Genomic DNA, 143,007 nt, shown 5'->3' with positions numbered 1-143,007 from the left:
ATTTTTCGATATTTTATTTTTAGATTTATTTCAGTCTCTTGATCCATAATTTTATAATTTTTTGATTTGCAATCTTTTGATTTTTCAATCTGTACATATTTATTTTAATGTTTCTGTTTTTCAATTTTTCGTTCTCCAGTTTTTGATTTTTTGTGGGTATTATAACTTTTTACTTTTTTCAGTTTTTCGATTTTTCAAATTTAAATTTTTCAATGTTCAAAATTTTGAATTTTTCAATTTTTCCATTTGAAAATATTTTCGATTTTTCTTTTTTTCAATTTTTCAAATTTTCAAATTTAAATTTTTGAGCGTTTCAACTTTTGAATATATCAACTTTTCGAATTTAAAATTTTTTGATTTGTGTTTTTTTTTGTTTTTTTTTTTCATTTTTTGAGTTGTTGGTTTAAAAATTTAAATTTTTCAGTTTTTCGGTTTTAAAATTTTCTGATCTGCAATTTTTCGATTTTTATTTTCTCTTTCTTCTATTTTTCAAGTGAAATCAAAATTTCTAAATTTTAAGATTTTTCAAGTTTTTAAATGAAAATTTTGAATTTTCAACTTTTGAATTTATCAACTTTTCGAATTTAAAATTTTTTGATTTGTGTTTTTTTTTATTTTTTTTTTTTTCATTTTTTGAGTTGTTGGTTTAAAAATTTAAATTTTTCAGTTTTTCGGTTTTAAAATTTTCTGATCTGCAATTTTTCGATTTTTATTTTCTCTTTCTTCTATTTTTCAAGTGAAATCAAAATTTCTAAATTTTAAGATTTTTCAAGTTTTTAAATGAAAATTTTGAATTTTCAACTTTTGAATTTTTTAATTTTTCGTTTCCATAATTTTACGATTTTGCAGTTTTTTGGTTTTCCAGTTTTTCAATTTTTTAATTTTACATTTTTCTATTTTTTAACTTTTTAACTGTCCAATTCTTAGATTTTACAATTTTCGGATTTATCGTTTTTCAACTTTCTTGTTTCCAAATTAAAATTTTTTAGTTTTTCAACTCCAGAACCTTTCAGTTTTTCGGTTTGTAATTTGTAGATTTTTTAAAATTTTTTCATGTGATATTGATCAATTCTTCAGTTTCTCGATTTTTTAATTTTTCGATTTTGTACAATTTTTCCATTTTTGGATTTTTCATTTTTTTTCAAATATTCAAATTTAAATTTTTCGGTGTTAAAACTGTTTCAATTTTCGACACCTTTTTTTTTCCAATTTCTCGTTTGTTCAGTTTTCGAGTTTTCAAATAAAAATTTTTCAATTTGTCAATTTTTTAACTTTTGAATTTTTCAATTTGCAATTTTCCGAATTGTTCGATTTTTCAATTTCTCGTTTCTTAAATTTTTGAAACTTTTATTTTTCAATTTTTAGATTTTTCAGTTTTACAATTTTTCGATATTTTATTTTTAGATTTATTTCAGTCTCTTGATCCATAATTTTATAATTTTTTGATTTGCAATGTTTTAATTTTTCAATCTGTACATATTTATTTTAATTTTTCTGTTTTTCAATTTTTCGTTCTCCAGTTTTTGATTTTTTGTGGGTATTATAACTTTTTACTTTTTTCGACTTTCAAATTTAAATTTTTCAATGTTCAAAATTTTGAATTTTTCAATTTTTCCATTTGAAAATATTTTCGATTTTTGGATTTTTCCTTTTTTCAATTTTTCTAATTTTCAAATTTAAATTTTTGAGCGTTTCAACTTTTGAATTTATCAACTTTTCGAATTTAAAATGTTTTGATTTGTGTTTTTTTTTATTTTTTTTTTCATTTTTTGAGTTGTTAGTTTAAAAATTTAAATTTTTCAGTTTTTCGGTTTTAAAATTTTCTGATCTGCAATTTTTCGATTTTTATTTTCTCTTTCTTCTATTTTTCAAGTGAAATTAAAATTTTTAAATTTTTAGATTTTTCAAGTTTTTAAATTAAAATTTTGATTTTTCAACTTTTAAATTTTTTAATTTTTCGTTTCCATAATTTTACGATTTTGCAGTTTTTTGGTTTTCCAGTTTTTCTATTTTTTAACTTTTTAACTGTCCAATTTTTAGATTTTACAATTTTCGGATTTATCGTTTTTCAATTTTCTTGTTTCCAAATTAAAAGTTTTTAGTTTTTCAACTCCAGAACCTTTCAGTTTTTCGGTTTGTAAATTGTAGATTTTTCAAAATTTTTTCATCTGATATTGATCAATTCTTCAGTTTCTCGATTTTTTAATTTTTCGATTTTGTACAATTTTTTCCATTTTTGGATTTTTCATTTTTTTTAAATATTCAAATTTAAATTTTTCGGTGTTAAAACTGTTTCAATTTTCCGACAGCTTCTTTTTTTATTTTTCCAATTTCTCGTTTGTTCAGTTTTCGAGATTTCAAATAAAAATTTTTCAATTTGTCAATTTTTCAACTTTTGAATTTTTCAATTTGCAATTTTCCGAATTGTTCGATTTTTCAATATCTCGTTTCTTAAGTTTTCAAACTTTTATTTTTCAATTTTTAGATTTTACAGTTCTACAATTTTTTGATATTTTATTTTTAGTTTTACGATTTGCAATTTTTTAATTTTTAGATATTTTCAGATTTCATTATTTCAGTCTCTTGATCCGTAATTTTTTGGTTTGCAGTTTTTCGATTTTTCGATCTGTATATATTTTGATTTTTCTATTTTTCGATTTTTCGTTCTGCAGTTTTTGAATTTTTTTTTGGGTATTTTAAATTTTTGCTTTTTTCAATTTTTAGATTTTTCCATTCTTCGTTTTAAGTTTTTCAGTTTAAAATTTTTCAATATTTAAACTTTTGAATTTTTCAATTTTTCGATTTGAAAATATTTTGGATTTTTGGACTTTTCATTTTTTCAGTTTTTTCAAATTTTCAAATGTAAATTTGAAAAAAATTGAATTTTTCAACTTTTCGAATTTAAAATTTTTCGATTTGTATTTTTTTATTTTTATTTTTTCATTTCTGGAGTTCTTATTTATTTTTTTCCTTCAATTTTTTTTCTTTAAATTTTTCCTTATCACGATTTTCGTTTATTTGATTTTGTTCAGTTTTCGAGGTTTCAACTTTTGAATTTTGTAATTTTCGTTTCTATAATTTTACAATTTTGCAATTTTTTGATTTTCCAATTTTACACTTTTTTAACTTTTTAACTATCCAATTTTTATGTTCTACAATTTTCCGATTTGATAATACTTCAAATTTTAATTTTTGGTTTTTCGACTTACCGTTTTTCAATTTTTTAGTTATCAAATTAATTTTTTTTTAGTTTTTCAACTCTAGAATGCTTCAATTTTTCGGTTTCTAAGTTGAAGATTTTTCTAATTTTTTTGTTTTGATTGATCGATTTTTTAGTTTTTCGATTTTTATTGTTATTCTTCATTTTTGCGAGTTTTAAAATTTAAATTGTACCATTTTTTCGATTTTTGGGTTTTTAATTTTTTCAGTTTTTCAAATTTTCAAATGTAAATTTTTTAGTGTTTAAACTTTTGAATTTTTCAGTCTCCTGATCCTTTCCGTGAAAATTTTTGGTTTTTTCGTTTTATCGTGTTTCAATTTTCGAGTTTACAAATTAAATTTTTTTGGTTATTCAATTCTAGAATATTTCAATTTTTCGATTTGCAATTTGTAGATTTTTCAAATTTTTTTTTCTTTTGGTTGATTCTTCAGTTTCTCGATTTTTCAGTTTTTCCATTTTTTTTTTCAGTGTTACGAGTTTTAAAATTTAAATTTCGATTTTTGGATTTTTCGTTTTTCCAAATTTAAATTTTTTAGTGTTTCAACTTTTGAATTTTTCAGCTTTTCGAATTTGAAATTTTTCGGTTTTTCAGTCTCCTGATCCTTAATTTTTCGATTTTTCAGTTTCTCGATTTGCAGTTTTTTGATTTTTTTTTCGTTTCTTGAGTTTTTCAAGTTTAAAAGCTTAAATTTTTCAGTTTTTCGCTTTTACGATTGTGCAATTTTTTGATTTTCCAATTTTTTACGCTTTTTTACCTTTTTAACTATCCAATTTTTATAGTATACAATTTTCCGATTTTATAATATTTCAAATTTTAATTTTTGGTTTTTCGTTTTACCGTTTTTCAATTTTCTGGTTTTCAAATTAAGTTTTTCTAGTTTTCAAATTAAATTTTTTTAGTTTTTGAATTCTAGAATATTTCAATTTTTCGATTTTTATTTTTATTCTAGAGTTTTTCGAGTTTTAAAATTTAAAATGATCATTTTTTCGATTTTTGGATTTTTCATTTTTTCAGTTTTTCAAAATTTCAAATTTAAAATATTCAGTGTTTAAAGTTTTGAATTTTTCAGTCTCCTCATCCTTTCCGTGGAAATTTTTGTTTTTTTCATTTTATCGTTTTTTAATTTTCGAGTTTTCAAATTAAAATTTTTTAGTTATTCAATTCTAGAATATTTCAATTTTTCGATTTGCAATTTGTAGATTTTTCAAATATTTTTTTTCTTTTGATTGATTCTGCAGTTTCTCGATTTTTCAGTTTTTCCATTTTTTTTTTCAGTTTTTCGAGTTTTAAAATTTAAATTTCGATTTTTGGATTTTTCGTTTTTTCAAATTAAAATTTTGTGTGCTTCAACTTCTGAATTTTTCAGCTTTCCGAATTTAAAATTTTTCGGTTTTTCAGTCTCTTTTGAATTTTTCAGTCTCCTGTGATCCTTTCCGTGGAAATTTTTGTTTTTTTCATTTTATCGTTTTTAAATTTTCGAGTTTTCAAATTAAATTTCTTAAGTTATTCAATTCTAGAATATTTCAATTTTTCGATTTGCAATTTGTAGATTTTTCAATTTTTTTTTCTTTTGATTGATTCTTCCGTTTCTCGATTTTTCAGTTTTAAGAGTTTTAAAATTTAAATTTCGATTTTTGGATTTTTCGTTTTTTCAAATTAAAATTTTTTAGTGCTTCAACTTTTGAATTTTTCAGCTTTCCGAATTTAAAAATTTTCGGTTTTTCAGTCTCCTGATCCTTAATTTTTCGATTTTTCAGTTTTTCGATTTGCAATTTTTTGATTTTTATTCTTTCGTTTCTTGAGTTTTTCAAGTTTAAAAGCTTACATTTTTCAGTTTTTTGGTTTCACGATTTTGCAATTTTTTGATTTTCCAATTTTTTACACTTTTTTAACTTTTTAACTATCCAATTTTTATAGTATACAATTTTCCGATTTTACAATATTTCAAATTTTAATTTTTTAATTTTCGATTTACCGTTTTTCAATTTTCTAGTTTTCAAATTAAATTTTTCTAGTTTTCAAATTAAATTTTTTTAGTTTTTGAATTTTATAGTATTTCAATTTTTCGATTTTTATTTTTATTCTTCATTTTTTCGAGTTTTAAAATTTAAATTGCATCATTTTTTCGATTTTTGAATTTTTTATTTTTTCAGTTTTTCAAATTTAAATTTTTCATTAAACTTTTGAATTTTTCAGTCTCCTGATCCTTACCGTGGAAATTTTTGTTTTTTTCAATTTATCGTTTTTCAATTTTCGAGTTTTCAAATTAAATTTTTTTAGTTATTCAATTCTAGAATATTTCAATTTTTCGATTTGCAATTTGTAGATTTTTCAATTTTTTTTTCTTTTGATTGATTCTTCAGTTTCTCGATTTTTCAGTTTTTCCATTTTTTTTTTCAGTGTTACGAGTTTTAAAATTTAAATTTCGATTTTTGGATTTTTCGTTTTTTCAAATTAAAATTTTTTAGTGCTTCAACTTTTGAATTTTTCAGCTTTCCGAATTTAAAAATTTTCGGTTTTTCAGTCTCCTGGTCCTTAATTTTTCGATTTGCAATTTTTTGATTTTTATTTTTTCGTTCCTTGAGTTTTTCAAGTTTAAAAGCTTAAATTTTTTAGTTTTTCGGTTTTACGATTTTGCAATTTTTTGATTTTCCAATTTTTTACGCTTTTTTAACTTTTTAACTATCCAATTTTTATAGTATACAATTTTCCGATTTTACAATATTTCAAATTATAATTTTTGGTTTTTCGATTTACCGTTTTTCAATTTTCTAGTTTTCAAATTAAATTTTTCTAGTTTTCAAATTAAATTTTTTTAGTTTTTGAATTCTATAGTATTTCAATTTTTCGATTTTTATTTTTATTCTTCATTTTTTCGAGTTAAATGTTAAATTGCATCATTTTTTCGATTTTTGGATTTTTCATTTTTTCGGTTTTTCAAATTTAAATTTTTCATTTAAACTTTTGAATTTTTCAGTCTCCTGATCCTTTCCATGAAAATTTTTGTTTTTTTCATTTTATCGTTTTTCAATTTTCGAGTTTTCAAATTAAATTTTTTTAGTTATTCAATTCTAGAATATTTCAATTTTTCGATTTGCAATTTGTTGATTTTTAAAATTTTTTTCATTTCATTGATTCTTCAGTTTCTCGATTTTTCAATTTTTCCATTTTTTTTTTTCAGTTTTTCGAGTTTTAAAATTTAAATTTCGATGTTTGCATTTTTCGTTTTTTCAAATTAAAATTTTTTAGTGCTTCAACTTTTGAATTTTTCAGCTTTCCGAATTTAAAAATTTTCGGTTTTTCAGTCTCCTGAACCTTAATTTTTCGATTTTTCAGTTCCTCAATTTGCATTTTTTTAATTTTAATTTTTTCGTTTCTTGAGTTTTTCAAGTTTAAAAGCTTAAATTTTTCAGTTTTTCGGTTTTACGATTTTGCAATTTTTTGATTTTCCAATTTTTTTGCGGTTTTTTAACTTTTTAACTATCCAGTTTTTATAGTATACAATTTTCCAATTTTACAATACCTCAGATTTTAATTTTTGGTTTTTCGATTTACCGTTTTTCAATTTTCTAGTTTTCAAATTAAATTTTTTTAGTTTGTTATTTCAATTTTTCGATTTTTATTTTTATTCTTCAATTTTTCGAGTTTTAAATTTGAAATTGTATCATTTTTTCGATTTTTGGATTTTTCATTTTTTCAGTTTTTCGAATTTTCAAATTTAAAATTTTCAAATTAAATTATTTTAGTTATTCAATTCTAGAATATTTCAATTTTTCGATTTGTAATTTGTAGATTTTTCAATTTTTTTTCTTTTGATTGATCGATTCTTCAGTTTCTGGATTTTTATTTTTATTCTTCAGTTTTTAATTTAAATTGTATAATTTTTTCCATTTTTGGATTTTTCATTTTTTCAAATTTAAATTTTTCAGTCTCCTGATCTTTAATTTTTCGATTTTTCAGTTTCTCGATTTACATTTTTTGATTTTCGTTTCTTGAGTTTTCCAAGTTAAATGCTTAAATTTTTCAGATTTTCGGTTTTAAAATTTTCCGATCTTCAATTTTTCGATTTTAAAAATTTAAATTTTTTAATTTTTAGATTTTTTTATTGTTCCCTTGTTTAATTTTCGAGTTGTCAAATTTAAATTTTGATTTTTCAACTTTTGAATGTTTTAATTTCCGTTTCTATAATTTTAGAATTTTGCAATTATTTGATTTTCCAAATTTAGACTTTTTTAACTTTTTAACTATGTATTTTATATTTTACAGTTTTTCAATTTTTAATTTTTGGTTTTCTCGATTAAAAGTTTTTCAATTCAAGGCAGGCAAAATTTTCGAAAAGCCGGGCTTACGAAGGATGCGCAGACCACGCTAAGCCCCAACGCGGCGCCCCCTGAAAGCCAAATTCTACCACTTTGTTACAATTTTGAGGTTATGTTCACCCGTCACTGCGACGAAAATCTTGCCCACAAGCTCAAATTTCGAGGGTTTTTGGCCACAGTTTGCCGACAAATCGACACCCACGTCCATTTTTACAACAACACTCACTCTATTTAGCAAATTTTAATTATATTTTAAAAAGTGAGGTTATGATTTCACCATCGACGTAAATAAAAAAGACTGCAACTTTGACAGACTTACGAGGAATTGATTCTTAAAACTACACGCGCTTTATTTACATTTTAAATCATATTCTAAAAAATGAGTTTGTCGACATGAATAAAATTCACACAGCTAATGATTACACAAGCACAATTTCGAGTTCCGCCTCCTCAAGTTCGTTCAGAATCCGCTCGATGCCTTGCAGCGCCTCCACGGTCAGTGTCAAACTGGGTTCAAAATTGGCATCACCCCGTTTCAGCCCCTCTTCGAATTTCACTTTGGCTTCGTTGTAGTGCTTCCAGGCTTCCTCGTACCTGCGCTTCGCGGTTTTGCAGTCTTCCGGTTTCTGAGATTTCAGCGTCAAATCGACCAAACGCGACCCTTCACTCTGGAGTTGTACAGCGGTGTTAAAATACTTACTACCTTCTAGTTTACAGTCAATCAGAGCTATGTGTTCTTGGTTGTCCACATTAGGCTTGACAGTTTCAGCCTGTTCAAACAAAAACTTCGCTTTTGCGAAATAGTGTATAGCTTGATCGGTCGTGGACAGTTCCAAACACCACGCTTTCTTCAAGATTTCTTTCCCTTCTTTGTTTAGAGTGTCCGCTTTGTTTCGCTTGATCGACGTGATTAAACCCCTGTCGTTTGCGATTCTCAAACCTTCGTCAAACTTGTGGATGGCAGTTTGGTTCTGGTTGCTTCTGCGCAGAAGCAAACCTTCTTGGTTCAGCTTCTTGGCGTCTTGGTTCATCTTCGCGTCTTTGGTGATCTTCAAGTTGTCTTCAATCAGAGTGATCGTCTCCATGTTCTTGGTCAGACGTAACGCTTCATCGAACTTCTTCAAAGCGTCTTGGAACTGGACCGCCTTCAGACACTGCAACCCCTCGTGGTTCAAATTCTTGGCTTTCTTCTCCGTTTCAGCGACGTCTTTGACGTTCTTCAACCTCTGTCGATGCTTTTGGAGGTCCAGGATCGTGGGGTTCTCGTTAGCTTTCTGCGCCGCTTCCATGAACCTGACCGACGCTTCGTTGTACCTCCCTAGAACCATCAAGCGACAGCCTTCGTTGATCAGCACTTCGGCCTTCTGGTTCTCCAGCTGGTGCTCCGTGTTCTCGATGATGATCTCCAAGACTCTGGGTCCGGTTTTCTTCAGGTTGATCCTGTGCGACTTCGTCAGGTGTCTCAAGTGGGCTTCGTTGTCGTCGAAAATGCACTTGTAGTTCATTCGGAAGACGTCTTCGCTGCCGTTGGCGAACACCAGCTTGGTGGTGAAGGGGCAGTTCGATTTTTTTTATTTTTTTGTTTCCCGATCCTTAATTTTTCGATTTCTCGTTTTTCAGTTTTCTAGTTTTCAAATTAAACTTTTTTAGTTTTTCAACTCTAGAATATTTCAATTTTTCGATTTTTCAATTTGCAGATTTTTCAAATTTTTTTCATTTGATTGATCAATTCTTCAGTTTCTCGATTTTTTAATTTTTCTATTTTTATTAATTTTTTGTCTTCAGTCTCTTGAGTTTGAAAATTTAAATTGTATCATTTTTTCCCCTTTTGGATTTTTCATTTTTTTCACATTTTCAAACTGCAATTTTTCAGTGTTAAACTTCTTCAAATTCTCCTTTTTCCAACTTCTCGTTTGTTTAGTTTTTGAGTTTTCAAATAAGAATTTTTCAATTTGTCAATTTTTCAACTTTTGAATTTTTCAATTTGCAATTTTCCGATTTGTTCGACTTTTCAATTTCTCGGTTCTTAATTTTCTCAGTTTTCAAACTTTTATTTTTAGTTTTTCGATTTGAAAACATTTTCCATTTTTGGATTTTTATTTGTTCAGTGTTTCAACTTCTCGAATTTAAATTTTTTCGATTTGTATTTTTTTATTTTAATTTTTTCACTTTTTGAGTTTTTCAAATTTAAAAATTTAAATTTTTCAGTTTTTCGACTTTAAAATTTTCCTATCTCCAATTTTTCGATTTTAATTTTTTGTTTCTTCAATTTTACAAGTAGATATTAAAATTTAAATTTTTAGATTTTTGGTGATCTCGATTTTGGTTTTTTCGATTTTTTTTATTGTTCGCTTGCTTAATTTTCGAGTTTTCAAATAAAAATTTTGATTTTCCAGGTTTTGAATTTTTTAATTGTCGTTTCTATAATAATTTTAAGGTTTTGCAATTTTTCAAATTTTAATTTTTGGTTTTTTCAGTTTACCGTTTATCAATTTTCTAGTTTTTAAGTAAAATTTTTTTAGGTTTTTTATTCTAGAATATTTACATTTTTGAGATTTGAAATTTGTAGATTTTGCAAATTTTTGGATTTTTTTCTTCAATTTTTCAAGTTTTAAAATTTAAATGGTATAATTTTTTAGGATATTTGGATTTTTTATTTTTTCAGGTTTTCAAATTTAAATTTTTCAGTGTTTCAATTTTTGAATTTTTCAGGTTTTCGAATTTGAAATTTTTCGATTTTTCAGTCTCCTTATCCATAACTTTTCGATTTTGCAGTTTTTTGAGTTGCATTTTTTTGATTTTTATCTTTTCTTTTCTTGAGTTTTTCAAGTTTAAAAACTAAAATTTTTCTTTTTTTCGAATTTATTAATTTTTCAGTTCCTCGATTTAAAATTTTCCTATCTCCAATTTTTCGATTGTTATTTTTTGTTTTTTCAATTTTTAAGGACATATTGAAATCAAAATTTTGGTTTTTCCGATTTTTTTCATTGTTCACTTGATCAATTTCAACTTTTCAAATTAAAATTTTGATTTTTCAACTTATGAATCTTTTAGTTTTTCGTTTCTATAATTTTATGATTTAGCAATTTTTTGATTTTCCAGTTTTCAATTTTTTAACTCTACATTTTTCTATTTTTTAACCTTTTAACTCTCCAATTTTTAGATTTTACATTTTTCCGATTTATCGTTTTTCAATTTTCTAGTTTCCAAATTAAATTTTTTTAGTTTCTCAACTCTAGAATCTTTCAATTTTTCGCTTTGTTATTTGTAAATTTTTCAAAATTTTTTCTTTTCGATTCTTCAGTTTCTCGATTTTTTAATTTTTCGATTTTTATTTTTTTTCTTCAGTCTTGCGAGTTTTAAAATTTAAATTGTATCATTTTTTCCATTTTTGAATTTTTCATATTTTTCAGTTTTTCAAATTTTCAAATTAAATTTTTCAGTGATTAGATAGATAAGTTTATTGCACAACAGTACAACAGTACAAACGGTTAGTTAACAGTGTATACCTACTGATAATTAACTTAGTTTATTAACGGCAAAAACTCTCCCAGTCCTCTATCACACCAGTCGCTGCTAAGCAAGATAAGCAAAAGGTAAACAAGGAAAATGGTGGAAGTTCTGTCAAAGTTTCTGTCAAAGGCTTAAGAAGTCCTGCGATGTCATCAAAAAGTCCTGCGATGTCATCTAAAAGTCCTGCAATGTCATCAAAAAGTCCTGTGATGTCATCACCCAACATAAAGTCTATACAGCCCACAATGAAAGTACAGCCAAAGGCTCTTCCAAAACGCCATAATGATGAATGGAATCTAGTTGAGAAGAAAAAACGTAAAGCCGTAGTTGGTTGTTTCGCTGCTGCAGGTTGCAGTTTGAAAGCTATACCAAAACTAATGGATCTGCATGTTTATAGGTTACACCCAGATACCAAAAAGGAAGACGTACTAACGTTTGTTAAATCTCATTTTCCCGAAGCAAAATGCGAGGAACTGGAAGCTAAACACAAAGGCGAATATTCATCTTTCAAGCTGTCTGTATATGCTGACAATTTCGGAAAAGCCCTGGATCCCAACATCTGGCCTGTAGGAGCATGTGTTCGCAAGTTTTTTCATTTTAAAAAAATTAACGAGTAAAGCGGTAGTTAGTGATAGCTATTTTTCAATTTTCCATTTAAATGTACAATCGATTAGGAAAAAAGTTGATGAAGTAGAGGTAGTTTTACATAACATTGAAGAATCTTATGATGTTTTATGTTTTACAGAACATTGGTTAACAAACTATGAGTTGGATTTATTAAAATTGGGTAGTTTTAAGATAGCCTCTGCCTATACCAGGAAAGATAAAGGTTATGGCGGTGTTGTGATACTAGTAAACGATAAAATTAAATACCAAGTTATTGATGTTTCAAAGTTTTGTAATGTAATTGACATTGAGCTTGCAGCCATTAAAGTTAATAAACCCAAACTAATCATAATAACTGTATACAGAGCACCAAAAGGCAATCTGGAAGTTTTATACTCTAATTTGACTAATTTATTTAATTTTATCAATATAATCGATTCAGATGTTATTATTAATGGAGACTTTAACATACATTTTGACCGCAAAACCAAACAGACTTTAGAGTTCCTTAACTTTTTAAAATCTTATAATTTGAGACCTCTAATCTTTGAGAACACGCGAGCAAATTCGTGTATTGATAATATACTTACAAATATCGCACATGATTGTAGGCACCAGGTCATGGAGACTCATTTATCTGACCATCGTGCTGCTATTGTAGAAATTCCACATAATCGTCATAAGTCAAAAGACTGCTCGAAAGTTGTATCATATCAACCTTTTACGGAAGTAGGATTCTTTAATTTTTTTAATATTATTAGTGATTGCAATTTTGATTTTATCAATGATGCTGGACTTGATACAAATACCAAATTTAACTTATTCACCAAATTAATTTCTGATAAAGTAAACATGGCCTTTCCTATAAAAGTAAAAAGAATAAAAAATGTTAAAAAGGATGATACTTACTGGTATGATGAGAAATTACATAAAATGAAACAAAATGTAGACCTGTTACACGAATTACACAATCAAAATCCTAATGACCCAACTTTTGTGACCTATTTTCAAAAATATAGAGAATTGTTTAGAACCGAAGTTAAGAAAAGAAAAAAAACCTTTAATGACAACCTAATTAAAAATTCTACTAATGTAGCAAAGGACAGCTGGAAATTAATTAATAGCAAACGATTAGCTAGTAGCAATAATTATTCAGAAAAACTGACTGCGGAGGACTTCTCTACATTTTTTGGTGATATCCCACATAATTTGGAGAATAATTTAAAATTATCAAATACGGATCCAATTCAGCTAATGCACAAAAATTTGACTCCGGTGAACTCTGTTTTCAATTTCAGAGAGATAACATTTAATGAAGTAAGAGATACAATTGATTCCATCAAAAAAAAGAAAAGTAAGGACTACTACAACATAAGTATCACCATTGTTAGGAATATTAAGAATCTCATTCTAGTTCCACTCACAAGATTGATCAATCGGTGTATTAATGAAAATCTTTTCCCATCCTGTCTCAAGGTGACCAAAGTAATCCCTATCCACAAAAAGGGCAACGTAGATGATGTTGATAAATATAGACCAATCTCTATAACGCCTATTTTTGGGAAAATTTTAGAAAAGATTATGCTTAAACAACTTGAGGAATACGTTAATAAACAAAATATATTGAACCAACGCCAATTTGGTTTCCAACATGGCAAAAGTACAACCATGGCTATTAATAGGCTTGTTGATGAGGTCATTACCTGTTTCGAAACAAAACAATTCTTAGGATGCACATTTTGTGATCTATCAAAAGCTTTCGATAGTATTAATCACAACATTCTAATAAACAAGCTTGAGTTGTACGGATTGTCAAATGGAGCCTTACAGCTTATTTTTAGTTTTCTCCACAATCGCCAGCAGGTTGTTCTGTTTAATAATGTATACTCCGAAATGACAATAGTTAACATAGGAGTGCCACAAGGCTCGATTTTAGGTCCGTTGCTCTTTTTGTTATACATTAACGACTTGGCTAAACATCTAGACAATAAAATCATACTTTTTGCGGATGACACTACTTGCTATAGTGTGGACTCAGACATCCCGTCTCTCTTGGACAGGATGGAACAAGATATTAATGCTGCTAGTGAATGGTTTACTTCAAACAGATTAACGCTTAATGTACTGAAAACTCAAAAAATGGTGTTTTCCCTTCGTTACATTTCTGAGATTGACAATCCGAGGTATGTCAAATTTCTTGGTGTGACACTGGACCCGAAATTATGCTGGGATAATCACGTCATTGATATCTGTAAAAAATTGTCCAAATCAACTTTTCTTATTAGGAATTTGCAATATGAGGTTAGTGAGCAGATCCTTATGATGATATACTACTCTTTATTTCAAAGTATTTTTAGCTATGCCATTATAACCTGGGGCCACAGCAGTCATTTAAAAACCGTTTTTAAATTGCAGCGCCGAGTAGTTCGAATTATTGGAGGTCTATCTTACAGAGCTTGTGTTAAAAATTATTTTAAAGAAAAAAGTATTCTCACCGTGCCCTGTCTTTATATTTTATATGCTTTATTATATGTGAAGTCTAATCTCACCACTTATAATAAACCCACAAATATGTCATTAATCACGAGATCTACCCATAGCATTCACACCGAATTCTATCGTGTAGGTAGAAGTAGAAATGCCATCAATTATTATGGGCCCAAATTATTCAATAAATTACCGAAACGTATTGCTAACTTACCTTTTTCGCAATTTAGCCGTACTATAAGAAATTTTTTATTAAAAAACGCATTTTACTCTCTCGATGAATTTTTAAATTGTAGCGATGTCCTGTGTAGTTTTTACCAGTCGATTTGAATTATCTTGTAAATTGTATAATTTTAAACTCTTTATATTGTAACTTCATCTGACTTGACTTATGTACCCTAATGGTCATTAATAAATACTTACTTACTTACTTACTTACTTACTTACTTACTTAACTAACCTAAGAATAAAACAAATAAAATCATACATCAAATACAATAAAAAAGGAACACAAATTTAAAATTTATTAAAAGAAATGCCTAAGTCGGTACCTCGTAAAATATCAAAAATTAGCTGCTTTTTAAACGTTTGAATTTTTCAGCTTTTCGATTTTTCAATTTTTCGATTTGCACTTCTTTGATTTTTATTTTTTGTTTCTTCAATTTTTCAAGTAGATATTGAAATTATAATTTAAATTTTTAGATTTTTCGTGATCTCGACTTTGGTTTTTGGATTTTTTTCATTGTTCCCTTGTTTAATTGTCGAGTTTTCAAATTAAAATTTTGATTTTTCAACTTTTGAATTTTTTAATTTTAGTTTCTATAATAATTTTACGATTTTGCAATTTTTTGATTTTCCAGTTTTACAATTTTTTGACCTTTTAACTATCCAATTTTTATATTTTACAATTTCCGATTTTACAATTTTTCAAGTTTTAATTCTTGGTTTTTTCGATTTACCGTTTTTCAGTCTTCTAAATTTCAAATTAAATCAAATTTTTTCCTTTTGATTGATCAATTCTTCAGTTTCTCGATTTTTCAATTTTTCGATTTTCATTTTTTTCTTAAGTTTTCCGAGTTATAAAATTTAAATCCTAGAATTATTTCGATTTTTGGATTTTTCAGTTTTTCAAATTTTCAAATTAACATTTTTTCTTTTGATTGATCTATTCTTCAGTTTCTCGATTTTTTTATATTTTTTTTTCTTCAGTTTTTCGAGTTTTAACATTGAATTTGTATGATTTTTTCGATCTTGCATTTTTCATTTTTTAAGTTTTTCAAATTTTCAAATTAAAATTTTTCAGTGTTTGAACTTTTGAATTTTTCAGGTCTTTGAAATGTAAAATTTTTCTATTTTTCAGTCTCCTGATCCTTAATTTTAGACTTTCCAGTTTCCCGATTGTCATTTTTTTGATTTTTATTTTTTCTTGAGTTTTTCTACTTTAATGGTTAAATTTTTCAGTTTTTCGGTTTTAAAATTTTCCGATCTGCAATTTTTCGATTTTATTTTTTTGATTGTTCCCTTGTTTAATTTTCGAGTTGTCAGATTAAAATTTTGATTTTTCAACTTTTGAATTTTTTAATTTCTTCTATAATTTTACAATTTTGCAATTATTTGATTTTCCAATTTTAGACTTTTTTAACTTTTTAACAGTGTATTTTTATATTTTACAGTTTTTAATTTTTGGTTTTTTCGATTAAAAGTTTTTCAATTCAAGGCAGGCAAAATTTTCGAAAAGCCGGGCTTACGAAGGAGGCGCAGACCACGCTAAGCCCCAAAGCGGCGCCCCCTGAAAACCAAATTCTACCACTTTGTTACAATTTTGAGGTTATGTTTATCCGTCACTCCGACCTAAATCTTGCCCGTAAGCCCAAATTTCGAGGATTTTTGGCCACAGTTTCCCGACAAATCGACACCCACGTCAATTTTTACAACAACACTCACTTTATTTAGTAAATTTTAACTATATTTTAAAAAGTGAGGTTATCATTCCACCATCGACGTAAATAAAAAAGACTGCAACTTTGACAGACTTACGAGGAATTGATTCTTAAAACTACACGCGCTTTATTTACATTTTAAATCATATTCTAAAAAATGAGTTTGTCGACATGAATAAAATTCACACAGCTAATGATTACACAAGCACAATTTCGAGTTCCGCCTCCTCAAGTTCGTTCAGAATCCGCTCGATGCCTTGCAGCGCCTCCACGGTCAGTGTCAAACTGGGTTCAAAATTGGCATCACCCCGTTTTAGCCCCTCTTCGAATTTCACTTTGGCTTCGTTGTAGTGCTTCCAAGCTTCCTCGTACTTGCACTTCGCGGTTTTGCAGTCTTCCGGTTTCTGAGATTTCAGCGTCAAATCGACCAAACGCGACCCTTCACTCTGGAGTTGTACCGCAGTGTTAAAATACTTACTACCTTCTAGTTTACAGTCAATCAGAGCTATGTGTTCTTGGTTGTCCACATTAGGCTTGACAGTTTCAGCTTGTTCAAACAAAAACTTCGCTTTTGCGAAATAGTGTATAGCTTGATCGGTTGTGGACAGTTCCAAACACCACGCTTTCTTCAAGATTTCTTTCCCTTCTTTGTTTAGAGTGTCCGCTTTGTTTCGCTTGATCGACGTGATTAAACCCCTGTCGTTTGCGATTCTCAAACCTTCGTCAAACTTGTGGATGGCAGTTTGGTTCTGGTTGCTTCTGCGCAGAAGCAAACCTTCTTGGTTCAGCTTCTTGGCGTCTTGGTTCATCTTCGCGTCTTTGGTGATCTTCAAGTTGTCTTCAATCAGAGTGATCGTCTCCATGTTCTTGGTCAAACGTAACGCTTCATCGAACTTCTTCAAAGCGTCTTGGAACTGGACCGCCTTCAGACACTGCAACCCCTCGTGGTTCAAATTCTTGGCTTTCTTCTCCGTTTCAGCGACGTCTTTGACGTTCTTCAACCTCTGTCGGTGCTTTTGGAGGTCCAGGATCGTGGGGTTCTCGTTAGCTTTCTGCGCCGCTTCCATGAACCTGACCGACGCTTCGTTGTACCTCCCTAGAACCATGAAGCGACAGCCTTCGTTGATCAGCACTCCGTGTTCTCGACGATGATCTCCAGGACTCTGGGCCCGGTTTTCTTCAGGTTGATCCTGTGCGACTTCGTCAGGTGTCTCAAGTGGGCTTCGTTGTCGTCGAAAATGCACTTGTAGTTCATTCGGAAGACGTCTTCGCTGCCGTTGGCGAACACCAGCTTCGTGGTGAAGGGGCAGTTCGATTTTTTTTATTTTTTTGTTTCCCGATCCTTAATTTTTCGATTTCTCGTTTTTCAGTTTTCTAGTTTTCAAATTAAACTTTTTTAGTTTTTCAACTCTAGAATATTTCAATTTTTCGATTTGCAATTTGCAGATTTTTCAAATTTTTTTCATTTGATTGATCAATTCTTCAGTTTCTCGATTTTTTAATTTTTCTATTTTTATTAATTTTTTGTCTTCAGTCTCTTGAGTTTGAAAATTTAAATTGTATCATTTTTTCCCCTTTTGGATTTTTCATTTTTTTCACATTTTCAAACTGAAATTTTTCAGTGTTAAACTTCTTCAAATTCTCCTTTTTCCAACTTCTCGTTTGTTTAGTTTTTGAGTTTTCAAATAAGAATTTTTCAATTTGTCAATTTTTCAACTTTTGAATTTTTCAATTTGCAATTTTCCGATTTGTTCGACTTTTCAATTTCTCGGTTCTTAATTTTCTCAGTTTTCAAACTTTTATTTTTAGTTTTTCGATTTGAAATTTTTCGTTCTGTAGTCTTTGATTTTTTTGGGTATTTTGGCTTTTTACTTTTTTCAATTTTTCGATTTTTCCATTCTTCGTTTAAGTTTTTCAGTTTAAAATTTATCAATTTTTCAATATTTGAGAGACTAAAATTAATAATAACAATAATAATAACAATATTTAAATTTTTGAATTTTTCAGTTTTTCGAATTTAAAATTTTCCGATTTGCAATTTTTAGATTTTTCAATTTATTAATTTTTCAGTTCCTCAATTTTTATTTTTTCGTTTCCTCAGTTTTTTGATTTTACAAATTTAAATTTTTCAATTTTCAAAATTTTGATCTTTTCAGTTTTTCGATTTGAAAACATTTTCGATTTTTGGATTTTTCATTCGTTCAGTTTTTCAAATTTTCAAATTTAAATTTTTTAGTGTTTAAACTTTTGAATTTTTCAACTTCACGAATTTAAATTTTTTCGATTTGTATTTTTTTGATTCTGGTTTTTTCATTTCTTGACTTTCTCAAGTTTAAAAATTTAATTTTTCAGTTTTTCGATTTTAAAATTTTCCTATCTCCAATTTTTCGATTGTTATTTTTTGTTCTCCAATTTTTCAAGTACATATTGAAATCAATATTTTGGTTTTTTCGATTTTTTTCATTGTTCACTTGATCAATTTCGACTTTTCAAATTAAAATTTTGATTTTTCAACTTCTGAATCTTTCAATTTTTCGCTTTGTAATTTTTTTCAAAATTTTTTCTTTTGATATTGATCGATTTTTCAGTTTTTTCATTTTTTCCCTTTTTCGAGCTTCAAAATTTTAGATTTCGATTTTTGGATTTTTCATTTTTTCAAATTTTCAAATTTAAATTTTTCAGTGTTTGAGTTTTTTAATTTTTCAGCTTTTCGTTTTTTTTTTTTATTTTTCTGTCTCCCAATCCTTAATTTTTCGATTTCTCGTTTTTCCATTTTCTAGTTTTCAAATTAAATTTTTGAGTTTTTCAACTCTAGAATAATTCAATTATTCGATTTGCAATTTTTTGATTTTTCAAATTTTTTTCTTTTGATTGATCGATTCTTCAGTTTCTTGATTTTTTAATGTTTCTATTTTTATTAATTTTTTTTCTTCAGTCTTGCGAGTTGGAAAATTTAAATTATATCATTTTTCCCCTTTTGGATTTTTCATTTTTTTCAAATTTTCAAATTGAAATTTTTCAGTGTTAAACTTCTTCAGTTTTTCAATTTGTCAATTTTTCAATTTGCAATTTTTAAATTTTTTTTAGATATTTTCATTTTTCGTTATTTCAGTCTCTTGATCCATAATTTTTTTGGTTTGCAATTTTTGATTTTTCAGTCTGTACATATTTTAATTTTTCTATTTTAATTTTTCGTTCTGCAGTTTTTGATTTTTTTGGGTATTTTGGCTTTTTGATTTTTTCAATTTTTCGATTTTTCCATTCTTCGTTGAAGTTTTTCAGTTTAAAATTTATCACTTTTTCAATATTTGAGAGACTAAAATTAATAATAATAATAATATTCAAACTTTTGAATTTTTCAGTTTTTCGAATTTAAAATTTTCCGATTTGCAATTTTTCGATTTTTCAATTTATTAATTTTTCACTTCCTCGATCTTTATTTTTTCGTTTCTTCAGTTTTTTGATTTTTCAAATTTAAATTTTTCATTTTTCAAAATTTTGAATTTTTCAGTTTTTGGATTTGAAAAAATTTTCGATTTTTGGATTTTTATTTGTTCAGTGTTTCAACTTCTCGAATTTAAATATTTTCGATTTGTATTTTTTTATTTTAATTTTTTCATTTTTTGAATTTTTCAAGTTTAAAAATTAAAATTTTTCAGTTTTTCGATTTTAAAATTTTCTAATCTCCGATTTTTCGATTTTTATTTTTTGTTTCTTCAATTTTTCAAGTAGATATTAAAATTTAAATTTTTAGATTTTTGGTGATCTGGATTTTGTTTTTTTTTCGATTTTTTTTATTGTTCGCTTGCTTAATTTTCGAGTTTTCAAATAAAAATTTTGTTTTTCCAACTTTTGAATTTTTTAATTGTCGTTTCTATAATAATTTTACGATTTTGCAATTTTTCAAATGTTAATTTTTGGTTTTTTCAGTTTACCGTTTATCAATTTTCTAGTTTTGAAATAAATTTTTTTAGTTTTTTTATTCTAGAATATTTAAATTTTTGATATTTGAAATTTGTAGATTTTGCAAATTTTTGGATTTTTTTTTTTTTTCAAGTTTTAAAATTTAAATTGTATAATTTTTTGGATTTTTGGATTTTTTATTTTTTCAGGTTTTCAAATTTTCAAATTTAAATTTTTCAGTGTTTCAATTTTTGAATTTATCAGGTTTTCGAATTTGAAATTTTTCGATTTTTCAGTCTCCTGATCCTTAACTTTTCGATTTTGCAGTTTTTTGATTAGCATTTTTTTGATTTTTATTTTTTCTTTTCTTGAGTTTTTCAAGTTTAAAAACTTAAATTTTTCAGTTTTTCGATTAGCAATTTTTCGATTGTTATTTTTTGTTTCTTCAATTTTTCAAGTACATATCAAATCAAAATTTTGGTTTTTCCGATTTTTTTCATTGTTCACTTGATCAATTTCGACTTTTCAAATTAAAATTTTGATTTTTCAACTTCTGAATCTTTTAATTTTTCGTTTCCATAATTTTACGATTTTGCAATTTTTTGATTTTCCAGGTTTCAATTTTTTAACTTTACATTTTTCTATTTTTTAACTTTTTAACTATCCGATTTTTAGATTTTACATTTTTCGGATTTATCGTCTTTCAATTTTCTAGTTTCCAAATTAAATTTTTTTAGTTTCTCAACTCTAGAATCTTTCAATTTTTCGCTTTGTTATTTGTAAACTTTTCAAAATTTTTTCTTTTGATATTGATCGATTCTCGGTTCGAATTTATCAGGTTTTCGAATTTAAATTTTTTCGATTTGCATATGTTTGATTTTTATTTTTTCGTTTTTTGAATTTTTCAAGTACAAAAATTTAAAATTTTCCTATCTCCAATTTTTCGATTTTTATTTTTTGTTTCTTCAATTTTTCAAGTTGATATTGAAATTCAAATTTTTAAATTTTTAGATTTTTCGTGATCTCGATTTTGGTTTTTGGATTTTTTCATTGTTCGCTTGTTTAATTTTCGAGTTTTCAAATTAAAATTTTGATTTTCCATCTTCTGTATTTTTTAATTTTCGTTTCTATAATTATTTTACCACTTTGCAATTTTTTGATTTTCCAATTTTAGACTTTTTTAACTTTTTAACAGTGTATTTTTATATTTTACAGTTTTTCAATTTTTAATTTTTGTTTTTTTCGATTAAAAGTTTTTCAATTCAAGGCAGGCAAAATTTTCGAAAAGCCGGGCTTACGAAGGATGCGCAGACCACGCTAAGCCCCAAAGCGGCGCCCCCTGAAAGCCAAATTCTACCACTTAGTTACAATTTTGAGGTTATGTTCACCCGTCACTGCGACCAAAATCTTGCCCGTAAGCCCAAACTTCGCGGGTTTTTGGCCACAGCTTTCCGACAAATCGACCCCCGCACCCATTTTTACAACATCACCCGCTCTAGCGCTCTATTTAGTCAATTTTAGCTACAAGTGAGGTTATGATCCCACCATCGACGTAAATAAAAAAGACTGCAAGTTTGACAGATCTACGACGAATTGATTCTTAAAACTACACGCGTTTTATTTACATTTTAAATCATATTCTAAAAAATGAGGTTGTCGACATGAATAAAATTCACACACCTAATGATTACACAAGTACAATTTCGAGTTCCGCCTCCTCAAGTTCGTTCAGAATCCGCTCGATGCCTTGCAGCGCCTCCACGGTCAGTGTCAAACTAGGTTCAAAATTGGCATCACCCCGTTTCAGCCCCTCTTCGAATTTCACTTTGGCTTCGTTGTAGTGCTTCCAAGCTTCCTCGTACTTGCACTTCGCGGTTTTGCAGTCTTCAGGTTTCTGAGATTTCAGCGTCAAATCGACCAAACGCGACCCTTCACTCTGGAGTTGTACAGCGGTGTTAAAATACTTACTACCTTCTAGCTTACAGTCAATCAGAGCTATATGTTCTTGGTTGTCCACATTAGGCTTGACAGTTTCAGCCTGTTCAAACAAAAACTTCGCTTTTGCGAAATAGTGTATAGCTTGATCGGTTGTGGACAGTTCCAAACACCACGCTTTCTTCAAGATTTCTTTCCCTTCTTTGTTTAGAGTGTCCGCTTTGTTCCGCTTGATCGACGTGATCAAACCCCTGTCGTTCGCGATTCTCAACCCTTCGTCAAACTTGTGGATGGCAGTTTGGTTCTGGTTGCTTCTGCGCAGAAGCAAACCCTCTTGGTTCAGCTTCTTGGCGTCTTGGTTCATCTTCGCGTCTTTGGTGATCTTCAAATTGTCTTCAATCAGAGTGATCGTCTCCATGTTCTTAGTCAAACGTAACGCTTCATCGAACTTCTTCAAAGCGTCTTGGAACTGGACCGCCTTCAGACACTGCAACCCCTCGTGGTTCAAATTCTTGGCCTTCTTCTCCGTTTCAGCGACGTCTTTGACGTTCTTCAACCTCTGTCGGTGCTTCTGCAGGTCCAGGATCGTGGGGTTCTCGTTAGCTTTCTGCGCCGCTTCCATGAACCTGAGCGACGCTTCGTTGTACCTCCCTAGAACCATCAATCGACAGCCTTCGTTGATCAGCACTTCGGCCTTCTGGTTCTCCAGCTGGTGCTCCGTGTTCTCGACGATGATCTCCAGGACTCTGGGCCCGGTTTTCTTCAGGTTGATCCTGTGCGACTTCGTCAGGTGTCTCAAGTGGGCTTCGTTGTCGTCGAAAATGCACTTGTAGTTCATTCGGAAGACGTCTTCGCTGCCGTTGGCGAACACCAGCTTCGTGGTGAAGGGGCAGTTCGAGGAGAGGGTGGAGAAGTCGACGGTTTTCTCCAGGCAGCCGCCGGCGGGGATCGAGGTGCGGCTGAAGGCCTTGTCCGGACGGCAGTTCCCGAAGTCGAAGCTGTCGATTTCGTAGGCGAAGATTGAAGTGATGTCGCAGTTGGTGGAGTTGCGGATTCTTATGATTGCGCTCATCGTGGAGCCCATGTTGAGGATGCAATCCGAGCGGTTGTTTGAGTTGGGCTGACACTGTCAATTTTGAATGGAACGTACACGATAAGATAAGGTATCTTTATGACTCGGTGCGCTACGCAAATGTCGGGCGTGAGTCGGGGGCTCAATCTGGTTGGTAATTGCGTTGTTCGACGACTTACCTAATTAAGCGCATTGATGTAATTAAAGTTATTAAAGAGTGTGTGGTTAAAAATAGTGGGATTGGCTCATTGTTTACACTTTTACTGATAAATCAGAACAATGGGTAAATATAGTGATGATAAACTTGGATATGTATGAATCACAGTGTTAGATTGTTGACTCCGGGGTTACTTGCAATACAGTGACGAGTGAAAAGTTCCTTTACCAATCTATGGAACTTTTTCTAGTTTAGTTAATAAAAATTTTTCGAACTTTTTTGATTTTTCAATTATCGAATTTTCCAGTTTTTCGTTTCTTTATTTTACGTTTTTTCAATGTTTCGGTTTTGATTGTTACATTTTTTTTTAACTTTCCAAATTCTCGATTTTTAATTTTTCAGTTTTTCAAAAAAAGATTCAAACTGAAAATTTGAAAATTTGCAAAGTCGTAAGAGTGAATCGAAAAATTGAAGAATTAAAAAAGCAAAACCTGGAAAAATCAAGAAATTAAAAAATTGAAAAAAGTAGCCTAAAAAATCCAAAAAATTCTGGGAAAAAATCTCCTAGGGTAATTTTTGAGAGTAATTCGAAAGAGGTCGAAATCTTCAAAAAGAAAATTTTGGGCTTTTCAAAATATTGTCCAAAAAAATAAAAAAAGAATTTCCGGAATACGCATCTTCAAATATTTTTCGATTTTTGGGTATTTTAATTTCTCCATTTTTCAATTTTTCAGTCTCTTGATCTTTAATTTTTCCATCTGCAATTTTTCTGTTTTTTGTTGTTCAAGTTTTAAAATCAAAATTTTTCAATTTTTTGACTTACGAATTTTTCAAAATTTCGAATTTTTGTCTTTTTCAACTATCGAATTCTCCAGTTTTTCGTTCCTTTATTTTACGAATTTTCAATGTTTCGGTTTTGATTGTTACATTTTTAACTGTCCAAATTCTCGATTTTTAATTTTTCAGTTTTTCAAAAAAAGATTCAAACTGAAAATTTGAAAATTTGCAAAGTCGTAAGAGTGAATCGAAAAATTGAAGAATTAAAAAAGCAAAACCTGGAAAAATCAAGAAATTAAAAAATTGAAAAAAGTTGTCTAAAAAATCCAAAAAATTCTGGGAAAAAATCTCCTAGGGTATTTTTGAGAGTAATTCGAAAGAGGTCGAAATCTTCAAAAAGAAAATTTTGGGCTTTTCAAAATATTGTCCAAAAAAATAAAAAAAGAATTTCCGGAATACGCATCTTCAAATATTTTTCGATTTTTGGATATTTTAATTTCTCCATTTTTCAATTTTTCAGTCTCTTGATCTTTAATTTTTCCATCTGCAATTTTTCTGTTTTTTGTTGTTCAAGTTTTAAAATCAAAATTTTTAAATTTTTAGACTTATGAATTTTTCAAAATTTCGAATTTTTGTCTTTTTCAACGATCGAATTCTCCAGTTTTTCGTTCCTTTATTTTACGAATTTTCAATGTTTCGGTTTTGATTGTTACATTTTTAACTGTCCAAATTCTCGATTTTTAATTTTTCAGTTTTTCAAAAAAAGATTCAAACTGAAAATTTGAAAATTTGCAAAGTCGTAAGAGTGAATCGAAAAATTGAAGAATTAAAAAGCAAAACTTGGAAAAATCGAGAAATTAAAAAATGGAAGAAATTGAGAAATTGAAAAAAGTTGCGTAAAAAATCCAAAAAAATTCTGGGAAATAATCCCTTAGGGTAATTTTTGAAAGTAATTCAAAAGAGGTTGAAAGCTTCAAAAAGAAAATTTTGAGCTTTTCAAAATATTTCCCAAAAAAATGAAAAAAGAATTTCCGGAATACGCATCTCCAAATATTTTTCAATTTTTGGATATTTTAATTTCTACATTTTTCAATTCTTCAGTCTCTTGATCTTTAATTTTTTCATTTGCAATTTTTCTGTTTTTTGTTGTTCAAGTTTTAAAATAAAATGTTTCAATTTTTTGACTTACGAATTTTTTAAAAATTTGATTTTTTGATTTTTCGCTATCGAATTTTCCAATTTTTCGTTTACGATTTTTCAATGTTTCCGTTTTGATTGTTACATTTTTAACTGTCCAAATTCTCGATTTTTAATTTTTCAGTTTTTCAAAAAAAGATTCAAACTTAGAATTTGAAAATTTGCAAAGTCGTAAGAGTGAATCGAAAAATTGAAGAATTAAAAAGCAAAACTTGGAAAAATCGAGAAATTAAAAAATGGAAAAAATTGAGAAATTGAAAAAAGTTGCCTAAAAAATCCAAAACAATTCTGGGAAAAAATCTCCTAGGGTAATTTTTGAAACTAGTTCAAAAGAGGTCGAAATCTTCAAAAAGAAAATTTTGAGCTTTTCAAAATATTGCCCAAAAAATGAAAAAAGAATTTCCGGAATACGCATCTCCAAATATTTTTCAATTTTTGGATATTTTAATTTCTCCATTTTTCAATTCTTCAGTCTCTTGATCTTTAATTTTTTCATTTGCAATTTTTCTGTTTTTTGTTGTTCAAGTTTTAAAATCAAAATGTTTCAATTTTTTGACTTACGAATTTTTTAAAAATTTGATTTTTTGGTTTTTCGCTATCGAATTTTCCAGTTTTTCGTTTACGATTTTTCAATGTTTCAGTTTTGTTTGTTATATTTTTAACTGCCCAAATTCTCGATTTTTAATTTTTCAGTTGTTCAAAAAAAGATTCAAACTGAAAATTAGAAAATTTGCAAAGTCGTAAGAGTGAATCGAAAAATATAAAAAAGCAAAACTTGGAAAAATCGAGAAATTAAAAACTGGAAAATTTCAGGAATTGAGAAAGTTGCCTAAAAAATTTAGAAAAATTCTGGGAAAAAATCTCCTAGGGTAATTTTTGAAAATAATTCAAAAGAGGTCTAAAACTTCAACAAGAAAATTTTGAGCTTTTCAAAATATTGGCCAAAAAAATGAAAAAAGAAATTCCGGAATACGCATCTCCAAATATTTTTCAATTTTTGGATATATTAGTTTCTCTAATTTTCAATTTTTCAGTCTCTTGATCTTTAATTTTTCCATCTGCTATTTTTCTGTTTTTTGTTGTTCAAGTTTTAAAATCAAAATTTATCAATTTCTTGACTTGCGAATTTTTCAAAATTTCGAGCTTTTTTATTTTTCAACTATCGAATTCTCCAGATTTTCGTTTCTTTATTTTACGAATTTTCAATGTTTCGGTTTTGATTGTTACATTTTTAACTGTCCAAATTCTCGATTTTTGATTTTTCAGTTTTTCAAAAAAAGATTCAAACTGAAAATTTGAAAATTTGCAAAGGCGTAACAGTGAATCGAAAAATTGAATAATTAGAAATCAAAAAATTGAAAAATCGAGGAATAAAAAAATGGAAAAAATTGAGAAACTGAAAAATTGTAAAGTCAAAAACAATAGTCGAAATCTACAAAAAAATCTTATGGTAATTGTTGAAAGTGGTTCAAAAAAGGCTGAAAATTTCAAAGAGGAAAAATTGAGCCTTTGAAAAAAGTTGCCTAAAAATCCAAAAAAATTCTGGGAAATAATCTCCTAGGGTAATTTTTGCAAGTAATTCAAGAGGTCGAAATCTTCAAAAAAAAAATTTTGCGCTTTTCAAAATATTGTCCAAAAAAATGAAAAAAGAAATTCCAGAATACGCATCTCCAAATATTTTTCAATTTTTGGATATTTGAATTTTTCACTTTTTCAGTCTCTTGGTCTTTAATTTTTCTATTTGCAATTTTTCTGTTTTTTATTGTTCAAGATTTAAAATCACAATGTTTCAATTTTTTGACTTATGAATTTTTCAAAATTTCGAATTTTTATATTTTTCAACTATCGAATTCTCCAGTTTTTATTAGAAAGCAAAAAATTGAAAAATCGAGAAATTAAAAAATGGAAAAAATTGTGAAATTGAAAAATGTAAAGTCAAAAGCAACACTTCTAGAAGTCGAAATCTACAAAAAAATGTTTTGGTAATTTTTGAAAGTGGCCCAAAAAGGCTGCAAATTTCAAAGGGGAAAAATTGAGCCTTTGAAAAAAAGTTGCCTAAAAATCCAAAAAAATTCAGGGAAGAATCTCCTAGGTTAATTTTTGAAAGTAATTCAAAAGAGGTAAGAATTTTCAAAAAGAAAATTTTGAGGTTTTCATGTCCAAAAAAATAAAAAAGAAATTCCGGAATACGCATCTCCAAATATTTTTCAATTTTTGGATATTTTAATTTCTCCATTTTTCAATTTTTCAGTCTCTTGATCTTTAATTCTTCCATCTGCAATTTTTCTGTTTTTTGTTGTTCAAGTTTTAAAATCAAAATTTTTCAATTTTTTGACATGAATTTTTCAATATTTCGAAGTTTTTTAATTTTTCAACTATCGAATTTTCCAGTTTTTCGTTTACGATTTTTCAGTGTTTTTCGTTCTTTTATTTTGATTGTTACATTTTTAACTTTCCAAATTCTCGATTTGTAATTTTTCAGTTTTTCAGAAAAAGATTCAAACTGAAAATTTGAAAATATATAAAAACGAAAAGCTGAAGAATTAGAAATCAAAACTTGAAAAATAAAAATTGACAACTTGAAAAATTGGACCATTGAGAAATCGAAAAACTGAAAAATCGAGAAATTAAAAAATGAAAAAAAATTTAAGTAAAAAAATTGAAATTTTTTTTTTCAATTTTTATTTTTTGAATATTTCCGTCGTTTGCTGTTTTTTTCTAATTTTCCAGTTTTTTCTTTTTTTTCTACTTTTGAATTTTTCGAGTTTTCGATTTTTAATTTTTCATTTTTCGTTGTTTCAATTTTTCGGTTTTAAGTTGTTACATTTTTCATTTTCCAGGTTCTCGATTTTTATTTTTTTGCTTAAAAAAAATACAAGTATATTTAAACAGAAATTTAAAAAAATTGTACGAGGAGACAATTGAAAAATTAAAAATCGAAAAATTGTAAAAATGGAGAATTTGAAAATTCGGATAAACAAAAAATTGCCTCAAAATTCACAAAAAAAATAGAGCAGAGCAAAATATTCGGTATGAAAATCCTAAAAATTGCTATATTGTAGATTTTGGAGAATTGTTCGATTTGAAAGTCAATTTTTTTGAAAAACTGACAGTTTGGAGAAAATGGTAAGAATTTTCGAAGAAATGAAGCCGAAAATAACTTCTCGAGGTCGAAATGTACTAAAAAATATCTTTAGATAATTTTCTAAAGAGGACGAGAAAAGGTTAAAAATTTCATAATTTTTCATATTTCGTTGAAAAATTTTATTAACTAAAATCGCTAACAGACCGACAAACGGAAACGGAAGACCAACATTTCCGTCTCCTGTAAATGATGAAATGTCAACAAATCCTGAAACCACGCTGAAGAATATAACAACAGACAACAAGAGACGGTTAAATATTTTAGATAAGGAAATTCCTAGGGACTTTAATAACCACCAACTGTTGCGTGTGACGTCACGTATATTACTAAAATATGTGTCAATGTGCAATAAACATGTCAAACAACAAATCTTTATTTCTAACAAAAAACTATAGATCGTTGGCTAACTGCATCTCAAGAGTACAAGTAACTTCTCGTTTGACAACATGAAGAATAGCATCCTCACCATCGTCTTTCTCTTCTTCTTTACATTCATCTTTTTCTTCGCCATCTCTATCTTCACTTTTATCTGCCGACGTTAAATCTCCAATTTTGTTCATATCATCATCACTTAATTCTTTCTTCCTTTCATCTTCCACACCATCACCACTATCTTCAATTTGCGTATCTTCATCTAATTCACGGATATCTTTGCTTCCATCTTTCTCCTTCTTTCCGTCATCTACATCTTCCGTTTCACCTTTTCCCTCATTCTTCTTCCTGTCATTAAATTTAGTGCTCTTAATAAACTCCTCAATACTTTCGCAAAACGTCGCCATTTCTTTCCTTAAATTAGCCAACGACTTCGCAACATTCCCACAATCGTTATCTTCACCCTCAAATCTTCCCAAACTCCTCCTTCTTCGTGGATACAAAATCACGTCGTTCTCTTCAGCGATATCTCCCGGCGGAACCACCGAAAACTCCTCATCTTTCTTCATTGCTTCAATTAACTCATACAACTCGTCATCTTCATCTACCTCGATTTTTCGTCTTATGATTGGCAGCGGAATTCTCGTATTGTCTTCCTTCATCTTCAACTTCCACGTCAAAATTTCCCGGTATTCTTGACCAGGGTTGGCAGCATCTATTTCTTCGACGTATGGAGGTAACGGAACGTCGCGTTTTCTTATAAAGCGGTCGCTTAAATTTTCGAGGGTCTTGTGGCCGTCGTTGTGCTCTAGCAGATGATCGTAGTCGGTGTTTTTGGAAACATCTAGTTCTTCGTAGTAGCGTTTTTCTATGTCTTCAGTTTGGGTTTGGGTTTGGGTTTCTTCGGTGCACACTCCCACAGAGGTGAATTTTTTCTCGTTGATTTTTTTAGCGGCTTCTCTTTCTTCTTGTTTGCTGAGTTCGAATGTCATTCTATCGATGGCTGCAAGCAATTTTCGTCCCATATCTTCAATGGGGTCTTTGTTTTGGTTTGGTGGTGCTTCATTTTGTTGGTTTTCAGTTGGTGCTACTGAAGGCTTGTCTTCAATTTGGTTATCTGTTTCTTCATTGGAATGCATTCTATTAATAGCGTTGACAAGGCTTCTGCCATAATTTTCTTCGTCTGATTCATTCATCTCCTCTGCTATTTTATCCACTGCTTCAACGAGTTTTCTTCCAAGCGTTTCGTCAGTAATTTCTTCCTCTTCGGTTTTGAAAATCTTCAGATCTTCTCCAAGGTTTTTATCACAATTTGCATTCAATGTTTCTTCAACTTTTGTATCGTTATCTTCATCCATTGCGAAGAGTAATTCTAGGCAACCATCTTCAATAAATTCTTCGTAAGTATGGTCATCTGTTGCTTCATTTGCACTTTTTGTTTCACAATTGTCTTCGTTCTTCTCTTCCATGTGTTCTGCTTTCATCATGTCACCAAGACACTCATCCATATTTTGGTCATCTTCTTTTTCCTTTTTAATTTCTTCAGTCAGGAGTTCCCGTAGCTTCTCCGCATCTAGTGTGTGGTGTCCCTTTTTATCGATACTTTCTTTGTTTTCTAGCTCCGCGGCGGCACATTCTTCAGAAGTTTCTTCTTTAATTTCTTCAACCAGCAATCTCCCTTCGCTCGCTCGTCTCGGGCTAAAATCAAAAATTCTCTCTCTATAAGCGGAGTAATCTTCAGTGGTTTGTCGATCCCTCATGAAATTATCTCCACTTTCTTCTTCTCTTTCTTCGCCTTCTTCATCACTGGAGGTACTTTCACCGCCTTTACTTTCACTCTCTGAATCAGCAACCGAAGTACCGACACCGCTGTCACTGTGTGTCACCTGTTGGGCCACTTCTGCTCTTCTTCGATCCCTCATTGCGATGACAGCTACGAAATGTCATATTTGTGACGTCATACACAAGAAACTACTCACCGTCAACACTTTCCATGATTCTTCTGTGCTCTCTTTCAATCCATCTTTGTCTTTCTGCGTTTTCTTCAGCCACTCCTCCACGCTCCCAAGCTTCTGCGCATGCGCGGTCCCGTGGAAACACCGGACGGTCGTCCAAATATTGTAAGTTTTTCTATATTCATAGAAAAATGTATGTTTTCTTACATTTAGACAAACTACCGACTTACGCAAGCCAAAATCATGGTTTTTCGGTACGCTGGTATTTTCCTAATCGCTGGGTTACCCATCAAACTCAAAACCCTCAACTCTGGCATTTTACCGAGAACTTCGACCACAAGTGGGTCGTCGATGTGGTTGTTCGACAAGTCCAAAACTGACAGCTCGAGGAGTTCCGCCAAGTGTTTTAAATCGTCGATGGTTTCGACGTAATTGTGTGACAAATTGAGAGTGTGCAGCTGCTTAATTGAGTCCAAATTTTCGATTTTCTTCACTTGGTTGTGGGCTAAGTTGAGGTTATCTAGGAGTGGACAGTTTTGTAAATTTTCGATTTTTTTGATGAGGTTGTAGTGGAGGAACAAGCTGCGGAGCTCCGTCTGGTGGTCAAGCCCGCTAATCTCCCGTAATCCGTTGTTCTCCAACCACAAGCATTTCAAATTTGTGTATTCTTCCAAATTCTCAATGTATGAAAACCCTTTGAAGTGTAAATATAAGACGTCGTTTAAGTGCGGGGTGCGGTATAGTTTGAGTTCTTTGCAGTGTTTCAAAAGGTACTCTTTCGTCATCCTGCAACAAACGCGCGTTACGGCTCTGTGCACCCCACTCCGACCCTGTCCAACTCGCACAATTTCAAAAAATTAATTAGGCTTACCGCGGCGCGTTGAAGAGGTCCTTCAGCCCATACTTAGTCTTTTCCTCCCCCGGGGGTGGATTTTGCGCCACCACCGACATCTTCCCTCACTTTATTGATAAAACAATTCAAATTTCGTGCCTGGAAACTGTCAATCGATCGTCCAATCGCGTCATCGACCAATCCCAGCCGTCCTTCTGTTCAAACTTTTCGGCGCATTTTAACTGTCAACAGTGTCAAGTCGTGCCCTTTTTTCAAATTCTGAAGTGTTTTTCTCGCCCTTCGTCGCCACACCACCTCCAGGATGCCCTGCGAGATGATAACCCTCCAGCTGGGCCAGTGCGGCAACCAGAGTGGGTCACTCGTCGTTTGTTTATATTTTTTGAGGTTATGTCAATTTTTTTAGTCGGGTTTGAATTCTGGAAGCGCTTGTGCGCGGAGCACGGGATCAACCCCGAAGGCATTCTCGAGGACTTCGCCACCGAGGGGATTGACCGCAAGGACGTGTTTTTCTACCAGGCGGATGACGAGCACTATATTCCGAGGGCGGTTCTGCTGGACCTGGAGCCCAGGGTCATCAACACGATACTCAATTCCCCGTATTCGAAACTGTATAACCAGGAGAATGTGTTTTTGTCGAAGAACGGGGGCGGCGCGGGGAATAATTGGGCTAGTGGGTATTCGCAGGGGGAGAAGCTGAACGAGGAGATTTTTGATATTATTGACCGAGAGGCCGATGGGAGTGATAGTTTGGAAGGGTTTGTACTGTGCCACTCGATCGCCGGGGGCACGGGCTCCGGGATGGGGTCGAATATTCTGGAGAAGCTGTCAGATAGGTTTCCGAAGAAGCTGGTGCAGACATATAGCGTGTTCCCCAATTTGGATGAAATCAGGTATTTATTTGCTTTGATAGGTGTTATAGGTCATGATTTTTGAGCGTTTTCCCATAATTAAAAAGTTTAAAATATGGACTGGATTTTTAAAATTTTGGGGAATTTTGTTGTGGTTGGTATGACAAATGTCAGATTGTGACATTTGACGTTAAAGTTTCACAATAATAAATATTAACGATGTGTGAAGCTGAAAACAATTATACGCTTCTTCCGATTTGTAATCTACGTAAAATTTGACCAAGATGACGTCAATTGATTGAATTATTGATTAGAAGCATTAAAAAAAAATCGGGAAAATTTTTGGACAATTTTTTGGAAATGTTAAACTTAATTTTCTCGCTGCTTTGAAGCGTATCGAAATAGTGACTTCAAAACTGTAATCTAATAACAATCCAATAAGACAACATCAATTAGCACTCTATTAACTCGTTAAATTTTTTTTTTTTTGATAATTTTTGGAAATTTTTCCAGATTTGTAGAATTTTACAAGATTTTTCCGAAATTTCTATTTGTGCACGAGTGGATCAATTTTTAAAAGAATGTCTCGAGAATTTTTGGAAATTTTTGAAATCGATTGTTTGCTTAATTGAAAACCCAACACGACAGCAATTTCTGATTTGTAATTTACGTAAAAACTTCGATAAGTTGATGCCAATGTCCGTTCGATTAGGGCCATTAAAAAAAAATTCGGCAAAATTCTCGAAATTTTTTTGGAAATTTAAGACTCAATTTTCTCGCTGGTTTGAAGAGGTATCGAAACGGTGAGTTCAGAACTGTAACCTAAGAACAATTACCTATAAGATGGCGTCAATTTACACTCGATTAACCCATTTTAAAGTTTTTTTTTTTGGATAATTTTTGGAAATTTTGAACTTGATTATCTCAGATTTGTAGTCTGAAAAAAAACATCAATAAGAAGGGATCTCATTCCATTCGATTGGACCAATTTTACAAGATCGGCAAAATTTTGGGAACATTTTTGGGAAATTTTTAACTCAATTTTCTCGGTGCTTGGACGCGGTATTGAAACGGTGATTTCAGAACTGTATTATAAGATCAATTACCTATAAGGTAGCATCAATTTGCACTCGATTAACCCATTTTAAAGTTTTTTTTCTTGATAATTTTTGGAAATTTTGAACTTGATTTTCTCAAATTTGTAGTCTGAAAAAAATTCAATAGGAAGTTCTTTTCCGCTTAATTTTAGCCAAATTTACACGATTTTTCCGAATTTTCTATTTGTGCACGGGTGGGCCAATTTTAATGGAATTTCTCGAGAATTTTTAGAAATTTTGAACTCGATTTTTTGCTTAATTGAAAATCTAACACAACAGCGATTTCCGCTTTGTAATCTACGTAAAAACTTGGATAAGATGACGTCAATTTCCGTTCAATTAAAACTATTAAAAAAAAAAACAGGAACATTTTTGGAAAATTTTTGAAAATTTAAAACTCAATTTTCTCGCTGCTTGGAAGTGATATCGAAACGGTGACTTCAGAACTGTAATCTAAGAACAATTACCTACAAGACAGTATCAATTTGCACTCGATTAACTCATTTGAATTTTTTTTTTTTGATAATTTTTGGAAATTTTGAACTTGATTTTCCTAGATTTGTAGTCTGAAAGAAAATCAATAAGAAGGCATCTCTTTCCGCTCGATTGGATCAATTTTACAAGATTTTTCCGAAATTTCTATTTATGCACGAGTGAACCAATTTTAAAGGAATTTCTTGAGAATTTTTGAAAATTTTGAACTTGATTTTCTCAGATTTGTAGTGTGAAAAAAATTCAATAAGAAGTTCTCTCCCTTTTGATTTTAGCCAATTTTAATAAGATTTTTGCGAAATTTCTATTTGTGCACGAGTGGATCAATTTTAAAGGAATTTCTCGAGAATTTTTTGAAATTTTGAACTAAATTTTTTGCTTAATTGAAAAGCTAACACAACAGCAATTTCCGATTTGTAATCTACGTAAAAACTTGGATAAGATGACGTCAATTTCCGTTCAATTAAAACTATTAAAAAAAAAATCGGGAACATTTTTGGAAAATTTTTGAAAATTTAAAACTCAATTTTCTCGCTGCTTTGAAGTGATATCGAAGCGGTGACTTCAGAATTGTAATCTAAGAACAATTACCTTCAAGACAGCATCAATTTGCACTCGATTAACCCATTTGAATTTTTTTTTGATAATTTTTGGGAATTTTGAACTTGATTTTCCCAGATTTGTAATCTGAAAAAAATCAATAAGAAGGCATTTCTTTTCGCCCGATTGGATCAATTTTACAAGATTTTTCCGAAATTTCTATTGGTGCACGAGTGAACCAATTTTAAAGGAATTTCTGGAGAATTTTTGAAAATTTTAAAATTGATTTTCTCAGATTTGTAGTCTGAAAAACATTCAATAAGTTCTCGTCCGCTTGATTTTAGCCAAGTTTACAAGATTTTTCCGAATTTTCTATTTGTGCATGGGTGGGCCAATTTTAAAGGAATTTCTCGAGAATTTTTTGAAATTTTGAACTAAATTTTTTGCTTAATTGAAAAGTTAACACAACAGCGATTTCCGATTTGTAATCTACGTAGAAACTTCGATAACATAAGATGACATCAGTGTCCGTTCGATTAGAACCATTAAAACAAAAATCCGGAAAATTTTTGGAAAATTTTTTGGAACGCGGCATCGAAACACTGACTTCAGAAATGTAATCTAAGAAAAATTACGTATATGATAGCATCAATTTGCACTCAATTAACCCATTTAAAATTTTTTTTTTTTGATAATTTTTGGAAATTTTGGACTTGATTTTTTCAGCTTTGTAGTTTGAAAAAAAAATCAATAAGAAGTCATCTCTTTCCGCTCGATTGGACCAATTTCACAATATTTTTCCGAAATTTCTAGTTGTGCACGAGTGAACCAATTTTAAAGGAATTTCTTGAGAATTTTTGAAAATTTTGAACTTGATTTTCTCAGGAAATCTGAAAAAAATTCAATAAGAAGTTCTCGTCCGCCTGATTTTAGCTAATTTTACAAGATTTTTCCGAAATTTCTATTTGTGCACGAGCAGAGTAATTTTTAAAAGAATTTCTCGAGAATTTTTTGAAATTTTGAACTCAATTTTTTGCTTAATTGAAAAGTTAACCCAACAAAAATTTCCAATTTGTAATCTACGCAAAAACTTTGATAAAATGACGAATTACTCAAGAATTTTTGGAAATTTTGAACTCTATTTTTTGCTTAATTGAAAAGCTAACACAACAGCGATTTCCGATTTGTAATCTACGTAGAACCTTCGATAAGATGACGTCAATTTCCGGTCGATTAGTAGCATAAAAAAATCGGGAAAATTTTTGAAAAATTTTTTGGTAATTTAAAACTCAATTTTCTTGCTGCTTTGAAGCGGTATTGAAACTGTGATTTGAGAACTGTAATCTAAGAACAATTTCCTACAAGTTAGCATCAATTTCACACTCGATAAACCCATTTTAAAGAGTTTTCCGGAAAATTTTTGGAAATTTTGACCATGATTTTCTGAGTTGTAATCTGAAAAAAACTGTCAATAAGCTGGCATGCTTTTCTACTAGATTGGACCGATTTTACGAGATTTTTCCGAAATTTCTATTTCTGCACGAATAGGCCAATTTTAACAAGATTTCCACAAATTTTTTGGAAATATTTGAAGTCGAGTTTTTGCGTATAATTGAAAAACTAACGCAACAACGATTTCCGATTTATAATCTACGAGAAAATTTCGATAAGACGGCATCAATGTGTGTTCGATTAGAACATTTGAAAAACAATTCGGGAACATTTTTGAAATTTTAAAACTCTATTTTCTTGCTCATTTGAAAAGGTCCGAAACGGTGACTTCAGAATTGTAATCTAAGAACAGTTTTCTGGAAAATTTTTGAAAATTTTGGAATTGATTTTCACGCTATTTGCGGAAGTAGCGCCTATAGATTTGTGGTCTAAAAACAATTTTCAACAAGATGTCATGCCTTTCTAGTCTAGTGGACCAATTTTAAGTATTTTTCAAAAAATTCTCTTTCTGCTCGAAGGAATGGAATGTGCCGAAAAGCTGACGCAACAGCGATCTCTGATTTTTATTCTACTAGGAATTTTCCATACAATGAAATCAATGTTTGTTCGATTTGAACGATTAAAAAATCTGGAAAATTTTTGGAAATTTTGACCATGATTTTCTTAAGAGTTGTAGTTTGAAAAAAATTTTAAATAAGCTGAAATGCATTTCTGGTTGATTCCGAAATTTCTGTTTCTGTACGAATAGGCCGATTTTAACGAGATTTTCACAAAATTTTTGGAAATATTTGAACTTGCGTATAATTGAAAAACTAACTGAACACGGATCTCCGATTTGTAATCAACGAGAAAACTTCGGTAAGAATTCATTAATTCCCGTTCGATTAAAACGTTTAAAAAAAATATGGAAAATTTTTAGAAATTTCTCATTTGTCTCGCTCGTTTGAAGCGGTATCGAAACGGTGACTTCAGAAATGTAATCCAAGAACAATTATTTATAAGATGGCATTAATTCTCACTGGATTAAACCATTTTGAATAGTCTTCTGGAAAATTTTGAACTTTCTCGGATTTGTGGTCTGAAAAAAATTTCATTAAGATAGCATCTCTTTCTGCCCTACTGGGCAAATTTTACAAGGTTTTTCCCTAATTTCCATTTTTTGCACGCGTAAACCAATTTTAAAAGATTTTTCCGAAAATTTTTGGAAATTTTGAACTCGATTTTTTGCTTAATTGAAAATCTAAACCAACAGCGATCTCCGATTTGTAATCTACGAGAAAAGTTCGATAAGACGGTCTGAATGTCCTTTCGATTAGAACCATTAAAAAAAAATCGGAGAAATTTTTGGAAATTTTAAAGTCCATTTTTTCGCTCCTTTGAAGAGGTATCGAAACGGTGACTTCAGAAATGCAACCTAAGAACAATTATTTATAAGATGGCGTTAATTCGCACTGTATTAACCCATTTTAAATGTTTTTTTGGAAAATTTTTGGAAGTTTTGAACTTTCTCGGATTTGTGTTCTGAAAAAAATTTCAATAAGATGGTATCTCTTTCTGCTCTGCCCTGCCAATTTTACGAGGTTTTTCCAGAATGTCCATTTTTGTACGAATGAACCAATTTTAAAAGATTTTCTCGAAAATTTTTGGAAATTTTGAACTCGATTTTTTGCTTAATTGAAAAGCTAAACCAACAGCGATCTCCGATTTGTAATCTACGAGAAAAGTTCGATAAGACGGTCTCAATGTCCTTTCGATTAGAACCATTAAAAAAAATCGGGGAAATTTTTGGAAATTTTAAAGTCAATTTTTTCGCTCGTTTGAAGAGGTATCGAAACGGTGACTTCAGAAATGCAACCTAAGAACAATTATTTATAAGATGGCGTTAATTCGCAGTGGATTAACCCATTTTGAATGTTTTTTTGGAAAATTTTTGGAAGTTTTGAACTTTCTCGGATTTGTGTTCTGAAAAAAATTTCAATAAGATGGTATCTCTTTCTGCTCTGCCCAGCCAATTTTACAAGGTTTTTCCACAATGTCCATTTTTGTACGGATGAACCAATTTTAAAAGATTTTCTCGAAAATTTTTGGAAATTTTGAACTCGATTTTTTGCTTAATTGAAAAGCTAAACCAACAACGATCTCCGATTTGTAATCTACGAGAAAAGTTCGATAAGACGGTCTCAATGTCCTTTCGATTAGAACCATTAAAAAAAATCGGGGAAATTTTTGGAAATTTTAAAGTAAATTTTTTCGCTCCTTTGAAGAGGTATCGAAACGGTGACTTCGGAAATGCAACCTAAGAACAATTATTTATAAGATGGCGTTAATTCGCACTGGATTAACCCATTTTGAATGTTTTTTTGGAAAATTTTTGGAAGTTTTGAACTATCTCGGATTTGTGTGCTGAAATAAATTTCAATAAGATGGTATCTCTTTCTGCTCTGCCCAGCCAATTTTACAAGGTTTTTCCAGAATGTCCATTTTTGTACGAATGAACCAATTTTAAAAGATTTTCTCGAAAATTTTTGGAAATTTTGAACTCGATTTTTTGCTTAATTGAAAAGCTAAACCAACAACGATCTCCTATTTGTAATCTACGAGAAAAGTTCGATAAGATGGTCTCAATGTCCTTTCGATTAGAACCAATAAAAAAAATCAGGGAAATTTTTGGAAATTTTAAAGTCAATTTTTTCGCTCCTTTGAAGAGGTATCGAAACGGTGACTTCAGAAATGCAACCTAAGAACAATTATTTATAAGATGGCGTTAATTCGCTCTGGATTAACCCATTTGGAATGTTTTTTTGGAAAATTTTTGGAAGTTTTGAACTTTCTCGGATTTGTGTTCTGAAAAAAATTTCAATAAGATGGTATCTCTTTCTGCTCTGCTCAGCCAATTTTACAAGGTTTTTCCACAATGTCCATTTTTGTACGAGTGAACCAATTTTAAAAGATTTTCTCGAAAATTTTTGGAAATTTTGAACTCGATTTTTTGCTTAATTGAAAAGCTAAACCAACAGCGATCTCCGATTTGTAATCTACGAGAAAAGTTCGATAAGACGTTCTTAATGTCCTTTCGATTAGAACCATTAAAAAATCGGGGAAATTTTTGGAAATTTTAGAGTCAATTTTTTCGCTCCTTTGAAGAGGTATCGAAACGGTGACTTCAGAAATGCAACCTAAGAACAATTATTTATAAAATGGCGTTAATTCGCACTGGATTAACCCATTTTAAATGTTTTTTTGGAAAATTTTTGGAAGTTTTGAACTTTTTCAGAATTGTGTTCTGAAAAAAATTTCAATAAGATGGTATCTCTTTCTGCTCTGTCCAGCCAATTTTACAAGGTTTTTCCAGAATGTCCATTTTTGTAGGAATGAACCAATTTTAAAAGATTTTCTCAAAAATTTTTGGAATGTTGAACTGATTTTTTGCTTAATTGAAAAGCTAAACCAACAGCGATCTCCGATTTGTAATCTACGAGAAAAGTTCGATAAGACGGTCTCAATGTCCTTTCGATTAGAACCATTAAAAAAATCGGGGAAATTTTTGGAAATTTTAAAGTCAATTTTTCCGCTCCTTTGAAGAGGTATCGAAACGGTGACTTCAGAAATGCAACCTAAGAACAACTATTTATAAGATGGCGTTAATTCGCACTGGATTAACCCAATTTGAATGTTTTTTTGGAAAATTTTTGGAAGTTTTGAACTTTCTCGGATTTGTGTTCTGAAAAAAATTTCAATAAAATGGTATCTCTTTCTGCTCTGCCCAGCCAATTTTACAAGGTTTTTCTAGAATGTCCATTTTTGTACGAATGAACCAATTTTAAAAGATTTTCTCTAAAATTTTTGGAAATTTTGAACTCGATTTTTTGCTTAATTGAAAAGCTAAACCAACAGCGATCTCCGATTTGTAATCTATAAGAAAAATTCGATAAGACGGTCTCAATGTCCTTTCGATTAGAACCATTAAAAAAAATCGGGGAAATTTTTGGAAATTTTAAAGTCAATTTTTTCGCTCCTTTGAAGAGGTATCGAAACGGTGACTTCAGAAATGCAACCTAAGAACAATTATTTATAAGATGGCGTTAATGCGCACTGGATTAACCCATTTTGAATGTTTTTTTGGAAAATTTTTGGAAGTTTTGAACTTTCTCGGATTTGTGTTCTGAAAAAAATTTCAATAAGATGGTATCTCTTTCTGCTCTGCCCAGCCAATTTTACAAGGTTTTTCCAGAATGTCCATTTTTGTACGAATGAACCATTTTTAAAAGATTTTCTCGAAAATTTTTGGAAATTTTGAACTCGATTTTTAGCTTAATTGAAAAGCTAAACCAACAGCGATCTCGGATTTGTAATCTACGAGAAAAGTTCGATAAGACGGTCTCAATGTCCTTTCGAGTAGAACCATTAAAAAAAATCGGGAAAATTTTTGGAAATTTGAAAGTCAATTTTTTCGCTCCTTTGAAGAGGTATCGAAACGGTGACTTCAGAAATGCAACCTAAGAACAATTATTTATAAGATGGCGTTAATTCGCACTGGATTAACCCATTTTGAATGTTTTTTTGGAAAAATTTTGGAAGTTTTGAACTTTCTCGGATTTGTGTTCTGAAAAAAATTTCAATAAGATGGTATCTCTTTCTGTTCTGTCCAGCCAATTTTACAAGGTTTTTCCAGAATGTCCATTTTTGTACGAATGAACAAATTTTAAAAGATTTTCTCGAAAATTTTTGGAAATTTTGAACTCGATTTTTTGCTTAATTGAAAAGCTAAACCGACAGCGATCTCCGATTTGTAATCTACGAGAAAAGTTCGTTAAGACGATCTCAATGTCCTTTCGATTAGAACATTAAAAAAAATCGGGGAAATTTTTGGAAATTTTAAAGTCAATTTTTTCGCTCCTTTGAAGAGGTATCGAAACGGTGACTTCAGAAATGCAACCTAAGAACAATTATTTATAAGATGGCGTTAATTCGCATTGGATTAACCCATTTTGAATGTTTTTTTGGAAAATTTTTGGAAGTTTTGAACTTTCTCGGATTTGTGTTCTGAAAAAAATTTCAATAAGATGGTATCTCTTTCTGCTCTGCCCAGCCAATTTTACAAGGTTTTTCCAGAATGTCCATTTTTGTGCGAATGAACCAATTTTAGAAGATTTTCTCGAAAATTTTTGGAAATTTTGAACTCGATTTTTTGCTTAATTGAAAAGCTAAACCAACAGCGATCTCCGATTTGTAATCTACGAGAAAAGTTCGATAAGACGGTCTCAATGTCCTTTCGATTAGAACCATTAAAAAAAATCGGGGAAATTTTTGGAAATTTTAAAGTCAATTTTTTCGCTCCTTTGAAGAGGTATCGAAACGGTGACTTCAGAAATGTAACCTGAGAGCAATTATTTATAAGATGATATTGATTCGCACTGGATAAGCCCATTTTGAATGGTTTTTTTGGAAAATTTCAAATTTTTCGCCAAAGAAAAATCGGGAAAATTTTTGGAAATTTAAAACCCACTTTTCTCGCTATTTTGAAGATGAAAAATTATTATAATTATGGTTATACGAATCATTGCCATTTAATAACAATAATCCCGGACCTAATACGAATCTCTGAATATAAAAAAACCCTTCCAGTGACGTCGTCGTGCAGCCCTACAACTCCCTCCTCACCCTCAAGCGCCTCACCGAGTCGGCCGACTCCGTCGTGGTCCTCGACAACACCGCCCTCAACCGCATCGCCGCCGACCGCCTCCGCATCCAGAACCCCACCTTCACCCAAATCAACAGCCTCGTCAGCACCATCATGTCGGTGTCCACCACCACCCTGCGCTACCCCTCGTACATGAACAACGACCTCATGGGCCTGCTCGCCCCTCTCATCCCCACCCCCCGCCTCCACTACCTCATGACCGGCTACACCCCCCTGTCCACCGACACCGACGAGGTCAACGTGCGCAAGACCACCGTCCTCGACGTGATGCGCCGCCTCCTCCAGCCCAAGAACATGATGGTGTCCACCTCGCAGGACCGAAACTCCCAGCACTGCTTCATCTCGATCTTGAACATCATCCAGGGCGAGGTGGACCCCACGCAGGTGCACAAGTCGCTACAACGAATCCGGGAGCGCAAGCTGGCGCAGTTCATACCCTGGGGGCCCGCGAGCATCCAGGTGGCGCTGTCGAGGAAGAGTCCGTACATACAGACGGCGCACAGGGTGTCGGGGCTCATGCTGGCCAACCACACCAATATCAGTTCGGTGAGTGATTATGAGACCTGCGGGGGCGCTTGTAATAACTTAGATGGTTTTTATTTTTGCGTAGTTGTTCGACAGGGCGCTGGTCCAGTATGACAAATTGAGGAAGAGGGAGGCGTTTTTGGACCAGTTCCGGAAGGAGGAGATGTTCAAGGATAATCTGGATGAGTTGGATTCGAGTAGGGAGGTGGTGCAGGATTTGGTTGACGAGTATACAGCGGCCACGAGGGAGGATTACTGTACGTGGGGGCAAAATTAGTGTGCCATTTGGAATTATGCTCTCTGTTCGTGTTTATATATTTTAACGATGTTGTAATAGGTCGTAAGCGTGTTATTATTTGTAATAAAAAGTTTGTTTAGGAGGGGTGCTTATTTGTGACTCAGGGTCGCCAACTGTATTATTCAAAACAGAAAACACTAAATAAGCAACCAGTTTAATTGTACATCTTAGACTGAATCCATGGAAGAAAATATGACACTTTTACAGCACATGTGGCGTTTTCCTCTGTATTATACAAAGCAACACCCACCAAATTATCGTTCTCGTCAACTAAAGCGCTGCCATCGTTTCTAAATCCTGAAAGAGTGTTTTCATTGGGTGTGGCACAGAAGAAAAATTTTTTGTCTGTGTCACAAGGTACCACGTTTTGACATTTCCCACTGTTGATTTTAACTTTAACTTGTTGTTCGCCCCAGGTTGCAAGACAGTCGGAGTTTTCCAAGTTATAGCCCGACAAATTCAACGTAACGCCATCTACAATTTCGTCTTCAAGTAACTGTGGAAAATTAATGCTGTAGTTGTTGTTCAATGTGGGGATTTTTATAAGAGCGATGTCCTTGTGTACTAAATTTTCTGTGTTGTTTTCGTGGATGATGAAAGTCGTAGAAATGTATGAGGATTTGGCTTGAACTAGTAAATTTTTGGTGCCTATGACAACGTTGACCTCAAACGCTCTGAAAAATACATACTCTATATAGTTAAAATAAGAATCAAAACAGGGGAGTACCTGTGGACACATCTTCCTGCTGTTAGAATGTAGTTTTCGTTGATTAAAGAGCCGCTGCATAATTTCGAACCGTCGATTAGGAGACCGACACGGTAATCAACGACCTGGAAGATTTTAAAAAATCTGTATAGAGGAAGAAAAGAAGATCGAAAGTTTTACCTCGTTTTTGCACAAAGTGTGGTGGAAGAGCAGCAAAATTTGTAAAATGAAGAGTTTCATTATTTTTCCAGTAGCACCAAACGTTCTGATTGTGGTTTGATTGCTTGTGTTGTTATCATTTATGCTTCAATGGGTTGTTTGGTGTTAACTGAGGCTTAAAGCTACCATCTGGACATACCGATGTTTGAAATGTGAACAGGTAAAGTCGTGGACAAAAGTTAGTGACAATGTGGATTCGCAACACTCAACTTATCAAAATTTCGAAACTTTAACCACTTCATATTTTTTGTCATCTGTTTTGCCGCATTATTGTCACCCCTTTTCTGCCGTTTTTTGTAGTTTTTCTTTTGTCGTGATTCTACGACGTATTTTTTTAGTTGTCTTCGTTCTTTTTTTCCGGCTTTATAAAATTTCTTTTTTTGTCGCTTTCTTTGCCACCATTTTCTATGACTATTTTATTAGAATTTTGTATGCTTCTTTTGTTCTTTGGTTACCTTTCTTGTCGTCTGTTTTGCCTTTTTTTGCGTTTTTTTAGGTATGTTTTTTCAGGTCATTTTTTAACGTTGCTATTTTTTATTTTTCGCTTTTTTGCATTTGTTGTCTCATAGCTCACTAGATGTTAATAATTTATTAACACACTGTACATAGTTTGTAATTTTTGTTTATTTGTATTTGTTAAATATACTTACATTACATTATATGTACCTACATTATATTACACTATAGACTATATTATTAAATTTCTTTATGTCTGTCATTTTTTGTCATTTTTTTATCGGTTTTCCTGTCGCTTTTCCTTTCTTGTCTTTTTCGCATGTTTTGGTCGTCTCGCTTTCTATGTCGTTTTTGCAGTCATTTTTTTTATGTTGCCTTGTTACTTTTGCCCACTTTTTGGAATTTTTGTGCCATTTTTTTCGTCCCAATTAATTTTGGTTACGTTTCTGTGTCGTTTTTATTTAGTTGTTGTTATTCTTCTTTGTTTTTGTCGCTTTTTTATCGTCCTTTATTCTGTGGCTTTTTGTATTTTTTTTTTTTGTATCATTTAGTGGTGTTATTTGTTACTGTTCTTTTCGTCTTTTTTTGCATTTTTCTTTATTTTTTAGCAATTTTTTCGCTTTGGCGTTTTTTTTATTGTTTTGTCTGTTTCCGTATTTTTTAAACTTTATTTTTGGTCATGTTTATGGTCTTTTTTAGGTGTTTGTTGTTTTTTGTAACCTGTCTACTGTGATTTTATAACCTTTTTTGCCACCATTTTTTTAAATTGCCTTTCTTGTCTTTTTTTCCACCCTCTTAATTTCTTTTTTGCCACCATTTTTTTAAATTGCCTTTCTTGTCTTTTTTTTAGTCGTCGTTTCTTGTTTTCCCGTATTTTTTTAACCCCCTTTTTCTCTGTCGTTTTTTGTCAACTTTTTTGTTGCTTTTTTAATTGAATTTTTGGCGCTTTCTTTCATCGGCGTTTTTTACTTGTTTTTGTCGTCCATGTCATTTTTTTTACGTTTTTTACTTTTTTAATTCTATTCATTTGTCACTTTAATTCTGTCAACTTTTTATCTTTTTTTTTTGTTGCTTTTTATCGTTCTTTTTATCGCCTCTTTTATTTTTGGTTGTTTCTTTGTCGTGTCTTCAGTTATCTGTTTAGTATTTTTTCCGCCGTTCTTTAAATTTCTTTTTTAGAGCTTTTTTTGTACTTTTTGGCATTTTTTATTACTCTTCTTGTCGTCTTTTTTACATGTTTCTTTATTTTTTTCGCAATTTTTAGTCCTCTTTTTCTCCATCGTTTTTTGCCAGTTTTTGCTATTGCTTTTTAAAATATAAAATTTGCAGTTTTTATTTAGTTGCCTTTTTTTGTCTGTTTCCGCATTTTTTAAACTTTATTTTTCGTCCTGTTAATGCTCTTTTTGTGTTGTTTCTTATCACCATTTTTTTAAATTGCCTTTCTTGATGTCTTTTTTGCCTTTTCTTTTATTTGTCTCTTTCTCTGTCGTCCTTTCAGTTTGTTTGTGCATGTTTTTGTCGGTTCTTTTAGTCTTTCTTCCGCCTCTTTTAATTTCTTTTTTGTTGTTTTTTGTTGTCACTTTTTGTAGTTGTCTTTCCTTGTTCTCCCACATTTTTTTGCTTTTTGCTTTTTTAATTGTACTTTTGGCGCTTTCATTTGGGTCCCTATTTTACATCGCCGTATTTGTCGGTTTTTTTGTTCTTTTTTACCTTTTCGTCATTTTTTTGCTCTTTTTTTCTTTTTTTCGCATTTTTTGATCGTCTTTCTGTATCACTTTTTTATGGTGTTCTTTTGTAACTTTAATTTTCCCAAATTTTTTTTCTATCGTTTTTTGGCCCCTTTTTTGTCACCTTTTTTATTTTTAGTAGCATTTCTTTGCCATAATTATTGTTGTTTTTTTAAATGTCTTTCTTTTGTTTTCGGCTTCCTTCCTTTGGTTTTTTCTTATTTTTTTGTTCTTCCCTTTTTGTTTGTCGTTTTTGTCAGCTTTTTTCGCTTTTTTAATCGTATTTTTCTTTTTTTTTTGCATTTTTTGTCATCTCGTTTGGTGTCTTTTTTTATTCTTTCTTGTCTTTTTTCGTCTTCGTCTTCTTGTTATTATTGCTTTTTCTATCGTCTTTTTTAGCACCCATTACCGTCATTTTTTGATGATTTTATTAGTTGCCTGGCTTGTCTTTTTTTCCTTTTCATATTGTTTGTCAGTTTTTTAATGTGGATTTTTTGTAATACTCCAATATTTTTTGTCGCTTTTTTTATCTTATATTTGCTTACGTTTTGTTGTTTGTTTTTTTGTTGTCTTTTTTATCCTTCTCTTTTTGAGACTTTTGTGTGGCTTTCTTTGTCATTTTCTCTGTCCCTTTTTTGTGATTTTCTTTATCATCGCTTTTTTTATTTTTGCCCACGTTTCTTCGTGGTGTTTTAGTTGTCTTCTTCGTGTTTTGTTGCTTTTTGTCACTTCTTTTTTCTTTAACCCACTTTTTTGTCCCTTTTTTATCGCCTGTTTTATTTTTGATTCTGTTTCTTTGTCGTGTCTTTAGTTAATTTGTATTTTTCCCGCTTTTCTTTGAATTTCTCTTTCGTTTCTTACTTTTCCCGTTTTTTATCGTTCTTTTTTTGACGTTTTCTATTGGCTTTTGTAGAGCCTTTGTTGTACTTTTTGGCGTTTTCTTTATTACTTTTCTTGTCGTGTTTTTTAGATTTTTTTTGGTTTTTTCGCAATTTTTAGTCCTCATTTCCTCCGTCGTTTTTTGTCATTTTTTGCAGTTTTCTTCGTTTTTATTAAGTTGTCTTTTGTTTCACTGTTTATTTTTCGTCTTGTTTATGGTCTCTTTTATGTGTTGTTTTTTGTCACCATTTTTTTAAATTGCCTTTCTTATTGTCTTTTTTGTATTTTCTTTTAGTTGCTTCTTTCTCTGGCGTTTTTACACTTTGTTTTATGTTGTCTTTTTTAATGGTACTTTTTTCGATTTTATTTTGCCCGCATTTTTGTCCCCCTTTCTTTTTTCGTCTCTTTTACTTTTGGTCATGTTTTTTGTCGATTCTTTTAGCTGTCTTTCTTGTTTTTTTCCGCCTTTTTTAATTTCTTTTTGGTCGTCGTTTTTTGTAGTTGTCTTTCCTTGTTGTTTTTTATTGGGGGTTTTTTCATCCCGTTTTTTTTTTGTGTTTTTTGTCGCCTATGTCATCTTTTTCACGTTATTACTTGTCTTTTTTGTCATCTTTTTTACTTTTAGTTGCGTTTCTTTTTTATGATTGTTGCCGTTTTTTAATCGTCTTCCTTGTGTTTTCCTTTTTCTTTCCAAATTTCTTTTTGTCGTCTGTTTTTCGGTTGCCTTCCTTAGTTTTTTTTTATTTTTTGTTCTCTTGTCTGTCGTGGTTTATTAGCTTTTTTATTCGTATTCTTCGTCTCTCTTATTTTTAGTGGCGTCCCCATTTCTTTTTTATTATCTTTCTGTCTTTTTTACAATTATGATTTGACGTCTTGTCATTTTTTGTCACCCTTTACTGTTTTTTTGACGATTTTCTTAGTTGCCTTTCTGTCTGTTTTGGCTTTCCTTCGTTTTTTTCATATTATTTATCAGTTTTTAACGTTGCTTTTTTTAATAATTTTTTTGTCGCCTTTACTTTGCTCGCTTTATTTTCGTATTTTGTATCCTTTTTTTTGTTGTCACTTGCGCTGTTCTTTTTTAAATTGGCTTTTTTGTGCTTTTTGTTGTCGTTTTTTAATTCGTTCTTTTTTTGTTGCTTTTCCATATTTTTTTGTCGCCTTCTTGTCCCTTTTTTATCGCCTGTTATTTTTGGTTCTGTGTCTTTGTCGTGCCTTTAGTTATCTGTCTTTTTTCTTGTATTTTTCCACCTTTTTTAAATTCCTTTTTCGTTTCCTATTTTGACGTTTTTTAACGCTCTTTTTTTTCTGGCGTTTTTTTTTGTCTTTTCTGTATTTTGTCTGTCGCTTTTTTACTTCCCGAGCAAAGGAAGTATTGTAATCGAGTCCGTCGGCCGACTCTGTACTTTTACGTTTTGTCGATCTTTCATGACCCCTAGAATACGAAGAAATAGGTCTCCCATTTCCGTCTGTCTGTCCGTCTGTCCGTCTGTCTGCCGTCCCGGATTTTTATTAGACAGATAATAATCTCCGAAAGTACTGGACCGATTGTTGTGAAATTTTATACTTCATATACATGATATTAGGAATATCATGCAGATGGTAAAACGATAACCAAAATTTCTCTAATCATCCCCACCACTAATGCGATGACGTCACTTCAAAATTGTACATAGTAAATGGGTCTTAAATTGTATAAAATAACATAGTCCTACACATGTAGTTTACGACTCCGAATTGAGTTTTTACCCGAAACGTCCAGATTTTTGGAAAAAAAATCAAAATTATAAAACAACATTTTGCAATTTAATTTTGAATCTGTTAATCCGAATGTTTTGAAATGTTGCAGATGTTTTAAGGCTATAAAGAGCATCATAAATCTTTAGTCAAAATATATTTGGTTATCCCCTCCAAAAACTTGATGACATCAGCTCAAAAGTTTGCCAAATAAATCCTATGTAAAATGTACAAAATATGATCAGTCTGTACTTGTGATCTATCACCCCATTCATATTTTTTGGATTTGCATATACAGGGTGATTCAAGAAAATAAATGAAAGCGTAAATTTATTTTACTGATTTACTCAGGAACTACAAAACCGAATGCTTCGAAATCTTGAAGATATTTTAAAATTATCATAAGCATGGTAAATTCTTGATCAAAACGTATTTGGTCGTCCCCCCTAAAAAATTTATGACGTCACCACAAAATTTTGCTGAATAAATCCTATCTAAAATGTATAAAATATGGTGAGTCTCTTCTTGTGATTTATCATTCCATTCAAATTTTTTCGATTTGCATATACAGGGTGACTCAAAAAAATTAATGAATGCGTAAATTTATTTTATTGATTTACTCAGGAACTACAAAACCGAATGCTTTGAAATCTTGAAGATGTTTTAAAGTTATCATAAGCATGGTAAATTTTTGATCAAAATGTATTTGCTCATCCCCCCTAAAAGATTTATGACGTCACCACAAAATTTTGCTGAATAAATCCTACCTAAAATGTACAAAATATAATGAGTCTCTTCTTGTGATTTATCATTCCATTCATATTTTTTGGATTTGTATATACAGGGTGACTCAAAAAAATGAATGCGTAAATGTATTTTATTGATTTATTCAGGAACTACAGAACCGAATGTTTTGAAATCTTGCAGATGTTTTAAGGTTATTTATAAAAAGCATAATAAATTTTTAGTTAAAATATATTTGGTTATCTTCTCCAAAAAACTGATGACGTCAGCTCAAAAGTTTGCCGAATAAATCCTGTACAAAATATGATGAGTCTGTACTTGTAATTTATCATTCCATTCATATTAATTTAATTTGCATATACCGGGTGACTAAAAAAAAATGAATGCGTAAATTTATTTTATTGATTTACTCAGGAACTACAAAACCGAATGCTTTGAAATCTACTGCAAAAAAAACATAATAGGCATGCAGTCGTCAAGTTTCCGACAGCGAGGGAAGTACTGTCTAAACTCTTTAGACCAATTTTTTACATTGTTTGAAAGTCTTTTAATCTTGTTTTTTTTTAATATTCCAAAATTTTATTCGCTTTCACTGAGCCTGCTTTATTCTCCAATTTTTTGTCCCTTTTTTGTCTTATTTTTGCTTACGTTTCTTTGTTGTTTTTTTAGTTGGCCTCTTGTCTTTTTCCACCTTTTCTAAATTTTATTTTTGTCTTGTTTTGTTTTTTTATCCTTCTCTTTTTTGAGACCTTTTTTCTGTGGCTTTTTTTGTTACTTTCTTTATCCCTTTTTTCTTTTTTTTTTTGTCGTCACCACGACTTTTTTTTAATTGCCGTTTTTTGCATTTTTGGACGCTTTTATTTTGCCCACTTTTGTGTCCCTTTTTTATCGCCTGTTTTATTTTTGGTTCTGTTTTTTGTCGTGTCTTCAGTTATCTGACTTGTATTTTTTCTGTCTTTCTTTAAATTTCGTTTTCGTTTCTTATTTTTGGCGTTTTTATCGTTTTTATGGGCTTTTTTGTACTTTTTGGAGTTTTTTATTACCTTTTTTGCGTTTTCTTTACTTTTTTCGAAATTTTTAGACCTCTTTATCTCCGTTGTTTTTTGTAATTTTTTTGCCGTAATTTTATTTTTGATCGGTTTTCTTCGTCGTTTTCATTTAGGTGTCTTTTGTTTGTCTGTTTCTGCATTTTTAAAACTTTATTTTTCGTCTTGTTTATGGTCTTTTTTGCCTTTTCTTTTAGATCCATCTTTCTCTGTCGTTCTTTTAGTTTGTTTTATGTTGCTTTTTTATGGTATTTTTTGTCGATTTTATTTTTCCCGCTTTTTTATCTCCCTTTCTTTTTTGGTTTTGGTCGCGTTTTTTGTCGATTCTTTTAGTTGTCATTCTTGTTTTTCCCCCTTTTTTAATTTCTTTTTTGTCGCTTTTTGTAGTTGTCTTTCCTTGCTTTTTTTACATTTTGTATCCCCTTTTTCTCTGCCATTTTTTGTCAGCTTTTTCTGTTGTTTTTTTAATTATACTTTCTTTCATCACGTTTTTTTCAATTTTTTGTCGCCTACGTCGTCTTTTTGGACGTTTTTTATCTTCTTGTCGTCTTTTTTTGTTATTTTTAGTTGTGTTTCTTTGTCATAATTGTTGCCGTTTTTAATTGTCTTCCTTGTGTTTTCCTTTTCCACCTTTTTCAAATTTATTTTTGTCGTCAGTTTTTTAGTTGCCTTCCTTTTTTTTCTTATTTTTTTGTTCTCTTTTTGTCTGTCGTGTTTTATTAGCTTTTTTCGCTTTTTTATTCATATTTTTCTCCTTTTGTTCGCCTGCTATTTTTGGTGCCGCCCCCATCTCTTTTTTATTGTCTTTCTTGTCTTGTTCCGTCTTTTTTACAATTATTACCTGTTCGTGTTGTCATTTTTTTATTATCTTTTTTATCATGCTTTACGATCATTTTTTGTCCTTTTTTGACGATTTTCTTAGTTTCCTTTAGGTCTGGTCTGCCTTTTCCACATTATTTGTCAGTTTGTTAATGTTGCTTTTTTATAATTTTTTTGTCGCCTTCACTTTGCTTGCCTTATTTTCTAATTTTTTGACGTTTTCTTACATTTCTTTGTCCCTTTTTTCTTTAATTTTTCCATCTTTTCTAAATTTATTTTTTGTCGTCTTGTTTTTGTCATTTTTGTTTTTGTCATTTTTTATCCTTCCTTTGTTGTCACTTTCGCTGTCCTTTTTTTAAATTGGCTTTTTTGTGCTTGTTGTCTTTCTTATTTTGTTGTTGCTTTTTTTAATAATTCTTATTGTGGCCTTTTTGTCATGGCTATTTTAAAAGTATTTCTTTTGCTTTTTTGGTATTACTTGCATTTTTGTCCCTTTTTTAACCACCTGTTATTTTTAGTTCTGTCTTTGTCGTGCCTTTAGTTATCTGTCTTGTATTTTTTCCACCTTTCTTTAAATTTCTTTTTCGTTTCCGATTTTGACGTTTTTATAGTTCTTTTTTCTGGCGTTTTTAGAGTCATTTTTGTGTTATTTTCATCGTTTTTTGTATTTCGTCTTTATAGTTTTTTTTTAATGGTATTTTTTGTCTTTTTTATTTTGCTCCATTTTTTCTATTTTTTATCGCCTTATTTTAGTTTTGGTCGAGTTCCATTGTCCTTTTTTTACTTACCTTATTCGTCGTCTTTTTTTGTTTCTTTTTATTGGCATTTTTTTTCACTCCCCTTTTATGTTAAATTTTTGTTTCCTTTCTTTATTGCTTTCTTTGTCGCCTTAATTTCTTACATTTATTATCGGCTTTTTTTATTACTTGCTAAAAAGTAAATGACATCACAAAATTTAACAAGTTTAACAATCTACTTCAGGGTCAAGGAAAGTTCTGTCCAAATATGTAGTTCGAGCTTTTCTTATGATTTTTAGACCTAATTGATTTCTAATTAATGAAGGACCTTAAGTACATCCAGTGACCTGTGAAATTTAAAAACGTTGCATATTTGCCACTTCTTATTAGTAAGTAGTTTCTTCGTAATTTTTTCTTCCTTGTTTTTGTTGCTTTTTTCATCACTTTTTTTAATTGCCGTTTTTTGCATTTTTTGACGCTTTTATTTTGCCCACTTTTGTGTCCCTTTTTTATCGCCTGTTTTATTTTTGGTTCTGTTTTTTGTCGTGTCTTCAGTTATCTGCCTTGTATTTTTTCTGCCTTTCTTTAAATTTCTTTTTCGTTTCTTATTTTTGGCATTTTTTAGTCGTTCTTCTTTTTGCGTTTTTATTGGCTCTTTTTAGAGCCTTCTTGTCATTGTTGGCGTTTTTTGTTACTTTTCTTGACGTCTTTTTTGCATTTTTCTTTATTTTTTTCTCATTTTTTTCGTCCACGTTTTTCCATCGTTTTTTGTCATTTTTTTGCAGTTGCTTTTTAAAATATAAATTTTGCCGTAATTTTATTTTTTGTCGTTTTTTTTGTCATTTTTATGTAGTTGTCTTTTTTTTGTCTGTTTCCGCATTTTCTAAGCTTTATTTTTCGTCTTATTTATGATCTTTTAATGTGTTGTTCTTTGGCACCATTTTTTAAACTGCCTTTTTTGTTGTCTTTTTGCCTTTTCTTTTAGTTGGCTTTTTCTCTGTCGTTCTTTCAGTTTGTTGTATGTTGCTTTTTTTAATGGTACTTTTTTGTCTGCTTTTTTATCACCCATTCTTTTTTCGTCTGTTTTAGTTTTGGTCGCGTTTCTTTGTCAACGCTTAGTTGTCTTTCTTGTTTCTTTTCCGACTTTTTTTTCTTGTCGTCTTTGGTTGTTGCTTTTTTAGTTGTCCTTCCTTGTTTTTTTGTCCTATTTTTCTCTATCGTTTTTTGTCAGCCTTTTCTGTTGCTTTTTTAATTGTACTTTTGGTGCTTTTTTTTTCTTTTTCTATCGCCTATGTCGTCTTTGTCGTTTTTTATCTTCTTGTCTTTTTTTAGTTATATTTTCTTTCATCACGTTTTTTTTTTAATTTTTTGTAGCCTATGTGGTCTTTTTGGGCGTTTTTTATCGTCTTGTATTTTTTTTTAGCATTTTTTGCCCCCCTTTTTGTTATTTTTTTATTTTTAGTTGTGTTTCTTTGTCATAATTGTTGTCGTTTTTTTAATTGTCTTCCTTGTGTTTTCCTTTTCCACCTTTTTCCAAATTTCTTTGTCGTCTGTTTTTCAATTGCTTTCCTTTGGTTTTTTTCTTATTTTTTTGTTCTCTTTTTGTCTGTCGTGTTTTATTAGCTTTTTTCGCTTTTTTATTCGTATTTTTTTTTATTTGTCGTCTTGTCAATTTTTTTATTGTCTTTTTTTGTCACCCTTTATGGTCTTTTTTGTCATTTTTGGACGATTTTCTTAGTTGCCTTTCTGTCTGTTTTGCTTTTTCTCTTCACATTATTTGTTAGTTTTTTAATGTTGTATTTTTTTGATATTTTTCTCACTTTGCTCGCTTTATTTATTTTTGTCATCATTTTTATTTTTGCTTACATTTCTTTGTTGGCTTTCTTGTATTTTCCCATTTTTTCTAAATTTCTTTTTTTTTCGTCTTGTTTTTGTCATTTTTTATCGTTCTTTTCGCTGTTCTTTTTTAAATGTTTTTTTTTGTTCTCGTGTTCATTTTTACTCACGTTTCTTTGTCGTTTTTTAGTTGTGTCCCTTTTTTTATAATTCTTTTTGTCGCCTTTTTGAAAAGTATTTTTGGTCTGATTTGCATGTTTGTCCCTTTTTTATCACCTGTTATTTTTGGTTCTGGGTCTTGGTCGTGTCTTTAGTTATGTGTCTTGTATTTTTTCCACCTTTCTTTAAATTTCTTTTTCGTTTCCCATTTTGACGTTTTTTTTCTGGCGTTTTTAAGTCTTTTTTGTGTGTCTGACGCTTTTTTTTATGGTATTTTTTGTCTCTTTTGTTTTGCTAATCATTTTATATTTTTTATGGCTTAGTTTTCGCTTTATTTTAGTTTTGGGTTCGTTCCTTTGTCGTTTTTTTACTTACCTTCCTCGTCGTTTTCTTTTGTTGCTTTTCGTTGCAGTTTTTTTTCACTCCGTTTTATGTCAAATTTTTGTCCCTTTTCTTTATTGCTTTTTTTGTCGCTTACATCTGTTTTTGTATAATTTATCTATTTGATTTGACTGTACTTCAGGGTCAAGGGAAGTTCTGTCAAAATAGTTCGAGCTTTTTTTTATTATTTAGACCTATTTCTGTTTGATGGCAGCAAGATCGTCGCGTCGTTTTGACGTAAAAGTGGGGCGTTTAGCGTTTACTCGACAATGTTTAAATTGTGGGAAGATTTTCTAATATCATTTTCAGGATATAAATAAATAAATTTAGGCATAATTAATATCATTTATAATGTTTAAATATGATGAGCATCAATATACGATAATTAAACCGAAACTCGTTTTCCTACAAACCCGATACTATTAAAAACAAATCAATTTGTTTAAACAATGTTAAATTATTCCGGAAAATGTGCATTTTCCCGGCCAAAATATGAAAAATAAATTTTGCAGTCTTTTTTTTTACGATGACGTCAATGTCACGTGAACTACCTGTATAAAGGTCACGTTTTGCGGTCCTTTGTGCTCAGTATTAATTTCTGTTTGATGGCGGGAAAACCGTCGCGTCATTTTGGCGTAAAAGTGGAGCGTTTTAGCGAATTTCAAGTTTATTATTAATACATACATATTAAGGAAAATTTGCTGTGTTAGTGCTGTGAACACGAACGAAAATGGATATTTTTCCGAAAAGGACCGAAAACAGGGTAAGTACGATTTCAGTTTTAATTTATTGAGTTCGGTGATTCGTTTACTCGACAATGTTTAAATTGTGGGAAGATTTTCGAAACGATTGAAATTGGTTGATCAAAGCTATACATTTTCACGAAATAAATAAATAAATTTTAAATATAATTAATGTAATTCATAATGTTTAAATATGATAATTAAACCGAAAACCATGTCCCGAAGAACACGAGGTTAGCAAAAAGAAATTAGTTTGTTTAAACATTGTTAAATTAACCCCGAAAATGTACAATTTCTGAGCTAAAATATGAAAAATAATTTTTCCAATCTCATCGTGACGTACGGTGAAGTCACTGTCAACTAACTTTTTATTTATATAGATTGATGAAGGACTTTGAAAATAATCCTTACATCCAGTAACCTGTGAAATTCAAAAACGTTGCATATTTGCCGCTTCTTAGAAATGCCAGACACTTTTAAAGTCATCATTAACGTGATTAATACGTCATGTGTCAGAATAATTATGACGTATTAACTGTCATTGCTATTATCGGTACACAGTGCGAAAGAGGCGGAATTATTCTAAAATTCTATAAAAGACTATTTGAAACTCTCCAGAAATGGTTGGATTTGGAACCAAGTCGTGATCACACTGGTACAATGTCGTTCGACCTATGGGAGTAATGAAAGTAGACCAAGTGTTGTTTATTTATTTATTACGTTACAATATAACATATAGTTTGCTATAGTAGTCATACACCATACGCTTTTAATTTAAATCATTAACAATAAAAAAGTACAATCTAACCTACATTGAAAAAAAACCGCATGCCACCACAAGAATATAAAAATCCCGTGACCACACGCTATGCGAAACATAACCAAAAAGTTCTCATTTTAAAATGCGCCATTAGAATTTGTGCCGGACCGCGTGTCCAGTATTGATGACGTCGCGTACAAAAGTCAACACAACGAAGGGACGAGGGATAGAAAGTGTTGCGATAATCTAAAAACCAGCGTTCTTAAAAAAACAGTTGCTACACTGCGCTTTTGTTGTGCCCATAATCGTAAACAATAGCGGTTGATTATAATCGAGACAATAAAATTTATTTTGTTCTTTTAATATTCATATTGTGACATTACTTATAAATATAAAAACACCCGCGCGCGCACGACAGGTCTGCCAACGCGGAAAATCGACATTCCCCGCCGCAGAGGTGTTGCGTATGATATAGTCTGTATAAAAGATGTTGTGCGCGGAACCAGCCTGCTGCCGGCCCCGGGTGCATACAAAAGGCGGGCCGGCAACAGGCTGCATCAGGAAAAGGCGACCAATAGATGAGCCCTTCCTCCGGCCGGTGGTGCGCCGGATCAGATTTTGTTTAAATTGGTCGCGGTTTAGTGAACGGTCCGCGCGCACGGCTCAGGTTCGCCCTGTCGCGACCACACTCGCACAACTACCACGCAATCCACATTATTAATAAATACTCGCAAGGGGCGGCGCGCCCGGGGGGCCCGGGCGCGCCGCGCCGACGGCTGGCCGTGCATAAACGAAAATCGTTAAATTAGTGAGATTTTGGCTTATAAAACGGTCTCTGTGTCAAGAGTTTAAACACACATCTCTGTATTCACATTCATCTGACAAGCAAAAGCTATTTATTATTATATTATCGTAAATTTCTTTTTTTTCCTATTTATGTAAGACATGATGATGTATCCTAAAAATGCAATACAACCAGGAACTCAATATGTACAAGAACGAAAAGGTGACTCAACGGAACGCGGTGACTTAATCACGTGATGATTTTTTTGGGTTTTTCTTTTTTAGTATGAAGTGACGAAATTAATTAATGGAACACTGCTTTCACAGGTTTTAATATTGAGGCAGTATCTCAACTTTGATTTTTACCGGCTGCCAGTTCTTACACGTTTTTGGTTAAACGTCACACGTGAAAAATCAATTTGGTACTTTGTGACGCTGACTTTGACGGCTCTGAGGTTGTGTGCGAAAATTTCAGGTTATGGCACATGATTTGTGTGAAAGTTTCTTTTTTTTTTTGGTAATACAGACTAGGACATATGCCATTATAAATCGACAAAATTATTGCATTTTTATATGGACAAATAGGCAGTTAGTAGTAAAAAATCTGTTTTTAACCGTGTTCTATCTCACTCGCACTCTCAACCCAAATTCGCTCATGTAAAAATGCAAAAACTTTTACTAAACATTGGTCATGTGTTAGTTTTGCACTTCTCTAACCAAAAGATTTGGAACTAATACTCTCCAAACATACGTACTGATTCCTCGATTGTTCAATCTCACCCACATCACATGAAAATAAAAGAACGAAAAAAAAAATAAAATAAAAAAAAGAGAACTAAAAATACTGTTTTATTAAATAATTTTCACATTAAACTTTTTTTTTTCTCTAAAATACTCGTAATAAATACATGTAGAAGCTGGACTTCTGACAAAGAAAATCATATATAACAAATAGTACCTTACAAATAAACAAGTAATCACAAACTACATATTTATATAAAAATGAAGACTAATAAGCAAGAACAAGAACGACTATAACAGATAAAATCCTATAATACAAAAATGGAAATAAAAAAGTGTTACTGTGACTTTAGTTTTAAATGCTTGCGGCATGGAAGATATACTTGGAAAAGAACGAAAAAGAATATTGTGATGCAGGTGAGATACGAATAATTACATTTAATTTTTGGCAACACTGTCTAGTTCCAAATGCGCAGGAAACTGTCCCAAGATCCTGTTCCTACCGCCATGCCGTTCTCTGTGACGCCTAGACAGCTTACTCGATTGTCGTGGCCCGCTAGGATACCTGAAAAACGACAAAAATTAAAACAAAAACGCAACAATGTACTTACTATTATTATTAAAAAGTCGCAGACAAAATTTAGTAACAAAGAAGTCTCAAAGTTTTCATGTTGTGACGTGGCTTTAGCCACAATTCAGTGTTCCGCTTCTTTCGGACTGTGTATTGATGACAGGTAAAATGTCACAATGACGTTAACGTTAATAACCTTAAAAATGTCTACTATCACTAAGAAGTGGCAAATCCGCTCCATTTTTAAATTTCATAGGTCACTAGATGCAAGAAACATTTATGAAAGTCCCGTATTAGTCATAAATCAATTATTAGTTTTTAATTCTTCAATATGAACGGTTTAATACAAATAATTTGTTTACTATGTCCTAAAATTAATTAAAAAAGGTCTACAATTGTAAAATTTCATTTTGTGGATTTTATGTTTTTATAAACCCTGAGTTTATATATAAATTAAAACAAAAACAGGTATGGATTATTAAATTACAGGTACAGAAATGTGTTGTGTATGTTTCAAGACCCGAAAAACGACAAAAAAAAGGCGGTCATAAAGTTAAAAAAAGAAAATACATAAATAAAAAAGATCAAACATAAGTCGAAAAAAAAGACAAAAAAAGGACGGAAACAAAAATAAAAATAATAAAAGTCTTATCTTAGCAAATGACATATTCTGTGAGAAAATAGGGGTGGGTGGGCGGGCTCTAGTACTTGCTCAGATAAGACTGATTTTGGCAGACGCCATATCTTCTGAAAAAACAGAGGGTGGGTGGGTGGGGCACGTCCTTGCTCAGATAAGACTTATTTTGGCCAATGCCATATCCTCTGAGAAAATAGAGGGCGGGTGGGCGGGGTTAGTACTTGCCAAGATGAAACTTATTTTGGCAATTAGTGACATATCCTCTGAGAAAATAGGGGGCGGGTGGGCGGGGCTAGCACTTGCCCCTATTGAACTTGTAAAAACTTGTTAAATTGCCAAATCTGATTGCATGTTTATTTTTTAACAACTCAGACATTATTTTTTTTTGAGACGCACTATATAAGCATATGTAAAAAAAATATTAATGCAGTTATAAATCACAAGTATAGGCTCATCATATTTTGCATATTTATTCAGCACTATTTTGAGGTGACGTCATCAATTTTATTAGGGGGGATTAGTAAATACATTTTGAACAAAAATTTATCATGCATAAGGATTTTTTTTAGTTATCATAAGATAACTTTAAAAGATTTCCAAGATTTCAAAGCATTCGGTTTTGTGGATTCAAAATTAAATTGCAAAATGTGGGACGACAGACAGACGGACAGACAAACACACAGACGGAAACGGGAGATCTGATTGTTTTGAAAATCTTCGCTTTCGAATTCAATTTTTATGAAAAATCCAAAAATTTCTATATTTCGATGGGCAATTGTACAAAAATAGTTGGAGTTAGCGAAAAACCAGGTCGAAAATAACTTTTGGATGTCGAAAACTACAAGAAAATGTCTTTGGGTAAATTTCGAAACTAGTAAAAAACGGTCGAAAATCATAAGAGGGAGGTTTTGAAAAATTTTAATTTTGAAAAAATCGCTTAAAAATCCGGAAAAAATTCTGGGATGTAGATTTCGACCTGGTGATTCGTAAAATATATCTTGTTTGATGTCCCGGGGCATGGTTTTAGAAATATTCGCCTTGGAATTAAATTTTAATGAAAAAACCAAACATTTCTTCTCGAAAAACGGTCGTAGTTATAGAAGAAACGGACTCGAAAGTGACTTCTGGATGCCGAAAACTACAAGAAAATGTCTTTTGGTAAATTTCGAAAATTGTCAAAAAACGGTCGAAAATGTATAATGGGGAGGTGTTGAGAAATTTCGATTTTGAAAAAATCGCCTAAAAATCCGGAAAAAATTCTGGGATGTAGATTTCGACCTGGTGATTCGTAAAATATATCTTGTTTGATGTCCCGGGGCATGGTTTTAGAAATATTCGCCTTGGAATTCAATTTTAATGAAAAAACCAAAAATTTCTTCTCGAAAAATGGTCGTAGTTATGGAAGAAACGGGCTCGAAAGTGACTTCTGGATGTCGAAAACTGCAAGAAAATGTCTTTCGGTAAATGTCGGAAATTGTCAAAAAACTGTCGAAAATGTATAATGGGGAGGTGTTGAGAAATTTTGATTTTGAAAAAATCGCCTAAAAATCCGGAAAAAATTCTGGGATGCAGATTTCGACCTGGTGATTCGTAAAATATATCTTGTTTGATGTCCCGGGGCATGGTTTTAGAAATATTCGCCTTGGAATTCAATTTTAATGAAACAACCAAAAATTTCTTCTCGAAAAATGGTCGTAGTTATAGAAGAAACGGGCTCGAAAGTAACTTCTGGATGTCGAAAACTGCAAAAAAATGTCTTTCGGTAAATTTCGAAAATTGCCAAAAAAACGGTCGAAAATGTATAATGGGGAGGTGTTGAGAAATTTTGATTTTGAAAAAATCGCCTAAAAATCCGGAAAAAATTCTGGGATGCAGATTTCGACCTGGTGATTCGTAAAATATATTTTGTTTGATGTCCCGGGGCATGGTTTTAGAAATTTTCGCCTTGGAATTCAATTTTAATGAAAAAACCAAAAATTTCTTCTCGAAAAATGGTCGTAGTTATAGAAGAAACGGGCTCGAAAGTAACTTCTGGATGTCGAAAACTGCAAGAAAATGTCTTTCGGTAAATTTCGAAAATTGTCAAAAAACGGTCGAAATTGTATAATGGGGAGGTGTTGAGAAATTTTGAATTTGAAAAAATCGCCTAAAAATCCGGAAAAAATTCTGGGATGTAGATTTCGACCTGGTGACTCGTAAAATATATCTTGTTTGATGTCCCGGGGCATGGTTTTAGAAATATTCGCCTTGGAATTCAATTTTAATGAAAAAACCAAAAATCTCTTCTCGAAAAATGGTCGTAGTTATGGAAGAAACGGGCTCGAAAGTAACTTCTGGATGTCGAAAACTGCAAGAAAATGTCTTTCGGTAAATTTCGAAAATTGTCAAAAAACGGTCGAAATTGTATAATGGGGAGGTGTTGAGAAATTTTGATTTTGAAAAAATCGCCTAAAAATCCGGAAAAAATTCTGGGATGTAGATTTCGACCTGGTGATTCGTAAAATATATCTTGTTTGATGTCCCGGGGCATGGTTTTAGAAATATTCGCCTTGGAATTCAATTTTAATGAAAAAACCAAAAATTTCTTCTCGAAAAATGGTCGTAGTTATAGAAGAAACGGGCTCGAAAGTAACTTCTGGATGTCGAAAACTGCAAGAAAATGTCTTTCGGTAAATTTCGAAAATTGTCAAAAAACGGTCGAAAATGTATAATGGGGAGGTGTTGAGAAATTTTGATTTTGAAAAAATCGCCAAAAAATCCGGAAAAAATTCTGGAATGTAGATTTCGTCCTGGTGATTCGTAAAATATACCTTGTTTGATGTCCCGGGGCATGGTTTTAGAAATATTCGCCTTGGAATTCAATTTTAATGAAAAAACCAAAAATTTCTTCTCGAAAAATGGTCGTAGTTATAGAAGAAACGGGCTCGAAAGTAACTTCTGGATGTCGAAAACTGCAAGAAAATGTCTTTCGGTAAATTTCGAAAATTGTCAAAAAACGGTCGAAAATGTATAACGGGGAGGTGTTGAGAAATTTTGATTTTGAAAAAATCGCCTAAAAATCCGGAAAAAATTCTGGGATGTAGATTTCGACCTGGTGATTCGTAAAATATATCTTGTTTGATGTCCCGGGGCATGGTTTTAGAAATATTCGCCTTGGAATTCAATTTTAATGAAAAAACCAAAAATTTCTTCTCGAAAAATGGTCGTAGTTATAGAAGAAACGGGCTCGAAAGTGACTTCTGGATGCCGAAAACTGCAAGAAAATGTCTTTCGGTAAATTTCGAAAATTGTCAAAAAACGGTCGAAAATGTATAACGGGGAGGTGTTGAGAAATTTTGATTTTGAAAAAGTCACCTAAAAATCTGCAAAAAATTCTGGAATGTAGATTTCGACGTACTGATTCGTAAAATATGGACTGTTTGTTATACCGGGCCATGGTTTTATAGAAATATTCGCCTTGGAATTCAATTTTAATGAAAAAACCAAAAATTTCTTCTCGAAAAATGGTCGTAGTTATAGAAGAAACGGGCTCGAAAGTAACTTCTGGATGTCGAAAACTGCAAGAAAATGTCTTTCGGTAAATTTCGAAAATTGTCAAAAAACGGTCGAAAATGTATAACGGGGAGGTGTTGAGAAATTTTGATTTTGAAAAAATCGCCTAAAAATCCGGAAAAAATTCTGGGATGTAGATTTCGACCTGGTGATTCGTAAAATATATCTTGTTTGATGTCCCGGGGCATGGTTTTAGAAATATTCGCCTTGGAATTCAATTTTAATGAAAAAACCAAAAATTTCTTCTCGAAAAATGGTCGTAGTTATAGAAGAAACGGGCTCGAAAGTGACTTCTGGATGCCGAAAACTGCAAGAAAATGTCTTTCGGTAAATTTCGAAAATTGTCAAAAAACGGTCGAAAATGTATAACGGGGAGGTGTTGAGAAATTTTGATTTTGAAAAAGTCACCTAAAAATCTGCAAAAAATTCTGGAATGTAGATTTCGACGTACTGATTCGTAAAATATGGACTGTTTGTTATACCGGGCCATGGTTTTATAGAAATATTCGCCTTGGAATTTAGTTTTTAATAAAAATCCAAAAATTTTCATTTTTCGTTGGCGATTCTAGATAGACGATAAAAAAACACAAAAAAAAAACGGCACGAAAACAGCAGCAGAAGAAAAAGAAACAAAAAGTGCTACAAATCAAGAGACGCCAAAAAAGCTACAAAACAAAAAGGTGATAAACAAGACGACAAAAAACCGGACAAAAAAGAGACGTTAAAAAAAGGGACAGGAAAAAAGGCAGAAGAAATGGCGATAAAAATGAAGGAGAAGGGCAGAAGGCTGATAAAAATGGAAGTAAAACAAATATGATAAAAAAGTGAAAACAAAGCGATAAAAGGGCTCAAAAATAAGGACTAAAATGGGGAACAGAAAATATTGATAGAAAAACGTAAAGGCGGCAAAAAGAGGATAAGAATTAGAAAAATTTACAAAAAAAGCCATTAAAAATGAGAAAAACGTGATCATATAGAGGGAAAAAGGACGATAAAAAAAGTCCGAAAACATAACAAGAAATGCGGACAAAAATGCGATAAGAATTTGAAAAAAGGGACAAGAAAACGGTAACAAAAAGGGCGGTATAAAAAAGGCGGAAAAATGAGACAAGAAATCACAAAACATTGAGAAAATTGGTGATAAAAGTGACAGAAAAGTAGGCAATAAATAAAGGATCAAAAATAACGACAAAAAAGTGAAAAAGACAATTTAAAAAAAAAAGTGCGACAAAAATGCTACAAAATAAAAAAAAAAGGGAAAACAAGGCGGCAAAGAAAGACGATACAAAGAAGATAAAAGAAAATTACAAAAAAGGGCCGATGAAAAGGGGACAAGATTTCGAAAAAAGTACCAAAAAAGGAAATAAAAATGGAGAAGGGCAAAAAGATGATATAAAAGTGACAGAAAAATACAAGTGACAAAAAAAGGGCGGAAAATGGTTATAAGAATACGAGAAAGTTAACAAAAAGAGTATCAAATAATTCGTCCGATGGACTCCATTACAATACTTCCTTCGTTTGCGCTCGGGAAGTGAAAAGGGAGATGATGTATGAAAAAAACAAAAAAAAAAAAAAAAAGTGAAAAAAGGCTACAGAAGGAGACGAACGACAAAAAAGTAATCACAAAAGCAAAAAAAAACACGATAGAAAAAAAGACAAGAAAATGCAATCAGAAAAACAACTAAAAAGATGATAAAAATGCGTCAAAAAAAGGAAAAACAAAAGTGAACAGAAAATGCAGGAAGTGAGACGAAAAAAAAAGATGAAAATAGATAACAAAGAAGCCGGAGGAAAGACGATAAAAGAACAGAAAAAAAAACAGCAGCAGAAGAAAAAGAAACAAAAAGTGCTACAAATCAAAAGACGCCAAAAAAGCTACAAAACAAAAAGGCGAAAACAAGGCGACAAAAAAAAAACGATAAAAAAAGGAACAGGAAAAAAAGGTAGAAGAAAAGGCGATAAAAATGAAGGAGAAGGGCAGAAGAGTGACAAAAAATGGGAGTAAAATATATATGACAAAAAGCGAAAACAAATTGATAAAAGGGGTCAAAAAGTTGAAAAAAAGGCCTAAAATGGGGAACAAAAAATTATTCATAGAAAAATGTAAAGGAGACAAAAAAATGACATAAACGTGATCATAAAGAGGGAAAAAGGACGATAGAAAAATTTAGAAAATGCAACACGAAAGGCGGACAAAAATGGGATAAGAATTCGAAAAAAAAAAAACACAAAAAACCGGCAACAAAAAGGGCGTTATAAAGAAATCGGAAAAGAGAAAAATGGTGATAAAAGTGACAGAAAAGTAGGTAATATAACCAAGGACCCAAAAATTAAGACAAAAAAGCGAAAATAAGGTGTATAAGACGACATGAATTCTGAAAAAATTGCAAAAAAGGTAAAAAAAAAAAACAATTTTAAGAAACGACAAAAAAAGGTGAAAATTAAATAAACGATGAAAAATGTGTAGTCACAGCATTTTGCGCATTTTAGATATCATTTATCGCATAATTTTGAGGTGAAGTCATCGACTTTTTAGTGGAATGAAACAAAACAAATTTAATTAGCGATTTATCATCTTTACGATAACCTTAAAAAAAATTCAAGATTTCACAGCAGCCGATTTTAGTTTTATACTTACTTGGTTGAGAGAAAAGAAAATTTGGAAGGTTCTAAAAAAAAAAAGGAAGCGGTTTCGGATCCATTTTTTCCATCAAAATAATTAACTAAATCTCAAGACACTATTGCGCATGCTCAAATCCAGGGGTTATAATTATTACGCATACACAGTTAAGAGAGAATTTTTAGTAAAAAGATGATTGATGACTGAAAAAAATAAACTCCATATATCTTTAGACTATAAGATTTTTTTTTGTATAGAAAATGGGTCTCATCTGAAATTTTTTGACCAAATCTGAGGTATCTGTGTTGAAGTTATACTCTTTAATACCGTAAAAATGTCTTCAGTTTTTGGATTTTTCATATTCACACAGATTTGACTAAGTTAGAATCATGAAATTAAGAGACTAAAATCTCGGTACTAGGTATTGTGTTAACCTCGTCCAGAATCACTGGAATCTTTTAAAAATTGGTCTCGCCTGAAATAGTGACTTTGTATGCTCTATTTTGGCATTTTACCCAACTTTAGGTTATTTTTTGCTTCTTTGCCACTCAAAGTACTGTCTCAAGCTTGAAAAATTTGCCAAATCAAGACCCAAATTTTGTCTGCTTCGACTTTAATTAACGTCGGGTTTCCGGGCGTGGTAGCGCTCGCACCTGCTCTCTCGGTCTTCATCGAATCCCACACGTTGCAGTTGAAGTCGTCGTAGCCGGCCAGCAGCAGCCGGCCCGACTTGCTGAACGCCACGCTCGTGATCCCGCAGATGATGTTGTCGTGGCTGTACATCGCCAGCTCCTGGTCGGCCCGGATGTCGAAGAGCCTGCACGTGGCGTCGTCGCTGCCCGTCGCGAACGCATAGCCGTTCGGAAAGAACGTGACGGCGTTGATGTCCGACTCGTGTCCGGGGAACGTCTGCTTGCACAGCCCCTCCCTGATGTCCCACAGCTTCGCCGAGGCGTCGCACGCGCCCGAGACGAACGTGCGCATGTCGGGCGACAGCGACAGCGACATAACGTCGCCGGTGTGGCCGAGGAACGACGTCACCTGCTGGCCGGTCTCGATGTCCCAGAGGGCGCAGCTCATGTCGCCCGAGCTCGTCACGATCTGGTTGTCGTCGAGGAAGCGGCAGCAGCTCAGGTAGCCGGTGTGGCCGGGCAGCTCCCTGCTCACGCGGACGTTGCCCTCGCGGGTCTTTAGGCTGTAGATGGAGCAGATGTTGTCCAGCCCGCCGCAGGCGACGTAGCTGCCGGAGGGGGCGTACGCGCACGTCATCACCCAGGAGGAGCGCAAGGGGATCGCGTGAACCTGCACATAAACAAAAATTATTACATATACGAAACGAAGGTGCAAATCGAGTGTCGTAAATAACAGAGACTATAGCAAACTACATGCAACGCAGAAAACATTTTCAATTTCGATTTATCAAAAATACCACGTGACTATTAATGTTCGTGATTTTTTGTCAGGTTTGCAACATGTTTAAAAATTTTATGATGGTATACCTGATTGTCAAATTGACATTTATGACATCGAGTTAGTAGCTGTCAACGTCTCAACAATCAACACGTTTATTGAGTCTGCTCATGTCAAAATTGACAACTGTGGACTGACACTTGCATGGCTGCCAATAATTCAGAATGGCCAACAAAGAATTGCTGCAATTATTAATAGTTACCGGGTAGCCAAGTTTTAACAGCAGAGACTAATGTATTATTTTGACAAAAAAAATTCTATGGAAAAATAAAAATTCACAAAAATTAGAAATCTTTAGAAAAATGTTGAAAAAAATTAAAATTTTGAAAAAAAAAAAAAAATTCTTTGGAAAAAATGAAATTCATAAACATACAAAATCTTGGAAAAATGTGGTATTGCCAATCTTGAATAACAATTTGAAGATCTTAAAAAAAACGTATAACAAATTTGACAAAAAAAGGAAAAAATCCACGGAAAAGTAAAATTCATAAAAATTCTAATTCAAAAAAAAAAAAAATTGCTGATTTTGAATTAAAATTTGAATATCTTAAAAAAATCATACAAATCATTTTGAAAATAAAAGGATTCTATGTTCTATGGAAAAGTGAAATTAATAAAAAATTAAAATGTTGGCAAAATGTTACGATGTCAACAACGATGCTAAGATTTAAAAAAAACTGCTGATTTGGAATAAAAATTTGAAGATCTTAAAAAAAGTGTTCTACATATTTTGAAAAAAAAAAAGAAAACATTTTATTAATAAAAATTCAAAATCTTCAGAAACATGTTGAAATGACAACAATCAAGCTGAGATTTAAAAAAACTGCTGATCGGGAATAATAATTAGAAGATCTTAAAAACGGCATACAACAATTTTTAAAAAAGATTTTATCGAAAAATAAAATTCATAAAATTTCAAAATCCTTATAAAAGTATTGGGAAGTCACATAACGAAGCTGAGATTTAAAAAAATTGCTGATCTGGAATAAAAATTTGAAGATCTTAAAAAAGGTACACAACAAATTTAAAAAAATAAAAAAGTTTTTATGAAAAAATTAAATTCATAGAATCAAAATCTTCAGAACAACGTTGAGATGACAACAACGAAGCTGAGATTTAAAAAAACTGTTGATCGGGAATAATAATTTGAAAATCTTAAAAAAAGCATACAACAAATTTTGAAAAAAGAAGATTTTATGGAATAATGAAATTCATAAAAATTCAAAATCCTTCGAAAAGTATTGGGAAGTCACATAACGAAGCTGAGATTTAAAAAAAAAACTGGTGATTTGTGATAAAAATTTGAACATCTTAAAAAAGAATTCAAAAAATGTTTTTAAAAATCATTCTACGGAAAAGTAAAGCTCATAAAAGTTCAAAATCTTCAGAAACATGTTGAGATGACAACAATGAAGCTGAGATTTAAAAAAACTGCTGATCTGGAATAAAAATTTGAAGATGTTAAAATAAAAAAGGCACACAACAAATTTAAAAAAATAAAAAGCTTTTTATGAAAACATTAAATTCATAGAATCAAAATTTTCAGAACAACGTCGAGATGACAACAACGAAGCTGAGATTTATTAAAAAAATTGGTGATTTGTAATAAAAATTTGAAGATCTTAAAAGTTCAAAATCTTCAGAAACATGTTGACATGACAACAATGAAGCTGATATTTAAAAAAACTGCTGATCTGGAATAAAACTTCTAAGATGTTAAAAAACGCACACAACAAATTTAAAAAAATAAAATGCTTTTTATGAAAAAATTTAATTCATACAATCAAAATGTTCAGAACAACGTCGAGATGACAACAACGAAGCTGAGATTTAAAAAAACTGCTGATCCGGAATAATAATTTGAAGATCTTAAAAAAGCATACAACAAAATTTTGAAAAAAGAATTCTGTAGAGAGTCAAAATTTTCAGGAAAATGTTGGGATGTCAATAACGAAACTAAAACTGGTGATTTTGAATAAAAATTTGAAGATCTTAAAAAAGGCGTAGAACAATTTTGAAAAATGAAGATTTTATGGAAAAGTGAAATTCATAAAAATTCAAAATATTTCGAAAAATATTGGAAAGTCAAATGACGAAGCTGAGATTTAAGAAAAAACTGGGGATTTGTAATAAAAATTTGAAGATCTTAAAAACGGAAATCTACAAATTGTTTTAAAAATTATTCTACAGAAAATTTAAATTAAAAAAAAATTAAAATTTTCAGAATAATGTTAAGATGACAGCGGCCCTGAGATTAAAAAAAACTGCTGATCTGGAACAAAAATTTGAAGATCTTAAAAAAAGGTATACAACAAATTTTGAAAAAAGCAATCTGTATAGAAAGGTCAAATTCATACAAATTCAAAATCTTCAGCAAAATGTTGGGATGTCAATAACGAAACTAAAATTGGTGATTTAGAATAAAAATTTGAAGATCTTAAAAAAAGGCCATACAACAGTTTTGAAAAATGAAGATTTTATGGGAAAAGTGAAATTCTAAAAATTCAAAATCTTTAGAAAAGTATTGGGAAGTCAAATAACGAAGCTGAGATTTAAGAAAAAACTGGTGATTTGTAATAAAAATTTGAAGATCATAAAAAAAGAATTCAACAAACTTTGTTAAGCATTATTCTACGGAAAATGTAATTTAAAAAAAAAAAATCAAAATTTTAAGAATAATGTTAAGATGGCAGCGGCCCTGAGATTAAAAACAAAAATGCTGATCTGGAACAAAAATTTGAAGATCTTAAAAAAAGGTATACAACAAATTTTGAAAAAAGCAATCTGTAGAAAGGTGAAATTCATACAAATTCAAAATCTTCAGCAAAATGTTGGGATGTCAATAATGAAACTAAAACTGGTGATTTTGAATAAAAATTTGAAGATCTTAAAAAAGGCATTCAACAAATTTTGTTAAAAATTATTCTATGGAAAAGTGAAATTCATAAAAGTGCAAAATCTTGAGAAAAATGTTGAGGTGACAAGAACGAAGCTGAGATTTAAAAAAATTGCTGATCTGGAGCAAAAGTTTGAAGATCTTAAAAAAGGCAATCAACAAATTTTGTTGAAAATTATTCTACGGAAAAGTGAGATTCATAACAATTCTAAATCTTCAGAAAAATTTGAAGATCTTGAAAAAAGGCATACAACAAATTTTGAAAAAAAAGGATTCTATAGAAAATTGAAATTCATAAAAGTTCAAATGTTCAGAAAAATGTTGAGATGACAACAACCAAGCTGATATTAAAAAAAAACTGCAGATGATCTGCAATAAAAATTTAAAGAACGTAAAAATGGCATACAAAAAATTTTGAAAAAAGGATTCTGTAGAAAGGTGAAATTCATTCAAATTCAAAATCTTCAGCAAAATGATGGGATGACAATAACGAAATTAAAGTGGTGATTTTTAACAAAAATTTGAAGATCTTAAAAAAAGCCATCCAACTAATTTTGACAAAAGGCTTCGGTAGAAAGGTGAAATTCATACAAATTCAAAATTTTCAGCAGAATGTTCGGATGTCAATAACGAAAATAAAACTAGCGACTTTGAATAAAAATTTGAAGATCTCAAAAAAGGCATACAATTTTGAAAAAAAAAATGGATTTTATGGAAAAGCGAAATTCATAAAAATTCAAAATCGTTAGAAAAATATTGGGATGCCAAATAACGAAGCTGAGATTTAAAAAAACTGGTGATTTGGAATAAAAATTTGAAGATCTTAAGAAAGGCATTCAACCAAATTTGTTAGAAATTATTCTACGGAAAAGTGAAATTCATAACAATTCTAAATCCTCAGAAAAATTTGAAGATCTTAAAAAAGGCATACAACAAATTTTGAAAAAAAAAAAAAGGATTCTATAGAAAATTGAAATTAATAAAAGTTCAAATGTTCAGAAAAATGTTGAGATGACAACAACCAAGTTGAGATTAAAAAAAAAAAAAAAACTGCTGATGATCTGCAATAAAAATCTGAAGATCTTTAAAAAAGGCATGCCATAAATTTTGAAAAAAGGATTCTGTAGAAAGGTGAAATTCATACAAATTCACAATTTTCAGCAAAATGATGGGATGTCAATAACGAAATTAAAGTGGTGATTTTGAACAAAAATTTGAAGATCTTAAAAAAAGGCATCCAACAAATTTTGTTAAAAATTATTCTATGAAACAGTGAAATTCATAAAAATTCAAAACCTTTAGATAAAATATTGGGATGCCAAATAACGAAGCTGAGATTTAAAAAAACTGGTGATTTGGAATAAAAATTTGAGGATTTTAAGAAAGGTATTCAACCAAATTTGTTAGAAATTATTCTACGGAAAAGTGAAATTCATAACAATTCTAAATCTTCAGAAAAATGTGAAGATCGTAAAAAAAGGCATACAACAAATTTTGAAAAAAGAATTCTGCAGAAAGGTAAAATTCATTCAAATTCAAAATCTTCAACAAAATGATGGGATGTCAATAACGAAATTAAAGTGGTAATTTTTAACAAAAATTTGAAGATCTTAAAAAAAGGCATCCAACAAATTTTGTTAAAAATGATTCTATGCAAAAGTGAAATTCATAAAAATTCAAAATCTTGACATGACAAGGCTGAGATTAAAAAAATTGATGATCTGGAATAAAAATTTGAAGATCTTATAAAAAGGCATACAACAAATTTTGAAAAAAGGGTTCTGTAGAAAGGTGAAATTCAAACAAATTCCAAATTTTCAGCAGAATGTTGGGATGTCAATTACGAAAATAAAACTAGCGACTTTGAATAAAAATTTGAAGATCTTAAAAAAGACATACAATTTAAAAAAAAAAATGGATTTTATGGAAAAGTGAAATTCATAAAAATTCAAAATCATTAGAAAAATATTGGGATGCCAAATAACGAAGCTGAGATTTAAAAAAACTGGTGATTTGGAATAAAAATTTGAAGATCTTCAACAAATTTTGTTAAAAATTATTCTACGGAAAAGTGAGATTCATAACAATTCTAAATCTTCAGAAAAATTTGAAGATCTTAAAAAAGGTATACAACAAATTTTGAAAAAAAGGATTCCATAGAAAATTGAAATTCATCAAAGTTCAAATGTTCAAAAAAATATTGAGATGACAACAACCAAGCTGATATTTAAAAAAAACTGCTGATGATCTGCAATAAAAATTTGAAGATTGTAAAAAAGGCATACAACAAATTTTGAAAAAAGGATTCTGAAGAAAGGTGAAATTTATACAAATTCAAAACCTTCATAAAATGTTGGGATCTCAAAAACAAAACTACTGATTTTGAATAAAAATTTGAAGATCTTAAAAAAGGTATACAATTTTGAAAAAAAAAAGATGTTACCGAAAAGTGAAATTCATAAAAATTCTAAATCTTTAGAAAAACATTGGGATGCCAAATAACGAAGCTGAGATTTAAAAAACTGGTGATTTGGAACAAAAATTTGATGATCCTAAAAAAAAGGCATACAACTAATTTTGACAAAAGGATTCTGTAGAAAGGTGAAATTCATACAAATTCTAAATCTTCAGCAAAATGTTGGGATGCCAATAACCAAATTAAAACTGGTCATTTTGAATACAAATTTGAAGATCTTAAAAGGCATACAACAAAAATTGTGAAAAATAAGGATTTTATGGAAAAGGAATTCATAAAAATTTAAAAATCATCAGAAAAATATTGGGATGCCAAATAATCAAACTGAAATTAAAAAAAACTGGTGATTTGGAACAAAAAAGTCATTCAACAAATTTTATATATAAAAAAAAAATTATGAAAAAGAAAAATTCTGAAACGTCTAGGAAACATGAAAGTAGCCGTTCGCTGGATGAACCCTATTACAATAAAATTATTAATCCACTATATTATTATTATTACACTTAATATAAAACCATAAACAACAACGTTTCGGTTATTTATCTACACAATCGCCAACAATCGACAAAAAGAGAAGACCTACTTTTTCATCTTTTAGACGCCTTGAAACGACAAGCAAACATTAAATTCAACGTCAAACGAACATTACAAAGCCTCCCTTGCTTACGCTCGAATGTAAAAAGAACTGTTATTGATCATTTTATCTTCCACACTAAAACGAACTGAAAGAGTGACACTCCAAGACCATGTGAATGGACGACAAAAATCCTATAGATAACTTGTTGAAAGTCAGAAATAACCTGCCAACTTTCCCGTTTCATTAATGAAAGCTATCGCATGTCAATGGCACAATACGCACATGATAATAATAATAAGCAACAACATTTAATAAACATAAATTGGAAAAATTAATAATCCCCACATTCCTCAGCGCCACCGTGGCACTGCTTTCACGTTCAGCAAGTAGCCTATTAAGACCGTCATCGTAAAAACCGCTTGCGTAATGACCAAACTATCGCTTAATTGACCGTAATAGGGAACGTCGTCACATAATCGAATCAGTCAAAGCAGTTCATACTTAAACAATGTTTCGTTACCTCGTTTCTACAAATTAGCGCGCTCCGACTCGACTCGACATTAATCTCAATTTATTTTCAAAACCGATTTCGAATTAGCGCATGTGACTTATGGACTGACGCCAGTGCCAATTTACAAACCGAGCATAATAGTACACACTATTAATAATGATTAGGCTACACGCACAACCGAACGTGCAAATGAACGTGGATTAAATAAAAAAACGGCCAAATCGGGCGCAATTAAAGTGAAATTTCAACACGTCGTAACCCATTTTGTAATTGACTGACTCCCACCATCATCAACTTAACGTAATACTGTTATCCAAACAATCAATTTGTGCTAATGATGATTTACACCCAAGTGCTCAGATGCGAATCACACTCAACACGTCCGTTTATCTCGTGAATGTCACGGGAGAGCTTTGTTAATTCTTGCATCGCGACATGTGTTAACTATTCTGAGTAAATAAAAAAAAATGCTCAGGGCTCCGCCCTGAGGCTTTTTCGGTTTGTCGACTTTAGCAGCGATCTCATACTTTACCTTATTGGTGGTGTGGGAATCCCAGACGATGAGTTTACCATCTTGGGACGCTGATACGAGGTTACGACTGTCGGAACCCCAGTGCATCGCATAGATTTTCGCCAAGTGACCCCTGAGAGTGCGCCTAGTTCGCATTTGCACCCTACCGATGGGCTCAAGGCTGGCAGTCGCTTGTACCAAAGACGTATCGCACGCCGCCTTACGGGCATCCTAGAAAAACAAACGGGTTAGTTCGACGATCGTTCTTTCCGTTGTATCCGCTGTTATCGACGCGTATTTGCGGGGCTGCACTGAAATACACCGATACTGTTAGCGAATTAATTAAATTGATAAATTCCGGTGAGTTGACTTTCAAAATTTATTGCATAAAAAATGAACAAGTCTGACATATGTTCGGGAACAATAATGCGGTGGGTGTGTGATAACCAGAAAAATTAAAGTCGGTGTGAATATGACTGTATCTATTCTATATTCGTCCGTTATTAAACAAATTCACAGCCACCAGTCCACTGGTTCGTCTTAAAATATTTGTCTTTTTATTTTGTTCAGTTTTCAGTGAAACATCCCATATGTTTTTATTTTGTTCTGGAAACAAGCTAGTGACGATTTTAATCCAGGGCTCTAAAAGAGTATTTATCGCAATCTTAAGTCAACAATGACTAGTATAATCATCAAAACGTGTTTAATTACCGATAAAAAACAAAGAAGTCGATAAAACTGTAGGGTTTATTGGTTTAAAAAAAATTGCGAATTTTTAGTTTGACGGGTGTATATGATGGTTTTAGGGCCGGACTTTTTGTACAAATATGCTCATGAGACCTAAAATTTTTCGATGAGACTAAAAAATTATTCTAATTTTCTTAGGGACTGAAAATTTTGAGTCCTCAGTATTTGCTAAGATAAAACTGATTTTGGCAAATCACATACTCTCTAAGAGAAGAGAGGGTGGGTGGGAGGGGCTAGTACCTGGTAAGATAAGAGTGACTAGGCCAAGGTTATGTGTGCAAAAAATTTATTTACAGCACATTATCAACGGGAATACATTACATCGGAAGAATGTCACGTAGACATTTGTTTGATTTGAATGAGTTTATCGCCCCAAAACAGATGACTAAAATTATTCATAAGCCTCCATTGAACAAAATACTCTGAATGCTATTATTATAATTCTTACCTTATCATTATTTTATTGTTATAAAGACGAGCGTATTCTCACATTTTCCAGAAAATGGGGTGGCTCGTTCTTAATTTGATCAATAATAAAAGTCCGTTCATATTTTGCACATTTGCGAAAGAATTTATTCGGCAAACTTTTGAGACGCCGTAATCAATTTTTTGGGCTTGATAAACAGATACATTTTCATTAAAAAGTTACCATGCTTACAATAACGTCAAAACGTCAAGATTTCAAAGTATCCAGTTTTGCAATTCTTGATTTAATCCATAAAATAAATTGACTCAGTCATTAACTTTTTTCACACACCCCGTATAAGCAAATCTAAAAAATATTTATGCAGTGATATATCACAATTATGGACTCATCATACTTTGCACAATGCACATTTAAGATAGCATTTTTTTGGAAAAATTTTGGGGTGGCGTGATCAATTTGTTAGGGGGGGATGAGCAAATATATTTTGATAAAAAATTTACCAAGCCTATGATAACTTTAAAGCATCTCCAAGATTTCAAAACATTTGGTTTTGTAGTTCCTGATTAAATCAATAAAATAAATTTACGCATTAATTAATTTTTTTGAGTCACCTTGTACATGCAAATCCAAAAAATATGAATGGAATGATGATAAATTACAAGTACTGTCTCATCATACTTACGCTCCGGAAGTAAAAAACAAAATATATGAAACTAAAGAATAACTGCGGGAACAGAAAGAAAAACAACCTACAAATAGACAGAAAAGGAATAAAACTAGAATTTGAAGAAGTAGAAATGTTTATGTACTTCGGGGTGTTGGTATATCCATGGGCTCCAAAAAAAATCACAAATTTCCATAGGTTACGTGGAAAAAAGCGACTTTTTATCGATTTAGTTTATAATCAATGAAATTATCTTTTTCAATTTTCTTAAGAGCTTTACAGACAACTAGAAGAATGAAACGGCTTACGTAAATTCTCACATTACCCAAAGGTACAGTATTTCTTTAATCGAAAAAATTCCGTCACGAAATGTACAATCTACAACAATGAATTTAAATGTCATTATTGCTTATACATATAATGGGTGTACAAAATCGAAAAGTAAAAAATGTGTTTAATTCTACATAAAAAAAAGAAATTTCGTAAGAGCTTTAAAAATAACTAAAGGCATACTCAAGTCCTTAATTTCCCCAAAAGTACAAATATTCTTGACTTAAAAGGCATGCTCATGAGACCTAAAATTTTTCGATGAAGTTAAAAAGTAGAGATGTACCGACTATAGTCGGCCGACTGTTCGGCTTTGCTAAAACCGGTTAAAATTGGTTTAATTGACCGAAAATTGTGTCATGTAGATAATTTTCCGCTAGTTACGATTCTGAAATCGTCGTCATGATATCTGGTCCAATAAACACGCATAGTGAATTCAAAATTTCCAAAAATTTTCCAAAAAATTGGTTAAAGTATTGTATAAACTGACCCTGAATTGTGTTATTCTTTATTTTTGTACTGAGTTACTACAAAAAATTAAATGTTAAAATTATCCAAACAAATTTAACACATTTTTTGGAAAACAAAGGAACTTTAGTTACTCCTTTTATTAAAATAAAACAAATTTTTAAGGTAGTCAGAGAAATAGGAAAAAAAAACACTGTTCCATTTATAAACCGGTTTTAGCAAAGCCGAACAGTCGGCCGACTATAGTCGGTACATCTCTACTAAAAAGTTATTCTATTTTTATTAGGAACTGAAAATTTTGAATCTCAATATTTGCTAAGATAAAATTGATTTTGGCAAATGACATACTCTCTAAGAGAAGAGAGGGTGGGGCTAGCAGCTGCTAAGATATGAGTGATTTTGGCAAATGAGATACCCTTTAAAAAAGGAGCGGGCGGGCGGGCGGGGCTAGTACTTTCTAAGATAAAACTGATTTTGGCAAATGTGACACCCTGTAAGAAAAGAGAGGGCGGGAGGGTGGGGTTAGTAGCTGCTAAGATAAGACTGATTTTGGCAAAAGAGATCCTTCTAAAAAAATAAAGGGTGGGTGGGCGGGGTTAGTACTTGCTAAGATAAAACTGATTTTGGCAGATGACATACCCCCTAAGAAAAGAGGAGGTGCGTGGGTGGGGCTAGTAGCTGCTAAGATAAAACTGGGGGGTCGAAACCACTTTCAAATCCTTTCCAAACAGCAGTACTTTTAAGATTATTTTAAAATTTTCAAAAAAAAAAACGGGGTCCCAAAATTAACTAAAAAAAGTCAGGTCAGAATTTTCCAAAAATAAGAGCACCAAAATTCCCCAAAATTGTTTTAAATAATTTACAAAACTTTTTCCATGGGCTCCCCCCCCAAAAAAAAACCACTGCGGCACTTAAGACTTTTAAAAGCTCGTGGTGGATGTTTTTCGATTAAAGAAATATTTTACCTTTGGGAAATTTGAGAATTTACGTAAGCCATTTCATTCTTCCAGTTATCTTTAAAACGCTGTAAGAAAATTGGAGAAGGTAATTTCAGTGATTACAACTAAATCGATAGAAAGCGGCTTTTTTCCACGTAACCTATGGAAATTGTATTTTTTTATTCAGAAAATACATAGGAGTAGATTTTGCTCTTCTACATATACCGGGGGAGCTTTTAGTGTTTCGAGTACCCATGGTGTATTATTTTGGGAGAATTTGGTGTTCTATTTTTGTAAATCTTGACCTGACTTGTTTATGAGTTAATTTTGGGAGCCGTTTTTTTTAAATATGAATTTTTTTTTTTTTTTGAAAATCTTGAGGTTCTAGGTATTTCTGTTCAGAAAACTTTTGAACGTGTTTTGGAACTTCCAGTGTCTTTTCTTATAATAATTTAATTAAATTTCCTACAGAATACGTAGTTTGCTAAAATCAGTCTTATCTTAGCAGGCACTAACCCCGCCCACCCGCCCTCTCTTTTTTACAGGTTATTTCATTTGCCAAAATAAGGCTTATCTTGACAGCTACTTGTCCCGCCCACCCACCCTCTCTTTTCTTAGGGGGTATTTCATCTGCCAAAATCTGTTTTATCTTAGCAAGTACTGACCACTAACTTTTATAAAAAATGCTCAAAATATAGAAATATTACGAGCTTACTTATTGAACATCTCTTGTGTTTAGTTGGTTATGCTTTAATGGATTTTTCTTTCTTTGTTTTTGTTTATAATTTATAAATTTCTTATTAAATGTTTTTTTTGGTTTATTTATTAATGAAAAATAACAACTTGATTTATTAATCATAATACACAACGATTAATGACTACTAATGATTATTGTCCTAAAAAGAAAAAATAAATAAATAAAAGGTGGATTTCACCATCGTTACTAAGAAATCAGAAAGTAAACCGGCGGAATTCACGCATTAGGTGTGAGCAGTGTTGCCAATTTTACTTTTGTAAAATTACGTTTATTTTGTAATCTACACCATACAGAACTTTTTTGTTATTTTTTTGGGACTCCCGAAACCACCGTACATCACGCACTGAAGAGTTAATCCGCCATTTTCCAGACATCCGGTATATCTACAAGAGCAAAATTTGATTATTTTCTGAATAAAAAAAATTACACACTTCCATAATAGGTTACGTGGAAAAAAGCGACTTTTTATTGATTTAGTTCTAATCACTGAAATTACCTTTTCCAATTTTCTTAAAGAGTTTTAAAGATAACTAGAAGAATGAAATGGCTTACGTAAATTCTCAAATTTCCCAAAGGTACAATATTTCTTTAATCGAAAAACATCCATCACGAAATCTACAATCTTTTTTAGACGAGTTTACACGGCATTGTTGCTTATGTAACGGGTGCACGAAATCCAAAAGTAAAAACTGTGTTTAATTCCAGATAAAAAACTACCCCCGCCCACCCGCCCTCTCGTTTCTAAGAATATCTCATCTGCCAAAATCTCTCTTATCTTAGCACGTACTAACCCCGCCCACCCACCCTCTCTTTTCTTAGGGGGTATGTCATCTGCCAAAATCAGTTTTATCTTGTCACGTATTGATGACTAATTTTTATAAAAAATGATCAAAATATTGAAATATTACGACCTTACTTATTGAACATCTCTAGTATTTAGTTGGTTATGCTTTAATGGATTTTTCTTTTGTTGTTTTTGTTTATAATTTATAAATTTCTTATTCAATGTTTTTTTTTTTGGTTTATTTATTAATGAAAAATAACAACTTGTTTTATTAATCACAATACACAACGATTAATGACTACTTGTTATATGGTTATTGTCCTAAAAAAAAAAAAAAAAAATAAATAAAAGGTGGATTTCAGTCACCATCGTTACTAAGTAGTTATATATATAATAATTTTTTTTTGTAATCTACACCATACAAAATTTTTTTGTTATTTTTTTGGGACTCCCGAAACCACCGTACATCACGCACTGAAGAGTTAATCCGCCATTTTCTAGACACCCGGTATATCTACAAGAGCAAAATTTGATTATTTTCTGAATAAAAAAAATTACACACTTCCATAATGGGTTACGTGGAAAAAAGAGACTTTTTATTGATTTAGTTCTAATCACTGAAATTACCTTTTCCAATTTTCTCAAAGAGTTTTAAAGATAACTAGAACAATGAAATGGCTTACGTAAATTCTCAAATTTCCCAAAGGTACAATATTTCTTTAATCGAAAAACATCCATCACGAAATCTACAATCTTTCGATGAGTTTACACGTCATTGTTGCTTATGTAACGGGTGAACAAAATCCAAAAGTAAAAACTGTGTTTACTTCCAGATAAAAAACTACCCCCCCCATCCGCCCTCTCGTTTCTAAGAGTATCTCATCTGCCAAAATCTCTCTTATCTTAGCAGGTACTAACCCCGCCCACCCACCCTCTCTTTTCTTAGAAATTATGTAATTTGCCAAAATCCACAGGTTTAATCAGGCGAAAAAAAAAACCGAATTCTTATAACTTTAGGTGTGATTTTGCGTTCGAAAATTTGACAGGAGTTAGTATGGTTTCAGGGCCGGTCCGCCCAAAGGCTGCTTAGATCAGTTTTTTGATAACCAGTTAACAATAATTTAACAAATAACTACATATATTCCATTTGTTTTACAAAAACCTGTTTAAAATGTGATCAAAGAAACTGAATATTTAAATTTTTGAAATTATCTTTTCCAATTTTCTTAGAGTTTTAAAGATAACTAGAAGAATGAAATGGCTTATGTAAATTCTCAAATTTCCCAAAGGTACAGTATTTCTTTAATCAAAAAAAATCCGTCACGAAATATACAATCTTTTAATTAATTTAAATGTCATTATTGCTTATATAACGGCTGTAAAAAATCGAAAATTTGTGGGTGGGTGGGGCTAGCAGCTGCTAAGATATGAGTAATTTTGGCAAATGAGATAACCTCTGACAAAATAGGGGGCGGGTGGGCGGGCCTAGTACTTGCTAAGAAAAGACTTATTTTGGCAAATGACATACTGTCTAAGAGAAGAGAGGGTGGGTGGGTGGGACTAACAGCTGCTAAGGTATGAGTGATTTTGGCAAATGAGATACCCTCCAAAAAGGAGCGGGCGGGTGGGCGGGGCTAGTACTTGCTAAGATAAAACTGATTTTGGCAAATGTGACACCCTGTAAGAAAAGAGAGGGCGGGCGGGTGGGGTTAGTAGCTGCTAAGATAGGACTGATTTTGGCAAATGAGACCCTTCTACAACAGTAGCGGGTGGGTGGGCGGGGCTAGTTCTTGCCAAGAAAAGATTGATTTTAGCAAATGACGTAACCTCTACCAAATTTAATTAAATTATCATAAGAAAAGACACCTAGAGCGTCGAAAGCACTTTTAAATCTTTTCCAAACAGGAATATGTACTTTCAAAATTATTTTAAAATTTTCAAAAAAAAAACCGGGGTCCCAAAAATTACTCAAAAAGAGGTCAGGTCAGAATCTTCCAAAAATAGAGCACCAAAGTTCCCAAAAATTATTTTAAATAATTTACAAAAAAAAACTAAAACACTAAAAGCTCGTGATGGATGTTTTTCGATTAAAGAAATATTTTACCTTTGGGAAATTTGAGAATTTACGTAAGCCATTTCATTCTTCCAGTTATCTTTAAAACGCTTTAAGAAAATTCGAAAAGGTAATTTCAGTGATTACACTTGTAGATATATCAGGGGAGCTTTTAGTGTTTGAGTACCCATGGTGCATTATTTTGGAAGACTTTGGTATTCCATTTTTGGAAAATCTTGACCGGACTTGTTTATGAGTTAATTTTGGCCCCCAGTTTTTTGTTGAAAAATTGATTTTTTTTTTAAATCTTCTTATCTTTTAAATCAGTCTTATCATAGCAGGCACTAGCCCCGCCCACCCACCCTCTCTTTTCTTCGGGTGTATGTCATCTGCCAAAATCAGTTCTATCTTGGCAAGTACTGATGACTAACTTTTATAAAAAAATGATCAAAATATGGAAATATTGGTTACACTTTAATGGATTTTTCTTTTGTTGTTTTTGTTTATAATTTATTAAGGATCTAATGTCTTATTAAATGTTTTTTTTTTGGCTTATTTATTAATGAAAAATAACAGCTTGTTTTATTCTATAATAATGCACGACGATTAATAACTATTGGTTGTACGGTTATTGTCCTACAATCTACACCATAAAGAACGCACTGAAGACTTAATCCGCCATTTTCCAGACACCCGGTATATCTATAAGAGTAAAATCTGTTTATTTTCCGAATAAAAAAAAATACACACTTCCATAATAGGTTACGTGGAAAAAATCGACTTTTTATTGATTCAGTTGTAATCACTGAAATTACCTTTTCCAATTTTCTCAGAGTTTTAAAGATAACTAGAAGAATGAAATGGCTTACGTAAATTCTCAAATTTCCCAAAGGTACAATATTTCTTTAATCGAAAAACATCCATCACGAAATCTACAATCTTTAGACGAGTTTACACGCCATTGTTGCTTATGTAATGGGTGCACAAAATCCAAAAGTAAAAACTGTGTTTAATTCCAGATAAAAAACTAGCCCCGCCCACCCGCCCCCTCGTTTCTAAGAGTATCTCATCTGCCAAAATCTCTCTTATCTTATCAGGTATTAACCCCGCCCACCCACCCTCTCTTTTCTTAGGGGGTATGTCATCTGCCAAAACCAGTTTTATCTTGTTAAGTACTGATGACAAATTTTTATAAAAAATGAATCAAAATATGGAAATATTACGAGCTTACTTACTGAACATCTCTAGTATTTAGTTGGTTATGCTTTAATGGATTTTTCTTTCGTTGTTTTTGTTTATAATTTATAAATTTCTTATTAAATGTTTTTTTTTTTTGGTTTATTTATTAATGAAAAATAACAACTTGTTTTATTAATCATAATACACAACGATTAATGACTACTGGTTGTATGGTTATTGTGTTAAAAAAATAAATAAATAAAAGGTGGATTTCAGTCACCATCGTTACTAAGAAATCAGAAAGTAAACCGGCGGTATTCACGCATTAGGTGCGAGCAGTGTTGCCAATTTTACTTTTGTAAAATTACGTTTTTTTTTCTGTAATCTACACCATAAAGAATTTTTTTGTTATTTTTTTGGGACTCCCGAAACCACCGTACATCACGCACTGAAGAGTTAATCCGCCATTTTCCAGACACCCGGTATATCTACAAGAGCAAAATTTGATTATTTTCTGAATAAAAAAAATTACACACTTCCATAATGGGTTACGTGGAAAAAAACGACTTTTTATTGATTTAGTTCTAATCACTCCAATTACCTTTTCCAATTTTCTCAAAGAGTTTTAAAGATAACTAGAAGAATGAAATGGCTTACGTAAATTCTCAAATTTCCCAAAGGTACAATATTTCTTTAATCGAAAAACATCCATCACGAAATCTACAATCTTTAGACGAGTTTACACGGCATTGTTGCTTATGTAACGGGTGCACAAAATGCAAAAGTAAAAACTGTGTTTAATTCCAGATAAAAAACTACCCCCGCCCACCCGCCCTCTCGTTTCTAAGAGTATCTCATCTGCCAAAATCTCTCTTATCTTATCAGGTATTAACCCCGCCCACCCACCCTTTCTTTTCTTAGAAAGTATGTAATTTGCCAAAATCCACATATTTCCATGTTCTTAAGAGTTATAAAAATAACTCAAGGTTTACGTAAGTTCTTGAATTCCCCAATAACACAAAAATTTTGTAAAAAAAACAGCATGCTCACGAGCCCAAAAATTTTTTGATGAAATTAAAACGTCGTTCTATTTTTCTACGGACTTGAAAACTTCTCACTAAAAAATGATCTAGAGCCTACACTATATATCTACAAAAGCAAACCCTGTTTTATTCTGAAAAAAAAAAAAAATCGCCAATTTCCAGAGTTTACAACGTGAAAAAAGCGTCTTTTTATCGATTTAGTCGTAATCAATGAAATTACTTTTTTCAATTTTGTTAAGAGTTTTAGGATAACTAAAATAATGAAACGGCTTACGTAAACTCTCGAATTTCCCAAAGGTACAATATTTCTTTAAACGAAAAATCAACAATCTTTCAATGAATTTAAATGTCATTGTTGCTTAGTAAAGGATGCTCAAAATACAAAAAACAAATTTTTACCAATTTATAGATAATAACTAAATTTATATTTTTACAAAAACCTGTTTAACTAAACATCATTATGTTTTTGTACATTTTCTGCCGCAATAGTGAACCAGAGGCCGCACTATATAACGTACTTTCAAAATCCGAAAGCAAAATGTGCATATTTTCGTAAAAAAAAAAGATCAAACATTTTATTACTTTATTTTGTTCCCAAAACAGGCCACACCAAGCATTAGTAACGCTTTCGACCAACAACAAAATTCCCTACAACCTACAAAACGCAAACATCGCAATCTAAAATCAACAATGACAACCTGCGGTTTCCTTAAAACCAAACGTCACGTCGCCAGTCCAGGATGCCGATAATTATTTATTTATAATACGAACAAGCAAGCAACAACTTCCCGGTTCCTAGTGGCCTAGTCACCGCTTACACCGAATAGACAGCTCGCCGAACCCCGAAACCTCCTCCAAATCCCCCCCATCCCATTCCTAATTTAACTCAGGTATACACATCTCCACGTCTGGCGTCTGCCGGAAATCGAAGCCCCATTCACCCATACAGCGGCGTGTCTTCGCCGAACAATCGTATCAAGTTGGCAACCCTTCCCCCCAAATCCCACCTTGATCCTCTGCGCCCGGCGGCGACGCAGGGCGGGGTAGCGGATCAATACAACATGGCTGTCTGATAGACACCGCACGTGCGTGAATGCCTCCTGCGTGACCGGCTGCGTGCGAATAGCGCACGCAAAATGCAACGGGAGGTGCAGTCGCGGGGGCCTTGACCCCCGCCCCCGGTCGCCGATTTCGCGATTTTTCGATGCCGGCTCCGCAAGGGCTCCGCGGTCCGGCGCTATTTCCGATTTTCGCGGGTGACTCGGCGCGGGCCTTGACCCCGTCTGCCGGGTTTAATTGGGTTATGCAAGTTTGGCGTAACGCCTGTGGGAGTGAGGTTATGGCCGGAATAGGCGGGTTCGGGCGATACTTACTCTGATGGCATTTTTGAGTGTCTCGGCTTCTTGTCTCAAAGAATCCAATTCGTTCATACTGCCCAACACTCTCTATGGCACAACGAACGCCTGAAAAACAACAAACTGTGAGATAATGAACGGAGAGGAATTATTTTGTTTATCAGTAATAATGCGTTATCGAAGGGGATTTTTTTTAAATGAGGAAAGGGCCCCTTTCTTTGACGGGAAGGTTTGAAATTGTCCGTAATACCTGGCTCAATTGGGTTAATATTAAGTCCGCTACGTGGACGAGAGCAACACTCCGAATTCTACGACTTTTTATGATGCAAGGAAATTATCTATAAGTAGGCGACTGTTTCAAGATAACATAAAGTTTGCTATCTATTAGAAATGATAACGCGTTTCTGCAAACAATATATCAATATACAGAGGCTACTACGTGAAATAAAACAGTTATACTACACTAAAACGGGGTTTTTCGACTCAATTGTACCACTATTACTATTTTTTACTTAACTCATAATCATAGGATTTTTGTATAATTTTTTTCGTAGACAAGAAACAAGGTTGTTCATGTTGTAGTTTTGTAAAAAACGCCCCTTGAATTGAAGAATATTATTTCATACTGAGATTTCTGAAACGTAGGGCAAATTTGAACCTTTATTTTCTACTAATTAAATGTCACCAAAAAGTTATTGTTCTAGCGCATAAATGAAAATCCCATTCTTATTTATAATGAATTTTCCTCGCCTTTCAAGCGCAACGAACACCGCATGGATAGTGACGACTCTACGGTTACATAAAAAACAATTATTTTTCAATTATTTATTTTTCGTTTTTTTTTTTGTGATGACGTTAATTTACTGGAACGTTTTAACAAAATAAAGGCAGACGGAGACAGATACACATAGAGGGCGAGAGAAAAAAACGGGGACAAGAGGGAAAGTAAAACAAAACAAGGGAGAATGGGAGGAAGTACAAGTGGATAATCGAGAAAGCAAAAAGAAAGGGACATCACGATTTTCTTAAATCACAAGTAAAATTTGACAACAATCGGTCCAATAGTTTTGGAAATTATCTATCTAATAAAAATCGACCCAGACAGTCGGCAGACTACAGACAGACAAAACGACAGATGGAAACGTGTTATGCCTCTTACATTAGTATAACAGATTGTTATAAAATTTTAATTTTTTTTGCGAAAATCTGGATAAACAGGGTAACATATCAAGACGGATTCATAAGCTACAAATACGGTATTTATAGCATTTAAAAGAGCTAGAGAAAAGACAGAACGAGCGAGAAAAGAAAGAGAAAACGAGCCAGGAATAGAAAAACTAGCTAACAAAGAGAATACACGAGCTAGAAAAATATAGGAAACAAGCGAGAGAAAAAAGGAAAATGGGCGATAGACAAAAAGAGTGAAAACTGGTGGGAGAAAGAAAAAACGAGCCAGACAAAAAAAAAACAGAAAAGAGAGAAAGACAACCATCTAGAGCAAGATAGAAAACGAACGAGAAAACTTGAGAAAACGGGCGACAGAGAGAGTAAATGGGAGAAAGAGAGTATGAGAACTAGCGACACTGATGGGGAAAGTGGAAGAATAGAGGCAGAGGGGGAGGAGAGGAGAGCGAAAAGTACGAGAAAACGAGTGAGAGAACGAGAAAAAGCTGGTACCCAAAAAACAAAGAAAATGAGTCAGAAAAAGAGAGAACACGAGCTAGAGAAAAAAAGAGACAACGAACGAAAGAATGAAATGAAGAGAGAACGGGAATGAGGAAAAAACCGAAGAGAAAACGAACCAGAGAAATAGAAAACGAGCCAGAGAAGGAGAAAACGGGCCAGAGAAAGAGAGAAAAAAGGCAGAGAAAGAGAGAAAACAAGCCAGCGAAAGAGAAAAAAAAGAGCCAGAGAAAGAGAGAAAATGATGCAAAAAAAGAGAAAATTGGCGAGAGAAAGAACAAGAGAGGGAGAGAGAGAACGAAAACGGGAGAGAGAGAGAGAATGAAATAAAGCGAGCGCGGGAATGAGAAAAAATGACGAAAGAGTAAAAACAGTGGGAGAAAGAATGGGCCAGAGAACGAGAAAAGACGAGCCAGAGAAGGAGAGAAAACGAGCTAAAGATAGAGTGATAACCAGTAACAGAAAGAGAAAAAACAAGCGGTAGCAAAAGAGAAAACGAAATAGAGAAATACTGAAAACGAGCGTCCGAGAGAGAAAGAAAGAGGGAGAATGAGAACTAACGACATTGATGGAGAAAGTGGAAAAAAATTAAAGCGCGAGGGTGAGACAACGAGGAGAAAGAGAGAAAAAACGGGTGAAAGAAAGAGTGAAAACCAGTGGGGGGAAGAGAGAACGGGCCAGAGAAAGAGAGAAAACAAGTCAAAGAAAGGAAACGAGCCAGAGAACGAGAGAACACAAGCCAGAGAAACAGAAAAAAAGAGCGAGAGAAAAAGATAAAACGAGTCAGAGAAATAGAAAGAGTGTCCGAGAAAGAGAAAAAACGAACCAGAGAAATAGAAAACGAGGCAGTGACGGAGGGAAAACGGGCCAGAGAAAGAGAGAAAACAAGAGCCAGAGAAAGAGAAAAAAAGAGCCAAAGAGAGAAAAAGAGCAAGAAAAAGGGACAAAACAACCTAGATAAAGAGAGAAAACAAGCGCGCGAAAGAGAGATAGGTAAGAGAACGAGAGAAAACGAGCCAGAGGAAGAGAGAAAACGAGCCAAAGATAAAGTGAAAACCAGTAACAGAAAGAAGAAGAATAAGCGGGAGGAAAAGAGGAAACGAGATAGAGAAATACTGAAAACGAGCTTGCGAGAGAGAAAAAAAGAGGGAGAATGAGAACTAAGGACACTGATAGGGAAAGTGGAAAAAAATTAAAACGCGAGGGGGAGACAACGAGGAGAAAGAGAGAAAACGGGTGAAAGAAAGAGTGAAAACCAGTGGGGGGAAGAGACAACGGGCCAGAGAAAGAGAAAACAAGTCAGAGAAAAATAGGAAACGAGCCAGAGAACGAGAGAACACAAGCCAGAGAAAGAGAGAACACAATCCAGAGAAAGAGAGAACACAAGCCAGAGAAAGAGAAAACAAAGAGCCAGAGAAAAAGAGAAACCGAGTAAGAAAAATAGAAAAAGAGCCCGAGAAAGAGAAAAAACGAACCAGAGAAATACAAAACGAGGCAAAGAAGGAGAGAAAACGGGCCAGAGAAAGAGAGAAAACAAGAGCCAGAGAAAGAGAAAAAAAGAGCCAAAGAGAGAAAAAGAGCAAGAAAAAGGGAGAAAACAACCTAGATAAAGAGAGAAAACAAGCCCGCGAAAGAGAGAAAATAATCCGAGAAAGAGATAACAGGCGAGAGAGAGAAAACGAGAGGGGAAGAATGCGATAAAGCGAGCGCGGGAATGAGATAAAACGATGAAAGACCAAAAACAGTGGGAGAAAGAGAGATGGGTAAGAGAACGAGAGAAAACGAGCCAGAGGAAGAGAGAAAACGAGCAAAAGATAGAGTGAAAACCAGTTACAGAAAGAGGAAGAACAAGCAGGAGGAAAAGAGAAAACGAGATAGAGAAATACTGAAAACGAACTTGCGAGAGAAAGAGAGAGAATGAGAACTAGCGACACTGATGGGGAAAGTGGAAGAATAGAGGCCGAGGGGGGAGGAGAGGAGAGCGAAAGGTACGAGAAAACGAGTGAGAAAAAGAGAGATAACGAACGAAAGAATGAGATAAAGAGAGCGGGAATGAGGAAAAAACCGAAGAGAAAACGAACCAGAGAAATAGAAAACGAGCCAGAGAAGGAGAAAACGGGCCAGAGAAAGAAAGAAAAAAGACAGAGAAAGAGAGAAAACAAGCCAGCGAAAGAGAAAAAAAAAAACAGCCAGAGAAAGAGAGAAAATGATACAAAAAAAGAGAAAACTGGCGAGAGAGAGAACGAGAGAGGGAGACATAGAACGAGAACGGGAGAGAGAGAGAGAGAGAGAGAATGAAATAAAGCGAGCGCGGGAATGAGAAAAGTGACGAAAGAGCAAAAACAGTGGCAGAAAGAATGGGCCAGAGAACGAGAAAAAACGAGCCAGAGAAAACGAGCTAAAGATAGAGTGATAACCAGTAACAGAAAGCGAAAAAACAAGCGGTAGCAAAAGAGAAAACGAGATAAAGAAATACTGAAAACGAGCGTCCGAGAGAGAATGAAAGAGGGAGAATGAAAACTAACGACATTGATGGAGAAAGTGGAAAAAAATTAAAGCGCGAGGGGGAGACAACGAGGAGAAAGAGAGAAAACGGGTGAAAGAAAGAGTGAAAACCAGTGAGGGGAAGTGAGAACGGGCCAGAGAAAGAGAAAAAAAGAGCCAGAAAAAGGGAGAAAACGAGTCAGAGAAATAGAAGAGCCCGAGAAAGAGAGAAAACAAGCCCGAGAAAAAGAAAAAACGAACCAGAGGAATAGAAAACGAGGCAGAGGAGGGGAGAAAACGGGCCAGAGAAAGAGAGAAAACAAGAGCCAGAGAAATAGAGAAAAAGAGCAAGAAAAAGGGAGAAAACGAGAGAAAACAAGCCCGCGAAAGAAAGAAAATGATTCAGAGAAAGAGATAACTGGCGAGAGAGAGAAAACGAGAGAGAGAGAGAATGCGATAAAGAGAGCGTGGGAATGAGAAAAAAATGACGAAAGACCAAAAACAGTGGGAGAAAGAGAGATAGGCAAGAGAACGGGAGAAAACGAGCCAGAGAAGGAGAGAAAACGAGGCAAAGCTAGAGTGAAAATCAGTAACAGAAAGACGAAGAAGAAGTGGGAGGAAAAGAGAAAATGAAATAGAGAAATATTGAAAACGAGCGTGTGAGAGAAAGAGAGAGAATGAAAACTAACGACATTGAAGGGGAAAGTGGAAAAAAACGAGGAGAAAGACAGGAAACGGGCGAAAGAAAGAGTGAAAACCAGTGGGCGTGTGGAAGAGAAACGAGGCAGAGAAGGGGAGAAAACGAGGCAGAGAAGAAGAGAAAACAAGCCAAAGAAAAAAAAGAGCCAGAGAGATAAAGAGAAAGAGTGAAAATAAGCGAGTGAGTGAATGAGAACGAGGAATGAGTAAAAACCAGTGGGAGAAACACAGAACGGGCCAGAGAAAGAAAGAGGGACAATGAGAACTAAAGGCATTCATGGGGAAAGTGAAGTAAAGCGCGAGGGAGACAAAACGAGGAGAAAGGGAGAAGACGGGCGAAAGAAAGTGAAAACCATGAGGGGGAAAAGAGAAAAGGAATCATAGAAACAAGTAGCAAGCGAACAAGGGAGAAAGAGCGGAAGGAAAAATGAAAGAGAGCGCATGAGGGATGAGAACGAACAAGAGAAAAAGAGAGAACGAGAAGGGAAAGTAAAGATATTGCTGTCGAAAAAGAAAGAATAGAGGCAAAATGGGGAGAGGGTAGCCAGAACTAGAGAGTGGGGGTGAGAGCGAGAGAGAAGGAATGAGTGAAAACGAACGAGACCGAGAGAGAGGAAGACAGAAAACGAGCAAGAGACAGAATATGTGCGAACGGGAGAAAGAGTTAAAAGGTAGAAAAAAAGAAAACGAGCCACAGAAAGAGAGTGAAAACCAGTAGCAGCAAAGAAAAACGACTCGGAGAGGGAGAGCAAATGAAATAAGGGGGGAGAATGAGAACTAGAGATATTGATGGGGGAAGTGGAAGAATAGTGACAAAAGGGGAGAGGAATGAAGAGCGAGAGGTAAAAAAATGGGCCAGAGAAAAGGAGAAACCCAGCGAGAGAAAAAGAGAAAACGAGGGAAAGAATGAACAAAAACGGGTGATGGAATGAGATACAGCGAGTGAGAGAAAGAGCGAAAACTAGTGTTAGAAAGGAAATGAGGCAGAGAAAGGGAAAAATCGAACCAGAGAAATAGAAAACGAGTGAGACGGACAGACACTCAAAGGGAAATAGAGCACGTGAAAAAGGGATCAAGAGATAATGAGAGAAAGAAGGAGAACGAGGAGGAAAAGTAGAGATATTGCTAACAAAAGGGGAAGAATAAGGGCAAAAGGAGAAAGTTGAAGGGAGAAGAGAGAAGGAAACAAAAAAACAAGCAGGAAATCGAGAGAAAGGGAGAACACGAGCGATAATGCGGGAAGGAGAAAGAGAAAAGGTGCGAGAAGTAGAGACGAGCCAGAAGAAGAGAGAAAACAAACGACAGGAAGAGCGAAAACGAGCAAGAGAGTGAAAACTAGAGAAAAATAGAGAGAACGAGCAAGAGAAAATGAGAAGAAACAAGAGCGAGAAAGAGAGGAAACGAGAGAAAAACGGAAACTGAGAAAATATTGATACTATAACGTTTATTCCAGACTTCATAGATATTGATAGCGAAAGAAGAAGAATACAGATAAAAGGAGATTACGAGATTAGAGAAAAAGAGAACACGGACGTGAAGCAAAACGACATGGAGAAAAAGGAACAAGAAAAGAAAAGAGCGGAAAAGTACGAAAGAAAAGAGAGTAAAAATAGAAAAATTGATAACATAATGACAAAATAACAAAGTACATCACGTGACAGAAAAAATGAATCTATAGCACTTTTACCTAAACTTGTGTAAATTACTTAAAGTGTCGTCAAATTCACTTTAAGGATGTTACTGCCTGGGAAGTAAAAAAAGTGTAACTGTGCAGGGCCGCCAATTGCAATCAATTTTACAACAATCAAGGCCTACTCATACTACGTATATTTTCGGTCGCACGTTATATTTTAAATAAGTCGCTTAATCTTCATCAAAGTTAAAAAAAAAAAATGTCAACGCTATCTACAATAACATTTCGCCTCTCTTTTTCGCGAATTTTTTAAAATGGAACCTTGTTTTTGTTCCACCGCACAATTCGGGCACATCTAGTTACTTTCCACAAAAAAGACCAAAACCAGTCCGACTCAGCGCCTCACTGACCTAAAACCACCACGTATATTTCCGCTGCAGCAACTCTCTAAACCCACAACGCATTATTTACCCACGATTTGGTTCTTTCGCGCGAATTGGAAGAACGAGTTCCATTTAATTTAATCATTCGTTATTAGCACCTGAAAATGTTTCCATTACGGAACACCGTATCTAAAAATAGGCGCGCTTAAATTGTCTGGAAAAGTGGATACTCAATAGTTCACGAAATTGTGTTACGTGTTTGCTTTTAATAACCGTTTAGCTTAAAAATACACCGAAAACAAAGGCAATACGGCTCGGATCGCCGCACTCGAAAGCGAATCGCTCACATTCGAACTCGTGCGTGCCTGACCTACATCTGTCACCGGCGCCTGTCAGAAGCTCCTAATTCCGCGCCGTGACAATGAACATTCGTTTCGATAACTCCACCTGAATGATTGACTTATCTCCGACTATATTCTTGACGCACCAACTCGGTAAATATTTAGCTGGATTCGCACGCCGCTGCGAGGCGGCGGAGGAGGCTTAAAATATGCTGCAGGGAGACGATGCGCTTTGGGCCGAAATTCGACGGAAGTGGGTTTGAGGTACGCGGAAAGTGGACTAGTAACACGCGTAAAAGTTCATATTCAAATCGGAATTTTACTGGATGGGTGTCGCTTAAATTTAAATCGATTATGAAGAAAGTTGCGCTGCGAGGTTTCGGTTGGGGGTTTTCCGTTTTTTTATTTTTACACGGTTAGGTTGGTAGTAATCATGATACATTTGGTATTATTATGGTTGTGTACACGAAACTGAAAATATCAGACATATTTTAATAGAGAAACGCTCTGGCGGAAATGGAAGACCTACTTTTTCATATTCTACTAGCCTACGCTTCGCAACTAAAAAGCAAGACAATTTACGTTGTAACCCAGCCATGTAAGCACATGTTCTTAAAAACAGATGTGCATTAGGTAACAACAGACTATGCAGGTGTCCCACAACTGACGCCAACTTATATCGGCAAATGAACCGTAATTAGAAACGTAACGGTTTTCAGAAATAAAAGTCAAATCACCAAAGAAACGTCCAATTTTTATTTCAACTGAATTTTAATAGTTAACTGATTAAAAAATAAAATCAATGTTGGCTCATTCCAAACTGTGACAAAAGTGCGATTTAATTAGTCCACAGTTCAATTTTCTATGGCCTCTACTAACTCACATTTAATCGACCGGACGGTATTTAACCGAAAATTAATGTTACAACTTTCGACTTAAATTAAAAAACAATTACACGACAAAATAAAACTCTAGTCCGGTTAGTGTACCCACGTTAGCACCTAATTGACGTCACTTATATCAAAAACAACCAAATCGCACCTAAATTCAACTTTTATGCTTAATTCGAAGTGTTGCTGAACTTTACTTAGGGTCGTGTAAAATTGTATCTATCTCGTATTTGATGCTAAAATTTCGAAGAGTAGGACCTGTTAATTTTCATAACTGTTTGGAAATGAATGTTCCATTTTATCAAATAATTTTGCATTGTCCAAATTCACTCAAAAAATTGGTCGAAGATGACTTAGAGAGAACTTCCCTCGCCCATAATAAATGAGTTTTTCTATTACAAAATTTTCTCGGAAAATGGATTGAGCCGTTCCTGATTTAATCAACAAAACAAATTGACACATTAATTCATTTTTTTGAGCCACCAAAATCTAAAAAATATGAATGCAATGATAAATCACAAGTACAAACTCACCATATTTGTACATTTCGGGTAGATTTAGGAATTTAACTCGTTACAATGGATACATCTTTAAATTTCGCAAGTGTTTACAAGACTATTAGGGGCAAACTCAGTTTTCTCTTAACAAGTACCAGGCCCGCCCACCCACCCACTATTTCCCAGAAGGTTTGTCATTTGATGAAATAAGTCTTGTTAGCAAGTACTAACCTCGCCCACCCACCCTTTACTTTCTTAGAGAGTAGGTGATTTGCAAAAATCAGTCTTATTTTACCAAGTTCTGGCCCCACCCACCCACCCCTATTTTCTCAGGGAATATGGAGTTTGCCAAAATCAGTCTTATCTGATCAAGTACTAGCCCCGCCCACCCACCCCTGTTTTCTCAGAGAATATGGCGTTTGCCAAAATCGGTCTTATCTTAGCAAATAGTAACCCCACCCACCCGCCTTCTCTTTTCTTAGAGGATATGTAATTAGACTTATGTTAGCAAATGACATATTCTCTGAGAAAATAGGGGTGGGTGGGCGGGGCTAGTGCTTGCTTGATTTTGCCAAACGCCATATACTCTGAGAAAATAGAGGGTGGGTGGGTGGGGCTAGTACTTGTTCAGATAAGACTGATTTTGGCAAACGCCATATTCCCTGAAAAAATACGGGTGGGTGGGCGGGGCTAGTACTTGCTCAGATAAGACTGATTTTGCCAAACGCCATATCCTCTGAGAAAATAGAGGGTGGGTGGGTGGGGCTAGTACTTGCTAAGATAAGACTGATTTTTTTTGGCCAATGCCATACCCTCTGAGAAAAATATGGGGCGGTGGGCGGGGCTAGCACTCGCTAAAATAAGACTGATTTTACCCCTATTAAACTTGTAAAAACATGTTAAATTTAAAAGGTGTTAAATTACAAATTTTCATTGTAACGAATTAAAAATCTGATTGGATGTTTATTTTTTAACAATTCACTCATTAATTTTTTGTGGCACCTTGTGTAAGCAAATTTAAAAAAATATTAACACAGTGATAAATGAAAGTATAGGTTCATCATATTTTGCATATTTAAGGATTAATTCAGCACTATTTTGAGCTGACGTCATCAATTTTTCTGAGGGGATAAGCAAAGATTCAAAACAAATTGCAAAATATTGTTTTATAATTTTGATTTTTTCCCAAAAATCTGGACGTTTCAGGTAAAAAATTTAAAAGCCATTTGCTATGTGCAATTTTGACGTCATCGCATTAGTGGTGCGGATGATTAGACAAATTTTGGTTAGCGTTTTACCATCTACATCATATACCTAATATAAGTACAAAATTTGACAAGAATCGGTCCAGTACTTTCGGAGATTATCTGTCCAATAAAAATCCGTGACGGCAAACAGACCGACAGACAGACAGACGGAAACGGGAGACCTATTTCTTCGTCCTGTCAAGGCCTTGAAAGGTCGGAAAACGTAAAAGTAGAGAGTCGGCCGACGGACTGGATTACAATACTTCCTTCGTTTGTGCTCGGAAAGTAAAAATCATCATATTTTGCACATTTCGGGTAGTTTTAAGAAGTTAACTCGTTACAATGGAAATTTGTAAATTTCAAATTCTTACGAGATTATTAGGGGCAAAATCAGTTTTCTCTTAACAACTACTACGCCCGTCTACCCGGGCCCTTATTTTCTCAGAGGGTATGTCGTTTGCCGAAATAAACCTTATCTTAGCAAATACTAACCCCGTCCACCCACCCTTTCCTTTCTTAGAGGGTATTTCGTTTGCCAAAATCAGTCTTATCTTACCAAGTCCTAGCCCCACCCACCCGCCCACTCTTTTCTCAAGAGGATATGTCATCTGCCGAAATAAGTCTTATCTTAGCAAGTACTAACCCGCCCACCCACCCATTTTTTCTCAGAGGGTAGTACTTGCTAAGATAAGTCTTATTTTGCCAAATGACATATTCTCTGAGAAAATACGGGTGGGTGGGTGGGGCCAGTACTTGCTCATATAAGACTGATTTTGGCAAACGCCATATTCTCTGAGAAAAAAGGGGTGGGTGGGCGGGGCTAGTACATGCTCAAATAAGACTGATTTTGGTAAACGCCATATACTCTGAGAAAATATGGGGCAGGTGGGCGGGGCTAGCACAGGAGATCTATTTCTTCGTCCTGTAGGGGCCATGAAAGGTCGAGAAAACGTAAAAATAGAGAGTCGGCCGACGGACTCGATTACAATACTTCCTTCGCCTATGCTCGGGAAGAAAAAATCATCATATTTTGCACATTTCGGGTAGATTTAGGAGTTTAACTCGTTACAATAGAAATTTTCAATTTAACATCTATAATTTTCGCAAGTTTTTACAAAACTATTAGGGGCAAAATTAGTTTTTTCTTAACAAATTCTACGCCCGCCCACCCACCTCCTATTTTCCCAGAGGGTTTGTCATTTGATGAAATAAGTCTTATCTTAGCAAGTACTAACCCCGTCCACCCACCCTTTCCTTTCTTAGAGGGTATTTCGTTTGCCAAAATCAGTCTTATCTTACCAAGTCCTAGCCCCACCCACCCGCCCACTCTTTTCTCAAGAGGATATGTCATCTGCCGAAATAAGTCTTATCTTAGCAAGTACTAACCCCGCCCACCCACCCATTTTTTCTCAGAGGGTAGTACTTGCTAAGATAAGTCTTATTTTGCCAAATGACATATTCTCTGAGAAAATACGGGTGGGTGGGTGGGGCCAGTACTTGCTCATATAAGACTGATTTTGGCAAACGCCATATTCTCTGAGAAAAAAGGGGTGGGTGGGCGGGGCTAGTACATGCTCAAATAAGACTGATTTTGGTAAACGCCATATACTCTGAGAAAATATGGGGCAGGTGGGCGGGGCTAGCACAGGAGATCTATTTCTTCGTCCTGTAGGGGCCATGAAAGGTCGAGAAAACGTAAAAATAGAGAGTCGGCCGACGGACTCGATTACAATACTTCCTTCGCCTATGCTCGGGAAGAAAAAATCATCATATTTTGCACATTTCGGGTAGATTTAGGAGTTTAACTCGTTACAATAGAAATTTTCAATTTAACATCTATAATTTTCGCAAGTTTTTACAAAACTATTAGGGGCAAAATTAGTTTTTTCTTAACAAATTCTACGCCCGCCCACCCACCTCCTATTTTCCCAGAGGGTTTGTCATTTGATGAAATAAGTCTTATCTTAGCAAGTACTAACCCCGCCCCCCACCCTTTCCTTTCTTAGAAGGTATGTCATTTGCCAAAATCAGTCCTATCTTACCAAGTTCTAGACTCACCCACCCGCCCCCTATTTTCTCAGAGGATATGTCATCTGCCGAAATGAGTCTTATCTTAGCAAGTACTAACCCCGCCCACCCACCCATTATTTTCTCAGAGGGTAGTATTTGCTAAGATAAGTCTTATTTTGGCAAATGACATATTCTCTGAGAAAATAGGGGTAGGTGGGTGGGTGGGGCTAGTATTTGCTCAGATAAGACTGATTTTGGCAAACGCCATATACTCTGAGAAAATACGAGTGGGTGGGTGGGGAAAGTACTTGCTCAGATAAGACTAATTTTGGCAAATGCCATATTCTCTGAGAAAAAAGGGGTGGGTGGGCGGGGCTAGTACATGCTCAGATAAGACTGATTTTGGTAAACGCCATATACTCTGAAAAAATACGGGTGGGTGGGTGGGGCTAGTCCTTGCTAAGATAAGACTGATTTTGTTTTAGCCAATGTCATACCCTCTGAGAAAATATGGGGCAGGTGGGCGGGGCTAGCACAGGAGACCTATTTCTTCATCCTGTAGGGGCCATGAAAGGTCGAGAAAACGTAAAAGTAGAGAGTCGGCCGACGGACTCGATTACAATACTTCCTTCGCCTATGCTCGGGAAGTAAAAATCATCATATTTTGCTCATTTCGGGTAGATTTAGGAGTTTAACTCGTTACAATGGAAATTTGCAATTTAACATCTTTAATTTTCGCAAGTTTTTACAAGACTATTAGGGGCAAAATCAGTTTTCTCTTAACAAATTCTACGCCCGCCCACCCACCTCCTATTTTCCCAGAGGGTTTGTCATTTGATGAAATAAGTCTTATCTTAGCAAGTACTAACCCCGCCCACCCACCCTTTCCTTTCTTAGAAGGTATGTGATTTGCCAAAATCAATCTTATCTTACCAAGTTCTAGCCCCACCCACCCGCCCCCTATTTTCTCAGAGGATATATCATCTGCCGAAATAAGTCTTATCTTAGCAAGTATTAATCCCGCCCACCCACCCATTATTTTCTCAGAGGGTAGTACTTGCTAAGATAAGTCTTATTTTGGCAAATGACATATTCTCTGAGAAAATACGGGTGGGTGGGTGGGGCTAGTATTTGCTCAGATAAGACTGATTTTGGCAAACGCCATATACTCTGAGAAAATACGGGTGGGTGGGTGGGGCTAGTACTTGCTAAGATAAGACTGATTTTGTTTTGGCCAATGTCATACCCTCTTAGAAAATATAAGGCACGTGGGCGGGGCTAACACACGCTAAAATAAGACTGATTTTGCCCCTATTAAACTTGTAAAAACATGTTAAATTAAAAAAGTGTTAAATTATAAATTTTCACTGTAACGAGTTAAATTCCTAAATTTGATTGGATGTTTATTTAACAACTCAGTCATTAATTTTTTTGAAACACCCTATATAAGCAATTTAAAAAAATATTAACACAGTGATAAATGACAACTATAGGCTCATCATATTTTGCATATTTAAGACAGGATTTATTCAGCACTATTTTGAGCTGACGTCATCAATTTTTCTGAGGGGATAAGCAAATATACATATTTTGACTAAAAATTCATTATGCTCTTTATAACCTTAAAACATCTGCAAGATTTCAAATCATTCGGTTTGGCAGATTCAAAGTTAAATTGCAAAATATTGTTTTATAATTCTGATTTTTTTTTTCAAAAATCTGGATGTTTCAGGTAAAAAAATTTAAAAGCCATTTGCTATGTACAATTTCGAGGTGACGTCATCGCATTTGTGGTGGGGATGATTAGAGAAATTTTGGTTAGCGTGTTACCATCTACATGATATTCCTAATATAAATACAAAATTTGACAACAGTCGGTCCAGAACTTTCGGAAATTATCTGTCTAATAAAAACCGTGACGGCAGACAGGCAGAAACGGGAGACCTATTTCTTCGTCCTGTAGGGGCCATGAAAGGTCGAGAAAACGTAAAAGTAGAGAGTCGGCCGACGGACTCGATTACAATACTTCCTTCGCTTACGTTCGGGAAGTAAAAATCATCATATTTTGCACTTTTCGGGTAGATTTAGGAATTGAACTCATTACAATGGAAATTTGCAATTTAACATCTTTAAATTTCGCAAGTCTTTACAACATTATTAGAGGCAAAATCAGTTTTCTCTTAATAAGTACTAGGACCCCCCCCCCCTATTTTCCCAGAGGGTTTGTTATTTGCCAACATCAGTCTTATTCAGTCTTATCTTACCAAGTTCTAGCCCCACCCACCCGCCCCCTATTTTCTCAGAGGATGTATCATCTGCCAAAATAAGACTTATGTTAGCAAGTACTAATCCCGCCCACCCGCCCTTTATTTTCTCAGAAGGTAGTACTTGCTAAGATAAGTCTTATTTTGGCAAATAACATATTCTCTGAGAAAATAGGGGTGGGTGGGCGGGGCTAGTACTTGCTCAGATAAGACTGATTTTGGCAAACGCCATATCCTTGAGAAAAACAGAGGGTGGGTGGGCGGGGTTAGTACTTGCTCAGATAAGACTGATTTTGGCAAACGCCATATTCTCTGAGAAAATACGGGTGGGTGGGTGGGGCTAAAATTTGCTCAGGTAAGACTGATTGTGGCAAACGCCATATACTCTGAGAAAATACGGGTGGGTGGGTGGTTGGGGCCAGTATTTGTTCAGATAAGACTGATTTTGGCCAATGTCATACCCTCTGAAAAATTATGGAGCGGGTGGGCGGGGCTAGCACTTGCTAAAATAAGACCGATTTTGCTCCCATTAAACTTGTAAAAACTTGTTAAATTTAAAAGGTATTAAATTGCAAATTTCCACAATAACGAGTTAAATTCCTAAATCTGATTGGATCTTTATTTTTTAACAACTGAGTCATTAATTTTTTTGAAACATCCTGTATGAGCAAATTAAAAAATATATTAATGCAGTGATAAATCACAATTATAGGCTTATCATAGCATATTTAAGGTACGATTTATTCAGCACTATTTTGAGGTGACGTCATCAAATTTTTTAGGGGCGATGAGTAAATACATTTTTTGGTTAGTTTTTACCATCTACATGATATTCTTAATATAAATACAAAATTTGACAACAATCGACTCAGTACTTTTGGAGATAATCTGTCTAATAAAAACCCGGACGGCAGTCAGACAGACTGACGGAAACAATTGATAATTTTAAAGTGTCGAAATGATGTCGAAAAGAGTTTATCAAGTTGAAAATACTTACCTTTGAATGTTTTGTCTATACATATGTATAGTTCGTCTAAAGATATAGTCTAAATTGTTATTAACTTGGACGCAATAAATCCGCTCATTAACTACATATATCATATATAGAATTAAAAATAAACATTGTAAATAATAATAATAATAATAAAGTTTCGTTTATAAATTGTTAATTTCGTTTCATTTCCTATACATTCTAAAAATAGTTTGCGTTTAATAAATGATTATTTTAATCTAGGGCAAGCGGTTTTTCGTGCTTTGGCTGATTTATTTTTCGCTTTGGCTTTAATTTTGTCTTCAATTGTGTTTAATAAATGATTAGTTAAAGTGACGTGCGCAACAAAATAAATCTAATCTGGGGTGTTTTTGTCGAAAAGTTTGGGAACATTTACTAAAAAAAGTAAAGGTGGCTCCCGTGCAAAAAGTCGAATTAATCAGCGACTGTTTGGACAAGTGCTACGTGGATCCGCTCGTACCGTAATAGAACCGCCGGATAAATGTTCACGTAAAGGTTATGTTATCTGTCATTTAAAGCAAAAGAACAACGTCAAAACGGTAACATGGTCGATTGTCGTGCGATTGTTTAGAAATTGAGTGTCTAGTCCGCGTCCATCCATCACTGACGTTATTTCTCGGCTGAAAAGCCACCAACCTAACAAAAATAAAATCCTCTCAGTAATCATAGATAACGGCCCCAACGAAAGTTGTCAAAACGTCATCCAAACAGCGCCTACTCGCCAACACAAACAATAAAATTGATCAGAGCGTGCATTGAGTCAGCCCGTATTTCCAGCGGAAGCACCCCGGAAGCCCCTCCGCGCGCCCCCGACGGCCCCTCGTCAATTTCCCGATTTTATCGCAATTTTGCGGTCGCGCACACCGTCATAAATTATTTAAAAACGCGCCAACGTCACGCTTCGTAATTCATTTACACTTGCAGATGTTCCCGACCCAATAACGTAAACACCGATTCGAAATTCCCGCGGCGGCGGAGCGGGGCCCCGCGGACACGCCTACGCTCGGGGCCCGGGGGCGCCGGCCGCGGCGGCGGCGGCGACGGCCGCCGCCTCTCGCCGATGCTCCGCGCGAACGAAAATAAATGACAGCCGCCATGACAGTCGCTGCACCTGCTCGGCGTTCGAGGGCCTGGTTCGGGCTTTGGCGGCGGCTGGGGGCGGCCGGGGGCCGCGGGCGGCGCCGCCGCCGACACTTACTTTTCCAATCGGCCTCGGCTGTCCCGATCCACTACTGGCTATACTATCCTATGGTCGTCACAAAATCACGAATACATCCGCTTACACCCATACAAATTCACTCGGACACTGATTATGAACATGTGAGGCTGTTTCGTGCACGGAACATGCGATGGACGCACTTTTCACGCACCTAAAACGCACTCGAACGTCTTTTCACGCGATTTTCTTCTCGCTTTCCTGCTTGGGTGCGGTGCGAGAATCGCCGGTGCCCTTGCGGTAACGATTCTAGTCCCCGATTGTGACGTCAGAGCTGCCATTTGCACGACGGCAGCGGCATCTAGAGGGCGGCAGGGGAGAGGTTCGAAGCTGGGCTAAGACGAGATCTACAGGACGAGAGGCAGTGGCGTTTCACATGGAGAACCGCAAGGGGCCGATTTTGCACAACAAAAACATTCAAAAATACTAAAAGCGCATGGAACAAGAACCTGAAGCTACTATTTTTATGTCTCAAGTTTTTCTTAAAGTGCATCATGAATCTTATAAAATTGTCTAAAATTATGTAGACAGAACTTACCTCATTTTGAAAGCACAATCTAGCAAATCCAAATTTTTATATAATTTATAAAACTTGATTCTGAGGTTTATAAGTTAAGGTAATAAACTATTGTATTCGAATGGCATCTTCAGTTTCTTTTTACATCATGTAGTATATTCAGATTCAGCGGCGAGAGTGGGTTGAAATATTAAAATTTAGCAAACTTAATTCGTATTATAATTGATATAAAGCAGTATACAGGGTGATATGTGCCAAAAACTTGAAAAGCGTCTTCATCACCTAAAAATAAGAGGAAAACTCAAATCAACATCACCTTAAATCTATATTGTTTATAGGTCATCAACTGAAAATGTTGACGAATTATGAAATCGTAATTTTACATCATGTGAAATAATTCAAAACACTCTTCATAGCGACAACAGAAGTGTCAATAAAGGTGTAAAAAAGACAAAGAAGTGTCAAAAAAATAAAACAATGCTACAAAAAAGTGAAAAAAAGGCAGAGAAGGTCATAGAAAAAAGGCGGCAAACAAAGGCCACAAAAAAGACGAAAACATTGAATCAAAATGGGAAATCAAAAAATCAAAAAAAGCACCAAACGCGACAAAAAATCCAAAAAAAAAACGCCTTCAATAGGCCTAACACGCGGAAAAAACAAAACAAAAAGACAAGACAAAAAACAACAAAAAATGAACAAATACAATGTGACAAAATAATGACAAAGAAAGCTATAAGAAAAGCGCGAGAAAAAAGCCGATTAAAAAGTGGAAAAAAAAATGTAACTAAAAAAGGAATGTAAAAAAACAAAAAGGGGCAAAAAAGGCATTTTGTCAAAGCAAAGAAAATAAAAAACCAAAAAAAAAGAAAATTAATGCGCCATAAAAAAGGTAATAAAAAAAATAAAAAAAGAGCGTTAAAGAAAATGGCGACAAAAACAAAAGCGTCAAAAATAAGGTGCCAAAAAAGTGACAAAAAAAAAGAGTACAAAAAAGGGGGCCAAAAAAACAGACAAGTCGATTAAAAGAAAACAACAAAAGCGACCAAAAACTACAAAAAAGTTACAAAGAAAGTCATAAGATAAAGCCGCTTAAAAAGCGCAAAAAAAATACCTAACAATGTCCCTTTTTGTAGACGTTTTTGTAGCAAATAAAAGACTGTGTGAAAAAAATTACAAAAACCTACAAAAAAGTGACAAAATATAAGTGATAAAAAAGGCCATTAGAAAAGAACGAAAAAGTTCAACAAAAACAGGATTTTAAAAAACAAAAAAAGTCAAAAAAAAGAACGTCAGCATGTAAGGAACAAGAAAAAGACAAGAAAATCAATCGTCATAAATATGTCAATGAGTTAAGAAAAGTGACAAAAACAAAAGAAGGTAAGGAAAAAAAAGGGGAAAAATAAAGGCGACAAGAAAAAGACAACAAAAAGGGAAAAAATAGTCAAAAAAGTGATAAAAACATTCACAAATAAGGTCATAAGAAAAAGGCGCTAAAAAAAGCCACAAAAAAGGTGCAAAAAGAAGGTAAAAACTGTCTCAAAAAAAGAGTAAAAAAGACGAAAAAAAGATCGAAAACAGCGTGGAAACCAAGAGAACAAGGGATAAAAAAAAATAAACGTACCAAAAAAGGCAACAAGAAAAAGTGACAAATAAAAGGGCGACAAGAAAAAGACAAAAAAAATGCGGCAACAAAGGGACCAATAGGAATAATGGAATAAAAATTCTAAAACAAAGCGATTAAACAAAAAACAAAAAAAAAGATAAAAAAGGTCACAAGAAAAAGGCGCGTAAAAAAAGAGCCAAAAAAAGTCATCAGAAAAGAAGAGTCAAAAAATAGGACAAGAAATTAAAAAAAAAACGTAACAAAAAGTGCAAAAAAAGGTGATAAAAAAGTAATAAAAAGGCTATAATGAAAAAAAGACGAAAAAGCCCATAGCAAAAGATGAAAAAATCAGTCAAAAAAGGAAGTAAAAAAAAGGAAAAAAGTCAAAAAAAGAACGACAGACCATATGGACCATAGAAAAAGGGACACAAAATGCGCCAAAAAAAAAAAAAATTGTAACACAGCGACTAAAAACCAAAAAAATTAGCAAAAAAAAACGAAAAAGGTGATAAAAGGCCAAAAAAGAACAACAAAAACTAAAGCAAAAAAAAAAGCTAAAAAACGAAGAACCGGTAAAAAAGAGAGTCAATACAAAGAGAACAAAAGAAAAAGGACATGAAAAGCGACAAAAAAGGCAAAAAAAATGTAACAGGAAAAACAACAAAAAGGAAAATCAAAAAAGTCTGAAAACGGTAAAAAGGCAACAAAGCAACAAAAAGAGGTTAAAAACGCAACAAAAAAAGAAACAAGAAGGTTATAACAAAGCGACTAAAATAACATAAAAAAAATACTAAAGACGCTAAAAAAGCAAAAAACTGAAAAAAATCAAATCTTGGAAAATCGAAAAAATTGGTCTAAAGAGTTTAGACAGTACTTCCCTCGCTGTCGGAAACGTGACGACTGCATGCTTATTATGTTTTTTTTTCGCAGTGGATTTCAAAGAATTCGGTTTTGTAGTTCCTGAGTAAATCAATAAAATAAATTTACGCATTCATTAATTTTTTTGAGTCACCCTGTATATGCAAATCCAAAAAAAATCAATGGAGTGATAAATCACAAGTACAGACTCATCATATTTTGTACAGTTTAGATAGGATTTATTCGGCAAACTTTCGAGCTGACGTCATCAATTTTTTGGAGGGGATAAGCAAATATATTTTGACTAAACATTTATTATGCTCTTTATAACCTTAAAACATCTGCAAGATTTCAAAGCATTCGGTTTTGTAGTTCCTGATTAAATCAATAAAATATATTTACGCATTCATTAATTTTTTTGAGTCACCCTGTATATGCAAATCCAAAAAATATGAATGGAGTGATAAATTACAAGTACAGACTCATCATATTTTTACAGTTTAGATAGGATTTATTCGGCAAACTTTCGAGCTGACGTCATTAATTTTTTGGAGGGGATAAGCAAATATATTTTGACTAAACATTTATTATGCTCTTTATAACCTTAAAACATCTGCAAGATTTCAAAGCATTCGGTTTTGTAGTTCCTGATTAAATCAATAAAATATATTTACGCATTCATTAATTTTTTTGAGTCACCCTGTATATGCAAATCCAAAAAATATGAATGGAGTGATAGATCACAAGTACAGACTCATCATATTTTGTACATTTTAGATATGATTTATTCCACAAACTTTTGAGCTGACGTCATCAAGTTTTTGGAGGGGATAAGCAAATATTTTTTGACTAAAGATTTATGATGCTTAAATGACTCCTTAAAACAACTGCAACATTTCAAAGCATTCTGGTTAGCAGATTAAAAATTAAATTTCAAAATGTTGTTTTATAATTTTGATTTTTTTTCCAAAAATCTGGACGTTTCGGGTGAAAAGTCGATTCAGAGTTGTAAACTACATGTGTAGGACTATGTTATTTTATACAATTGAAAACCCATTTACTATGTACAATTTTGAAGTGACGTCATCGCATTAGTGGTGGGGATGATTAGACAAATTTTGGTTAGCGTTTTACCATCTACATGATATTCTTAATATAAGTACAAAATTTCACAACAATCGGTCGAGTACTTTCGGAGATTATCTGTCTAATAAAATCCGGGACAACAGACGGACAGACGGACGGACAGACGGACGGACAGACGGACGGACAGACAGACGGAAATGGGAGACCTATTTCTTCGTCTTCTAGGGGTCATGAAAGATCGAGAAAACGTAAAAGTAGAGAGTCGGCCGACGGACTCGATTACAATACTTCCTTTGCTTACGCTCGGGAAGTAAAAACGAAGAAAAGAAAAATCGAAATCGAGAGAAGTTGAAAAGTGGAAAAATTGAGAAATAGAGAAATATAGAAATCGAGAAATCAAGAGATTGAGAAACTGGGAAATTAAGAGATCGAAAAACTGAGAAATCTAGAAACCGGAAAATGGCAATATCGAAAAATCAAAAAAGTGAAATATTTAACAATTGAAATACCGGGGGGCACGAAAGTTGGAGAAATCGAAAACCCGAAAGACCAAAAATCGAAAAATGGAAAGTCGAGAAATCGAGAAATTGAAATACCGAAAATTTTAGTAAAATTGAAAAACAGAAACACTATGAAATCGAAAACTGTGGATATCGAAAAGCTGGAAAGGCGAAAAATGGACAAATCAAAAATTGGAAAACCAGGAAATAAAAGCCGAAAAATTAAGAAATTCGTAAATCGAAAAAGCGAAATGTCCAAAAATCGAAAACTCGGGTAATTGAGATATCCAAAAATGGAGAAAATCAGAAATAGAAAAATATATAAATCGGGAAAAGTTAAAAAAAAATTGGGAAATTGAAAAATCGCAATATCGGAAATTCAAAAAACTTAAATATGTATCTAAAAATTTAAAAATCGAGAAATCCAAAAAAATGGAGAATCAAGAAATCGAAAACATGAAAAACTGAGAAATCGAAAAATCGGAAAGTTGAAAAATAAAGAAATTAAAGAAAAATGCAAAAATTTGAAAAATTGGAAAATCGAAAACTCAAAAATTCGAGAAACCGAAAAATCGAGAAATCGAAATATCGAAAAATTGGGAAATCCAAAACTCAAAAAATGGAGAGATCGAAGAAAATCAAGAAATCGAGAAACAGAAAAATAAAGATCCAGAAATTCATAGAACGAAAAATCGAGAAATCGAGCAATCTATAAACCGAAAAATTGAAAAATCGCAATGTTGGTACTGAAGAAAAACGGATAATTTGAAAAACTGGAAAACCGAAATTTTGATAAACCGAAGAACTGGAAAGTCAAAAATTCAGGAAATGGAGAGAGTGACAACTCGAAAAGTCGGGAAATCGAAAATTAGGAAATCGAGAAATAGAAAAATATAGAGATTCAGAAATGAAGAGAACAAAGAAAAAACAAAAATCCAGCAACCTATAAACCGAAAAATTGAAAAATCGCAATATCGAAAATTCAAAAAACTTAAATATGTATCTAAAAATTTAAAAATCGAGAAATCCAAAAAAATGGGGAATCAAGAAATCGAAAACATGAAAAACTAAGAAATCGAAAAATCGAAAAGTCGAAAAATTAAGAATTTAAATATAAAATGAAAAATTCGAAAAATTGGAAAATCGAAAACTCGAAAAGTCGAAAAATCGAGAAACCGAAAAATCGAGAATTCGAAATATCGAAAAATTGGGAAATCCAAAACTCAAAAAATGGAGAGATCGAACAAAAACAAGAAATCGAGAAACAGAAAAATAGAGATCCAGAATTTCAGAGAACGAGAAATCGAGCAATCTATAAACCGAAAAATTGAAAAATCGCTATGTTGGTACTGAAGAAAAATGGATAATTTGAAAAACTGGAAAATCGAAATTTTGAAAAACCGAAGAACTGGAAAGTCAAAAATTCGACAACTCGAAAAGTCGGGAAATCGAAAATTAGGAAATCGAGAAATAGAAAAATAATAGAGATTCAGAAATGAAGAGGACAAAGAAAAATCCAGCCACCTATAAACCGAAAAATTGAAAAATCGCAATGTTGGTACTTAAGAAAAATGGATAATTTGGAAAACTGAAAAACCGAAATTTTGATAAATCGAAGAACCTGAAAGTCAAAAGTTCAGGAAATCGAGAGAGTGACAACTCGAAAAGTCGAGAAATCGAGAACCCGAAAAATCGAAATACTTATGTATTGAAAAATTGAGAAATCTAAAACTCAAAAAATCAAGAGATCGAAAATTACGAAATCGAAAAATAGAAAAATATAGAGAATCAGAAATGAAGAGAACAAAAAAAAAACAAAAATCCAGCAACCTATAAATCGAAAAATTGAAAAATTGCAGTGTTGGAAAATCAAAAATTAAAAAATTTAAATAGCCAAAAATTGAAAAATCCGGAAATCAAAAAATCAAGAAATAGAAAACAAAAAATTGAAAAATCGAAAAATTGGGAAACAAAAATTCGAGAAATCGAGAAATTCATGAATCGAAAAGTCAAGAAATCGAAAACATGAAAAATTGAAAAATCGAAAAGTCGAAAAATCAAGAAAAATCGAAAATTTGAAAAATGGAAAAACCAAAATTTTGATAAATCCAAAAACTGGAAAGTCGAAAATTCAGGAAATCGAAAGAGCGAAAACTGGAAAAGTCGAAAAACCGAAAAATCGAAATACTTATCGAAAAAGTGAGAAATCTAAAACTCAAAAAATCGAGAAACACAAAAATATAGAGATCCAGAAAAATTGAAAAATCGCAATGTCGAATATTCAAAAAACTTAAATATGTATCTAAAAATTTAAAAATCGAGAAATCCAAAATAATGGGGAATGAAGAAAACGAAAACATGAAAAACTGAGAAATCGAAAAATCGGAAAGTCGAAAAACTAAGAAATTAAAGAAAAATGGAAAATTTGAAAAATTGGAAAACCGAAATTTTGTTAAATCGAAAATTAAGGAAATCGAGAGAGCGAAAACTCGAAAAGTCGACAAATCGAGAAATCGAAAAATACAGAAATCGAAATATCGAGAAATTGGGAAATTCAAAACTCAAAAAATGGAGAGATTGAAGAAAATCAAGAAATCGAGAAACAGAAAAATAGAGATCCAGAAATTCAGAGAACGAAAAATCGAGAAATCGAGCAATCTATAAATCGAAAAATTGAAAAATCGCAATGTTGGGAAAACGAATATTAAAAAATTTTGACATTCAAAAACTGAAAAATCCAGAAATCGAAAAATCAAGAAATATTATAAAGAAAAATTGAAAAACTGGAGAAAAATGGATCATTTGAAAATTTGGAAAACCGAAATTTTGATAAATCGAAAAACTGCAAAGTCAAAAATTCAGGAAATCGAGAGAGTGACAACTCAAAAATCGAAAAATTGAAATATTGAAAAATTGAGATATCGAAAATTAGGAAATCGAGAAATAGAAAAATATAGATTCAGAAATGAAGAGAACAAAAAATCGAATTAAAAAATTTAGATAGTCAAAAATTGAAAAATTCGAAAATCAAAAAATCAAGAAATTCAAAACGCAAAAATTTGAAAAAACGAAAAATTGGGACACAAAAATTCGAGAAATCGAGAAATCCATGAATTGAAAAGTCAAGAAATCCAAACATGAAAAATTGAAAAATCGAAAAGTCGAAAATTCAAGAAAAATCGAAATTTTGAAAAATGGAAAAACCGAAATTTTGATAAATCCAAAAACTGGAAAATCGCGAGATCGAAGAACAGGAAAACAAAAAACAGAAATATATAGAGATCCAGAAATTAAGAGAACGAAAAATCGAGAAAGAAGAGTCAAAAAATAGGACAAGAAATTCAAAAAAACGTAACAAAAAGTGCAAAAAAGGTGGTAAAAACGTAAGAAAAAAGGCTATAAGGAAAAGAAGCCAAAAAAGCCCATAACAAAGGATGAAAAAAATTGATCAAAAAGGAAATTTAAAAAAATGAAAAAAAAAAGTAAAAAAAACCGACAGAACATATGGACTATAGAAAAAGGAAAAAAACGCGCAAAAAAAAAACAAAAAAATTTTAACATATCGTTTAAAAACCAAAAAAATTAACAAAAAAAAATAACGAAAAAGGTGATAAAAGGTCAAAAAAAGACAACAAAAATTAAAGCAACAAAAAGCTAAAAAACGAAGAACAGGTAAAAAAGAGAGTCAATACAAAGGGAACAAAAAAAAGGACATGAAAAGTGACCAAAAAAAAACAAAAAAAAAATGCGACAGGAAAAAGAGACTAAAAGGTTATGACAAAAAATACTAAAAAAAAACAAATCTTGGAAAATCAAAAAAACGAAGAACCGAAAAATTCAAATTGAGAGAGGGTGAAAAGTGGAAAAATTGAGAAATAGAGAAATTTAAAAACCAAAGACTCGAGAAATTGGAAAATCGCAATATCGAAAAGTCAAAAAAATTAAATATCTAACCATTGAAAAGCCGAGAAATTGGGAATTTGAAAAATCTAGGGATCGAAAACACGAAAAATTGAAAAATCGAAAAATTGAGACATGAAAATTAGAGAAATCGAAAGGCCGAAAGACCAAAAATCGAAAAATGGAAAAGTCGAGAAATCGGGAAATTGAAATATGCAAAATTTAATAAAATTGGAAAACGGAAACATTAAGAAATCGAAAATCTGGAAAGTCGAAAAATCGAAAACTCGGGCAATTGAGATATCCAAAAATGGAAAATCAGAAATAGAAAAATATAGAAATCGGGAAAAGTAAAAAAATTGGAAAAATTGAAAAATCGCAGTATCGAATATTCAAAAAACTTAAATGTGTATCTAAAAATTTAAAAATCGAAAAATCCAAACAAATGGGGAATGAAGAAATCGAAAACATAAAAAACTGAGAAATCGAAAAATCGGAAAGTCGAAAAACTAAAAAATTAAAGAAAAATGGAAAATTTGATAATTGGAAAACCTAAATTTTGTTAAATCGAAAATTAAGGAAATCGACAGGGCGAAAACTCGAAAAGTCGAGAAATCGAGAAACCGAAAAATCGAGAAATCGAAATATCGAAAAATTGGGAAATCCAAAACTCAAAAAATGGAGAGATCGAACAAAATCAAGAAATCGAGAAATAGAAAAACATAGAGATCCAGAAATTCAGACAACGAAAAATCGACAAATCTAGCAATCTATAAACCGAAAAATTGAAAAATCGCAATGTTGGGAAATCGAATATTAAAAAATTTAGAAATATCAAGGAATAGAAAAAAAAATCGAAAAACTAGAGAAAAATGGATAATTTGAAAAATTGGAAAATCTAAATTTTGTTAAATCGAAAAACTGGAAAGTCAAAAATTCAGAAAATCGAGAGAGTGACAACTCGAAAAGTCGAGAAATCAAGAAAATGAAAAATCGAAAAATCGAAAATTAGGAAATCGAGAAATAGAAAAGTATAGAGATTCAGAAATGAAGAGAACAAAAAATCGAATTAAAAAATTTAGATAGTCAAAAATTGAAAAATCCGAAAATCAAAAAATCAAGAAATGCAAAACGCAAAAAATTGAAAAATCGAAAAATTGGGACACAAAATTCGAGAAATCGAGAAAGCCATGAATGGAAAAGTCAAGAAATTGAAACATGAAAAATTGAGAAATCGAAAAGTCGAAAAATCAAGAAAAATCAAGAAAAATCGAAAATTTGAAAAATGGAAAAACCGAAATTTTGATAAATCCAAAAACTGGAAAGTCAAAAATTCGGAAACTGGAAAACTCGAGAAATCGAAAAAGCGAGAAATTGAAATATCGAAGAAAAATTGAGAAATCCAAAACTCAAAAAATCGAGAGATCGAAGATCGAGAAACAGAAAAATATAGAGATCCAGAAAATAAGAGAACGAAAAATCGAGGAATCGAACGATGTATAAGCCGAAAAATTGAAAAATCGCAATGTGGAAAAATCGAAAATTAAAAAATTTAGACAGTCAAAAATTGAAAAATCCGAAAATCAAAAAATCCAGAAATTGAAACCACAAAAAATTGAAAAATCGAAAAATTGGGAGACAAAAATTCGAGAAACCGAGAAATCCATAAATCGAAAAGTCAAGAAATCGAAAACATGAAAAATTGAGAAATCGAAATTTTGATAAATCCAAAAACTGGAAAGTCGAAAATTCAGGAAATCGAAAGGGCGAAAACTGGAAAACTCGAGAAATTGAAATAGCGAGAAATCGAAATATCGAAGAAAAATTGAGAAATCCAAAACTCAAAAAATCGAGAGATCGAAGATCGAGAAACAGAAAAATATAGAGATCCAGAAAATAAGAGAACGAAAAATCGAGGAATCGAACGATGTATAAACCGAAAAATTGAAAAATCGCAATGTGGAAAAATCGAAAATTAAAAAATTTAGATAGTCAAAAATTGAAAAATCCGAAAATCAAAAAATCGAGAAATTGAAACCACAAAAAATTTAAAAATCGAAAAATTGGGAGACAAAAATTCGAGAAACCGAGAAATCCATAAATCGAAAAGTTAAAAAATCGAAAACATGAAAAATTGAGAAATCGAAATTTTGATAAATCCAAAAACTGGAAAGTCGAAAATTCAGGAAATCGAAAGGGCGAAAACTGGAAAACTCGAGAAATTGAAAAAGCGAGAAATCGAAATATCGAAGAAAAATTGAGAAATCCAAAACTCAAAAAATCGAGAGATCGAAGATCGCGAAACAGAAAAATATAGAGATCCAGAAAATAAGAGAACGAAAAATCGAGGAATCGAACGATGTATAAACCGAAAAATTGAAAAATCGCAATGTGGAAAAATCGAAAATTAAAAAATTTAGATAGTCGAAAATTGAAAAATCCGAAAATCAAAAAATCCAGAAATTGAAACCACAAAAAATTGAAAAATCGAAAAATGGGGACACAAAAATTCGAGAAATCGAGAAATCCGTAAATCGAAAAGTCAAGAAATCGAAAACATGAAAAATTAAAAAATCGAAAAGTCGAAAAATCAAGAAAAATCAAGAAAAATCGAAATTTTCAAAAATGGAAGAACCGAAATTTTGATAAATCCAAAAACTGGAAAGTCGAAAATTCAGAAAAGTCGAGAAATCGAAAAGACGAAAAACCGAGAAATCGAAATATTGAAAAATTGAGAAATCCAAAACTCAAAAAATCGAGAGATCGAATAACAAGAATTCGAAAAACAGAAAAATATAGCGATCCAGAAATTAAGAGAACGAAAAATCGAGAAATCGAACGATCTATAAACCGAAAAATTGAAAAATCGCAATGTTGGGAAATCGAATATTAAAAAATTTAGATATTCAAAAACTGAAAAACCCGGAAATCGAAAAATCAAGAAATAGAAAGAAAAATCGAAAAACTGGAGAAAAATGGATTATTTGAAAAATTGGAAAACCGAAATTTTGATAAATCGAAAAACTGGAAAGTCAAAAATTCAGGAAAGCGAGAGAGTGATAACTCGAAAAGTCGAGAAATCAAGAAACCGAAAAATCGAAATATCGAAATATTGAAAAATTGAGAGATCGAAAATTAGGAAATCGAGAAATAGAAAAATATTCAGAAATGAAGAGAACAAAAAATCGAAATAAAAAATTTAGATAGTCAAAAATTGAAACATCCGAAAATCAAAAAATCAAAAAATTGTAAACACAAAAAATTGAAAAATCGAAAAATTGGGACACAAAAATTCGAGAAATCGAGAAATCCATGAATCGAAAAGTCAAGAAATCGAAAACATGAAAAATTGAAAAATCGAAAAGTCGAAAAATCAAGAAAAATCGAAATTTTGAAAAATGGAAAACCGAAATTTTGATAAATTCAAAAACTGGGAAGTTTCGACTTCCCAGTTTTTGAATTTAAAAACCGAAAAATCGAAATACTTATCGAAAAAGTGAGAAATCCAAAACTCAAAAAATCGGGAGATCGAAGATCGAGAAATCGAGAAACAGAAAAATATAGAGATCTGTAAACCGAAAAATTGAAAAAGTCGATGAGAGGTCATAGTGAAAAAATTCATCCAAAAAGGGGAGTCAAACAAAAGAGGCGTCAAAAAAGGCGACAAAAAACTTGAAAAAAACTGACAAACAAACAAAGGCTACAACAAAAAGGAAATTAAAAAAGAGAGAAAAAAGACGAAAAACCTAGTGTATCGTACATTTTAGACAGCATTTATCCAACAAAATTCTAAGATAATAATTAACTTTTTGGAGCGGATAAACAAAAAAGCTTGATTATCGATTTACCATCTTTAACAAGATTCCAAAGTAGCCGGTTTTATAGTTCTAAATTAAATTTCACCTTTTTTTTTCAAAAATCTCGATGTATCAGGTAAAAAATAACCGCAGAAGCATGTTATTTTACAAAATTTAAGTAGCATTTGCTTAGAAAAGTTTTAAGAAAACGTCATCAAATTGTTGGTACGGATGGACAAGATGTTATAGTACCTACAGGGTACTTCATTCAGGGTACTACTGGAAAATGTTGAAAAATTAATGTCCTTCAAAAGTTCTTGTTATTAGAAACCTCCACACCTTCAAATCGCGTCACCTCAACATATGTCTACCCGACACTTCTCTCCTAGCACTTGTCAAAATGAACGTCAAAGAACACGCGTGCGCCCTCTTCAAACCCCATATTAAAGTTCCCACCGCCTACAAGACACGACTGAACACACTACATGATACAAAGTTGTCCATCTGTTCGAACTTCCGCAGTCGCCGCTACTTCCCAAGCTCTGCCTCAATCCGCAAGGAACGCGAACGCCACACACAAAACCCCAGATATAAAAGAATCATCCATCCCTTCAGCAAGTTCAGCATGATTGAGAACGTCGTGGCGTGCATCGCCTGGGTGCTACTCCTACTCTCTGAAGCCTACATCGGTACTTTCAGCGGCCCTTCGTTCTACAAGACAGGCCCCCGCACGACGCCGCTGTCGGACTCCGTGCTCCTATCCCTCAACCTGGTGCTCTTCGCTGACTACTGCATGCGCTTCGCTTTTGGCTACACTATCGAGAAAGTCGGGACGGTTGTTCTAGAACCCGCAAGCATAGTCAAGCACTACCTCAAGACGTACTGCCTCTTCGACGGAATCCCAATTTTGAACGTCTTTCTGTTCTATATTTTACCGCTGTCGCCCAAGGTGAAGTTGTTCATATTCCAGCTGCACAAGTTGCGGTTGGCTAGAATGAAGACGTTCTTCATCGACGTGGAGCTGTACTTGATGCAGCTGAGAGTACACAGCACCGTGAGGACTGTGTGTGCGTTTGCGATCATCGTCGGGGTGTTCCTCCACGAGTGGACCTGCGTCGTGGGGTTAGTGAATTTGGGCAAGTGCATGTACGACCTCCCTCTGCACCGCTCCTGGTTGCACCAGTACAATTACGGCAGAAACGCCTCTTTCCAAGGCCACATAGCCTTCGAGTTCAAAGAAGACCTCCCCTACTGGCACTCCATGTGGTTGTACCTCGTCCACTTCGCCGTGGTGGCGGCCTTCTCCTACGGCTGCGTCCCCGACGACCACTACGTCCAAAACAGCTTCGAGAGATTCATCTTCTCGTTGATCCTCTTCACGGGGATGTTCGTCTACGTGTACACCATCGCCCACGTCGTCCAGCTCCTGGGGACCCACAAGGTGTCCGAAACCAAGTTCGATGAGATTTACTTCGGTCTGGAGGACTTTATGAGATTGAAACAGTTCCCGCGGGATCTCCAGAAACGCGCCCTCAAGTACTACGAGTGCAAATACCAGAGGAAGTTCTTCTCAAAAGAAAAGATCTTCAGCTATTTGTCTGAACATCTTCGAATGGAAGCTCTTCTTTACAGCAGGCGGAACTTGATAGCTCGGGTGAACATGTTCCAGGGGTTATCGAAGTCGGTGATCGGGTGTATTCTGGGGCAGCTTCAGTACGAGATTTACCTGGCGGGGGACGTGGTGCTGCGGACGGAGGACGCGAACGACGAAGGCACGTACTTCATTAAGTATGGGACTTGTGGGGTGTGTTTGCCTTCGGGACGTGAAATACACCATGTGGAGGATGGGTCGCATTTCGGGAAGAATGATTCGTATGTGGAGGGAGCGCAAGTGCACTTTTTGGGCTCGGTGGTGGCGCTGGAGGTGTCGGAGGTGTACAGGTTGGAGAAGAAGGACATTAAGCATTGTTGCAGGGTGTATCCGGAGCTGGTGGAGAGGTTGCAAAGGATTAAATTGGACAGGTCGGCGTTTTATAGTCGAATGCTTGCTACGGTGCAGCGGGAGGAACAAGTGACTGAAGATATCCGGGAGCAGCTGAGGCAGGGCAAGATTCTCGAAAAGGGGCTTAAAAGAAGGGATTTTGGTTATTTCTGATTGGCAATTTAAATATAAAGTTTTCATTTTTTTCAAAATTGAAACTGTAAACCAGAATATAAACACTGGAAACTGTAACCGAAAAAGGATCTGTTTGGAATTGGTCTTCAAAATTCAGTGACAAAAAAGTGAATTCACATCAATATCCTACACTCGAATGACACGAATAGCAGAAAAAATAACCAAAAGTTGCGTGCCAAATTTTCCAGAGATCTAAAAAATAGCATACAAGGAATATCGAAGTCGTTATGTTTTTCGAAACATTAAGACAATTATAACTCATAAGGACAACACAGTATGATTTCATTGAAAAAAAAAAAAACAAATAGACTAAGTTCCTAATTTCTGTCATTTTGTCGATTTTTGCCCTCTTTATTTATCGATTTTTTCATTCCCTTTATTGCATTTTCTTTCCAGTTTTTAACACTTTTTATTGTTGACTTTTTATAGTCACGTTTCTTACCTTTTTGTTGCTCTTTTTTGTGTCATCTTTATTTTGTCGGCTTTTTTTTTCTACTTTTTTCTTATTTTTTGGGTCGTTTGTGTTTTTTTTGTCACTTGTTTGGTTTCCATTTTTTAGCAGTTTTTTGTCGCCTTGTTTTCGACTTTTTTCTTTGTCACTTTTGTCTTCCCTTTTTTCGCCTTTTTTTTGTCGACTTTTTTGGTCTGCTTTTTGTGGCCTCTTGTCTTATCGCTTTTTTTGTCGATTTTTGTCCTCTTTCTTATTGTCTCTAAATCACATTTTCTTGCTCCTCATTTTGTGTTGATTTTTTTTGTCTCGTCTTTTATTATCGCCTTTTTGTCCTTCTTTTAATCGTCCTTTTTTGTCGCCTTCTTCGCTCCCTTTTTTTGGTCGGCTTTTTTTAATCTTTTTTTGATATTTTGTCTTCTTGATATCGCTTTTATTTCGCACCTTTTTTTGTCGGTTTTTTTCGCCTTTTTTTGTCATACTTTCTTGTCGTCATTTTTGTCTACTTTTTGACACCAATTTTGTTGTTTTACCGCCTTTTTTTGTTAATCCCTTTTTTTGCATGTTTTTTATAACAATTTTGTCGCCCTATTTTGACCTTTTTTACTCGTTTTTTTAAATGTCATTATTTCACCCTTTTTCTGTCGCATTTTTCTTCCTTTTTTTATCATTTTTGTACATATTTTAGCCGCTTTTTAGCTGCCATTTTTTTGTCTTTTTGTTCCATTTTTGGCGCTTTTTTTTGGTCGCCTCTTTATCCCTTTTTTTCATCTTCTTATTTTATCTGTTTTTGTCACATTTTTTACCCTCTTTTCGATGGATTTATTTGTATCTTTTTTGTCAACTTGTTTGCTTTTATTTTATCGTTTTTTAGGTTTGTTTGTTGCCTTTTTTTAAAGCATCTTTTCGCCGCCTATTTATGTTTTTTTATTATAATTTTTTTGTCCCAATTTTTGTCTCCCTTTTAATAGCCTTTCTTGTCGCCTTGTTCTCGTCTTTATTTGTCACAACTTTCTTTATCGCCTTCGTCTTTTTTTGTGTCGTTTTTTATTTTTTCGCTGTTTTTTCGCTTTATTCGTCCTTCTTTGGTCTTTTTACTCGCGTTTTTCTGTAATTTTTTTCTCTTTTCTTTTTATAGCCTGTTGTCGTTATTTTTCTTATCCATTTCCACCCCCATTTATCGTTTTTTTCGTTCTATTTGTTGTTTTTGTGTGCCCCCTTTTTGTGGTCAGTGTTTTTTGGTCGCATTTTTTCGCCTTGTCTTTTGTTGTTTTCTTTGCCCTTTCTTAATCTCATTTTGTATCCCTTTTTTATCACTTATTTATTGTCGACCCTTTGTGGCCACTTGTTACTTTTCTGTCGCCCTTTTTCTTGGCGTCTTTATTTTAGGGAGACATTTTTTTTTATACTTTTTTCTTAGTTTGTTGGTTGACTTTTGTTTTCTGGTTTTTCTTGTTACTGTTTTGCGCTTCGATTTTAGTTGCTGATTTTGTGTTCCTCCTTTGTTTTTGTATTTTTTTGTCGCCTGTTGTCTTATCTCTTTTTTGTCTTCTTTTTTGTCGTTTTTAAATTTTCTTGTTCCGTCATTTTGTGTTGATTTTTTTGTTGCTTTTCTTGTGTCGTCTTATTATCGTCTTTTTGTCGCCTTCTTCTCCCCGTTTTTATGGATCTTTTTTGATCTTATTTGTCTTCTTTGTATCGCTCTTATTTCGCACATCTTTTTGTCGGCTTTTCTCGTCTTTTTTGTCATCCTTTTTTGTCATCCATTTCATTGATCATTTTTTTATCTACTTCTTGAATTTTTTTAGTTGCCCCTTTTTGTATTCTTTTTTTGCCACGTTTCTTGGGTTGTTGTCGCCTCTTTTTTGATTGTTTCCTTTCGATTTTGTTTTGTCGTCGTTTTTTTTTTTGTAACAATTTTGTCCCCCTTTTTTGGCCTTTTTAATTTTTTTTTGCCCCCTCAACTGTTGCTTTTTCACCCTTAAATGTTGTTGTTTCACCCTCCTTTTTGTGCCTTTTTTATAATTTTTTTGGCCTATTTTTTCCGCTTGTTTGGTTGTCCATTTTTTTTCTCTTTGTTCCATTTTTGGAGCTTTTTGTCTTATATTGTTTTTTTATCGCTCTTTTTCACTTTATTTTATCGGTTTTTCGTTGTCCTCCTTTTTTCGTTTTTTTAAATCCTCTTTTTATTCCAATTTTTGTTCTTTTTCTGCATCGCTTTTTTATTCTTTTCTTTTTTGACACTTATTTTGTTGCCTTTCGTTTTGTTATTTTTTTGTAGCTCTTTTACTGTCTTTTTTCAGTTGTCTCTTTTTGTCTACCTTTTTCACCTTTCTTTTTTTGTGGCTTTTTTTTGTGTTCTTGTCTTTTTTCAAACTCTTTTTGTCGTTTTTTCCACCTTTTTTTGTCGCCATTTTCTTTTGGTTACAATTTTCCCTCCATTTTGTCGCCTTTCTTGTCACAACTTTTTAATCGCTTTATATTTTATACTTTTTATCACTTTTTTCCTTTTGTCGTTTTTTAATTGTATTTCTTCGCCCCCTTGTTAATTTTTTTGTCATCTTTTTTTCCCCCTCTTCTTTTATCGTCCTTTTTTACCTTCTTATTTTATCATTTTTCTTGTTCCACCATTTTTGATCGTATTTCTCGGATGCGCCTTTTTGATAATATTTTTTGTCACCTTTTTTGTGGTCATTTTTGTCTACTTTTTTAACTTTTTTAGTTTCCCTTTTTTGTGTTCTTTTTTTGCCATTTTTCGGGGGTTGTTGTCCCTTTTTTTGGGGCATTTTTTATCGTGTTCTAGTGCTGCCGTTTTCGTCTTTTTTTATTGTTTCTTTCCGCTTTTTTTGTAACAATTTTGTCCCCCTTTTTTGGGCTTTTTAATTTTTTTTTGCACCCTAACGATTGTTTTTTCCCTTAATTGTTGTTGTTTCATCCTCCTTTTTTGTGCCTTTTTTATAATTTTTTTGGTCCATTTTTTCTGCTTGTTTAGCTGCCCGTTTTTTTTCTTTTTGTTCCATTTTTGGAGCTTTTTGTCTTATATTGTTTTTTTATCGCTCTTTTTCACCTTATTTGATGGGTTTTTCGTTGTTCTCCTTTTTTGGGTTTTTTAAACCCTCTTTTTATTCCAATTTTTGTTCTCTTTCTGCATCACTTTTTCTGTCTACTTTTTTTGTCGTTTTCTTGTGGCCTTTTTCTTGTGTTTTCGCCTTCTTTCAAACCCTTTTTTTTTGGTCGTCTTTTTCCACCTTTTTTGACGTAATTTTTTTGTCACAATTTTTGTCCCCCTTTTAATAGTCTTTCTTGTCGCCTTGTTTTCGTCTTTATTTGTCACAACTTTCTTTATCGCCTTTTTCACCTTCGTCTTTTTGTGTCGTTTTTTATTTTTTCGTTTTTTTTTTCGCTTTATTCGTCCTTGTTTGGTCTTTTTAGTCGCGTTTTTCTGTCATTCTTTTTTTGTCTTTTCTTTTTATAGCTTTTTTTGTCTACTTTCGTCGTTATTTTTTTTGTCCATTTCCACCCCCATTTATCGTTTTTTTTTCGTTCTCTTTGTTTGTCCCCTTTTTGTGGTCTGTGTTTTTTGGTCGCATTTTTTTAGTATTTTAGGTCATCTTTTCTTTCTCGATTTTTTCGCCCTGTCTTCTGTTGTTTTCTTTGCCCTTTCTTGATCTCATTTCTTCTCCCTTTTTTATCACTTATTTATTGTCGACCCTTTGTGGCCACTTGTTATTTTTCTGTCGCCCTTTTTCGTGGCGTCTTTATTTTGTAGACATTTTTTTTATACTTTTTTCTTAGTTTGTTGGTTGACTTTTGTTTTCTGGTTTTTCTTGCTACTGTTTTGCCACTTTTTTCTTCGTTTTTGTTCGTTCTTTTTGTCGTAATTTTTTGTCTGTTTTTTTGTCGCCTGTTGTCTTATCTCTTTTTTTGTCAATTTTTTGTCTTCTTTTTTGTCGTCTTTAGATCACATTTTCTTGTTCCGTCATTTTGTGTTGATTTTTTTGTTGCTTTTCTTGTGTCGTCTTTTATTATCGCCTTTTCGTCGCCTTCTTATCTCCCTTTTTATGGATCTTTTTTGATCTTATTTTTTTGTCTTCTTTGTAAATGCTTTTGTTTCGCACTTCTTTTTGTCGGCTTTCCTCGCCTTTTTTGTCATCCATTTCATTGATCATTTTTTTGTCTACTTTTTGAGTTTTTTTAGTTGCTCCTTTTTGCCATCTTTTTTTTGCCATCTTTTTTTTGCCACGTTTCTTGGGTTGTTGTCGCCCTTTTTGGGGCCTTTTTGTTCTATTGTTGCCGTTTTTTGATTGTTTCTTTCTGATTTTCTTTTGTCGTCGTTTTTTTTGTAACAATTTTGTCCCCCTTTTTTGGGCTTTTTAAATTTTTTTGCCTTTTTAACTGTTGCTTTTTCACCCTCCTTTTTTGTGCCTTTTTTATAATTTTTTTGGTCCATTTTTTCCGCTTGTTTAGTTGCCCATTTTTTTCTTTTTGTTCCATTTTTGGAGCTTTTTGTCTTATATTGTTTTTTTATCGCTCTTTTTCACCTTATTTTATCGGGTTTTCGTTTTTTTAAATCCTCTTTTTATTCCAATTTTTGTTCTTTTCCTGCATCGCTTTTTTATTCTCTACTTTTCTGACACTTATTTTGTTGCCTTTCGTTTTGTTATTTTTTTGTAGCTCCGCTTTTTTTCAGTTGTCTCTTTTTGTCGACTTTTTTCACCTCTCTTTTTTTGTGGCTTTTTTTGTAGGGTTTTTACCTTTTTTCAAACTCTTTTTTGTCGTTTTTCCACCTTTTTCGTCACCATTTTCTTTTGCTCACAATTTTCCCGCCTTTCTTGTCACAACTTTTTAATCGTTTTTTTTGTCGCTTTATATTTTATACTTTTTATCACTTTTTTCCTTTTGTCGTTTTTTTATTGTATTTTTTCGCCCCCTTTTTTTAAATCGTTTTCCCTTTTTTTAGTTGCCCATGTTTTGTCTTTTTTTTTGGTCCAATTTTTTTGTTCCCTTTTACAGCCTTTTTATACGTTGTTAAATTTTTTTTGTCATCTTTTTTTCTCCCTCTTCTTTTATAGTCCTTTTTCACCTTCTTATTTTATCGTTTTTCTTGTTCCACCTTTTTTGATAGTATTTGTCGGATACCCCTTTTTGATAATATTTTTTTGTCTTTTTTGTCTTTTTCTTTCGTCAGTTGTTCTTGCCTTTTCTGTTACCTTTTTTGTGGTCCTTTTTGTCTACTTTTTTGACTTTTTTACTTTCCCCGTTTTGTGTTCTTTTTTTTGCCACGTTTCGGGGGTTGTTGTCGCTCTTTTTGGGACATTTTTATGGTGTTCTAATGCTGCCGTTTTCGTCTTTTTTTTTATTGTTTCTTTCCGCCTTTTTTTGTAACAATTTTGTTTCCCTTTTTGGGTTTTTTTAATTGTTTTTTTTGCCCCCTTAATTATTGTTTTTTCTCCCTCTTTTTTTATAACTCTTTGTTTTACTTTTTGTCTACAATTTTTTTTGTCTTTTTGTTCCACTTTTGGGTCTTTTTTGTATCACTTTTATTGGTCGCCTCTTTTATCGCTCTTTTTCACCTTCTTATTTTATCGGTTTTTCTTTGTTCTTTTTTCTTGTTTTTTTATCCTCTTAGTTCCCAATTTTTGTTCTCTTTCTGAATCGCTTTTTTATTCTCTCATTTTTTGACACACACGTTTCTTACCTTTTATTGGTCGCCTCTTTTATCGCTCTTTTTCACCTTCTTATTTTATCGGTTTTTCTTTGTTCTTTTTTCTTGTTTTTTTATCCTCTTAGTTCCCAATTTTTGTTCTCTTTCTGAATCGCTTTTTTATTCTCTCATTTTTTGACACACACGTTTCTTACCTTTCGTTTTGTTATTTTTTTGCAGCTGTTTTACTACCTCTTTCTGTTGTCTCTTTTTGTCTTTTTTTTTCACTTTTCTTGTTTTTTGTCGTTTTTCTTTGTAGTATTTTTTATTCTGTTCTTACCTTTTTTGTCGTTTTTTCCACCTTTCTTGTCTTGTCGTTTATCGTCCTTTTTTTGGTTTTGTCCCCCTTTTTTTAAATTGTTTTTTTTTTCTCCTTTTTTTTTGTCGATTTTTCACCCTGCTTTTTTTGTCGCTGTTTTGCGTATTTTTTTAGTTGCCCATTTTTTGTCTTTATTTGTCCCTTTTTATAGTATTTTGATACGTTTTTGACCATTTTTGTCGTCACATTTTTTTCTTCTCCGTTTTTTTATTGTTTCCATTTTGTAGCCGTCATTTCTTGTCTGCTTTTTTGTCGACTTTTATTTCATCGTTTTTGTTTGTCACCTTCTTTTATCACAATTTTTGTCTTCTTTCTATATAATATTTTTGTCTACTTTTTGACATTTTTTGTTGTCAATTTGTCAACTTGTAGTTGTTTTGCCACCTTTTTCAGTTACCCTTTATTATCGTCTTTTTTGTACCATTTCTTGGCGTTTGTCGCTTTTTAGTGGTCTTTTTTGACATTTTTTTGTTGTATTCTGTTGCGCCTTTTTTGCGTACCTTTTTTTTGTAGCTTTTTGTCCCTTTTTTGATCTCCCTTTTTTTGTAATTTTTTTCTTTTCTTTTTATCATTTTTTGTCTACTTTTTTTTGCATTTTTTTTTGTTGTCTTTCATTTTGTCGTATTTCTTGTCGCTGTTTTGTCGCTTTTTTTTATTGTCCTCCTTTTTTTTTGTTTTTTGACGTTTTTTTTATTGCCTTTTCTTTTTTAGTTGCCTTTTTTATAATATTTTCCTTTTGTCTGGTCATTACCGTTTTTTTAATCATACCATCCCCTTTTTCGTTTTTTATGCCATCTTTTTGTTACAGTTTTTGTTCCTCTTGTTTATCGCTTTTTTTGTTGTCTCTTATGTCATAGTTTTTGTTGTTTTCTCTTTTTTTATGTTTTTTGTGTCACCTTTTCTAAGTCAGTAGTTGCTATTGGATACGCGCCTTTATGTCAAAATGACAATTGTGAACAGACATGATAACATTGTTGCCAATAGAAAAATTTGCTTCAATCATTAATAGTCACGCGGTATTTTTGGCACAAATGTATGATTTAATTAGTGATGCATGTCCGTAGAGGTCGAACATACAGGAACCACCACAATAAAAGTCAATTTATTCTGGCATTAGATAGTCTAGTTGAACGTAACGAATGTTTGATAATTCATAAAATTTAAATTTAGTTCAAGGGTGTTTTGACGATTAAACATCGACAGCGCCATCTAACGGAACCTGAGAGCGCGCGCACTTCGAGTGTAAAGCGAGCTTTACCAGGCGCTTTCGACGTAAACTGGGCTTCATGCTGATGTAAAACCCTTGATATTAATAAAAAAAATTTGTGAACGGCCATAATTAGCAGTGGGAAGTGTAACCATCTGCCTCCAAACCTCCTCGAACCCCAAACAAATAATAAAAAAAAAACCTTGCAACAACCTTGCGGAGCAAAACTTGACATGTGCTTGACGTCAATGTCCGCGCATGCGCGTCGCCAGCAAAAGTCACAGCGCCATTTTGTCGTACGTTTGTTAACGTTGACTGTGCGGTGGTGAAACATGGGTTCTGCAAAAGCAGAATCTGCCCCAAGTAACCCCAAGAACCCCGTGAAGCCCTACGGGAAAGTAATTCTCACCCTCAAGAACAAACTCCTCCCCGAAGAGAAGCTCTCGCCGACGCCGAGCCAGAACGACGGTCTCGACATCGAAACAGAAACCGATTTGCGTATTTACGGTTGTGAACTGATCCAGACGGCCGGGATTTTGTTGAAACTGCCTCAGGTGAGCCCCGCGTTCCCGCCTGCAGCCCCCGGGTTGCCCCTCGAGCGGCTTTTTTAATGTGTGTTGGCCGATGTTTGCAGGTAGCGATGGCTACAGGACAGGTCCTTTTGCAACGTTTTTATTATTCGAAGAGTTTAGTGCGTCATCCGGTCGATCATACGGCGATGGCGTGCGTTTGTTTAGCTTCTAAGATCGAAGAAGCGCCCCGGAGGGTTCGAGACGTTATCAACGTCTTCACCCATATCCGACAAGTGAATTCCAACAAGTAAGTTTCACGTTTTTGTTTTGGATACACTAATGACACGTCAATACGAAGCAGTTTTCTGTGTTTAAATGCGGGGTTTATTTGGAGTCGTGGCGAGGCGGCGGGGTTCACTAGAGTCGACTTTTTTAGGGGACCAAGAGCAGCGCGGAAATTGGGCCGTGGTGTGCCTTGATACAGTCCCACGTGCCGAAAGGACGGAACTGGTGGTGTCTCAATGCCCATCATGGCGCAATTTTCATGGGTTAGATGGATTGTCGGAATTGGTAGACTAGGGGATGAGGCAGAGTGTGCAGGTTGGATTTTTAACAAATCAAACACACTAATCAGAGTCATTATTGTAAATCTAGTGAGTTGTGGTTTTGAGCTAAAGTGACAGTTCAACTGTCAACAGTATGTAGAAAATTTTAAACAAAAATGGATGACTATAGTTAAATTTGGACAAAACGTCACCAGTTTTTGTGTGAAGACCAAATTTTGTTTCAATTGTTACCGTTCGTGCGCTTTTCGTTGGTTTGGTGGTGGTGGTGTAGTAAAAAAGTTTGTTTGCAGTTGGCTGTGCATTGTTAAAAACTTCCGTGCTTGTAGTTGGCTGTGTTTGTTAAACTAAAATTACAAATCATTGAATTTACATTGTATTCAAATACTGAAAAACTCGGCTAAAATTGTTTAAATAGTACTCTCATTTTTGTTGTAAAAAAACTAACCAACGTAACGCTTTTTCTTCCACAGTTAATTTAATAAAATAAACGAGTTATGAAAAAATACCACTTTCAGTGACACGAAAATTTGTTCCACTTTTCCATTAAAAAATGACATGAAGAGATAAGAATTAAAAAAAATCCAACTGAGATTTCCTTATCAAAGTTGTGATGATATCATCGTTTTTTTTTTTTGTAGGAGATGAATGTACAGGGTGAGTCACTGAGCTCGCGGTCTTTGATGTCTCATTTCATTAATAATTAAAACTAGAAAATAAATTTTGTCGAAAGTTGTGAGTACAATGAAACATATCCAGATTTTCAAGGAATAACAGTATTTCATTAATTTTTTTGAGATACCCCGTATAAGCAAATCTAAAAAATATTAATTTAGTGAAAAATCACAAGTATAGACTCATCCTATTTTGCACATTTAAGATCGGATTTATTTAGCAATATTTTGAGGTGACGTTATCAATTTTTTAGGGGGGATGGGCAAATACATTTTGATAACAAATTTACAATGCTTAAGATGCTTTAAAACATCAATAAATCAATCAAATAAATTCACGCATTTATCAATTTTTTGATTTTGCAATTAAGCTCCGCCCCTCAATGTTATAATAATTGAAAAGTTCATTACAAATGCGATATGGGCGGGTGGGCGGGGCTTAATCATTTACTTCTTTTTCTAAATATCTGTATATAGTTTTCTTCCACGAACACGATGCTTAAAATATGTTTCATGTGGTAATTTCTTGGAAAAAATAAGAATTTTGCAATTAAGGTCCGCCTCCGATTCACGACCATTGAAAAAGAAACTACACAATTGAGATGAAGGCGGGTGGGCGATGCTTATATGTAGCCTTTTTTTTTTCCTTAATATATACGTAATCATTTTTTCACAGTCAGAAACTTCGAAACATGTTTAAAATGGTAAATTTTTGTAGACAAATATGGATTTTGCAATTAAGCCCCGCCCCTGGATGTGACAACAAATGAAAAATTCATCACAACTGAGTAATGGGCGGGTGGGCGGGGCTTAATCATTCACTTTTTTTTCTAAATATCTGTATATAGTTTTCTTCCACGAGCGCGATGCTTAAAATATGTTTCATATGGTAATTTCTTGGAAAAAATAAGAATTTTGCAATTAAGCTCCGCCTCCGATTCATGACCATTAAAAAAGAAACTACACAATTGAGATGAGGTTGGGTGGGCGGTGCTTATATTTAGCCTTTTTCCCTTTAATATACGGAGTCATTTTTTCACAACCAGAAACTTAAAAACATGTTTAAAATGGTAAATTTTTAGAGACAAATATGGATTTTGCAATTAAGCTCCGCCCCTGGATGTGATAACGAATGAAAAATTCATCACAACTGAGTAATGGGCGGGTGGGCGGGGCTTAATCATTCACTTCTTTTTCTAAATATCTATATATAGTTTTGTTCCACAAACGCGATGCTTAAAATATTATTCACATGGTAATTTCTTGGAAAAAATAAGAATTTTGCATTTAAGCTCCGCCTCCGATTCACGACCATTAAAAAAGAAACTACACAATTGAGATGAGGGCGGATGGGCGGTGCTTACATGTAGCCTTTTTTTTTCCTTAATATATACGTAATCATTTTTTCACAGTCAGAAATTTCGAAACATGTTTAAAATGGTAAATTTTTGTAGACAAATATGGATTTTGCAATTAAGCTCCGCCCCTGGATGTGATAACGAATGAAAAATTCATCACAACTGAGATATGGGCGGGTGGGCGTGGCTTAATCATTCACTTCTTTTTTTCTTCCACGAACACGATGCTTAAAATATGTTTCATATGGTAATTACTTGGAAAAAATAAGAATTTTGCAATTAAGCTCCGCCTTCGATTCACGACCATTAAAAAAGAAACTACACAATTGAGATGAGGGCGGATGGGCGGTGCTTATATGTAGCCTTTTTTTTCCCTTAATATATACGTAATAATTTTTTACAGCCAGAAACTTAAAAGCATGTTTAAAATGGTACATTCTTGTAGACAAATACGGATTTTGCAATTAAGCTCCGCCCCTTGATGTGACAACGAATGAAAAATTCATCACAACTGAGATATGGGCGGGGCTTAATCATTCACTTCTTTTTCTAAATATCTGTATATAGTTTTCTTCCACCTACACGATGCTTAAAATATGTTTCATGTGGTAATTTCTTGGAAAAAATAAGAATTTTGCAATTAAGCTCCGCCTCCGATTCACGACCATTAAAAAAGAAACTAGACATTTGAGATGAGGGCGGATGGGCGGTGTTTATATGTAGCCTTTTTTTTCCTAAATATATACGTAATCATTTTTTCACAGTCAGAAACTTAAAAATATGTTTAAAGTGGTAAATTTTTATAGATAAATATGGATTTTACAATTAAGCTCCGCCCCTGGATGTAATAACGAATGAAAAATTCATCACAACTGAGTAATGGGCGGGTGGGCGGGGCTTAATCAATCACTTCTTTTTCTAAATATCTGTATATAGTTTTCTTCCACCTACACGATGCTTAAAATATGTTTCATGTGGTAATTTCTTGGAAAAAATAAGAATTTTGCAATTAAGCTCCGCCTCCGATTCACGACCATTAAAAAAGAAACTAAACAATTGAGATGAGGGTGGGTGGGCGGTGCTTATATGTAGCCTTTTTTTTCCCTTAATATATACGTAATCATTTTTTCACAGTTAGAAACTTAGAAACATGTTTAAAATGGTAAATTTTTGTGGACGAATATGGATTTTGCAATTAAGCCCCGCCCCTGGATGTGACAACAAATGAAAAATTCATCACAACTGTGCAATGGGCGGGTGGGCGGGGCTTAATCATTCACGTCTTTTTCTAAATATCTGTATATAGTTTTCTTCCACGAACACGATGCTTAAAATATGTTTCATGTGGTAATTTTTTGGAAAAAATAAGAATTTTGCAATTAAGCTCCGCCTCCGATTCACGACCATTAAAAAAGAAACTACACAATTGAGATGAGGGCGGATGGGCGGTGCTTATATGTAGCCTTTTTTTTCCCTTAATATATACGTAATCATTTTTTCAGTCAGAAACTTAGAAACATGTTTAAAATGGTAAATTTTTGTAGACAAATATGGATTTTGCAATTAAGCTCCACCTCTTGATGTGATAACGAATGAAAAATTGATCACAACCGAGATGTGGGCGAGGCCTAATCTTTCACTTCTTTTTCTAAATATGTATATACAGTTGTCTTCCACCAACACGATACTTAAAATATATTTCATATGGTAATTTCTTAGAAAAATTAATAATTTTGCAGTTAAGCTCCGCCCCTTGATGTGATAACGAATAAAAAAATTCATCACAATTGAGATATGGGCGGGTGGGCGGGGCTTAATCATTTACTTCTCATTCTAAATGTGTATATACAGTTTTCTTCCACCAACACGATATTTAAAATATATTTCACATGGTAATTTCTTGGAAAAAATAAGAATTTTGCAATTAAGCTCCGCCTCTGATTCACGACGATTTAAAGAAAAGATCACAATTGAGATGTGGGCGGTGCTTTTTTTTTCCTTAATATATACGTAGTAATTTTTTCGCAGCCAGAAACTTAAATCGTGTTTGAAATGGTAAATTTTTGTAGACAAATATGGATTTTGCAATTAAGCTCCGCCCCTGGAAGTGATAACGAATGAAAAATTCATCACAACCGAGATGTGGGCGGGGCTTAATCTTTCACTTCTTTTTCTAAATATGTATATACAGTTGTCTTCCACCAACACGATTCTTAAAATATGTTTTACATGGCAATTTCTTGGAAAAAAAAATAAGAATTTTGCAATTAAGCTCCGCCTCCAATTCACGACGATTTAAAAAAAAACATCATAATTGAGATGAGGTCGGGTGGGCGGTGCTTATATGTAGCCTTTTTATTTCCTTAATATACGTAGTAAATTTTTCACAGCCAGAAACTTCAAAACATGTTTAAAATGGTAAATTTTTGTAGACAGATATGGATTTTGCAATTAAGCTCCGCCCCTGGAAGTGATAACGAATGAAAAATTCATCACAACCGAGATATGGGTGGGTGGGCGGGCTTTAGTCGTCGGCTTCTTTTAATATATAATTTCTTTCAACAACAAGATACTTGAAACGTGCCACATGGTAATTTCTTGTATATAAATTAGGATTTTGCTAAGCTTCCCACGAATAAAAAAAATAATCATAATTAAGGGCTAAATATAAGCCCCGCCCACGCGCCCCCATCTCAATTGTGATAATTTTTTTAGTCGTTGTGAGCCGGAGGCGGCGCTTAATTGCAAAATCCTTATTTCTCTACAAAAAATTACCGTGTGAAACATATGTTAAGTACGTGTCGCGGAAAAAACTAAATATATTAAAAAAAGAAGCAAATAAATAAGCCCCACCCACCCACCCCTACCTTAATTGGGATAAATTTTTCATTTGTTGTCAGATCGAGGGGCAGAGTTTAATTACAAAATCCACAAAATTTACCGGAGGAACATTTTTTAAGTTTCTTGCTGTGAAACCTGTATAAGCAAATCCAAAAATAGGAATGGAATCATAAATCACAAGTAGAGACTCATCATATTTTGGACATTTTAGGTAGAATTTATTCGGCAAAATTTTGAGCTGACGTCATCAATTTTTTGGAGGGGATAAGCAAATATAGTTTATGACAGTCTGAATATTTCTACATACTCTGATTAGTGTTAGTTCGAGTAGTAAAAACTTGATCTAAAATTTAGAGGTTTTTCAAACGATTTGTTCATTCGCTGCACAAAATCGATGACGTCATCTCACACAAAAAATTGCGTATGACAGAACTTAAAATAAATGACGTCACGAACAAATTTACGTTGAAATGACTCGATCCAACCTGCACACAGACCATTCTTCTGCCGGTCAGATCGATTTTCTAAGCATCGAGCGTTTCCTAACGGAGTTTCGCAGCGTTTCCGTCCATCGGAAGCCTTCGGAACGAGCAAAACTAAAAAAGCATTAACTAACTCGAAACAAAACCGATCTACTCCGATAAAAAAGCTCGTAGACTGTAGAGATTCCTCAAGGTAAATATCAATTTTGAAAGTGTTTATTTTTTTACCAAACCACTTCGATGATTGTTCGATAATTTTTTGTTTTGTGGCGATCGATTCTGGCCGCGCGACCAGAAGCGATCGTTTTTTGAAAAAAAAAAAAAAAAGTTTACTCGGTTGCTACTGCTGATATGGGAACAAAGGAGATACTCAATATGTTGTTGTTAATTTACAGAGGCTACAAATGGCTCCAATAGGGCCTCTGTCCCCCATAATCTTCATGGCGCTGAGTGGGATCCTTAATACCACACAGACATGAATCTGCTAGAAATGCACAGACAGACACAGACACGGCCGTCCATGATTGTGTGACGGTCTATGGAGGCAATGCATGTGTCCGGTTCTTATTGGACGCCGGCGCTTTCGGTTCGGGTTTGTTCGGTCGGCGAATCCAACAAGCACCGAGGCATGCATTGCGACGACGAGGGTAACGAAGAGCGAGAAGAGAGAAGAAAAAAATGATCGATTGAAGTAGAACGACTATAGTACTAATTTGTGAGGTTATGTTTATTGTAGGTCACCAATCGTCTCGATTTGGTGCGCATGGACCATAAGTAAATAAATAAAATTGTGTTTGTTTGTGGAACGAGCGAGACACAGGTAATGGCGGCGACAGAAAATGGTGGATCTAGTTTAATAATGCTTCGTATTGATGTTGTCCGAATGTAATTTGGAGTTCAATAAACAAATTAAACTTGATCACCATTTTTGCTCTTGAATAGATCACATTTTTTTTTTAAGTTGATGGCTTACTTTTCGTTTCATTTGTTTATTTTCTGCTCCGAATTGCACTTCTCCACTCGTATAGCTTACGTCGGAGAACTGTAATTGACGGTGTTTCAACTTGTGTTTTTTTCTTTTCTTGAATATGTGCAGACCTATACAGCCTGTGATACTGGACGTTAACTATATCCAATTGAAAAATCTCGTTATCAAAGCTGAGAGGAGGGTCTTGAAGGAGCTCGGCTTCTGCGTCCACATCAAGCATCCGCATAAGGTAACAACAATAATAATAATAATTTAATTATTGTTTTTATTGATTGGTATACACAAATTTTATGAAGTTTTTCAAAGTAGTTTAAGATGATGAAATTTTGGAGAATAAATTGTACTGCGTAATATTACAACTGAGATGGTTTTCCCTAAGTTATTAATCACATTCGTCCTTTGGGTTTGCTTTAATGACGTTATTGCTACTCTGGATACTGTTGATAGCCTTTTCAATTTTATTATATAAGCTAGAAGGAACCAAAGCATCCGGAAAGCTGCCAGAAGAACAAAAAATCAAAATACTGTTTTATGAAAATTTATAATTGGTATCAATTATTTACACTATTTTGGATCAATAATTAATTAACTTACCCATCTCTTGCTCAGTCTTCACTCATTCTATTAGCAATACTGTACTACAGATTTACGGATATTGTTGGGGACTACAGTCCGTTCACCGAGAAGATGGAGTGATCACGTGCGTTTTACGTCTAAAGAAACTTCGGCGAAATGTTTGAAAATATTTTTGCCTGTTTATAAATGCGTCTGATATTTTTTTCTTTTTGAAATAGCAATATTATATAGTATGATTCAAAACAATTTTTGCCACTTTTTTAGTCTTTTTGTTGTAATCGTATTTTTGTGCTTTTTTTGTCAATTTTCTGTCTCCATTTTTGTCATTTTTTGTCTATTTTTTGCTCGTTTGTTGTTTTTTGTCGTTCTTTTTTATCTCCGTTTTTTAATATTTTTGTAGCTTTTTGGCCTTTTTTATTTTCTTTTGGTTCCCCTTTTTGTCGCAGTTTTTTATCGCATTTTTGTTCTCCCTTTTTTTTTACTCGATTTTTTTTATCAACACTTTCGTGGTGTTTTGTCACCATCTTTTTTGTGTTTTTTTTTTCTGGCAATTTGTTGCTTTTTTTTTTCGTCGATTTTTTATGATCTTTTTTTTGTCAGTTATTTTCCAGTTTTTTTGTCACCATTTTTTGGTTGGTTTTTATTTTTTTGTCAACTTTTGGTGGCTCTTTTTTGTAGATTTTGTTGGCTTCTTTTTTTTTGTCTCTATTTTTTGTCGTCCTTTGTTTTCTGGCTTTTTTACTTCCCCTTTTTCGTTTTTATACCTATTTTTGTTTTTTTTTGGTCGTTTTTTGGACCGCTTTTGTATTTTTTCAATTTTTTGACCTTTCTATGTTACAGTTTTTCGACTTTACAATTTTGATTATTTGAATTTTTTTTGATTTTACAGTTTTTGGGTTTCTTCATATTTTACATTCTCCGATCTGTAATTTTCCACTTTTTCGATTTGTCAGCTTTTCGATTTTTCAAATAAAAAAAAAAAATGGAAAAATTGCAAATTGTATAATTGAAAAAAGTATAAAATAAAACTTTGAAAATTCTAAAAATTGGAAATTAAGAGTTTGAAAAATTGAAGAAAGAAAAATTAAAAAATCGAAATATTAAAAATTTAGAAAATTCAAAACCGAAAAACTCCAAAATCAAGAACACGAAATATTGTAAAATCGAAATAATCGAAATGAAAAATCCGTAAATTGGATAATTTTGAAGAACTGAATAAACAAATTATAAATTCGAAAAATTAAAGATTGCGAAATTGAAAAATCGAAAAATGAAAAATTGTAATAACGAAAAACTGAAGAAAAGAAAATTTGAAAATTAAAAAAATTCAGATTTTCCAAAAACCAAAATCTTAAAAATTTAAAAATTGCAAACTGGAAAAATTGTAAAATTAGAAAATCCAAAAATTGTAAAATTGAAAAATAAGGAGCTGAAAAATTTAAAAATTGCAGAATTGTCAGATTAAAAAATTTACAAACTGACAAATCCATAAATTAAAAAACCGAAAAGTTGGAAAACCCAAAAATTAAAAATTTAAAAATCGAGCAACTTAAAAATCTAAAACTTGAATGAACGAAAAATAAATTGCTATAAATTCAAAAATCGGAAAATTGGAAATTGAAAAATTGAAGAATTAAAAAGTTCCAAATTACAAAATCTATAAAACATTAAAAAATACAGCAAATGGAAAAATGAAAAATTGTAATATAAAATCAGGAAAATGAAAATTAAAAATTCGGAAAAATATAAAATAAAAATCAAGAATTAGAAAAATTGAAGAAACGGAAAATTCAAAAATCGGAAAAATTATTCAATTCAATTCAATTCAATTCAATTCTTTATTCATGTTAACAACACTACAGTGTTTTACATACGTCAATTTAGAGATTTAAAAAACAAAATAGTAATAGCAACTGAAAAATCTACATTGGATTTTGAAAAATTCAAGAAATAATAAATCTGAAGTTGAAAAATTAAAAAAATCCAAATTATAAAATCTAAATAAACATTGGAAAATAAAGGAAATCAAAAAAACCAAAAATTAAAAAATCGGGAAAATGAAAAATAAAAATCAAGAACTTGAAAGATTGAAAAATGGAAAAATAAAAAATTGCGAAACTGAAACATCGTAAAATGAAAAATTGCAATATTGAAAAATTGAAGAAACGGAAATTTGAAAATTTGAAAAATTCAAAGGTTCCAAAAACCCTGGGGAAATTGATAAGTAAAAAGTTCAAAATTATAAAATCTAAAGAAACATTAAAAAATAAAGGAAATGGAAAGACGAAAAATTGTGATATAAAATCAGGAAAATGAAAACTAAAAAATCGGAAAAATGCAAAACAAAAATAAAGAACTTGAAAAATAGGACCAACGAAAATTATAGGAGCTGAAAAATTTGAAAATAAAAAATTGTCAAGTTAAAAAATGTATAAATTGAAAAATCGAAAAATTAAAAAATCGAAAATTTGGAAAACCCGAAAATTAAAAAAATTAAAAATCCGAAAATTGGATATTGAAAAATTCAAGAAATTATAAATGGAAGTTGAAAAATTAAAAAATTCCAAATTATAAAATCTAAATAAACATTGAAAATTAAAGGAAATGAAAAAACGAAAAATTGTGATAAAAAATCGGGAAAATGAAAAATCGAAAAATAAAAAATTGCGAAACTGAAAACTCGAAAAATGGAAAATTGTAATATCGAAAAATTGAAGAAACGGAAATTTGAAAAATTCAAAGGTTCCAAAAACCTTGGGGAAATCGATAAAGTAAAAAGTTCAAATTTATAAAATCTAAAGAAACATTGAAAAGTAAGGGAACTGGAAAAACGAAAAATTGTGATATAAAATCAAGAAGATGAAAATTAAAAAATCGGAAAAATGTAAGACAAAAATGAAGAAGTTGAAAAATCGAATCAACGAAAATTATAGGAGCTGAAAAATTTAAAAATAAAAAATTGTCAAGTTAAAAAATGTATAAATTGAAAAATCGAAAAATTAAAAAATCGAAAATTTGGAAAACCCGAAAATTAAAAAAATTAAAAATCCGAAAATTGGATATTGAAAAATTCAAGAAATTATAAATGGAAGTTGAAAAATTAAAAAATTCCAAATTATAAAATCTAAATAAACATTGAAAATTAAAGGAAATGAAAAAACGAAAGATTGTGATATAAAATCGGGAAAATGAAAAATCGAAAAATAAAAAATTGCGAAACTGAAAACTCGAAAAATGGAAAATTGTAATATCGAAAAATTGAAGAAACGGAAATTTGAAAAATTCAAAGGTTCCAAAAACCTTGGGGAAATTGATAAAGTAAAAAGTTGCAAATTATAAAATCTGAAGAAACATTGAAAAATAAAGGAAATAGAAAAACGAAACATTGTGATATTAAATCAGGAACATAAAAATTAAAAAATCGGAAAAATGTAAAATAGAAATAAAGAACTTGAAAAATAGGACCAACGAAAATTATAGGAGCTGAAAAATTTAAAAATAAAAAATTGTCAAGTTAAAAAATGTATAAATTGAAAAATCGAAAAATTAAAAAACCGAAAATTTGGAAAACCCGAAAATTTAACAATTAAAAATTTAAAAATCGAGCAACTGAAAAATCTAAGACTTGAAAGAGCAAAAACCAATTTTAAAAATTCAAAAATTGGAAAATTGGATATTGAAAAATTCAAGAAATAATAAATGGGAAATTGAAAAATTAAAAAATTCCAAATTATAAAATCTAAATAAACATTGAAAAGTAAAGGAAATGGAAAAACGGAAAATTGTGATATAAAATCTGGAAAATGAAAAATTGTAATATAGAAAAATTGCAAATCGAAAAATTGAAATGAAAATTTTAAATTTTGAAAAATTCAAATATTCCAAGAGCCCAAATATTAAAAAATTAAAAATTGAAAACTGCAAAAATTTAAGAATTGAAATTGAAATTTCGGTAACACGCAGTAAATTATAAAATTAGAAAATCGCAAATTGTAAAATTGAAAAATATGAGCTGAAAAGTTTAAAAATAGTAAAATTGTCAAATTAAAAAATGTACAAATTGAAAAATAGAAAAATTAAAAAACCGAAAATTTGGAAAACTCAAAAATTAAAAAATTAAAAATTTAAAAATCGAGCAACTGAAAAATCTAAAACTTGAAAGAGCAAAAACCAATTTTTAAAAAATCAAAAATCGGAAAATTGTTATTGAAAAATTCAAGAAATAATAAATGGGAAATTGAAAAATTAAAAAATTCCAAATTATAAAATCTAAATAAACATTGAAAAATAAAGGAAAGGAAAAAACGAAAAATTGTGATATTAAATCGGTAAAATCAAAAATTAAAATCGGGAAAATGGAAAATAAAAATCAAGAACTTGAAAGATTGAAAAATCGAAAAATGAAAAATTGTATTATCGAAAAATTGCAACAGTGAAAAATTTCAAATCGAAAAATTGAAGAAACGGAAATTTGAAAATTTTAAAAAATTCGAAGGTTCCAAAAACCTTGGGGAAATCGATAAAGTAAAAAGTTCAAAATTATAAAATCTGAAGAAACATTGAAAAATAAGGGAAATGGAAAAACGAAAAATTGTAATATAAAATCAGGAAAATGGAAATGAAAAAATCGGAAAATGTAAAACAAAAATATAGATCTTGAAAAATCGGACCACCGGAAAATACAGGAGCAGAAAAATTGAAAAATAGCAAAATTGACAAATTAAAAAATCTATAAATTGAAATGTCGAAAAATTAAAAAACCGAAAATTTGGAAAACCCAAAAATTCAAAAATTAAAAATCGAGCAACTGAAAAATCTAAAACTTGAAAGAGGGATAAACAGATTTCTAAAAATTCAAAAATCGGAAAATTGGATATTGAATTCAAGAAATAATAAATGGGACATTGAAAAACTAAAAAATTCCAAACTGTAAAATCTACAGAAACATTGAAAAGAAAAGAAAATGAAAAAACGAAAAATTGTGATATAAAATAAGGAAAATGAAGATTAAAAAATCGGAAAAATGTAAAACAAAAATAAAGATCTTGAAAAATTGCACCAACGAAAAATATAGGAGCAGAAAAATTTAAAAATAACAAAATTGTCAAATTAAAAAATCGAAAAATTAATAAACCGAAAATTTGGAAAACCCGAAAATTAAAAAATTAAAAATGGAGCAACTAAAAAATCTAAAACTTGAAAGAGGGAAAAACAAATTTCTAAAAATTCAAAAATCGGAAAATTGGAAATTGTAAAATTCAAAAAATAACAAATGGGAAGTTGAAAAATTAAAAAATTCCACATTACAAAATCTAAGAAACGTTGAAAAATAAAGGAAATGAAAAAACGACCAATTGTGATATAAAATCGGGAAAATAAAAACCAAGAACTTGAAAGATTGAAAAATCGAAAAAAGAAAAATTGTAATATCGCAAAATTGCAACAGTGAAAAATTTCAAATCGGAAAGTTGAAGAAAAGGAAATTTGAAAAATTCAAAGGTCCCCAAACCCTTGGGGAAATTGATACAGTAAAAAGTTCAAAATTATAAAATCTAAAGAAACATTGAAAAATAAGGGAAATGGAAAAACGAAAAATTGTGATATAAAATCAGGAAAATGAAAATTAAAAAATCGGAAAAATGTAAAACAAAAATAAAGTACTTGAAAAATCGGATCAACGAAAAATATAGGAGCCGAAAAATTGTCAAATTAAAAAAGCGAAAAATTAAAAAGCTGAAAATTTGAAAAACCCAAAAATTAAAAAATTAAAAATTTAAAAAACTGAAAAATGTATAACTTGAAAGAGCGAAAAATCAATTTCTAAAAATTGAAAAATCAGAAAATCGGAATTTGAAAAATTGAAGAAAAAAAATAGGAAGTTGAAAAATAAAAAAATTCCAAATTATAAAATTAAAGGAAATGAAAAAACGAAAAATTGTGATATAAAATTGGGAAAATGAACCAAAAATCAAGAACTTGAAAATTTGGAGAAACGAAAAATTAAAAAATCGAAAAATGACAAACTGTAATTTCGAAAAATTGCAAGAGTGAAAAATTGCAAATCAAAACTTGTATTTTAGGAATATCGTGTAAATGGTAAAACGACAACTAAAATTTGTTTGATTATCCCCATCAACTATTTGATGACGTTACCTAAAAAGGTTGCTTAGTAGTACTATTTAAATCTTAAACTTGTGGTTTATGAATCTGCCTCGATTTATTTGATTTATAGGTTACCTCTTTTGTAGCTGTTTTCTTCTGGTATGTTTGCAAGTTTTTTGTGTTTTTTTGTCTTTTCCCCCTTTCGTCGTTTTTGGTCTCGTTTTTTCGCAGTTTTTTTTTATACCTACCCCTTTTTTCGTAGATACCTCTAAAAAAACTGGATTTGTTATAATTATAACATCAGGGTTTTAAAAGTTCACCTGAATGTTAGGCACTCCATCTGTTCGGTAAACGGGCTATAACTCAGACCTATGTGGTATTGATTTGGCGCGAAAAACGAATTTTAAATGGAGTTTTTACCAAATTATAGAGACACCAGAGTAATTTTCGTTATACTACTGTTATATTTTGGATTTGACACGATTCCAAAAAAAAAAATTGCATTTTCCAGTGTATTTTTTAATATAAAATTGTTCACGTCTTCATTAAAGGCGCAGTCGGTAGGATATCTCCCGACTGCGTCCCCCAGCCACCTCTTCTACATCCCCCTCTTTTCCAGATAATCGTCATGTACCTGCAGGTCCTCGGCTACGAGAAAAACCAAAAACTAATGCAATACTCCTGGAATTACATGAACGACTCGTTGCGGACCGACGCGTTCGTTCGGTACCAGCCGGAGACAGTGGCGTGCGCGTGTATTTATTTAACCGCTCGCAAGCTGCAATTGCCCTTACCGAAAAACCCGTCCTGGTACTCGATTTTTGGTGCCACCGAAACGGAAATCAGGGATATAGCGATTAGGATATTGAAATTGTACAACAGACCAAAGGTAACGCCCACGATTCCAGCCTCAAAGTACTAACCTCCCGTTTCAGCCAAACATCGAGCACCTCGAGAAGAAAGTCGAGGAACTGTGCAAGCAGTACCACGACGCCAGGGTCAAAGCCAGGGGGAATTCGGGGAACAACACGCCAAATAACGACTCGTCCAGTCCCAACGCCCAGAAGACCGCGGGGGCGCACAACGCGTGGGGCGGGTTCATCAGTCGCTCGGGGAGCCACATAGCGCCCCCCGTCTCGGAGAAGAGGTCGAGGTCGCGCTCGGCGAGCCATAGTCCGGTTAGTAAACACAACCACAAGAGGTCGAAAAAGCACAGGTCGAGGAGTCGGTCGGCGAGCAGGAACCACAAAAAGAACCACAAAAGGAGGAGCTACTCGAGGTCGAGGAGTAACTCGCCGCATAAAACGTCGAGGAAGGGGCGGGAGAAGCGGCGCTCGACGTCGCCGAGTAACGATAGGGATAGTAAAAACGAGCGGTACATAGATAGGTACGAGAAGTACGAGAAGAACGACAGGTACGAGAAGGAGAGGTATAGCGGGAAGGAGGAGCGGGAGAGGGAGAGGTACGTGGAGAAAGAGAGGTACGAGGAGAAGAAGGAGCGGCATGACAAAAGTGAGAAGAAGTACGATAGGGACGACAAGTATAAAGAGAAGGAGGATAAGTACTCGAGTAGGGAAGATCGGGATAAATATAAGAAGTCCAAGCACGAAAAAGACATAAGGGAGAGGTCGAAAGACCGGCGGAGATGAAAAGTGTACAATTGCAGATTTTAATTTAAGAATACAGTGATTTTATGTTTTTAAACAAGTCAAATTCTAATGGTTATAATTACATTAGTGTTAATTTGAAAATACAATTTTAATCTGTAAATTCTGCAATGTCGACGTTTCGATTTTAGTTGAAGCAATTTATAGTTGTTTAGTCTACCGAATTATTTTCTATAAGTGTACAAATTTTCTTTAAAAAAAATCAAATTCGATAGATTATATTTTTTGATAAGTGTTGGTGTTTTATTGGATCCAGCTACAATCAGACTGGCATACCAGGTTTCAGGTCAAGGTTTATATGAGATAAAATGGCGGAGTGTGTTCAAGGATGTAAGCGGCAAAATGGCGAAGATAATCTTGGTAAATAACCTGCTCAGAAGTTGTTCTTCAGCGTCGTAAGTATCTACAGGATGCCTTTTTGCACGCCGAGGGTCTATAATGGTTTGTCTGGTGCAACAATCTAGTTACTTGGTTTATTTTTTACGGGCGTGGAAATATTCACTCAATCCAAAATACACGTTTCACAGTTAACCCGACAACTTTATTTATGTTAAATAATTTTGAATCAGTGTATGTTTTGCAAAACAAAATAAATGTCAACATTGACATTATAAAGTCAATTTGAAAAATGAAAAATTCTAACCTAACATTTTTTGTTTTATTTATTTTAACATGTAATTCTGGATCACACATTTTATTCGAATCGAAAATATAGTAATCAATGTTACCCTTAGTACCTACGTATCTACGTGTATGTGTATAATATGTTGCATAATTTTGTCCACGCCATTAAAAAATGAACTACAGATTTCTATTGTGTCTCTAAAAATGAGTTTAGACGTCTGATGAGGAAATCATTTGTTGTGTACTTAAGTTATTTTGTTTTTATTGAATTTATATTTTGTTTATATGGATTTACTATTTTGTTTATGTAGTTGACACTTTCCGTAAATACATAAATAAATTATTATTATTCTTTTTGTCTTTTTTTGGTCACCTTTTCCCCTTTGTCCCTCTTCGTTTTTTACCCCTTTTCTTCTTTTTTTGGCATTATTTTCTTAACTTTTTGTCGTCTTAACCTGAGTTTTCTTCTTACACTCGTGCTTAAACCACTGCTCACAGTGCGTGCCTAAGTCTAAAAAATACTAAAATCGCGAGCCTAACTAGCGTGCTTAGCTCAAGCAAGACACGCCCAACTAAGATAGACTAATGAAAACGATTGACACGCCCATAAATACCCCTCCAAACATCCAAAACGACCCCACCAACGCTTGTTTTTCTGACGTTTCTTGTCGCTTTTTTGTTGTCTTTTCTGCTTCCCCTTTTTTGTCGTTTTTTACTCCCTTTTTTTAGTCGTTTTTTGTAGTTTTTTCTGTTTGATTTTTTGTGGTTTTTTGTCACTTTTTTTTTGGTTTTTGACATTTTCTCCAACTTTTATTGCTGCCTTTTGTTTCGTTCTTTTGAGTTCCATTTTTCTCGTTTTTTTTGGTTAGCTTTATTTTTAGTTTTTTGTCACCTTTTCTTTGTCACTTGTTTGTCATCTTTTTTTTTGTTGGTCCTTTTTTTCCTGATTTTTTTTATCACATTGCTTGTTTTTTTGCCCATCTTTTGTGTCGCTTTTCTTGGTTATTCATTTTTGTCGTTATGTTTTATTGACGTTAATTTGACTCCTCGTTTTTTATCCTCCCCTTTTGTAGCTTTTTTGACTTTTTTTTAATTTTTTTTGTCGACTTTTTCACTCATTTTTGCTTGTCCCATTTTTTGTGTTCTTCTTTGTACTGGTTTTATGGCGTCTTATTTTTCTTTTTTGTTGAATTTCGTGGTGTTTGTTTAAACTTTTTCGTCGCCTTTTTTGTTTTTTCGACTCTCCGTTTTTTAGTTTTTTTTTCTATTTATTTTTTGCCTATTCTGTTGCTTTTTTTTGTAGTTTTTTTAAAATTTTTTCATTGTCTAGTTTTATGTCGTTTTTTCCGTTTTTGTTTTTTTTAACTCTTTTGTCGCCTTCTACTAGTTTTTTACTTTTTTCATTGTCGCCTATTTTTATGTCGTTTTTTTGCCGTTTTTGTTGTTTTTTCAAGTTTTTTGTCGCTTTTTTTTTGCCTTTTTTTCGTCAGCTTTTTGACTCCTTATACTTTTGTCGTTTTATATTTTGCTATTTTTTTCATTTTCCAGTGGTTTTTCTAGCGTTTTCTCTCATTGGTTTTGATTTTTCGTATTTTGTTAAACTTGTTTGTGGCCTATTTTTATGTCGTTTCTTTTGCAGTTTTTCTTATTTGTTCCATTTTTTGGTTCCTTTTTTTTGTCTTTTTTTTTATTTTTTGATACTTTTTTTTTAACTTTTTTGTCGTCTTTTATTTTCTTTTCCATTTTCCTTGCGATTTTATGTCGTTGGTTTTCGTTTTTTGTCTTTTTTCAAGTTTTTTGTAGTTTTTCTGCAATCTTTAATTTAATTTTTCTGTCTTTTTTTCTTAGAGTTTTTTTGTCATCCTTTTTGTTTGCTTGGTATTTTTTTAACTTTTTTGTCGTCTTTTATCAGTTTTTTACTGTTTTCCTTGTCACCTATTTTTATGTCGTTTTTTTGTAGTTTTTGTTATTTTTTTTCAAGTTTTTTGTAGCATTTATTTTGGACTTTTTGTCACCTTTCTGACTATTTTTTTTGTTGTTTGTTTTCCCAAAATCGTCTTTTCAAATATTCAAAAATAAGCAGAATAAACCCAATTTTCCACCAATTTTTAACAAAATTTTCGAAATTTTACTTAATACATTTTCTTGTAGATTTCGGGCCGCAGAAGAGATATCCGTTTTCATTTCTTCGATAACTCCAATGGTTTTCCCAGAATCGTCCTTTGAAATATTCAAAAATATGCAAAATAACCCCAATTTTCCACAAATTTCCAACAAAATTTTCGAAATTTCACTTAATACGTTTTCTTGTAGATTTCGGGCCGCAGAAGTCATATCCGTTTTCATTTCTTCGATAACTCTAATGGTTTTCCCAGAATCGTGCTTTGAAATATTCAAAAATATGCAAAATAACCCCAATTTTCCACAAATTTCCAACAAAATTTTCGAAATTTCACTTAATACGTTTTCTTGTAGATTTCGGGCCGCAGAAGTCATATCCGTTTTCATTTCTTCGATAACTCTAATGGTTTTCCCAGAATCGTGCTTTGAAATATTCAAAAATATGCAAAATAACCCAAATTTTCCACCAATTTTCAACAAAATTTTCGAAATTTCACTTAATACGTTTTCTTGTAGATTTCGGACCGCAGAAGTCATATCCGTTTTCATTTCTTCGATAACTCCAATGGTTTTCCCAGAATCGTTCTTAGAAATATTCAAAAATATGCAAAATAATCCCAATTTTCCATCAATTTTCAACAAAATTTTCGAAATTTCACTTAATACATTTTTTTGTAGATTTCGGGCCGCAGATGTCATATCCGTTTTCGTTTCTTCGATAACTCCAATGGTTTTCCCAGAATCGTCCTTTGAAATATTCAAAAATATGCAAAACGACCCCAATTTTCCACCAATTTTCAACAAAATTTTCGAAATTTCACTTAATACATTTTCTTGGAGATTTAGGGCCGCAAAAGTCATATCCGTTTTCATTTCTTCGATAACTCCAATGGCTTTCCCACAATCGTCCTTTGAAATATTCAAAAATATGCAAAATAACCCCAATTTTCCACCAATTTTCAACAAAATTTTCGAAGTTTTACTTAATACATTTCCTTGTAGATTTCGGGCTGCAGAAGTCATATCCCTTTTCATTTCTTCGATAACTCTAATGGTTTTCCCAGAATCGTCCTTTGAAATATTCAAAAATATGCAAATTACCCCCAATAATCGACCAATTTTCAATAAAATTTTCTAAATTTCACTAAATAGATTTTCTTGTAGATTTCGGCTGGAGATGACATATCCGTTTTCATTTCTTCGATAACTCCAATGGTTTTCCCAGAATCGTCCTTTGAAATATTCAAAAATATACAAAATAACCCCAATTTTCCACCAATTATCAACAAAATTTTCGAAATTTCACTTAACATATTTTCTTGTATATTTCGGGCGGCAGAAGTCATATCCGTTTTCATTTAATCGAAAACTCTAATGGTTTTCCCAGAATCGTCCTTTGAAATATTCAAAAATATGCAAAATAACACCAATTTTCCACCAATTTTCAACAAAATTTTAGAAATTTCACTAAATACATTTTCTTGTAGATCTCGAACCGCAGAAGTCATATCCGTTTTCATTTCTTCGATAACTCCAATGGTTTTCCCAGAATCGTCCTTTGAAATATTCAAAAATATGCAAAATGACCTCTATTTTCGACCAATTTTCAACAAAATTTTCGAAATTTTACTTAATACATTTTCTTACAGATTTCGGGCCGCAGAAGTCATATTCGTTTTCATTTCTTCAATAACGCCAATGGTTTTCCCAGAATCGTCCTTTGAAATATTCAAAAATATGCAAAATAACGTCAATTTTCCACCAATTTTCAACAAAATTTTCGAAATTTCACTTAATACATTTTCTTGTAGATTTCGGGCCGCAGAAGTCATATCCGTTTTCATTTCTTCGATAACTGCAATGGTTTTCCCAAAATCGTCCTTTGAAATATACAGAAATATGCAAAATAATCCCAATTCTCCACCAATTTTCAACAAAATTTTCGAAATTTCACTTAATACATTTTCTTGTAGATTTCGGGCCGCGGAAGTCATATCCGTTTTCATTTCTTCGATAACTCCAATGGTTTTCCCAGAATCGTCCTTTGAAATATTCAAAAATATGCAAAATGACCTCTATTTTCGACCAATTTTCAACAAAATTTTCGAAATTTTACTTAATACATTTTCTTACAGATTTCGGGCCGCAGAAGTCATATCCGTTTTCATTTCTTCAATAACTCCAATGGTTTTCCCAGAATCGTCCTTTGAAATTTTCAAAAATATGCAAAATAGCCCCAATTTTCCACCCTTTTTGTTTTAACAATTTTTTGTACTGTGATTTTGTTTTGGCACTTCTTTCTTGTCGCTCCTTTTTTTGTTGCTTCTTCTTTTGGCCTTTTTCTTTTGCTTTTTTTGTTGCTTTTTTTGACTCCTTTTTCCTTCTCGCGTTTTTTATCGTTTTCTTTTGCGTTTTGTGTCTATTTTTTGTGTCAATTTTCAACTTTTTGCCGTTAGTTTGACTCTTCGTTTTTATCCTCCCCTTTTGTAGCTTTTTTTGACTTTTTTTAATTTTTTTTGTCCACTTTTTTACTCATTTTTGCATGTCCCATTTTTTATGTTGTTTTTTGGTTTTATGGCGTCCTTTT

The 143,007-nt window shown here is 32.6% G+C and overlaps 7 protein-coding genes and 1 long non-coding RNA gene across 9 annotated transcripts; 5 read left to right on the top strand and 3 right to left on the bottom strand.

Annotated features, from left to right (window-relative positions):
- Window positions 1-27,123: 27,123 nt before the first annotated feature.
- On the top strand, window positions 27,124-28,641 carry LOC135140007 (uncharacterized). Its single transcript, XR_010282224.1, has 2 exons — window positions 27,124-27,247; window positions 28,190-28,641. It is a non-coding gene; the product is annotated as an uncharacterized LOC135140007 (long non-coding RNA).
- LOC135140005 (dynein axonemal assembly factor 1) lies at window positions 28,630-31,554 on the bottom strand. The gene is made up of 4 exons (XM_064070380.1): window positions 31,471-31,554; window positions 30,830-31,385; window positions 30,624-30,774; window positions 28,630-30,577 (listed from the first exon to the last, which is right to left on the bottom strand). The coding sequence occupies exons 1-4, from the start codon at window positions 31,548-31,550 to the stop codon at window positions 28,662-28,664; spliced, it is 2,703 nt and encodes a 900-aa protein (XP_063926450.1). The 5' UTR covers window positions 31,551-31,554; the 3' UTR covers window positions 28,630-28,661.
- Window positions 31,555-31,716: 162 nt separating this feature from the next.
- LOC135140006 (tubulin gamma-1 chain-like) lies at window positions 31,717-42,487 on the top strand. The gene is made up of 4 exons (XM_064070381.1): window positions 31,717-31,802; window positions 31,856-32,342; window positions 41,507-42,128; window positions 42,193-42,487. The coding sequence occupies exons 1-4, from the start codon at window positions 31,754-31,756 to the stop codon at window positions 42,382-42,384; spliced, it is 1,350 nt and encodes a 449-aa protein (XP_063926451.1). The 5' UTR covers window positions 31,717-31,753; the 3' UTR covers window positions 42,385-42,487.
- Window positions 42,488-42,559: 72 nt separating this feature from the next.
- Window positions 42,560-43,414, bottom strand: LOC135139919 (chymotrypsin BI-like). The gene is made up of 3 exons (XM_064070286.1): window positions 43,292-43,414; window positions 43,133-43,236; window positions 42,560-43,079 (listed from the first exon to the last, which is right to left on the bottom strand). Exons 1-3 carry the CDS (start codon window positions 43,349-43,351, stop codon window positions 42,560-42,562), a joined length of 684 nt encoding a protein of 227 aa, XP_063926356.1. The 5' UTR covers window positions 43,352-43,414.
- An 11,876-nt stretch (window positions 43,415-55,290) lies between these two features.
- LOC135139895 (guanine nucleotide-binding protein subunit beta-1) lies at window positions 55,291-100,069 on the bottom strand. 2 transcript variants are annotated; one of them, XM_064070257.1, is made up of 5 exons: window positions 99,780-100,069; window positions 83,457-83,546; window positions 72,718-72,927; window positions 64,909-65,557; window positions 55,291-57,440 (listed from the first exon to the last, which is right to left on the bottom strand). In XM_064070257.1, exons 2-5 carry the CDS (start codon window positions 83,511-83,513, stop codon window positions 57,334-57,336), a joined length of 1,023 nt encoding a protein of 340 aa, XP_063926327.1. In that variant the 5' UTR covers window positions 83,514-83,546; window positions 99,780-100,069; the 3' UTR covers window positions 55,291-57,333. The 2 variants fall into 2 exon arrangements, with proteins under 2 accessions (XP_063926327.1, XP_063926328.1); XM_064070258.1 differs by lacking the exon at window positions 99,780-100,069 and adding an exon at window positions 83,689-83,778.
- LOC135139918 (histone-lysine N-methyltransferase, H3 lysine-79 specific-like) lies at window positions 86,275-87,419 on the top strand. The gene is made up of 4 exons (XM_064070285.1): window positions 86,275-86,302; window positions 86,381-86,552; window positions 86,600-86,785; window positions 87,032-87,419. The coding sequence occupies exons 1-4, from the start codon at window positions 86,275-86,277 to the stop codon at window positions 87,417-87,419; spliced, it is 774 nt and encodes a 257-aa protein (XP_063926355.1).
- A 12,389-nt stretch (window positions 100,070-112,458) lies between the features above and the next one.
- LOC135139917 (uncharacterized) lies at window positions 112,459-114,213 on the top strand. Its single transcript, XM_064070283.1, has one exon. It carries the CDS (start codon window positions 112,459-112,461, stop codon window positions 114,211-114,213), a length of 1,755 nt encoding a protein of 584 aa, XP_063926353.1.
- Window positions 114,214-122,179: 7,966 nt separating this feature from the next.
- LOC135140271 (cyclin-L1-like) lies at window positions 122,180-137,908 on the top strand. Its single transcript, XM_064070765.1, has 5 exons — window positions 122,180-122,466; window positions 122,547-122,731; window positions 129,439-129,559; window positions 136,628-136,897; window positions 136,944-137,908. Exons 1-5 carry the CDS (start codon window positions 122,245-122,247, stop codon window positions 137,655-137,657), a joined length of 1,512 nt encoding a protein of 503 aa, XP_063926835.1. The 5' UTR covers window positions 122,180-122,244; the 3' UTR covers window positions 137,658-137,908.
- Window positions 137,909-143,007: the final 5,099 nt, after the last annotated feature.

Source organism: Zophobas morio, unplaced genomic scaffold (genome assembly GCF_036711695.1).
Source record: "Zophobas morio isolate AGI-343-1 ecotype UQ-CSIRO unplaced genomic scaffold, CSIRO_AGI_Zmor_V1 ptg000038l, whole genome shotgun sequence".
Taxonomy (NCBI): Eukaryota; Metazoa; Arthropoda; class Insecta; order Coleoptera; family Tenebrionidae; genus Zophobas; species Zophobas morio.
Note: the sequence above shows the minus strand (reverse complement) of the source record. Positions and strands in the feature narration are given on the sequence as shown.

Coding starts and splice junctions, on each gene's coding strand:
- LOC135140005 (XM_064070380.1), bottom strand. CDS start 31,550: ATGTCGGTGGTGGCGCAAAATCCACCCCCGGGGGAGGAAAAGACTAAG. Junction 31,386..31,470: donor GACCTCTTCAACGCGCCGCG/GTAAGCCTAATT, acceptor CGTTTGTTGCAG/GATGACGAAAGAGTACCTTT. Junction 30,775..30,829: donor AAACCATGATTTTGGCTTGC/GTAAGTCGGTAG, acceptor CTATGAATATAG/AAAAACTTACAATATTTGGA.
- LOC135140006 (XM_064070381.1), top strand. CDS start 31,754: ATGCCCTGCGAGATGATAACCCTCCAGCTGGGCCAGTGCGGCAACCAG. Junction 31,803..31,855: donor GGGCCAGTGCGGCAACCAGA/GTGGGTCACTCG, acceptor CAATTTTTTTAG/TCGGGTTTGAATTCTGGAAG. Junction 32,343..41,506: donor CCCAATTTGGATGAAATCAG/GTATTTATTTGC, acceptor AAACCCTTCCAG/TGACGTCGTCGTGCAGCCCT.
- LOC135139919 (XM_064070286.1), bottom strand. CDS start 43,351: ATGAAACTCTTCATTTTACAAATTTTGCTGCTCTTCCACCACACTTTG. Junction 43,237..43,291: donor ACACTTTGTGCAAAAACGAG/GTAAAACTTTCG, acceptor AAAATCTTCCAG/GTCGTTGATTACCGTGTCGG. Junction 43,080..43,132: donor GCAGGAAGATGTGTCCACAG/GTACTCCCCTGT, acceptor TGTATTTTTCAG/AGCGTTTGAGGTCAACGTTG.
- LOC135139895 (XM_064070257.1), bottom strand. CDS start 83,513: ATGAACGAATTGGATTCTTTGAGACAAGAAGCCGAGACACTCAAAAAT. Junction 65,558..72,717: donor ATTCCCACACCACCAATAAG/GTAAAGTATGAG, acceptor GTTTATGTGCAG/GTTCACGCGATCCCCTTGCG. Junction 57,441..64,908: donor GATGAAGACCGAGAGAGCAG/GTGCGAGCGCTA, acceptor GTCGTTTTTCAG/GTATCCTAGCGGGCCACGAC.
- LOC135139918 (XM_064070285.1), top strand. CDS start 86,275: ATGAGAACTAAGGACACTGATAGGGAAA. Junction 86,303..86,380: donor TAAGGACACTGATAGGGAAA/GTGGAAAAAAAT, acceptor AGTGAAAACCAG/TGGGGGGAAGAGACAACGGG. Junction 86,786..87,031: donor ATCCGAGAAAGAGATAACAG/GCGAGAGAGAGA, acceptor TGCGAGAGAAAG/AGAGAGAATGAGAACTAGCG.
- LOC135139917 (XM_064070283.1), top strand. CDS start 112,459: ATGAACGTCAAAGAACACGCGTGCGCCCTCTTCAAACCCCATATTAAA.
- LOC135140271 (XM_064070765.1), top strand. CDS start 122,245: ATGGGTTCTGCAAAAGCAGAATCTGCCCCAAGTAACCCCAAGAACCCC. Junction 122,467..122,546: donor TTTTGTTGAAACTGCCTCAG/GTGAGCCCCGCG, acceptor CGATGTTTGCAG/GTAGCGATGGCTACAGGACA. Junction 136,898..136,943: donor AATTGTACAACAGACCAAAG/GTAACGCCCACG, acceptor CTCCCGTTTCAG/CCAAACATCGAGCACCTCGA.